The following is a 144179-nucleotide window of genomic DNA, read 5'->3' on the forward strand; positions in this document are numbered from 1 at the left end:
ATTTAGTTATTTTTTTTACATTTATTTTTAGTTTTGACTAAAATATCAAATGTTGAAAAAAAATGTGATTTCTCTTCTGAAATGTTTCATCCCTTGAGATTTAGTGACATTTTTCAACATTTGTTTTAATTTTTTGACTGAAATTCAATATTTGGACATGCATGTGATTTCTCTTGTGAAAACTTTCATCCCTGAGATTTGGTGAATATTTCGACAATTTTGACTGAAATGCCAAATTTGAGCAAAAATGTGATTTCTCTTGTGAAAGATTTCATCCCTTAGGTTTGATGAATGTTTCGATTTTTTTGACTGAAATGCACTATTTGTACAAAAATGTTATTTCTCTTGTGAAAAAAATCATCCCTGAGATTTGGTGAATTTTTCGTCAATTTTGTTTTTGTCTGAAATGCAAAATGTGAAAAGAAAATATGATTTCTCTAGTGGAAAATTTCATCCCTCAGATTTGGTGATTTTGGCACCAAAAAAAAATCATTTTGGAGTTTACTGCAAAATTTTAAAACAAATGTGATTTCTCTTCTGAAATGTTTCATCCCTTTAGATTTAGTGACATTTTTCAACATTTGTTTTAAATTTTTGACTGAAATTCAATATTTGGACATGCATGTGATTTCTCTTGTGAAAACTTTCATCCCTGAGATTTGGTGAATATTTCGACAATTTTGACTGAAATGCCAAATTTGAGCAAAAATGTGATTTCTCTTGTGAAAGATTTCATCCCTTAGGTTTGATGAATGTTTCGATTTTTTTGACTGAAATGCACTATTTGTACAAAAATGTTATTTCTCTTGTGAAAAAAATCATCCCTGAGATTTGGTGAATTTTTCGTCAATTTTGTTTTTGTCTGAAATGCAAAATGTGAAAAGAAAATATGATTTCTCTAGTGGAAAATTTCATCCCTCAGATTTGGTGATTTGGGCACCAAAAAAAAATCATTTTGGACTTTACTGCAAAATTTGAAAACAAATGTGATTTCTCTTCTGAAATGTTTCATCCCTTGAGATTTAGTGACATTTTTCAACATTTGTTTTAATTTTTTGACTGAAATTCAATATTTGGACATGCATGTGATTTCTCTTGTGAAAAATTTCATCCCTGAGATTTGGTGAATATTTCGACAATTTTGACTGAAATGCCAAATTTGAGCAAAAATGTGATTTCTCTTGTGAAAGATTTCATCCCTTAGGTTTGATGAATGTTTCGATTTTTTTGACTGAAATGCACTATTTGTACAAAAATGTTATTTCTCTTGTGAAAAATTTCATCCCTGAGATTTGGTGAATTTTTCGTCAATTTTGTTTTTGTCTGAAATGCAAAATGTGAAAAGAAAATATGATTTCTCTAGTGGAAAATTTCATCCCTCAGATTTGGTGATTTTGGCACCAAAAAAAAATCATTTTGGACTTTACTGCAAAATTTGAAAACAAATGTGATTTCTCTTCTGAAATGTTTCATCCCTTGAGATTTAGTGACATTTTTCAACATTTGTTTTAATTTTTTGACTGAAATTCAATATTTGGACATGCATGTGATTTCTCTTGTGAAAACTTTCATCCCTGAGATTTGGTGAATTTTTCGATAAGTTTTGTGTTTTTGACTAAAATGGCAAATGTTGAAAAAAATGTGATTTCTCTTCTGAAATGATTCATCCCCTTAGATTTAGTGAATTTTTCAAGATGTTTCTATTATTTTGGATTGAAATGCAAAATTTGGAGAGAAAAAATGTGATTTCTCTTGTAAAAAAACTTCATCCCTAAGATTTAGTGATTTTTTCGACAATTTTTTGTTTTTGACAGAAATGTAAAATGTGTTAAAAATATGTGGTTTCTCTTGTGAAAAATTTCATCCCTGAGATTTGCTCAATTTTTTAACAATTTTTCTCTCAAATGCCAAATTTGAGCAAAAATGTGATTTCTCTTGTGAAAATTTCATCCTAGATTTAGTTATTTTTTTTACATTTATTTTTAGTTTTGACTAAAATATCAAATGTTGAAAAAAAATGTGATTTCTCTTCTGAAATGTTTCATCCCTGTAGATTTAGTGATTTTTTCAACATTATTTTTATATTTTGGATTCAAATGCATAATTTGGAGAAAAAAATGTGATTTCTCTTGTAAAAAACTTCATCCCTAAGATTTAGTGATTTTTTCGACAATTTTTTGTTTTTGACAGAAATGTAAAATGTGTTGAAAAAATATGATTTCTCACGTGAAAAATTTCATCCCTGAGATTTGCTCAATTTTTCGACAATTTTTCTCTCAAATGCAATATTTGGGAAAAATGTGATTCCTCTTTTAAAAAATTACATCCCTGATATTTGGTGAATATTTTGACAATTTTGTTTTTGTCTGAAATGCAAAATTTGAAAAGAAAATATGATTTCTCTAGTGGAAAATTTCATCCCTCAGATTTGGTGATTTTGGCACCAAAAAAAAATCATTTTGGACTTTACTGCAAAATTTGAAAACAAATGTGATTTCTCTTCTGAAATGTTTCATCCCTTGAGATTTAGTGACATTTTTCAACATTTGTTTTAATTTTTTGACTGAAATTCAATATTTGGACATGCATGTGATTTCTCTTGTGAAAACTTTCATCCCTGAGATTTGGTGAATATTACGACAATTTTGACTGAAATGCCAAATTTGAGCAAAAATGTGATTTCTCTTGTGAAAGATTTCATCCCTTAGGTTTGATGAATGTTTCGATTTTTTTGACTGAAATGCACTATTTGTACAAAAATGTTATTTCTCTTGTGAAAAATTTCATCCCTGAGATTTGGTGAATTTTTCGTCAATTTTGTTTTTGTCTGAAATGCAAAATGTGAAAAGAAAATATGATTTCTCTAGTGGAAAATTTCATCCCTCAGATTTGGTGATTTTGGCACACAAAAAAAATCATTTTGGACTTTACTGCAAAATTTGAAAACAAATGTGATTTCTCTTCTGAAATGTTTCATCCCTTGAGATTTAGTGACATTTTTCAACATTTGTTTTAATTTTTTGACTGAAATTCAATATTTGGACATGAATGTGATTTCTCTTGTGAAAATTTCATCCTAGATTTAGTTATTTTTTTTACATTTATTTTTAGTTTTGACTAAAATATCAAATGTTGAAAAAAAATGTGATTTCTCTTCTGAAATGTTTCATCCCTGTAGATTTAGTGATTTTTTCAACATTATTTTTATATTTTGGATTCAAATGCATAATTTGGAGAAAAAAATGTGATTTCTCTTGTAAAAAACTTCATCCCTAAGATTTAGTGATTTTTTCGACAATTTTTTGTTTTTGACAGAAATGTAAAATGTGTTAAAAAAATATGATTTCTCACGTGAAAAATTTCATCCCTGAGATTTGCTCAATTTTTCGACAATTTTTCTCTCAAATGCAATATTTGGGAAAAATGTGATTCCTCTTTTAAAAAATTACATCCCTGATATTTGGTGAATATTTCGACAATTTTGTTTTTGTCTGAAATGCAAAATTTGAAAAGAAAATATGATTTCTCTAGTGGAAAATTTCATCCCTCAGATTTGGTGATTTTGGCACCAAAAAAAAATCATTTTGGACTTTACTGCAAAATTTGAAAACAAATGTGATTTCTCTTCTGAAATGTTTCATCCCTTGAGATTTAGTGACATTTTTCAACATTTGTTTTAATTTTTTGACTGAAATTCAATATTTGGACATGCATGTGATTTCTCTTGTGAAAACTTTCATCCCTGAGATTTGGTGAATATTTCGACAATTTTGACTGAAATGCCAAATTTGAGCAAAAATGTGATTTCTCTTGTGAAAGATTTCATCCCTTAGGTTTGATGAATGTTTCGATTTTTTTGACTGAAATGCACTATTTGTACAAAAATGTTATTTCTCTTGTGAAAAATTTCATCCCTGAGATTTGGTGAATTTTTCGTCAATTTTGTTTTTGTCTGAAATGCAAAATGTGAAAAGAAAATATGATTTCTCTAGTGGAAAATTTCATCCCTCAGATTTGGTGATTTTGGCACAAAAAAAAAATCATTTTGGACTTTACTGCAAAATTTGAAAACAAATGTGATTTCTCTTCTGAAATGTTTCATCCCTTGAGATTTAGTGACATTTTTCAACATTTGTTTTAATTTTTTGACTGAAATTCAATATTTGGACATGAATGTGATTTCTCTTGTGAAAACTTTCATCCCTGAGATTTGGTGAATTTTTCGATAAGTTTTGTGTTTTTGACTAAAATGTCAAATTTGGAAAAAGATGTGATTTCTCTTGTTGAGAGTGTTATCCCTCACATTTGTTGATTTTTTTGACAATTTTTTCTATTTTGACTAAAATGCAAAATTTGGAAAAGAATGTGATTTCTCTTGTGAAAATTTTCATCCCTGAGATTTGGTAATTTTTTTTGGACGTTTTTATTTTGACTGAAATGGAAAATTTGGAAAAAAATGTGTTTCCTTTTTTGAAAATTTTTATCCCTGAGATTTGTTGAATTTTCTCAACATTTTATATTTGACTGAAATGAAAAATTTGGAAAAAATGCGATTCCTCTAGTGGAAACTTTCGTCCCTCAGATTTGGTGATTTTTGCACGAAAAAAAATTCATTTTGGACTTTACTGCAAAATTTTAAAACAAATGTGATTTCTCTTGTGAAATGATTCATCCTTTTAAAATTAAGTGACACTTTTCAACATTTAAAAAAAAATTTTGATTTAATTTTTTTTGGACGTTTTGATTTTTACTGAAATGGAAAATTTGAAAAAAATGTGATTTCTCTTGTGAAAAAATTCATTCACAAGATTTGGTCATTTTTTCGTCCATTTTTTTGTGTTTGACTAAAATGTTAAATGTGGAAAAATATTTGTGATTTCTCTTCTGAAATGTTTCATCCCTTTTGATTTAGTGATTATTTCGACAATTTTTTGTTTTTGACTGAAATGGAAAATTTGTACAAAAAGGTGATTTCTCTTGTGAAAACATTCATCCCTAAGATTTGCTCAATTTTTAGAATTGTTTTGTCTCGAATGCAATATTTAGAAAAAAATGTGATTTCTCTTGTGAAAAATGTCATCCCGAGATTTAGTTAATTTTTCGACAATTTTCTGTTTTTGCCTGAAATGCTAAATTTGAAAATAAAAATGATTTCTCGAGTCCGCAAACCTAACAGATATGGGGACCAACCGAATTAGGTACATAACATGCTAAAGTATTATTTCTTTCTAAAGAGAAGCTAAACTCTGTGGTTTGAAATGGTCAGTGCAAACTGCACTTTCAAATTACGTTTGACATGGCTGAGACCAGGCGCATGCAAACTAGAATTCTCATGTGACAAAGGCGCATGACTGGCTGTCAGAATTGCAGTGTGGATGGACCTGTACAAATGCCAAGCTTTGTCTTAAATTTTGCTATTATTTCCGGAAAAATAATAATATGAGCCTTGGTCAAAGCATCACTAAATACAGCAACGATTTAAACATCATCAAATGTATGGCATTTTACAACATGGACAATTGTATGGAAAACAACCTTAGTGCAGTAGACATGAGATTAAGAAAAGTCAGTGGTGATGGCGGTCAAATTCCAAAACAATGTCAGGGTTGTGAATCAGTTGTGTTTATACATTCCCATGTGACGTAATGTGTCTACAATAGTAAATCTTTTAGAATGGGACTGCCTCAGTTGTGATGAATGCCAAAAGGGAAACTATTTGTCTCTCTACTTCAGACATTTTTTGAAAACTAATAGTTACCAGGGACATTGTACTTGGACACAGACAAATGTAGCAGTGTTAAAGTCAACACTTGACACCCTCCTTAGTGCTGTGACACCAACAATTAGATGTCACTTGGTCTTGCATTTTTGATGGCTCCTGTCTATCAGGCATGGAAGTGGTTTGGTTCGACACATCTTTTAAACAGTATTTCTGAACTATACCATCACAGCATATCAGCTTGATGTGGGATTGAAGCCCAAACTAAGGAGATCTTTTCCACAAAAACATGGTTGTGGTGCTGACAAACTAGAAAGACTGGGCCACACATGACCCATAACTTACAATAAACACTTGGTGATTGACACTACATTTCATTAACTTAGTCAATTGAGATAACAATGATTGCATTCATTGTATTGTAACACATTTTTATTTTCATGCTTTACACAGGTCACGCCACAATCAGTGACAGAGGTCAATTATTGTACAAAATACCTCCTGTGTTATATGGCTACAAAACCTAAGCTTACAAAGTTACACTCAACAATTAATATAAATTCAGTCCACATGTTCTGTTGAATTATCTGCTCTGCTTTATATCTTTTCAACTCAGCTGCTGTTGGCTTCATGAACCTGAAAAGAGAGAATAGTTTGAAAACCATATTGTCACATTTATAATAATCTCTGGCCACTTTAATACAAAAAAACAGAGTACCAATTCTACAGAAGACCTTTCACATTGATATAAAGCTTGAGGGTTTTGGGTGTGCCATTTTAGCTATGTTATCCTGAAGCTACACAGCAAAATAGTGCCACAGCACAGCAGGTCATGTAAAATGTAGTCAACAGCCAACAGAGACAGTGATTAGGGTAAAAATAAATGCATGTTTCCTGTCACTTCAATTTAGTATTTTACTTTTTTTAGGTTTGTATGGTAGGATTTTTATTATTATTTTTTCCCCTTTTCTTGAGATAATCTGACTATCACCAAGGAACTTTGTATGGTGAATGTCAAATTTGTGATAAAGCATCACTAGATATGATGATTACCTTTGCATTACCATTTCCTGTTCTCTACTGTGCATTGTTTTATATGCACAGATTTAGATTATATGTATTTGTCTCGTAAACAACGCCGGAAATAGCAGTCAGCTGTACATAAATTTTCTCCCTGAACTACTAGTGATTACCCGGTAAGTCAAAAATACCTTACAATAGAACTCAACAAATGTTGATGCAATGTTCAGAAGACATTGTATCTAAAACTATATTTTTACCAGCAATAACATATTCCAATATCGTGCCAAAAAGTACGTTAGTTGCATCCAGCATTTGAAAGCATTGACAAAAAAATGCATTATACTGTGGCGCTATTGGGCACATTCAAACTATAGGATACTTTACAGATATAAATGTTTTTGCATTGGATGTTTGTTGTCAACATTTATCTTTGTTCTAATAATTGGTATTAACATTTATATGTCATGATCCCCTTCTTTTATAATAGTACACGAAAAAAAATAATCATTGACTGACTGACTGAAAGACCTTCAAAAAGGCCTTGACATTTGACATAAGCATGACATAGGACATATACTGGGTTACTTATTGAGTGTCAATTATAAGTGATATGAATTATTCTTCTAGTGACCTTGATTGTCAAAGGAAAGTTGATCTAATTATTTTGACCTGACATAAGTCACCCTAAAGCTGATGTGTTGAGACCCTGCCTCAGTCATCATGTATACTAAGTTTCATCAAATTCCATTCGTAAATTAAAATGTGTTTGCATTACATGCAAAAACAGAAGCAAATTCCCATTTACACAGACGGCATCAGGACCCCCACCCTAAACATTTAATATAATATAACCTCAGTACACATGCATTATACCGGACACCAATTCGCCATATTTGATCGATTCCACTAACAAAGTATTTTTTATCTACTTTGGTAATTAAACATTTCATTAACTTCTGAAAGCATTTGATTCAGGCTGTTGAGTGGGGGGCAAGCCCCCCAAACACCCTGTTGTTTTAGCGAGGTGACGTAAAACATAGAAACCATTACTGAAGAATAAGCTTGTGCACATCCCTTACCAAAATGGCAAAAGGTGTCCAGTATACTGCATTCTTGCCATAACCTCTATTAGAAATATTTAACCATGCCTAAGTGAACTACGAACACAAACACAAACACACACAGACACAGACACAGACAAACTGGGAAAACAAAATATTTTGCCTGATATTTGGATCTAGTCATCACTTCCGGTTCTGAGATGACTCATAACATCAGACCCGGTTACATACCACCTTTCGACTTCAACATATGACATAATTTCCTTCTAAAGATGTACTTTCCATTTTCCTGATGGTGATATTAATTAACACATATTTGACATTCTCCTATGGTGTCAATATGATGTAGATACCTATTCTCACCTTTTTTACCTTTGATCTCTGATTTCAGTGTGAGCCAGTGATCTATCTGCCCACTGACTTAACAGACTTGGGTTCAGATGGGCAACTTATCAGTTTTGAGGTACTTCTAGAATGGGCTGCCACAACAGGCCCAAGAGAGCATACCCGGGGTAGTCCACCTCTGATCGGTTTGAACATCACAAAAGTAGAAGTAAAACGTATTGTGGTATTTCAATTGCCAGTTCACCATCACTTGTTTCAATGAATACTGTGTTCAATGAACTAAGACTTGTTGCTAGGACTCTGCAGCTTCCCAATGTTGTAGCAATTTGTGCTTATTGACAGCTGTCTGCTATGGTGGTCATGAGCCATGCTGCCACAGTAGCCTTGGTAATGTCGTTTTCTGACGAGGGCTTGCAGGAGATAAATAGTAGTTTTATCTGCTTTCTGTGGTTTTGAATAGGTGTGATGAAGTATCATAGAGCTTTGATAGGACACATTAGTCCGTCTGGATTATCCACATTCCTACTTGAGGCAGGTATCATGTATTGCCCATGCCCAAAGGGGCCAAATGCTTTTTTTTTGCAATAGATTTTGGAAAGGACCTTAAAGATATTGTGCTCCAGTCTTGTGCATGCATTATTAAGGAAATATAAATGCTGGGTTGCTCTGACACCCTGGCTGCAGCGGCCATATAAAGGATGATTGGGGATTTTCGCTAAATCAAACCAGGGCTTATAGTAGGTGGAATCACAGCAGGTTTACTCATGATTTGGATAAATAGTTTTTAGTGGCTACATACAAGAGCCCAGCAATTGCTATTATCACTGCCGAAACTTTTGACTAAGCCAAGTGGCGGTCTTGGCTAATGAATCTAAGAGCCAGGATACAATTCTCCCTATTATACCAGGGAGTGTAGACGCGGCTTTCCCAGCGAGCTTTCCTAGTGCTTCTCCTAATGCCTATAAATGTTACTTATCCACTCTTTTACACCATCCTTATCACTAGGCAGTGTGCCACCACATGTACCGCCACCTCCACTTAACGCAAGGGCCAAAGTTGATATAATAAATCCCAATGTGGTTAAAATACTGGTAATGGTTATCCCCTGCACTCTGAACAATGTTTTAATTCTTTCAGCCAGTGTAGTATCATGATTGAGGACTTGATTGAAAGTTTCTCGAATTTGACTGATTTGTGAACGAATTGCGTCTTTGTTAGTGGAAGCTGCTTCCAAGCGGGCTGATCTTTCGTCTTCTAAGTTACGCAATCTTTCTGCAACACGGCGTCTACTGAATACATCAACTGCCTGCGCAAGTTTATTTTTCTCTTTAGATATATGTTTGTCGAGTTTATCTACCTTGGCTATATCATTGATGAGTGATCCCAGCATTGTTTGCCATTGTCAAGGCCTCGTAATACTCTAATACTGTACTCCAAAGATGGTGCCTGAATGTAGATTCTTCATAGGTTGCTAAGAGTTCTCCGAGACCATCAGAGGCCTCCTTTGCGTGTTGTGGTATGTCTTCCAAATTATCTTTATCTATGGCTGCAGTCGTTGCTCCAAGTTCAGTCCACACAGTCTGAAGAACCTTAGTAGTCTTTGCAGAAAGTTTTGCTTGTGAGTTGTCAGTCTACAAGACCTAATTTTATTACGAATAGTGTTGATGCCGCCACGACGCCCAGCTATCGTAGACAATGCTAGGGGTTTCCGAGTCAGAGAATTCATAAGATCAATACCTGGAGAGCCACGCAGTCGCAGTATACCTTTACTATCTATTGTAAACTTGGAATAGTCACGGCCAATAGGAGTAACTCATATTTTGTCTTCTTTTAAGGCATTGTAATAGTCATTAATGGCTAATTGCAAAAGTTCCTCATTAAGATTCATAAAGCTGGTATCCTCAGTTCCCCCTTCAACTGCAGTAGTATCAGTTAGGTTATCTAGATTAATATCATCCATGTTTATATTAAACATAAGGAAACATAATTTCAATATAAACAATGTCTTTGCAATATGGGCACAAGTTAAATCCACGTAGACTTTGGGATCCACTAGGAGTCAAAACAATTTGCCAGTCTGTAACTATAACTAATAACCCAAGTACCATTAATCAGAATCAAACACTTTTGGTTTGCTCTCCTAATCTTGGTGCTCATGATGTGTCAGTTCCAGGAACTGCCCATCTATTTTTACAATTAGTTTGACTTCTACTGACGTTAACAGAGAGTTTGTTCAGAACATAGGTCGTGCAGTTGCAAAGAAAAATCACGATGAAAATTAGTGATAATGAGGTTTTGAGTATTGACGACAGTGATGTATACTTCTGTTACATGAATCTCTGGAGAACAGCGAAAGAACAGGAAAACTTACAGTTTCAAGGTACTGGTAATAAAAATTCAATGAGACTGCGTGTGGGTGCTGATAGCGGTAATAATACCATCGCAGAAGATAAGGCTGTTGCTGATGCATTAGGTAACAGATGCTATATTCCGCTTGACTTTGAATGACTAGATAGTCACATGCCCTTCTTTCAAGCATCCCCAGGCGATAGGTTAGAATATGAACTCAATTTTAATGACTACCACAGAGTAATCAAAACCGTTAAAGAAGCTAGCCATTCCATTGATAATATCTCACTGGAGTATGATACGATAACAGATCCTGAATTAGCCAGACAAATTCGTAACCAGTATAGCAGAAGTTCAGCCATTTTGTACGATCGTGTGCTTCGACACCGAAAGATCACCAGGGGCAAAAGTAACACAACGTGGAATATCAATCTAAACATAACTGCTAGATCATTGAAGGGTATTTCAATATTGTTCGAGGACCCTTCTAAACCATTTTCAAGAGATACTGACACATTCTATAACCCCAAGATTACAAAAGTAGAATTGACTATTGAGGGCGTGCCTAATCAACTATATAGTCAAGGTATGCAAGCATATCAATAGTGGAATGAGATTAAAAAACTCCCTTCTATAAGACGAAGCCCAGAAGTTAAAAATCTGGCTCTTGGTGATGTATCGCTAGCTGAATTCCTTACCACGAAGTATGCGCTATGGCTAGACATGCAAACCACAGATGGTGACCAACCACACTGTAGTGGGCGGAGAAAGAGAATGCTAGTGAGGGTGTTACTATACAGATAAAGAAGAAGGCCCGAATGGCTGGTAAATTAAACTTATATTTGTATGTGATTATGGACGTGCAACTTGATATACAGAATGGAAGATTCGTGCAAGCGATCTATTAATAATCTTTTACCCAAAGAACCACACTGCACTATCATCTGCTGGCAAACAGGGTGTGGAAAAACAGATTTTATTCTAGATATATTACAAAGTCATTATCACAATTTTTTCGCCCATATTATTATTCTGTGCCCAAATATAAACGTTAATAAAACATACCTATCAAGAGATTGGGTAATGAATCATCCCAAGGTTCACATAGTTGATCCGGGTGATTGCTTACAAGACTGTTTACGAGTATGCCACGAAAAATTTAAAGGAGAATTAACCCTTTTCATAATAGACAACTGCAGTGCAAGTAAAACACTTACCAAAGAGAAAGATATGCTTTCATATTTAGCATTGGTGGTGACTTGCTGGGCAACCACCAAAGGGCCCAAGCTGTAGATGCCTTCCATGTCTTCAAGGGCGACATCTCACAGGTAGTGGCTGGCAAAAATGACCAAGCAGCCTTCCATAATGGCGCCGATGGAGCAGTTGCTGTGACGAGGCAACTGCTCGTATCTCATGTGGGTTGTTGGCTCTCGGAGGATCCAGTCCAGCGGCCTCATAGTCATAAAGAATGATGGCACCATAGGGTGATCGTATTGCGGCTGACTTCTACCTGTGACATCGGAGATAAAGGTATGAAGAGGTGACGACGTTTTCCACGACAGTTCTTGGAGCGTCGATTGAAGCCTTGCAGCACCCGCACCAGACATAGTAGAAGTTCTTGTTTGTCTTCAATGCCAACTAATGAAGATAGATGGCTGAATGGTGAAGGATCCATTCGGTTTCCCCGGGAGTTCATTCTTGGTAATTAAGTCCCAGCTTAGCCCAAGATGAACAGCTCCATGCGCTCTGCACTCAACTCTTACATGGGTGATGTCTAGGGCATGTAGTTCACTCATTTGTGCCGTTGTTGCCAGAGCCAAGAGGAAGATCCTCCTCTTGGTGAGGTTGTAGTACGACGCTGAGTGGAGTGGCTCAAAGGGCATGCCTCTCAGGGGAGTAAGAACCACGTTCAGATCCCATCCACAGAGTCATCTGGTCTTCCCGACGAAAGGGGAGTAACAACGCTTGGAGTTAAGGAATCCTGGTCATCTCTCGATCTTTCCGGAATCTAAATATTTTTTACATTTGTATACTTATCCTGCATTACTCCTTAATGCATTCACTGCTTACCTTGCGACAAAAACAAGAACTGGGACAGCGTACCGGCGATGTTCTTTGGGTGAAGGTTCTGTTCCACAATTTTTGCACGACGCCGTCGCTGTCCCCGTGACCTCACGTGATCAAGGGTCAACTCTTCACATCACTGCCTGTCGCCCGAGCTTAAAAAAACATACTTTTGAGGTTTCTGAAGCAAAAGTGGGGAGGCAAGTCTGCTACGGGTTGGCCTTAAACATAGTAATGCAGGATAAGTATACAAATGTAAAAAATATTTAGATTTTACTAAATTTTTAACTTATCCTGTATTACTCCTTAATGCATCTGTATCGGACGGTTTGGAGATGGATGAGATCCTCACAATACAGAAACCTCAATAATTCACACCCTGAAAATACGACACAGATTGGTGGGTAAACCGTTAAGCGGAAAAGTTGAGAGAAAACGCTAATACAGTAGGGTAATTACAATGTGGCAAACCATTGCACATGGGAATTAAAGAGTAGTTCCCTATACATTTTTAATGATAAAGACAACAAGCTCATCAGCCAAATCTTTACTTATTATATAATTAAAGCCCTGATGACAATAACTTGACTTCCACTGGCGAAATCTGATCGATTACACCGGAAAGGAAAGGCTGTGTATAGGGTGAATACATTATTTGCGTCCAGGGTTGGTAACTTGCTGAGCTACAACCAACGGCCCAAAACTCTGTACACCTTCAACGTCCTCGAGAGTCACATTGTGAAGATAATGACTAGCGAAAACTGTGTCGGACCTCCAAAAACATCATTCCATGATTGTCTTAAAAGTACAATTGCTGTGTAAGGCCATGGTAGAGGCTAATGCCCTGATCTCATGAGGATTATTCGTTCTTGGCGGATCCAAATTGGCGATCGAATAGGCCTGAAGGATGACTGGGTGTAACCATAGAGATATGGTGTTGCGACTGACCTCGGTCGTGGACGTAGTAGATACGGGTATAAATAACCGCTTCCTCGAACCACACCTAGTCTTGGAACGGCGGATGAAAATTCGCAGTGCCCGTACCGGATATAATAGAAGTTCACCCTCATCTTCACTGCCCACAATCTTCGATATTGGTGGAATGGTGAAGGAACGATCGGGTTGGCCTGGTAATTGATTCTTGGCAATAAAATACCAGCACAACCCGAGATGCACCGCTCCATGCATCCCATGCTCAAAACAAACCCGGGTGATGTCGATCGCATGTAATTCACTCACCCGTGCCGCCGTGGCTAATGCCAAAAGAAACATTGTTTTCTTGGTGAGGTCATAAAAAGAGGATGCATTGAGGGGCTCAAAGGGGGGTCCTCGCAAACCTCGAAGTACCACGTTCAGATCCCACGCAGGTGGGCGGAACTTGGTCTTCTGATCCTCAAGCCTGAATGAGCAAGTAGTATAGGTAATAGGCGTTCTGGCTCACTTCCACTGGATCCAGATTCATATACCTATACTGCTACTACAAATGGAATTTCGTTGCGATTCAACGATCGCATGATGATCAAGTTAATTTGGCTCTAGCTCACCACTACATTGAGCCAATCAATGATACCATTAGTACAAAAACGACGATGAGACTTAACTAAATTGTAATGAAAATATTCTCTATTATTTTTACTCATACACACACCATTATTTTTAATGAAGTGATATTCAACATTTTTACTAAGTTCTTCGCTCATTTTACTAGGAGACCAGACTATATACTCTTCTTGGTAATTGGATAGAAACAATTGATGACCGTATTTGGTTGGTTTGACATCATTGAGCTTTTTCGTGTTTTCCTTTGTTGGTTTGTAATTCTCCATTATTTTATACTTATGTAAGCATTCGTCTAATTGAATGTATGATTTTCATGCGGTGCGATCTAATGATAGGAAGCAATCTATTTTTAATCTCCAACAAGTTCTTTGGTTTTGACACGGAATAATTGATGCGCTTGTTGCCTCCCCTGTTCTATGAACTTTTTTTTCTCGTCTTCGCTAATACCACTGGTCTTACGAGATTTTGATCGAATCTCCTGCTTCATTGCGTTGTATTTGGTGAGTTCCGACAGCACTAAACGAAACTCATCCTCGAATATCTTACAATCGACCATTGCTGTCGAAATATGATCCTCAATGCTGTTCAACTTTGCTTCGGCGAGTATCCGAATACTATCGTGTTTTAATGCTTTCTTTTGTAACCTACGAGAAATGAATTTTATCGCTATTCCTGCCAGTCCCGAGACTCCGGCGCCTATTTCCATGCCGAGCACGATAGGCTACAAGAGCGGTGTCAACTCCGTCGAGAGCATTCAGCATTAAGGTGTGACTCGATAACCCTACAGCTTAGGTTTGTCTGGGCCCTAACTGTATCTATATGTCTGGCGTGGCCTGGAGACATTTCAAAGATTCCCTACACAATAACTTCAAAGATCTAGCTTGACTAAAGATGTAATTTGGAGTATATTGCACATATATAAAACTGAATTTTTGAAAGACACATTTTGGCATTAATATACCGGCTTTGATTAAACATACCTGGTTGCAATATTCAACAGTCACACAATATATATCCTTGATTGAGTCCATGTAAGTAAACACAAATTTGTAAGTCCCAATGAGATATCTTGTACATAGTGTCCATCTTGTAGGTGCCCGTGAGGCGGTTTCTGTATTGTGCAGGGTCTGCATGAAGATGGCTGTGGACGGGTCTCTGTGGGATAGGCGTGTATACTTCTTTTCTAGGGTCATGTGCAGGAACGACATCTTAAAGGGGAAGTCTTAGCAGTGTTGCTAAGATATTCGAGCAGGGAAGGTTTGGGATCGGAGAACTTGTTCTTGATCGGAGAGGTTTTTGTTCTTTCTTCAATCTTGTTAAAGGCCTTTTCTTCGTTCTTGGTGATTGGCCTTCAGGAAGGTAGTATATCCTTTCAATAAGAGACTGTCACTTCCTACAGTATTGTGAAGCATATGCCATGCTGCAAAGAGGTACAGGAAAGGACAGACTAAGAAGTCTGTCATACCCGATAGCTCAACCAAATTAACAACGCGTGTCGGTCCGCCGTTGATTAATGAACAATTTGCATACTCGTATATGCAAGGGGCCGACGTATGGTTCCTGTAGGAAGTGACAACTTGGTGACGATGGCTTGCGGTATATACCGTTTTACTTCATACATGTAGATATATACATACAAATGACACTATGTGCCAAGTCAGCACATAGTGGTAGTGCTTGTTGTCTTGGTGCCCCGGAGCACCCAGCCTAACCCTAGCTAGGCTAAGGGTAAGACCTTTTTTACTCCTTCTCTCAATCTCTCTGGACCAAGGCTTATATAGCCAAGGTCACCTGACATTTAGTAAGTAATAAGAATAAATGTAAACAGTAAATCATCAGTGACATACTTGCACATCCTGTTCAGGATGGCAGACGGTCGATGTACACAAAAATCAAACAATAGTTATCATTGTGAATAATTCTTGTGAATACCACCTCTATCACATCAGTGCCATAAATTCCTGTTTATGCTGAGAACCACACTATAAATTTTTTATAAATTTTCAACAGACGTCCACTACACTGCCAACATATCCATAGTTGTGAGGGAAACCCTATTGGTAATGAATGACGATGGGGTGTACAGAGTTGATCTGGGCGATCATTTACAAGACTGTTTACGAGTATGTCACGAAAAATACAAAGGCAAATCAACCCTTTTCACAATAGATGACTGCAGTGCGAGTAAAGAACTTACCAGAAAGAAAGATATGCTTTCATATTTAGCATTCTCCATCCGACATACTCAGCATAGCGTTTGGGTACTTACTCAAAAATACAACTCTGTCCTGAAAGATCTCAGAGAGCAGACCAAATGGGTAGCCCTGTTTCATTGCAAAGACGGAGATTCATTCGCGGAATGTCTACACGAAAATGATGTTATTTATACCAAGTCCGAACAAGATAAAGTCAGAAAACTGTTAGCTTCAACGAAGTATTGTAAACTCGTATTAAAAACCGATCAACCAGCTGCTTATGCAATTGCTTAGCAAAATGTAGCAACTGCTTAGCAAATATAGCAACTGCTTAGCAAAATATGGCAAATATTGCAAAAATATAGTAAATTGAACATTAGCGGCGGTTATGTAATAATGTGGTTTTAAATCCTCATTCTTTCTCACAGTTTATTATTTCTGGCTGTATTGGATATGTTATATTCCATTATGTTAGACTTAAATATCTACTTATGTATCACATTATGGAATGCGACGAACTCATCAAACAAATGCATAACCTGCAGAAGTAGTTTCAGATAAATCTTTAGATAAACATAGAGAAAGACTCTCGGCTTTGGTAGCCGGTGGAAAATGTTCCCAATATTTGGGGGAAAATTATACCATCGAAAAAATTGATAACATGACCGATGAAGAAATTAAAAAACTGTACGCGCGTTACGAGTCTAGACTGGGAGCTACCATGACTAAAACAATAGGGTCGGCTATGTTACAACTATACACAGTCATAGCTAGAACGTTTCTACCTATCCCGGCAGAACTTCGCATGTATTCATGCGAATCTCTCGAGAAAGACCCATTCATCTAACACGCTATCAGCTCAGTAAGCTGTGAGTTTTATCATAGATATGGAATGTTCTTAGCTCCACTCACCACAGCTTTAATAACGGCTAGGTATTGTCAATTTAAACATACGTGCCCACTTAATAATAATGGAGAGTCATTCGCAACAGATTGCGGAAATGCAACAAGTACAAACCCTGATTGTATCACAACAAGTGAACGAGGAAATACCACAACAAGTGAATGAGGAAATACCAGCGATAGCACAATCATCACAACAAGAATCCTCGAAAAGTCGCAGCTGGTAGGAAGGGTGGGTTGGCGAGGAAGGCAAAACAACATACTGAACATAGTCGTCCGATTAAAACTTGGGTTCCCTATGCACTAGGAGTTGTTGCTATAACGGTGGTATGGTTATTTTATAAGACCGGAGAAGAGAAAACGTAACAAGTTCAAAAATTAGATGAGGTTCGATTAGAGGTAAACCCCCATATAATGTTATAATGACTACTCCCTTACAGACGGTAAAATGTTGGTAAACGCAATGTATCATTCAGCAGTGGTTACCGGCTTGGCCATTGGCTATTCCCGTATGGCTAAAATGATTACTAAAGCCACACCAACCAAGCGAGATTTTAAAGGTTATGATATCGGTATGATGATTCTTGATATTGGATTGGCAATGGCTACAAAAGATATGCTCATCAAACAAGGACTTATCCCAGAAGACATAATGAAGTAATTAAACATTTGAATATTTTATATTATTGAACATTTGAATATTTTATATTCATATAATATGGCATCAATTGCGATGATGGTCGGTGGAGCTATTGTTAATGCTCTAGCTTTTTCGGGGAGTAATTTTTTATTTTCTAGTATGAGGGAATCAAACGCTAAAGAAGTTGAAGAGGAGCGTAAACGACATAATAAAGCAGAACAACTCGAAGCAGCCCAGTCACAATGGGCCAGGCGCAGAATGGAGAGATTAGATTGTATTAACTCTTTCAACACCGAAGGCCGGTTATCCGGCCAAGAAGCATCGAGTCCCCAGACACCGCAGGCCGGTTATCCGGCCAAGCCGTAGTCACGTCAAAATAGTATATATTTTTATGGACCTACCTGTAATGTCATTCATTTATTAAATCTATCACATTTCACAATGTCTGAAATACATATTCCATTTCAATTTAACATTTTTTATCGTTAAATTAAAATATTATTCACTATTTCCCGCGATGTTATTGAAAATAAAATTCTCGGACACACATTTCGACAACGGGTCCACATCGAACACGTCAAAGAGGAAAATAAAGACGTTTTAAACAAATCTTTAAATATATTATACCAAGTAATAAATAAAATCAACAAAAATATATCTAAAAGTAATCAAACTTACATCTAAGTTATTATTTCCATCTTTTCGTGCGATCGCGTGTAATGTAAGTCAAATGACATCTCGGCTTTCGTCGCCTTGAATTCTCGGCTCGGACACGATGTTTAATGCAAAAATATATGCATGAAAAATCTTTGTCACAGCTCGTACATTCACTAAGTTCCATATTTTTAATATATATCGTGATTTCCTGCTCAAAACGTTCAGAATAACACGATTTAACAAAATTCTTTCGCAAACTTCTGTAATTTATGGAACACGAGCTTGGTATCACAGGTGTAATTTGATGGGCTGCCTTAGGTCACATGCTCAAAATTGACCAATCACGAAACATGTAGCAGATTTCAGCAAGAAAGCATCATTAGAAACCAATTTTAATCCAATGAAATCGCTTGTTATAACTACGAAAAAAAAACAGTCGATGTTACGAGCGTGTAGATGAAGGAATAAGCTTTCCAGCGATGTGTCATATGCCATTCTTCGACGAACGTGTTATTCAAACGAAACCTCAAAAACAGGGGTATTTCTTCATTTTACTGAGCGGACAGCCGCTGTTATCAGGAAATGGGTGATGACAGAAACTATTTATAATTCTTTTTAAAATGATTTTCCAATTACGTAAACAATGAAAATAAAACAGAAATAGGAACATGGATATTATGAAATCATATATTTGCCGAAAATCGTCAAGTTTTCGCTTCCTTGGTCCTTAATCTGGATGTTAAGAACGTGTTAGCGTACATTTTTTATTTACAACGAATTTAATTAAGTTGTAAATGCATTATTTTAAATAATGTGAACTACATAACTTTCATATTTATAAACCATAGGATCAGACCTTTCAAATGGTGTATAACATGTAGTAGCAAATATATTTTACAAGCAGGTATTTTCTTTGATAAATGTTGGCTTCATCTATCACACAAGAGTCTCTGGGAACTCGGTGTCCCAGCAGTAAACACTTCTGGTTGACTGGTGTTGAAAGAGTTAATGAAGAACTGCGTAAAGAGGGACATTCAATTCAAACGTTTAAGGATGCTGAATCTGCCATGCACGAATACTACCTTGTTTATGGAAAGAAACTTGACCCAATACAGAGACCAACAATAAGTCAGTTTTATACATCGTCAGAGGCTCAGAAAGACAGCGAGATACCATTTATAGTGTTTGGGTTATCAGTCATTGCTATTTTTAGCTACACAATAACTACACATAAACCATGACTGCTCACATTTAGACAAATGATACTAGAACAGGGTTAGAATTTAATTTTTTTAGGCACAAGCAAATTTTTGCTTGTGGTTTTAAAAGTTAGAAGCAAAATCAAAAATCAACAAGCAATTATTTTTTCTCAACTCAAAACTTCAAAATATATATCACAAGATTGCATGATCGTGATTTATGCTGCATATAAATAATGGCTGATTATGCATGTTATGACATTCAGATAACAAAGTAATTAAATTACACTCATAAAACATTTATCAAAGAAAATATCTGCATGTTTGTAAAACATCTTTGCTAGCACATATTATACACCATTTCAAGTTCCAATCCTGTTGTTTATAAAATATGTTATGTTTATCACATTATTTAGATAATGCATTTACAACTTAATTATGTTCATTGTAAATAAAGAAAGAAAATGTAAGCTAACACATTCATAACGTCCAGATTAAGGACCAAGGAAGCGCAAAATTGACGATTTTCGCAAACAGAATCTATAAGATTTCATAATAAACACAATTGGAAAAAAATATTTTAAAAAGAATTGTAAATAGATCTGGTATCTGCCATCACCCATTTCCCGATAACAGCGGCTGTTCGTTCAGTAACATGAAGAGATACCTCCGTTTTCATATAACACGGTCGTCGAAGACTGCCATGTGACACATCGCTAGAAAGCTTTGATAAAATTGGTTTCTAATGACTCTGTCTTTGCCAAAATCTGCTACAAGGTTCGTGACTGGTCAAATCTGAGCACGTGACCTAAGTCAGCCAATCAAATTACATCTATGATCTGATAAATTTCAGAATTTGACGAAAGACTTTTGTTAAATCGTGTTATTCTAAAAGTTTTAAGCAGGAAATTGCGATCTATATTAAAAATATGGAACTTCATAGATGTATCGTGCCAGGTTACGAGCTGTGACAAAGATTTTTCATGCATATATTTTTGCATTCAACATCGTCTCCGAACCGAGGAAATTGAAAGCCGAGATGTCATTTGACTTACATTACACGCGATCGCACGAAAAGATGGAAATAATAACTTAAATGTAAGTCTGACAACTTTAAGATATATTTTTAAAATTTTATCTATTACTTTGTATAATATATAGCTTGAAAAGTCTTTACATTGCTCTTTGACATGTTCGCTGTGGACCCGTTGTCGAAAAGTGTTTTCGAGATTTTATTTTCAATAACATTGCGGGAATAGTGAATAGTTTTTTAATTCATCGATAAGAAATGATAAATTGAAATGGAATACATATTTCAGACATTGTGAAATGTGATAGATTAAATAAATGAATCATAGGACAGGTAGGTTAATAAAATTATATACTATTTTGACGTGACTACGGCTTCGTCAGTCAACCGGCCTACGGGTGTCGTCTGGTATTCGAGGATGGCATGTCATCTTAAAATAAGAAACGACCTTGGGTCAATTGAATAAATTACCGATGACATAGTTTTTACGGCATTTGATTGGTCTCCCGAAAATAGATAAACGTCATTTGCATAATATTAAGCTCCGTGCTATATGTTCATTGGTCAAAAAGAGCTCGGAATAGTCCGCGTTCACGAAAGTTGAAAAGAAGTAAAAGGTTTTCCCGGAAACGCGAATGGGGAGGTAACTCTAAATTGGAGGTAAACAAATCAAGGAAAATCTTCGCGAATTTAAATGTTATCACAGTGAATTTAGAAACTTAGGTATTTCTCAACCAATTGTTAAACGGGGAAAAAGCAAGACGCAAAAAATATCGTCTTTATTTTGATTTATAGACGCAAAATCATAAATTAAGACGCATTTTGCGTCTTAGCGTCCCTTAATTTCGAACCCTGCTAGAAGTGTATATTTATCACAATGGCGAGAGGCACATCAAGATGTAAATTCATACGCATGGGCCAATCACAAATTTGTGGAAAAAGCTGTAGGGTGGATTTTTGTGGAATCCATTCAATTGCAATTAGAAAAAGGCATATTAAATATTCGTGTTCTGTATGTGGGATTGGGGTCAAAGGTAGTTACTGTTTATGTAAGAGTCACGGTGCTGACAAGAAACGGTTTCAAATTATTTATGAGAGGAAAAAGGCTTAACGAAATGAGATAAAAAGATTGGGTAGAATTCAAACCAATTAGAGATTAGTCCACATGTAGTTATATATCACAATGATTTATGTTGTCAGAGAGCTGAAAGCTTTGGCAAAGCAACGTGGTCTACATGGATATTCTCGAATGAGAAAAGCTGAATTGATTGATTTACAGTTTGGAATACAACAAACCTCAGACTGTTAGAGAACTCAAAGCTCAAGCGAAAAAAAGTGGGCTGAGAGGTTATTCTCGAATGAGAAAAGCTAAATTGATCGCTTTACTAGATAATATTCAACCCGATGATAAAAATAATCAACCAGTTGTTGATAATAATGAGTTAAAATTTGTACCAACAGCCGTCATTGGTAAATATCTAAGAGGTTGGAAGATGGATATTAATTCCAACATGGATGTTAATGATGTTAAGCCCATCGTATCGAGCAAAATTAATGAGGAATTAGATGATTTAAATAGTATAAAATACCAGCTGACGATTAAAATGTCATTGAGTAAAAGTAACACAGACGATAGCACTGAATATACCCAACCATATTTCCGAAAGCAATCAAGAAGTTATAACCGAGTCCGATACTATAAATGCATCATTAGATACATCAATTCAGAGGATACAGGAAAATTTAGAACGCTGGACTAATAGAGGTTCAGGTTGGGGTGTGGATAAAATGGATAGTTTATATTTAGATATAGCAAATTTTATGCCTTTCAAAGGTTGTTCTTATATAGATTTACCCCCATATTATAAAAAGAAAAAAAGCCATAATTAATGAAAAAAATCAATCCTATGACTATTTAAGAATGATGATAAGATCTGCATTGTTCCCCGTAGACAAAAATCCAGATAGACCAACGAGCTATCCCCAAAACGACGGTCCCTTGATGGTATAGACGAACCTACACCAATCACCCAAATTGATAAGGCGGAAAAGCAAAATAATTTAGCTATAAATGTTTTCGGACATTCTTCTAAAGGAATTGCTATACACAGGATAAGCTCCGCTCCGGAACATATTCCCAGTACCGTACGTAATTTCCGCGGACTTCGAAGCGCTTATCAAACCTATAGAGGCCAAAGAACACAGCAATCAAGATAGTTTTACGTACAAAACTCAAGAACATATTCCTTGAGGGTTTGGATCAGTGGTCCGGAAAATTTAAAATCCCAATCGGACATTTGCATTTAGGCCACGCCCCCTTCAAATAGCGTATTTTAGTACGACTTTTCACACATATTACAAGTTGTTACGTATAATATGATGAATTATTTCAATCTAAGTTGTTTCATTCACCGGACAATTAATAACAACTATTATCATTTTAGATATACATGGAAAACATACGTTTGTTTCTGTTATAATAACGATCTGTTAACGTAGTGAAAGGTCTAATTAATATTCATGAGTTATATCTGCTCAAGTGTACGCGTTGTAACATTTGGATCGAGACTATTATCCCATATTTGGTTATCACGTGACCTCACGGGAAAAAGGTTTTTTTAAAACTAAAGATTATTTAAAAACAAGACAGATAATATAATCACAAATACTAAAATATCGTTGATAGCAATAGTTATTTGAATACTTTTTTCATCTGTACTTAATTATTGACCATAAAAAAGTTTGATATCGATCGTCACAGAGAGCAAAATGGCGGTCAATCAAGATTCAATATACGACTAGCTACTGAAAACAATAAAATCTGCAAATCCTCATTGTATGTCAACCAAGTGAAAGTCGTTAGCCACGACTTAATGATCGTCCAGACTTTGAGGGTTTGGCAGATCCGCTCGACTAATCTGCATCGGTCGACTGGCTGTCGTCACACTTTCGCTTCTTGTCTGAAATTACGTATTGTAGCATTTTTGAGGATAATGAGGTACATCGATGATGCAAGGTATTTTTGTACAGTTGTAAACACCTTTCACTCAAATTAATGTTCTTGGTAATTAATCCTTGATTAAGTAATTAATCCTTGATTAATTAGTGTCAACTCAGATTATTGCCTATTACAGAGATTGTCCGCTTGGACTATCATGTAGGTACGATGTATTTACAGCAATCAAAACAAACAAAGCTTGTCAGTGTAGATAATCTTCATTGGGTTACAACTGCAGACAGAAACTGCTCAGTCCTAACTGTTGATCATGTCCGGTCAAAATTTAAGAATGTCCGGAAATACTTTTTAAAATGTCCGGACAGAAAAATTTAAATGTCCGGTAAGCAATATTTTTAACCGGACATTTGAGATTCCCAATCGGACATGTCCGGCGCATATGACGGTTTCCGGACCCCTGGTTTGGATATATAGTTGTAAGGTATGATGGGAAAACAAACCCGCCTGTGGTTTACAGAGGTCCCGATGCAGCGAGAAAGTTCCTAGAATATCTACAAAATGAAGAGAGAATAATCAGGGAAAATTTATGGCGTAAGAAACCCATGTGTATGACGAGGGATGATAAAATTGGAGGGCCTATAAGAAGTCAAAGAGTTGTCATGTTTGTAATAAACCCCTGAATGGGGATTCCGTAAGAGATCATTGTCACGTCACTGGTAATTATCGGGGGGCAGCGCATAACGAGTGTAACTTGAAACTAAAAATGAATTCTCAAACACTACCCATCCCCGTTGTCTTTCATAACCTTAGAGGATATGATTTACATCTCATCATGCAAGCTATCTCAAAGACCGACGGCGGTTTAATGTGTATTCCTAATAATATGGAAAAATACATATCGTTCTCGTTGACTAAAACTATACATTATACGGACAAGGATGGGAAAGCCAGAATAAAGCAAAGTAATTGGCTTAGATTCATAGACTCCATACAGTTTCTGTTATCTTCCCTGGACAATTTAGCTAATGCGAACAATCCCGATGACTTTGCAATAACAAATCAATATACCGATCAGTGTTGTCATTTGTTGCTGAGAAAAGGTGTATATCCTTAGGAATATATGGATGATTGGTCTAGATTAAACGAAACTAAATTACCACCTCTTGAATCATTCTATAGTAACTTAACAGAATCTAAAATAACCGATGCCGATTATGAACACGCTCTGACGGTCTGGGATAAATTAGGTTGTAAGAATTTAGGTGATTATCACGATCTGTACTTAAAAACCGATGTAATAGTGCTGTTACTCGCCGATATATTCGAGATATGTTTAAAAGACATACGGTTTGGATCCGGCTTGGTACTATTCCAGTCCCGGACTATTATCATGATATAACATTTATACTAAGTTTTCCTATAATAATTAGATCCACATCAAGTGCTTTTATGAGTTATCATGGTGTAATATTTATACATCATTTCATATAATTAAAGTTTAGCAAGTATTACTTATCATCAGGTAAAATGCATATATAAAATATCAGTAGTTTCAGTTATAGCTTTTTAGATAGATGCTAGCCTAAGGTAATGGGAGTGCATCTCTTAGACATACTATTCAATAAGACAAGAGTTATGTCTACATAGTTTAATAGATTTGAAGCTTTTAGATAAATGCCAGTCTAAGGTATCAAGATCCTATCTCCCAGACAAAAGATATGTCTACATAGTCTTATAGATTAGCTTGAACTATTTTATTTAAGTAAATCTGTCATCACCTATATTAGAATAACATTCAGCAATTACTTCAATTTAGACTCATTAAGGATTAGCCCCCATACAAGCTCGTCTATAGTGCATTAAGGATTAGCCCCAATACAAGCTCGTCTATAGTGACACCATAATCTCTTTCAAAGCACCCAGGAAATATGTCAACAAGATTAGAGCCAGTCCAACAGGATTAACAGGATTAAGTATTCCCCCCATTCATTAACCATAAGGCACAGCCCATCTTGTATCAACCAATCATATTCCATTTTATTGTTCTAATTTTTGTTAAATACATACAGAAACCAAATGTTAAGCAGAAGGGGTTTGACGCTCATACCAAGCAGATCTCTCTCACAGCCCAGAGGGTTGTACCGACTCTCCGTGGCACCCTCAGCTATTTTCTAAGTAATTGTAAATTGTTCATTGTTAATTGTTCTTGTAAATAAAATTGTAACTAGTCTCCTGTGACTCCGGCTCTTTGCTGACTAATTCCCCCAAGAAAACCAGCACGCCATTTGGAAGGTTTTGTTCAACCGAACAGAGCCATAAACATACCATAATAAATTGGCGGAGAATCATCGTTTTCGGAACCACGGAGCCCAGGAACTAACTACAACCAGCTACAAGAACCCATTGGAGGACATGTCCAACCGTGATCATCTGATGTAATAACAAGCAAGCTGCATCCACCTCTGACCTCAACACTGGATTAAAGACAACCAACTCCTCCAAAGACACGAACAAAGGAAGAAAAAGTCTTCAAATATTTTAAGTACAGCATTACATAGTTGATTACGTGTCTTTCTTTAATTTAGTACGGTACATACTAATAGGTATCATGGCAAATATGGAGTCTGGAATGGAAAGTAACTTTGAAAGTGAAATTCCAACAGTGTCTTTAGTTACGCCCCTTGCCAAAAGTGTAATTCAGGCAAAATTTGGCACAACAACAACAAATTGTTTAGTAGATACAGGGGCATCCATTTGTTGTATTTCGTCTGCTTTTCTGAGCAAAGCTTTTGAAAACCTTACTCTTGGAAACTTACTCTTTCCACAGGTTAAAGGTGTTGGCGGCAAATTGCATAAAGTGTTAGGTTCAGTTGTGTTAGATTTTGTCATTGAGGATCAGGAATTGTCTCAAAGATTCTATGTACTGCCTACACTACCGAAGGCAGTGATACTAGGTGAGAACTTCCTTGATGACAATGATGCAGTCTTAGATTATAGCGGTCATTCCTTGATACTTAACAACAGCACCTCAGATAGGCAATATATCAATTTCATAGCAAATTCAGTGCAAGAGATTTGTGGATTAGCAAAAATAATAGATCAGATTTACATCCCCCTCAGAGTGAAATTCATTTCAAGGTTAGACTATCAGAGGCCAAAGAGGATTCCCTCATCCTCATTGAACCCATTGCTTCTCTCACTGCTCATTCTGAAGTAGCAGGTGGTAGAACTCTTTCTAAAGCAAAAAGCAAAACGGCTGCATTTAGGCTAATGAATCCTTCCCAAGAAGAAAAGGTTCTAGACAAGGGTACAGTTGTAGGAAAATTTAGTTACATTGACAAAGACTCTGTCTATGACATAGACTCTGACCAACCATTCATAAATACCGTTAACACTGGCAATGAGAAGAAAGACAATGACACCAGGGACTATGTTAAAATTGCACAATAATTAGGATTTGATTTGACCAACACACAACTGACTCAAGACCAACAACACAGACTACTTAGATTTTTGGGACAAAATAGAGACATGTTTTCAACGAGTCTTGCAGATTTAGGAAAGACTGACATCCACCAACATATCATTGACACTGGCAACCACCCACCTGTTAAGTGTAGACCATATCGCCAATCTCCTCATCTCCAAAAAGTCACCGAAGAACCTATAGATGATTTTCTGAAGTATGATTTGATCGAGGAGTCCACTTCTATGTATTCAGCTCCCATTATCCTAGTCAAGAAAGGTGATGGCTCATATAGATTTGTTTGTGACTATAGAAAGTTGAATTCTGTCACTTTACCAATGTCATGGCCTCTTCCTGTTTTTGATGATGTAGTTGATCACATCGCCAATGCCCAAGCTAAGATCTTCTCAAATTTAGACCTTGCTAATGGCTTCTTCCAAGTGCCATTACATGAAGATTCAAAGCATAAAACTGCTTTCGTCACCCATCAAGGCCTTTACCAATTCAAACGTTTGCCCCAAGGTTTGACAAATTCTCCACTTTTTTCAACAGCTCATGGGCAAAGTGCTAAGAAAATTGCCTTTTAAGGTTGCACTGATTTACATTGATGAGCTGATAATTTACAGCAAAAACTTTGAAGAGCATCTCCAACATTTGGAGCAAGTATTTTACTATCTCAAACAGGCAAAATTAACACTAAAGCCATCCAAATGCAACTTTGCAACAGACAAAGTTTCTTTTCTGGGTCATGTTTTATCATGTGGAGGTGTTCAAGTTGATGACAAAAAGATTGAAGCAATTAGAACCTTTTCAGTGCCCAAATCAAAAAAGCAGATTCGCTCCCTCTTAGGCCTCACAAACTTCTACAGGAAGTATGTGAAAATTTATGCTCACATAGCGCTTCCACTGAATGCCTTGCTAAAGAAGCATTCAGAGCAGAGACCATATAATGGAGGGACAGCCCTCTAGCCTATGCGCGAAACCATCAGTGCTACGGCTTGTACTGCGCAGCCTGTCCGGAAGCGAGCAGAAACGCGTTCACTGCAGTCATCGTTGTTGCCATTTTTTCCCATGCAAAAGATATATTTCACAATACAGAATTACACTCATGTATTTCTTAACATTGTTGACATTACAACTGAGATTTGTTGGTGCCCTAAAGCATGTCGTTGTCACTGTATTTGATGACTGTGATCACGCTTTGTCTTTGTCCGAGAGAACAAAATGGCGCGCATCTAAAATCGGCAAAAGTGCAGATCTTGATTTTCAATAACGGCCTCTAATTCGCAATGCAAGTCCTTGGTTACCTAGGTGTATAAAAAGGAGATATGTTAAAACATGGCTTAGTGCCATTAACAAATTTAGGGCGGATGCGAAATTTCAGATTTTGACTCCAGAAATGGGACTAAATCTGAATTTTCCCGAAATAATTACACCACAACTCTTAATTTTCGCATGCTTTCAGATGAATGTGTTCCTATTATCGGTCCTGAATTTAATAGTTTTACATTCATCACGATTTCCCCTTTGGCTTGGTACCAACGTTATTTAGGTACGATCGGTAGTTTTTTTGGTATGATTTTTGGCGCAAGGCCATATTTTACGTCACATATTTTAAGTTAAATTACCATATAGCAGACGACATAACATGCATTTTGTCTGTGATTATCATCCGCATATATCCTTTGAAACATTCTACAAAGTGACTTATATTGTATGATATTAGAATTTTTTTTGTAAAACGCATATTTTTTTTACCATTGCTTTCGCCATTTCCTCGTAAGTTTAACATTGTTTCAGTTAGGCTTCTATCACATACCGCGCATATACTACATACTACAATACTGCATATTTGTTATCTTCTGTAGATTTTGTCTGTATAAATCATGACTACATTTAATCAATTATTTATTTTATGCCGTGTAAATATTGATTATGAGCAAAATGATATTGGCCTAAACCCAATCATAATAATATAAATATGATGAAGGTACTACTTACTTTATGTATTTACACAACAATGAAAACATCATACAAAAATAAAAATCCGTTACATGAAATATTTGTATAATAAAATTATCATTTGCTTTGTAAATGCCAAGAAAGAAGAAGGATTATATCGGCAGTCGTCGGGAGAGAAGTTCCAGACAACAAGGTCGAAGGTGTCATTCAGTAAAATATATAAATGGTCTATTGTCCTTTTCTGTGAAAAATACATTTACATATGTCAGAGTTTGTTTTGTTTTAATAGTAATAGTTGCATGCTTCGTTCCTGGTTAGAGTTTAAAGTTTGTTTTTCATTGATCAGATATAGAAAACTATGATGAAAGGATTTTGAAAACAACAAACGTTACTACAGTTTACGATATACTAGTACATATCTGGTACCATGCTCGTTGAAGCTATATTAATATACCTGAAATACCTAATTATTTGTATGCTGAAATATCAATCTAATCGGGTAATATCGAATAACGATTGTAAAATTACAATCGTCCTCTTTGCTTTGGAATTTAACAGTAGCCTCCCTTTGAAAAAAAACTTACCTCGCTCCGGCAAACCCCATTATCACTGCTAGCCCCAAACTGGCATTAACCAATAACATTTGATTCTTTCGAAGCCCATTGTCGGACACATCGAAAATTCATTTAACAACGCTCGTAGTTTAATGTGTATTTTTAATTCATTGGAACTATTAGCATTATAAAATAGTAGCGAATTTACATGAAATAAAAACATTAATATGGCGTCATTTTTTTTCTGGCTAATAGTAAAGCATTTACACCAGTCGGTGATCATGCATTTTTGCAAGTAAATCTAGTCTGGACTTATTATAAGATATGAAGTTAATCTGGAGATATATTTTATGAACATCGGGAATATGGTGATATGTTACAAGTGTTTTCCCTGCTTCTGGATGAGTTTTATTTACACTTCCTGAGTTCCTGTGCAATTTACCGGATCGTAGTTTTCTGTGGCGTTCGTAGTAGATTTGGTATATTTGTTTATTTATAATAGTTAACAATTGCAGCATAAAATGAGATATGTTAACTGATTTTTAAAACAAATAGAATACGTTATAAAATACTTTTGATATCGGAACGGCTTTTTCTTCACACGCCCTCGAAAACTTACGCTTGTGGACAGACGTCATATTTTCATTTCCTATCTTTTTCTTTGAGTGAAACTTTTTGGGAGGTATTACCAACGGCTTGGTAGCGGTAACATCACTGTCATTCTATTTAGACCAAGAGTCATCCGAAACCAACCCCTGGTCGAAGAGAGGGAATTCTTCAAGTGGCATATCTAGGTCCAAAACGAAATCGTCCAAGTGAATGAAGTCGTCCATGGCTGTAGCGAATGTAAATTGAAAATAAATGTCCCGGAAGACACACATGTTCAGCAAATAATTTGCAGCCAACTGACATGTGCTAGTGAGAGATATCATAAAAAGAATCATTGTAATCCGCTAAGAGTCGTCCTTTTATTGGATTGTCGCTGGTCGTAGTCGGAGAAATCTCGGCTAAGGGAATTAACTCTTACCCCGGATATTATGTAATATTGTTTACGTGGTTACCAGAATGGTCAGTCGTGAATGTCTGCGCATCTATTGCGCATCTGCAGCGGTACAGGGAGGTTAACAGCAGGGTGTCGGGGTGTATCAGTTACATGCCAGACCGTAGCGCTGATGGTTTATGATAAACTGTTGGGGAGGGCCGTCCCTCTATTATATGGTCTCTGTTCAGAGTCAGAAGTAGGAAAGAAACCAAAGTTCCAATGGTCAATTGAGTGTGATCAGGCATTTAACACACTCAAACATGCTATGAGTAATACACCTGTTCTGGCTTATCCAAATTTTGACAAAGAATTTCTTCTCGCAACTGATGCCAGTGATATGAGCACAGGTTTTGTTTTGAGTCAAAAAGATGAGAAAAATAATGAACATTCAATAGCTTTTGGTGGTAGAGCTCTTCATGGCAGCGAAAAGAACAGGAGCATTACAGAAAAGGAAGGCTTAGCCCTAGTTGAAGCAATTAGATCATTTCGTCCATACCTTGCAAATTCCAAATTCATAGTCTACACTGATCATATAGCATTGAAATGGCTGAAATCCATCAAGGATGCCACAGGTAGGTTAGGGCGATGGTCTTTGGAACTTTCTACCTACACTTTTGACATTTTTCACCGTAGCGGCAAAGTCAATGGGAATGCCGATGCTCTCTCACGTGGGGAATATGAGGAAAATATTAACTGTAATGATCAGACAGAAGAAGATGCTGAGAAAACAGTCTTCTCAGTAACTTCAACTCAGCAAAGCAAATCAACTAGCAGTACCACAATCTTGCCAAACACACATTCATCCACACAGGTCACACAGACAACTCAGACAGAGGATATTTGCACACCTATTGTCAATCTATTGCTACAAATACTGATGTTACACAAGACACAATGGTTGAAGTTAGTATAAAAGAGCATCCAAATTTACGTCATCTTCACAAAATGAAAAGGATCGTCAAAAGATTCTTATCGAAGCCAATACTTTTGAAATTGATGAAGGCATCCTATACAGATTTGTTCCACAAAGACAGAAAGGCCATGCGAACAAATTTATTAAACAGCTGGCAGTCCCAAGAACCCTCAGAAATCAAGTCCTGCAATCCTACCATGACTCAGAGTTTGGCGGTTGCCACCATGGGAAAGAAAGGAAGCACAACACCATGAGACCTAAGTACTACTGGCCCAAAATGTACAGCGATATTGCTACTTATGTCCAGACGTGTCAACAGACCAAGAGGCACTACCATGGCAAAAAGGCACCACTCCGTCCACTACCTGTAGAAGATGTCTTCACCCGATGGCATGCTGACATTCTCATTCCCCTGCCAACAACACCAGACAAGTACAAGTACATTTTGGTCATCACAGATGCATCATCTAGATGGTGTGAAGCCTTTCCACTTCGGACCCAAGAAGCCAAAGAAGTAGCAGATGTTCTCGTCAGAGAAATGTTTTGTCGGTATGGCGCTCCAAGGACCATAATTTCAGACAGAGGTCAGAACTTCATGTCCAAACTTATCAAAGCAATTTGTGAACTTTTGGCAATTAAATTTACCCATACCAGCCCATACAATCCTCAAACAAACAGCTGTGTAGAAAGGCTCAACTCTTATATCAATCAATCACTAACAAGTAACAAGTCTCAAAATGATTGGCCCCGTTTTATTCCTGGCATCATGATGGCCTACCGGATGGCCCCAAATTCATCAACGCAAAAATCCTCATACATTATGGTTTTTGGCCGAGAAATGAGAGCTCCACAAGATGTAGCATTAATTCCAAAAGAAAATTTAGACCACAATAACAAAAGTTATCTTTCAAATTTACTTGAGGAGCTGGAAATCACTAGAACAATTGCAGCTGAAAACACTGCGCAGGCTAAGGAGGTGTATTCAGAACAATATTATCGAAAGGCTAAAGAACCAGAATTCGCCCCAGGTCAAAGAGTTTGGCTTTATTGTCAAAAAGTTGAAAAAGGCCTTTTCAACAAATTAACCAAAAAGTGGTTTGTTAGCTATTATATGATCCATACAGGTCCAAATTATACCTACAAACTACGCCAAAGTTCTGACGACAAAATACACAAACCACTGGTCCATGCCAACCCTCTGAAGCCATATTTTGATCCTGCTGATCGTCCACAGTATCCTCCAGAACCATACCTCAATGACACCAGTAACATAGATTCAGGAGTCATGGATGACAATGAGGAACCAGTTAATGATTCACAGCCTGACAGCAGTCGACAAGCTCAACTTATCAAGAAACTGATCAATCACCTCCACAACAGAAAGGTAACAAGGTCAATTCCAAAACTAAGGCAGGCACTTCCAGCAACAAGAATTCGAAGCAAAAGACCCCAGCAAAGAAGAAAAACCCTGCTCCAAATACAACAGCAAAACCTGCAGGTTCCAGCATGACAACTATGAAGGAAAATCATGCCACACCAGGTCCTAATGCTCCAACCAAGGTAAATGAAAAGGTAAACAAAGGGAAAAGAGGAGTGAATAGTAAGCATCACCAGCCAAAATCCAGAAAACAACTTGATGACAGCCAGGTACAACCTCCAAGTCAGAGTCCAACATCAGGTAATCAAACCAAGGATATCCCTCAGGTTTTCAATCCGGAAGACATCCACTCAATTGTAAGTTCCAAGAGAGCAAATGGCAAAATCTACTACAGAGTGAAATGGAAGGATCCAGAAAGAGGAAACACATGGGAGTATGGCAGCAGCATTCCAGACTCCATTCAGAGAGAATTTCACCTCAAAAGAAGTATGTCAGGTAGACGTAGGAAAAAGCCCCTGAAAAAGCATAAGTTCTTCAATCAGCTTAATCAAGGTTCCAATGGTAATTCCGTTCAACCCTGCTCACAAACACCTTGTTTCCAACCATACCTAAACATTTAAATATCTTATGATGTGGAAGAAGTAATAGGAATCGAAATGACCACTGATAACGACTGCGATGTAAAAGTACATACTTCGGATCCCACATATGCACCTTCTACAGTTTACTTTGAATCTGTCTGCCCATGCCTTATAGCAAATTACCTAACTGATAGTTGGGATGATCTCCTTAAAGTCACAGATGGACTAATGCCAGAGCTTTTTGACCCATTACCTAGACCATACCCACCCATATATGCTTCCAAGAAGGTATATGACCGACTGCTAGACTGTGATGTCATAGTGTACAAAACATATGACGATACAAGCCCATCTGCACCTTATCATTTGGATTACACAAATCATGTTTCAACAAGACACGTAGGTGACTTCCTAAGAAGAATACAAGCAATGAATGAAGAGAGTTACTGGCTGCTACGTTACGACCTCACATACCCATAACAAAAATAACCATGATTACCACACACACTATTTTGAAAGTGTTCCTCCCCACCTCACACAGCGCTACCTCGATGACAAGGAAGGATATCGCTGAGTGGTTAAAATTCTATGGACACAACCTCAAGATTATCCTCAGTATCATATGTCTCAACTACCAATCTATAAATCCAAAAGGGTTATTTTTCTTTTCACATATAGAAAGGGGAAACTTAGACCCAGCCTACCATACCAGCCTACAGGATCAACTCCCTACATATGTCTGTAGATGCCAAATGAACATATTCTTGACTAAATTCAAAATCTCCTGAATAAATGGTGCAAATCACTAAACAGCTATCAGCTGTATCTTGTTATGTTTACTTGTGTCCAGTCTTTTCACTTTGGGTCACCAGTTTCGCCAGTTGAGAACAAATTGCATCAGCCTGATCATCTGAATTATTTGTATCACAACAAAGTTTGAGCATTGACCTGATCAACCAATCTCAAAAGCGAAGTGAAACAACACAAACTGAACCATAACGAATCAAAATGAATCAAACCGTATTGCGAATCGAAATGAACCGAACCGTATTGCAAATGGAAATGAAATGAAGCAAACCAAAGCAAACCATACTATGAATTGAACCGAAACCATACCGAAGCAAATCAAACCATATAGCGAACCGAATGAAACCAAATGAAACCGAACCATATCGCATTGAACCAAATTGAAACGAACAAAAATCGAAGCGAAACAAACCAAATTGAAATAAAGCAAACCTAACAACCGAGATGAACCAAAACAAAGAAAAGGCAAACCAAAAAGTTACGAAAACTAAAACATAAATCTAAAAAGGATATACATAAGTTCTAACTCTTTATTAATTGTATACCTTATTAGTGTATTTAATCAATGCACTTGTTATATGCACATGCACATATATGAATATATAATGCATCTAATGACTGTATCCAAAAATAGAAGGATATTTTTTCCATGATATACTTTTGTAATTTGCCGCCAATACATTCTTCCTGGTCATGACACCATTTATTAAAGCATGTGTACCTTATAATGTACTGATTTTTTTACATCATAATTATCATATTTGTTTTATTTTCTAGTTATTACATACAAACTGAGGAAGTATGGATAATTTTTATATATGACATATTATTTGAACATGCTAACTCTCTTTTCTTTGTTTTCCATGTAAAACCTCTACAACGGATAATGGACACAGCCAACTATTCTAAACCTCAAACCAGGATGTGGAACTCAAGGCCTCCTACATCACCCATAAAACCACCAATACAGAGTGCCAAGACAAGCCAGCTCCACATCCAGATTCCCTGATGACAGCAGAAAGAACTTTCACATTATGTTTCCTTATACCAAAGAGACTCTATAATAATTTTTATTTACTATACTACCAGTTTAACTTAATACATTGTCCATCTAAGCCATAATTATATAATTTTACACGTTTGGGGTCCAAACCTTTTCCGACGGAGGGGAAGTTATCATGATATAACATTTATACTAAGTTTTCCTATAATAATTAGATCCACATCAAGTGCTTTTATGAGTTATCATGGTGTAATATTTATACATCATTTTATATAATTATAGTTTAGCAAGTAATACTTATCATCAGGTAAAATGCATATATAAAATATCAGTAGTTTCAGTTATAGCTTTTTAGATAGATGCTAGCCTAAGGTAATGGGAGTGCATCTCTTAGACATACTATTCAATAAGACAAGAGTTATGTCTACATAGTTTAATAGATTTGAAGCTTAAGGTATCAAGATGCCATCTCCCAGAAAAAAGATATGTCTACATAGTTTTATAGATTAGCTTGAACTATTTTATTTAAGCAAATCTGGCATCACTTATATTAGAATAACATTCAGCAATTACTTCAATTTAGACTCATTAAGGATTAGCCCCCATACAAGCTCGTCTATAGTGCATTAAGGATTAGCCCCAATACAAGCTCGTCTATAGTAACACCATAATCTCTTTCAAAACACCCAGTAAATATGTCAACAAGATAAGTGCCAGTCCAACAGGATTAACAGGATTAAGTATTCCTCTCTGTCTAGCCATTCATAAACCATAAGCAGGGTTAGAAATTGGCACTACTCCTATAGTCCTTGCCAAACTGCCCAATAGTAAAGGTATCCTAAGGACTAGTAGAATTTTGACATTTTTAAAGGTTTTGCTATATGCTATCATTATAAGGACTAGTGGACTGAAACTGTTAGTTTCTACCGCTGATAAGGCACAGCCCATTGTGTATCAACCAATCATATTCCATTTTATTGTTCTAATTTTTGTTAAATACATACAGAAACCAAATGTTAAGCAGAAGGGGTTTGACGCTCATACCAAGCAGATCTCTCTCACAGCCCAGAGGGTTGTACCGACTCTCTGTGGCACCTTCAGCTATTTTCTAAGTAATTGTAAATTGTTCATTGTTCTTGTAAATAATATTGTAACTAGTCTCCTGTGACTCCGGCTCTTTGCTGACTAATTCCCCCAAGAAAACTAGCACGCCATTTGGAAGGTTTTGTTCAACCGAACAGAGCCATAAACATACCATAATACTATCGTTGGATGCATTGTTAAAGAAGACCGGTGTAGAAATAAAATTACTTACCGATTACGATATGCACTTGTTTATTTAGAAAGAATTAAGAGGTGGTATATCGATGGCGGCTAAAAGGTATTCTAAAGCAAATAATAAATTAGTGGAAGGATATGACCTGAATAAACCCGACACGCATATATTATATCTCGACCGTCAACAGTTTGTACGGATAGGCTATGAGTCAACCTTTACCCATGGGTGGTTTTGAGTGGGTTGATTTGAATGATATCGAAGTGAATAATATCCATGAGGTCGATGTGAATAAAGGGTACATACTAGAAGTTGACTTGGAATATTCAACAGAGTTACATAAAGACTATAACAGTTATCTGCTAGCTACCGAAAGATTAATGGTGAATAAAGATTGGATGTCGGAATATCAACACTCCTTGATGGGTAATACTAGGTTAGCTAACGTAGAAAAACTTGTACCAAATTTGATGGATAAGACAAAATATATCGTTCACTACAGAAATCTCCAGTTATATCTATCGTTAGGTATGAAACAAAAGAAAATACATAGAGTTCTAAAGTTTGATCAAAGCCCTTGGATGGAGCCCTATATAAGACTGAACACAGATTTAAGAAAGATGGCTACCAGCGATTTCGAAAAGAATCTATATAAGCTCATGAATAACTCAGTATTTGGTAAAACTATGGAGAATCTGAGGAAGCGTGTTGATGTTAAATAAGTCAGATCTAATGAGGAAGAAAGACTCAGGAAACTTATAGCCAGTCTGGCTTTTAACAGAAGCAAGATATTTGATAACAACTTAGCAGCGTTGCATATGAAGAAGAGTAATATAAAATTCAACAGACCGGTGTACGTTGGTATGAGTATTCTTGACTTGTCAAAACACTTAATGTATGACTTTTATTACAACGAACTTAAGAAGCAATACGGCGATAGATGCGAGGAGTTATATACCGACACAGATTCTTTGTTGATGGAAATACAAACCAAGGATGTATATAAAGATATGGCAGAAAAAAAAAATGTACGACACGAGCGATTACCCAAAAGATAATCCACTGCACAGCGTAGTAAATAAAAAGGAGTTATCTAAGATGAAGGATGAATGTGCTGGGACTCCTAAAGCGGAGTATGTCGGATTAAGACCCAAGATGTATTCTATAAAGAAGTCCGATAATAGGGACATAAGAAAAGCTAAGGGTGTTAAGAAGTATTTGGTAAAAAAGCATATCAAACACGAACAGTATAAAGAATCATTATTCAACGGTAGAACGTTCAAACACGAGGTGAACTCTTTAAGAAGTTACAATCACAGGATATATGGATTAAGAATGAACAAGACATCATTATCCCCCTTAGATACAAAGAGATGGATTGATAAGGATGGTGTAACTACCTACGCTTATGGTTATGGTGGTAATACAGTATCGTTGGGAACTATGAGCAACTCTTCTCGTACAAATGCCCTGCCCAGTCCATCTTTAAGATAATAAAGAATAGGCTCTCCTTCTTTCATAACCAACCGACTAATGTTATATGTCTTAAGGGACCAAATCGGATCGGTTGCGCGAGGTAGGCCTCCTCCGAGTTCACCGGGCTGGTATAAATATCTTACGCTTACTCTATCCAGAAGTTTTTGTTCTTTGCCTCTCCTCGGTGCTGAAGATTCGGAAGTCACGGATTTCATTTTAATCACATCGGATGGTTTCTCCCCGATTAATCTCGTTACTTCATTATTCAGCGCTGATACAGCAGCTGATAATCGTGTCACCCATTTGGTTGATCTTAATCGATCCGATTTCATTTCGATCCCATACTGATATCCAAACAAATGTTCAGCTAATGTCCGGTTAAATCTTTCAACGATAGCTTGACTACGGTGGGCCTCTTTTTCACCACACCTGATTTTGACATCGTGCTTTATTAATAGTTTAGTTACTTAGGTAAGGTCTCAGATGAGTTGGTAGCATGATGGCCTTGAGTGGATCCTGACTCCTGATGTAAGGGTTCAGGAATTGTTGTATTGGGCGTAACTGTAATCGGCCTCTGTTGGTCAGGTCCTGGGCTGAGGTGAGTAACCCTAAAAGCACTTGCCAATGGTGAAGTGTGCGTGATTGACAAAGAGCAGGTGACAGGAGGCGTAAAATCTTGTGCCATCTGTCCCTCGGGACTGATAGGAGGTTCTGATCTGTTTGAATTAGTCCTCCTATGAACTGGAGTCGAAATGATGTAGTTAACTCCGACTTCGCCTCGTTGATTATCCAGCCCAGTTGATATAGTAGCCTTCTGGTGAATTCCTGGTGGCATACTAACGTCGGTGTGTGTTGATGACACAGGAGACAGTCGTCTATGTAAGACTCGAACCAAATGTTCCTCAGGTGTAGAAACGCAGTTATGGGCTTCATTATTCGTGTAAATAGCCACGGGGCCACTGAAATGCCAAATGGGAGTACTGCCCACTGGTAGTGGACCCCATTGAACTGGAACCTGAGGAATCTGCGATCGTTGGGATGGATAAGTATGTGCAGATATGCATCCTGTAGATCGATACTCATCAAGGAATCGAACGCTTTTATGCTGGCTCTGAGTAGTCTCAATGTGATGAGGCGGAAATAGGTTGGATGCTTCAGATAACGCTCGTTGAAGACAGAGAGATTGTGTATCATTCTCATCTTGTCTGAGCCCTTCTTGGGTACCAGGAAGATGTGAGAATAAAACCCGGGTGTTAACGCTGGGGTGTGTATAATCTTTCCAATAGTAAGTCTATGTTGGCCTTTAAAAGGATATGTTGCCTCCTTGGATAATTCCAAGGGAGGGGAGCCGTGGTCAACGGAGGAAAACCTCTATGTCTAGTTGGTAACCGTGGCGTAGAATGTTGAGAATGTAATCGTCCCTGAGGATGCTCCAGTTCTTCCAAAATCGACTCAGTCTCCCGCCTACGCGGATATCGACAATTGGGACGACTGGGGGTAGGAGATCCCAGTCATGACTGTCCAACATTTCAATGTTTGCCCCTCCTATCGCCTCCCTTACTGTGGTATTTACCACGTGGGGATTGATAAGAACCTCAAGGTTTCCCTCTGCCATGCCCTTTACCACGAAAAGAATCTTGCACCTGTCTTTCCTTAAGGCCTGTAATTGCTTGACTTGCCTGATCGCTGGGGAAAATTCTGAGAAACATCCTCCAAAGCCTTGAGTGCCGTTTCATCCCTAGCGTAACCGGAAACTTTGGCATGCATGTCCGAAATCTGTTCGTTGAACAGAGATGAGGAAGACCAAGGTTGACGTAGCAATCTGTGCTTAAACTCTGAGTCCCAAGTAGATAGGGCTAAATAACCCAGTCTCTGAGTGACAGTTATTTCCGCCAACGCGGCTTTAAGATGATTCCTCATATGGTCAATCTGACACTGTTGAAAATCAACTATAGTTTGGAGGTGATCTAGTCGGTTAGGATTATCCTCTGACAGATCCTGCTCTACCGCACGAGTAGACGATGCTAATGCTGATAAAGGTTTTAATACCCTTCGAATTTCTGTTTCAATAAACGCAACTCTGGTATCCTGAACCTTAAGAGTCGTAGGCCTTGACGAGCCTGCCATTTTCTGTATATCCTCATCCAAACTATGTGCCTGGTTTGCTGCCTCAAAGCCATGAATAGGAAATTCATCTTTCCTAAACCTGGGAGGCCTGAATGACGGTGTAAGTGTTAGCCTGGAGAAGTCCTCATCCAAAGATCTAATCATATCTGACATCATAGGGTCAATCAGAATCGACGTGGGATGTGTCCAAATAGTATCTTTTCTATCCACCCCACGACCCGGGGAAGGTACTGAAATGAGGCGGTCAACAATCTGATGAATCAGAACAATGTTGATGTGTACGTCTAGATGGTGAACGACTTCTACTCCGACGTGAAGTTTTACTCCTGACCGAGGGCTTAGATGAACTGCCTGGTGAAAAGGAATCATGAGTTGATGTCCAAGTACGAGCAGGTGTACTGGTACTACTCAACGAAGAATGTACTGTATTATGACTCACAATAGGAGTATTATATACATTAGTCACTGGAGTAGGTGGTAAAATATGTGCCGTAGATGTAATTGATGCAGGTGTCTGATACATAGGCGTAGGCGTAGGCGCAGGATACAATTGTGTCATAGACTGCTGCCACATGGATTGTAGAAAATTTTGCATCAAAACCGAGAGCGCCGCTGGAAACGTCCTAGCTGTGTCGCGACAGGCAGTGATGTGAAGAGTTCAGCTTTGATCACGTGGACAGCGACGGCTTGGTGCAAAAGTGGGATTGTGGAACAGAGCCTTCACCCAAAGACCATCGCTGGTATGCTGTCCCGGGTTTTTTTTGTCGCAAGGTAAGCAGTGAATGCATTAAGAAGTAATGCAGGATAAGTTAAAAATTTACATGATAGTACAGCTCTTCAGATGATGCGTGTGGTGCAGGAACAGAAGAAATTCAGCCAAGAATAGGGGCGTTTCTCAATGCAGAAACTCTCAAAGGAGAGGAGGTGGGGCTGTCTGGGGCCGCCTGCTGTGAGAGTGGATCAGTGTATTTAGCAAGTCTGGTAGTTTGAGGGGGTTGGTGCAGGATATCTCTAAGGCCTCTTGGGCGAACAGCATGTTGATGTTGAAGCGAATATTGTCTGGTTTAAAAGATCTCAGCTAGGTAATCTGACAGCACTTCTTTGCATGTTGTCATGTCCATGGTCATGAGTCATAAGGTGCAGATAACACTTAATAGCAAAACTGGAAAACGGCTTATTCGTTCATTATTATCATACAAGTATTAAGAGAAACAAAGATTTCTTACAGTTTTGGTAAGTATCCTTTGCGTTTTTAAAGAGTATATTTCTTGAGAATTCAAGAACATTGGCAAATACAAGGTTAGAATTCAAAATATTGGGAAACAACAAAATAATAATTAAATACACCAAATTGCTATACAGTTTTAAAAAAAATGGCTGAGTAATAGCCATCAAAAGGTTTTTCAGTATCGTTGCTGTGGACCTGTGCTTGAACTGCTTGAACAAATTGGGGTGTCATCCCTTTTTTATGATTTAAGACAATGGTTAAAAACAAGCTTCCTATCAGATATTAACACAAACAATTTGAACAAAAATGGTAGAGTAATTGCCATAATTTCTTTTTTGTGTGTGTGTCCGTACGGGAGCCAGGCTGGGTAACAACAAGTACCATCTTTTAAAGTCTTTCAGTATGAGGCGACTGGGAATCGAAACCCACAACCTTCAACTCTCCGGGCAGCCGCTCTATCCACTAGGCCACGGAGGCCGTGACAACAGACAACAGACACCAAACAACTGAGGCAGATGCAAGACATACAGGCAACATTAATTGACATTCTGTCAGGTGAGCCAAAAATGCTGCAAAACTGGGTCAAAGGTTGTAAAGCCACAATCAGCCCAAAAATTTATTATGTTATTCCTCACGCCACAAACGCTCATACATGCTGCAGTTTGCATCATAATACCTGCAAAAATAATGTGCAATATATGTATAAAATCCTATCAGAATTCTGTGAGCAGTTTTTAGTGATGCAACAGTTGGGACCCAGTTCCAAAGGCCTTGTATGAAGGATTGATTGATAAATTCAGAGTCTCACAGGACATAGAAGGAACTGAGTAATAGTGAAATCTTTTGTATACACACAAACTTTAGTCATGTGAGCAAATTGTTTTGCTGTGACAAGTCAGTAAATAAACCATCTTCCCGAGGCAAGGGAGTTAACTGACTATAAAAGTCCACCCTTGCCGAACTAGGCTAGTATCGTGGAGTTGAATTTTGGCTGGACTGACGAGTCTATGCATAGGCCAATCAAAATCACGCACCGAAATTGAAATCCGGTTCGTAAACTGTCATGCAGATTTCGGTCGATTGCAGGATTTGCACAGCATGTGCACGTGCAACTCGTTGTCAACAGATATTTTCCAAATCTTTTCAAGTTTTTAATCAAGGTGCTCAGAAGGGACTTAACTTGTAACAACCACTGGTGGCGCTACAATAGAGCCCAGTAATTCCAGCCTAGTTCGGCAGGGGTGGAACCTGGACTTTTAATGTCAGTTAACTCCCTTGCCTCGGGAAGATGTAAATAAACAGATGTCTGTGACCTTTAGAAAATGGACAAACTTAAGGGACTTAAGTTTTGAGACCATGTAATGTCCAGTGTCCACAACAAAAGATTTCACAGCTGTGTCCAGCTTTGTGTTTCAGTATTTATTGTTTCAGTTATATGCAGAATAGTTGCACAGATTTAGTTAGGCGGTATGCCAATGTTACAGCGAATGAAAGTTACCTCTTCACCAGGGGGCAGTGTTTATGTAGTAAATATGTATTGATCCTTGCACCTTGTTGCTTCATGATGGGCTTCACCTATTGGGTAAAGGTTCAGATGGGACTGACCATTACATTCGCTATTGTGCAGTTCCTACTATGTGAGACTCAGAACTCTCATAGTTTCACAGGCCATAAAAGCTAACAATGAATGGACAGACAGTGATATATAACATGATTTTCACCATGCTATAAACTGTCAGACTCTTTGGCTAAGGTGAGGAGTAACTAATGAGCATGCATATAGTAGTAAAAAAGGATGATAATCAGTGCACGACTGATCCAGCTGGCAGGGCTGAGGTATGGAACTCTGCACAGTAAATTGCAATGCCTTTGACAACTGGGCCTCCAACAGCCCTACTTTAAAATGACAGGATAAAATTACCAGAACTAACTTTAACAAGCTTGCCACCAAGTCGGAATGGTCTCTGGAAGTCATTCTGACAATTTGCATATCCCATTCCAAGTCCAACTCCTGCTCCAAATGCCACTGGCCATGGACGACCTGAAAATGACAATGATTTCAGGATATACATAATAATAAACGAAAATATACATGCAAGCAGGAATGAACACCTTCATACAATAGTTCTATTTATTGGATTATGCAGTTTGAAGTTCATGGGTGATGTGAGGTGAAATGGGGTTTAACGTTTGTCACATCATTTGCTCTTTTATCATTACTTTTGGGATGTATTTTGGTAGGGGTAGATGTCATTCTTAATACTGGAAGGGGTCACCCAAACACACCATTTTAACATGTGAAAAGCATGGGTTTTGTCTCTGACTTGATTATATAAAGCCATGTCTTAGCAGTTTTAAGACACAGTTGATCTTTCACTGTCGTGAGACCTGGCAAGGAGAAAGACTTTTGTGAGTATAATATTGTGTTATTTCGAGGATAAATGTGTGGAATAGTTATTTCATGTTTAATTGTAAATAAGATTTGCTTTGCCAAAAGGATTGTCCATCATGGAAATATAGGCTGTTAAATATGTTCTTATCAATGTTCTTAACTTCTTGTATTGAAATACATGATAGTTGTCACCTGCTAGTTGGGCATTTTTCATGATTTCAGGCCTAAGTGTGATTGCTCCTACTTGCGGTCCCTAATTTGTACATCCATCACTGACCTTTGAATGGGACACCTGATGTGAATATTGCTGACTTAACCTGATGTTAAATATTGCTGACTTAAGCTGATGTGAAATATTGCTGACTTAACCTGATGTTAAATATTGCTGACTTAAGCTGATGTGAAATATTGCTGACTTAAGCTGATGTGAAATATTGCTGACTTAACCTGATGTGAAATATTGCTGACTGAACCTGTTGTGAAATATTGCTGACTTAACCTGATGTGAAATATTGCTGACTTAACCTGATGAGAAATATTGCTGACTGTAATAAATGTAATCAACCTAAAGTATTTTTCTTTTCGTTTGTAATAATGTGTGCTGTATGTCCTTAGTTCTGCTTTTGATTTGTGACAACGTCGCATCCTAGATTATTCCACTCATATAGGGACATGCGTGCGTGCGTTTGGCTGCTTGTACTAGTCCTGACTGTTGCCAATTTGATAGTGTTATCCAACTGAGATACCATGCAGCAGTTTAACCTGAATACGTCACTCAGACACAGAACACTGACTCCGAGCTGAATTGTCCTTGTTTTAGCCCCTCAATGCCTAGCACTAGATGCCTTAATGCCTAGAACATGGAGGTGGTCTGACATTCATGGGACATCCATTTCTAAGGTCTCATTTTGGGTCTTACAGAAAACAAAAATAACAAGCATGAAATACTCATGTATTACTACTGTATTTGTAATGAGTAATGAGTAAGAATGCAACTACAATTAGAAGCGACGTTTCGGTGTAGGTTCTAACACTGTTATCAAGCAAGTGAAGTACAGAGTGTGGTTGACAAGAATATATACAGGATAGGAGGCAGTGTTTATACAGTTCAGTAGGTTTAAGATCAGTTACACTGTTGTATTTGTAATGTGTTGTGTTATTACTTAAAAAATTATAAGAGAAGTAAGAGAGATCTTACTTTACTTAAGAGATCAATGAGAGCAGGGGTCACCATGAGGTGTACTGTGAAGTACAGCACCAATCATCTGATGATCTGTGTAGTAGACTGGAGTCTGGAATGCTACAGCACTGGCATGATCAGTAAACAAGAAGTCTAGTGTAGCTCCAAGACAGTGAGTTGGAGAGTGAGTTGAGTCATTTTCCGCACATTAAAGAAATCTTTAAGTTTCAGTTTTTCACTCAGATCACAGTTGAAATACCCAGTAACTAGGCGTGTTCACATTCATGCTGCTTGGAGAGATCATGAAGTTTCTGCATGAAGTTAGTAAGTGAATGCGACAATCGTGTCCATGACTTTTGGAGGAACATACACACAGGCAATGGAGAACTTGCCAACAAGAAAAGAAATGTATTCAATACTGCGATATGAAATTATGTGCCAAGTTTGGTGAAGAATTATTGTACGGTTTTCAAGATCTGCTCCGGAAACAAGGACTTACGCCAGTCTAAATCAAAGTTGTTGCCATGTAAACTTGAAAAATAATTTGTTTTTAAATAATCCCAAACTATCAAAACGCACAAGTTCACCACTAGACCTATCTATGTGCCAAGTTTGGTTAAGGTATCTCTCATGGTTTTTGTGTTCTGCTCCACGAATGAAATGTGACGGACAGCCAGACGGACAGATCACACCCACTCCTACCCACTCCTACCCTTCCACTTCGTGGTGGGGGATAATTAACCAAAATTCTTCATGGCTTTAGAGACCCTCCATTTCATTTCATATTCTTGTGGGCCTGGAAGTTTAGAAAGAGACATCCTTTTCTTTTCTTTTTAGTGGGAAAAGCCTGAGGACAAATTTTCACGGCACCTTCCCAAAATATTTAATGGCTGGTTCTCAGCTCACTGATCATTCAAGGAAATCTATTGAATAAAAACTTAATAAAACATGTTAAATAGTCATGCAATGTACATATACTACTGACAAAAATAAGGAAACTAATTATTTGCATGTGACTATCGTTGAGGTGTACATTTACAGTATCGTGGCATTGCAACATCTAATCACAATGAAATCATGCATGAACATCCACACAGAAGCCAAAACGTGAGTGCCTATAGTGGAACACACAATGACTAATGCAACTGAGCTAGGCACACGCTAAAAAATGTCTCCCATACAGTATCTCAAGGAACAGACAAAACGGCGAATTATGAATGGGACAAGAGTCAAGGCAGTGTTGTAACAAGACCTTGGTATGGCAGGCCTAAAAACATGACACCTAGACAAGATCGTCTCTGTACATTAATTGCAGTACACAATAGATTTTTTTTAGTCCAACCTGCTCCTGTTATCAATAGAGAATTCCATATCATAAAAGGAAAGTGACTCTAAACATCTTCAGTCAAAAACGTCTCTAGGCATGAAAGCAAAGCGTCCTGTAAAGGGTGTGACCCTAACAGCTCACAAAATGGCAAAGTTTGGGGTGGGCAAGGCAACATGAGGGACAGGCTATGTGCTAATGGTGTTACACCATGTTTACAGTTGTATCAAGACTTTGCCTTCAATTCACAGATGGCAGAAAACTTTGACAATTTAGCAAGCGGTATGCCAGGGCAACAGTTCTTGACCATGATCAGTATGGGGAGGGAAGTATCATGGTGTGGGGGCGGCACCACTCATGACAGGTGGTTATTGTGAATAGACATTTGACTGGCAAGAGATAATTCCCCAGAATTATCAACAGATCTTCTGCAAGATGACCACCCCAGACTACATCGTGTACAGGTCATCACCGATTATCTTTAAGGAGGAAGCATACAGATATTGGACTGGTTCACAAAATCCCCTGACATGTCCCCAATAGAACATCTGTGTGATGAACGCCAGAATCCCAGCACCCGCCAATGTTGCCCAGATTGGGTTAGCTCTTCAGGCGGAATGGCACGCAATACCAACGGCAACCATGCTCAAGTTAATCAACAATATGCCATTGAGGTGTTGGACACACCAAACATTGATCTACATCCTGGAAAACAAACAATAATTATCATTGTGTATAATTCTAAGAATACTACCTCTATTACATCATTGCCATAAATTCCTGTTTTGGCTGTCAATCACACTATAAATTTATTTAGATTTTTAACAGACGTCAATCTATCTATAGTTGTGAGGTAAATCCTATCCCTGACAGGAAGCGCAACTGTGCATGCAGAGGGCAGGAAACCATCATATCTTTCATCCAATAACCTCATCTACTAGATGCCAATTATTTGGGGAGGCGGGAGGGACTAGTTTCTGATGTAACAGAGGTAGTATTTTAGAATTATATATAATGGTAACTATTGTTTGATAATTTCTTTGATAGAGGGACCGGTGGGATCTGGCATCTAGTATCCCTAGATAGATGGCAGCAATTGAATGGTAAATATATATATATGGGAGGTGATATGGCTTGTATTCCAGCTGTATTGAGGCTGTATGACGTCTACTTGTGGTAACCTAGCGGTTTTATGTCTTAGACTGACCTTATTGTGGTTCTGACGTCATTCTATATGACGTCATTTATTCTCCCATTTCAAGTAATGTATGAACAGGATTTACAGTTTTTCCAGCTTGCTGAGTCTCTCTTTTACAACAGTGCTTGGAGGTCAGTACGATGATACGCCTATGACTATCATGTAGGGACCTTTATGTTACTTACTTCCCATCAAACACTGATTCCCTGTTACACATGACTGAACCTTAATGCTCTTAGCAACATGTTGAAGGAGTAACTTACATTTTGGAGATATAAATCCTAGGGAATCTTCACCCATCAAACACTGTCTGAGTAGCTGATATGGAATAACCAGCGGCTAGCATCTTTGACAAGATAATTTCCAAGCAAGACTGTGGAATACGTCAAATCTTGGTATATCGTGATGTTCCGGGATATTCAGAGGTTCTTCTCTCCTCTAAGTCTTTCTCTGAGAGTAAGTTCCTGGAGGGATGTTAGGGTGCCTAGGCATGACATTCACCAGTTGCAGCGATCTTGTTGCCTTGCTGAGTGCTTTTAGTTGTGTTCTTTCATAACTGTCTTCCTGTGTGTGTGTGTGTGTGTGTGAGTGTGTGTGAGTGTGTGTGAGTGAGTGAGACTCTGTGTGTGTGTGTGTGTGTGTGTGTGTGTGTGTGTGTGTGTGTGTGTGTGTTAAAGAATACCCTTGTTCAGCTGGAATCTTGCCCCTATGTAGACGATATCTTGGGAGAGGATTAATTCAGACTTTGTGGGATGAACCAGGAATCCCAGCTACGTGAGCAACTGAATGAAGAATATGACATTTTTCTTGAACTGTAGCTTGTTTTGGTCTGCAGACAGGAGATCATCTATGTAGCCATGTAGTCTTATAAGATTTTGATGAGTGAAGCCGATGACGGGAGATAAAATCCTGGTGAAGGGGCGATGGAGACGTCAAAGGGAAGGACTGCAAATTTTAGATAGTGACGCAAGTTTGGATGGATGGAAACATGTATAGATAAGCGTCTTGTTGATCTATGCTCACCATCCTGTCTCCTTGTCTGAGAGATTTTCTTAACTTCCTGACGGATTCCATCTGAAATTTTGGTGGTTTTATCAAATATTTCTTGTTGAATACATTTAAATCTATGATCATGTGCATTTCTGCAGAGTTTTTCTTTGGAACTAGGGAGACTGGAGAGTAAAATCCTTGGGTGGTGTCTTATTCCTTTATCACTAACAAAGTATACAAACTAACAAAGGAAGCCAACAGATGATTGGCGCTGATAAGGTGATTAGCAAAAGACAATGGAAGCCAAGACTTAAGTAATCAGAGCTGAGTAATAGCTTGTACCCTTTGTTAGTTTCCATTTTTTGTTATCTTATTAATTTTGTTGTACACATATATGCTCATTGCCTCATGGCATTCATTCACCTGATGAAGGAGTAAGCATATACTCCGAAACGTTGTGTTCCTCATAATAAAGAAGTTGACATCCATATATTCTCTTCCTTATTAACCAAGAACATGAAACTTATAAATTTATAAGGGCAAGTGAAAACATCGCAGGACGAGTACAAAATAATATCTACTTGCCCTTCAGGACAAGTTGTGTTTGAGACATTTTTCGAGCCCTGCATGTGTCTTATAAGTGCTCTGATTGATAGGCTGGAGACCGAGTCTGATATTGCGTACTCCAGAACCGTCCATGGATAAGTTGATCTTATCAGTGATGTCATTAGTGTAGGAAGGATAAGGTAGAGTACAGAATATATCCGACTTCATCTTCGGTTCCTCATAGTCTGCCCCTTCCATTTTAGTATTAGGAGTAGACTCCTCTATGGGTTGCTGTAGGGTGGGCATGAGATGATACAACTCCTGAAAAATGACTCTGATAGACATGATTGAATAATTGTTTGGTCTAAACATGTCTTCAGGGATGGAGTCAATGACTCTAGAAGTATTATAACAGTTAGGGCTGGACTCCCCTGGGCTGACTGCATGAGGGAGAGCTTTTCAAGCTGTGGTTAGAATTGCATGCTTCACGTGCAGGACCTAAATGACGCAGTCGAAGACAGAGCTATTACAAGTTGCGGTATGAGATGGGGCACGCTTTCAATCTGCATGGCATGTCTGCTATTGTTCCTTTTGTGATTTGTTATCATGATGCTTGCGAGAAGCATGTGATTCAAGTTCATGAGTTTTGCCAAAAGGGGAAGCTCTGTCATATTCCCTTTGTTTGTTAATAACCTTCCTTGTGTCTGACCTGGTTGATTGTAAGGTGTTATGTCATCCATGGAGCTTGCTGGTCACGTTTGAGTAACCGATTGTAGTCATTGATCAATTAGTTTGGTGAAATTGATTCTGAAAAAGTGTGCATACTAAAGGGTGCAAATGAACTGAGATGGTGCTCAGCGGTTTCTTTCAAACCCGAAGTGGCTCCTGAGTTCAAAGTGCTCGGATGTAAATGAGTGACCTCTGAGTAAGAAAGGTACATCTGCTCCTTTTGGGTGGGAGGCTGGGAAAGGCTACAAAGTAGTAGTGGTAAAGGTAATGGTGATTCTAGCTCACTTCCACTGGAGCTAGATTTATACTCAATACCAATACTACAGAGGTAATTTTCTATGCAAAAACGATGATGTGATTCAACGATTGTCATGCCTTGTAGTAAAAGAAACATTATATAACGAGGAAGAAGATTGATATTTTTACAACGAATAAAGTTCATCAGGCTGACCTCTTGTTTCTTCCCCACAAAGGTAAGACGCAAAACGTATAAATACGCTTTAACCGTAGTGGATGTGGCTAGTCGGTACAAAGAGGCTGAACCATTGACCCAAAAGATTTAACAGAAGTATCTAATGCACTGAGCAACATACATAAACGCAGACCACTAAAATGGCCCAAGCTATTTCAAGTAGATCCTGGTCGCAAGTTTATGGGATCAGTAACTAAACTATTAACAAAGCACGATGTTGCAATCAGGCTCACCGTAGCCAAGCTATTGTTGAAAGATTTAACCGGACATTAGCAGAACGTTTGTTTGGATATCAGTATGGGATTGAAATGAAATCGGATCGATTAAGATCAACCGAATGCGTGACACGATTATCAGTAGTTGTCTCAGCGCTAAATAATGAAGTAACAAGATTAATCGGGAAGAAACCATCCCATGCGATTAAAATTAAATCTGTGACTTCCGAATCTTCAGCACCGAGGAGAGGCAAAGAACAAAAACTTCCGGATAGAGTAAGCATAAGATATTGATACCAGCCCGCTGTACTCGAAGGAGGCCAACGTCGTGCAACCGATCCGATTTGGTCTCTTAAGATATATAACATAAGTATGTTGGTTATGAAAGAAGGAGAGCCTATTCTATATTATCTTAAAGATGGACCGGGCAGGGGATATGTAAGAGAAGAGTTGCTCATAGTTCCCAGCAATACAGTATTACCCCTATAACCATAAGCATAGGTAGTTACACCATCCTTATCAGTCCATCTCTTTGTATCTAAGGGGGATAATGATGTCTTGTTTATTCTTAATGCATATATCCTGTGCTTTTCACTTTTTAAAGTGTTTATCTCGTGTGTGAATGTTCTACCATTGAATAATGCTTCTTTATACTGTTCGTGTTTGATATGCTTTTTTACCATATACTTCTCAACACCTTTAGCTTTGCCTTATCTCTCCATTATCAGGTTTCTTTATAGAATACATCTTAGGTAAAAAAACGTGATGTGGTTCAATGATCGTCATGAGACTAAACTAAATTGTAACGAAAATATTCTCTATTATTTTTACGCATACCATTATTTTGAACAAAGTGATATTCAACATTTTTACTAAGTTCTTCGTTCATTTTTACTAAGAGACCAGACTGTATATTCTTCTTTGAAATTGAAAAGAAACAATTGATAACCGTATTTGTTTGGTTTGACATCACTGATAAAATATATACCTTGTGGTAATTCTCGCCATTTGATAACTTTTTTCATTATTATAGACTTAAGTAGACATTCGTCTAAATGAATGTTCGATCCAACGATGTATCCGGGAAACACTTTATTTTTAATCTCCAACAAGTTCTTTGGTTTTGGCAAGGAATAATTGATGCGCTTATTGTCTCCCCTGTTCTATGAAATTCTATTTCTCCTCTTCACTAATACCACTGGTATTATGAATTTGATCATAAATTTGAGAATTTGATTGAATTTCCTGCTTCATTGTGTTGTATTTGGTTTGTTCTGACAACACTAAACGAAACTCCTCCTCGGATATCTTGCAATCAGCCAGTGCTGTTGAAATATGATCCTCAATGCTATTTAACTTTGCTTTTGTGAGCACACGAATACTATCATGTTTTAATGCTTTCTTTTGCAACTTACTAGAAATAAATTTTATCACTATTCCTGCCAGTCCAGAGACTCCGGCTGCTACTTCCATGCCAAGTACGATAGTTGCAGCGATTATAGTTGATAATATACCAACACCGGCTACACCAAGTCCCATGCTAGCTGCTATACAAGTGCAGTGTCATCTCCGTCGAGAGCATTCACAGCTCTGCGATACTTTTTATATAATCCAAGTCTAGAATCACACTCCTTCTCTATGTGTTGTTTTATGTCCCTTATTTGGTGTACCGGTAATCAAAATCCATCAACAGTATCCATCTTTTCAGACGCTTCATCAAGTGCCGGATATAAACCCATAATGTATATTATCACATATAACAGTGTTTAATTGGTTGGGTGATAATGACTTGAGCGTATACATCAGCCTTATTAGATGTATATTATATGGCATAAATATCTTTGTAAGCGAAATAATGCACCCCCCATTAACTTGGACCCCCTCAAGGTTTGTAGCGAGCCCTATTCCTGACTGAACAATTCTACAACGTTGACGTTCGTGTTTCCTAAGCCATTTAATTGATACACCCGGTTATATCTGGCAGGTATGTTCTGGCACATCCCCCAACAAGAATTCCATAATAATTGTAGCACCTTCAGGTATATCCTTCAAGTTATTTAATATATCATCGAATTCAGTAACCAAATTTAAGCTAACATCTTTCAATGATGGACGACTCAACATATAGCCTGGGTCATCTGGCAGGGGAGTGACTGACACACTCTTACGTATTGAGGGGATATAAGCCCCGAGTATGATCCCACTATTCATTATCTTTATTAAATTATGACCCTCACCTGTCCTCACATATGGTTGGGTAATGACAATATTCAGTAGCCATTCAATATTTGTTTCGAGCATAGCCCATTTATTGTTATCATCGCGAAAAAGATTGTATAAAATGTTTTATGGAGTCTACTAACATCGACATCATTTAAGTCTCCTAAATAAGGTGCTGGTCCTGTGAATATAACTTCTTTCCACTTGTACACATTATCTTGTACGTGTAAAGAATATAACTTGCCCTCGATACCGGCTTTATCGAATCCTTCTGTGTCTCCAAGATCGGAAAGCGCAATTGTATTACACTGCCTAGGGCTATGTGTTCCATAAGAAGAATCAACTATTATTTATAATATGGTGTGTCGCACTCAAATATCCTATATGTACAGGTTGATGTTTTACATCTAATACAGAAATTTTGAGATCTGTAATAATACCCCGCTTTAACTTTTTATTTTGTAATGATGAGAAAGATTCCGTTCTACCACTATTGCATTTTTCAACTTTGACTGGAATAGCTCTTAGCAGAGTTGAAGGACTTTCGAGTCGAATATTATTCATTGTACTGATCTGATCAAGATGGATGCACAACTCTCTATAGGGAACTAAATCGCGTAATTTAAATCCAAACGTTGTTTTCACTTCTCCTTTTTTAAAACCAAGTGTATTTGCTAAGTCCCTGTCAAGTTTTATATAATGTGCTCCTATGTCTAAAATCAGCATCCCATTCGGCTCATATTGCCTGAGAATACACCCCAAATGCTTAAAAACTTCATCATTGAGTGTGCATACGCTGTAATACCCATATTCTAAAGTGTAAAGGGCATCATCTATATAACTCACTATTACCTCTCGCAGCAATTATATTGGTCCACCGCTGGTAATATGTTATATCACAGAGAGCAACTTCAAGATGCCCAGCCGAGTTATCCTTAGCGTGACGCAGTTGAATAGACTGACTATTTGTTATGCCCAGTGTAACAAACATATCAAATATATAGAGAATACTACACTCATTCTCGTTAGATACCATTTTTTACGAAACGAGTGGACTTTCTATGGTATCTGACAGAGCGAAAGCGAGGTCAGATACCATAGAAAGTTCACGAGTTTCGTAAAAATGGTATCTAACGAGAATGAGTGTGGTATTTTATTTATTACCCACGTTAAATATATATTTAAGTGTAAATACATAACAACTTTCGTTCGTTGACAGACCAAACTGAAACCGGTTGCAAAATCTGGTTGCGCATGAATATTGATATAAGACCAAATATGGGCATTGTTGACATGTTGATGCATACGCATTAACAACATGCGCCTGCTGTTCTGTTTGCAAACAAACCAGCACCGATGCTCAAGATCCTTTTGGAAGAAAGTCTTCAACTTATGGTAATTCAAGCGCCATGTTGTTAGTACGCAGGACACCGATAAGAAAATTTGAAATGTCACATTAGCGCCGCTCTTTGAATATCGGACCAACAGTCACACGCATCACACTGCCGGGGTCCCGTCTGTGCAATCAAAATGGTTCGGTTTCCTTGATCTATCAGCTGAATTTATATCATGTCCGTACCATTTTGGAAGAGGGAAATCTGACTGTTCGCCAAAGACATTCATGTTAACTGTACCACCCTATATACTGAAGACGTGAAAATCAACAATCTCAAATCTGCTTGCATGTCAGTGACAGCTTCGAACGATCGAAGGGCAAGGTCGCCACCAGAATAAGAAAAGACAACCGCGATCCACTCCAAGCGTTTTACGCTAGAGATAGGGAATGTTACTGTTAACATTTGGGATGTTTGGGGCCACAAAATCAGAAGTCAAGCACACTTCCACGGAGTTTTCGAATGATTTGTATCGGAACTGTGAACTTTAAGTGATCTGGTCGTGCTGTCGTGTTCGTTCATTCATGAACAACACCTCCCGAAACAGCGCCACAAAATACGCTTCAAGGGGGACACCGATGGCACAACCGGATCATCCCAAGTAAGTCTAGATATCTGTCCAGATAGTTTAAACAGACTTCATTTCACCACGCCTATCCTTTTCCGTTAAATCAAATTGAAAGTTGGGTGCATCACACTCAAGGGACGCGCTCGATCGGCAGTCGTACATTGTTAATCGATTTATAGATCTAGCTCGGTTATATGTCTGTAGTACCTCTATGCATAACTTGTATAGAATGCAAACCGAATTTGATGCGTGTGACTATCTTGTTTGGTTTAATAAAGTGTTTGTAAATATCTCTCGTTCTCATGAATTTCTTCAGTTCTGCCTTGTAATCGCAAAATGAATGACGTCTCGCGATTTTTTATGAATGAAAAAAGTAGTCCCGGTGTGACAGAGGTCACGGTTATCCAATCAAAACGAATAAAACAAGGTCAACCTTGTACGACACACGTGGGACGTACGGATTTAGTATCTTACCACCTGTCTCTTCACCACGTGGGTAATAAACAAAGATACTATGTCATAACTTAAATATGAAATCAACCTACCTTATGAACCAGTCGATTTTAGTGCCTTGGGTGCTCATTTTTTGGTTCAGTTTCCTGATATCTTTGAAAAATACAGGTTCGCGGCAACTAGCACCAAAATGGTGCATGACTGGTTCCACAACCCAATGCAATTTTGGCAAAACCAGTTAAACTTTGCCATATGGTGTGCCACTACAGGATGTAGTGTATCCCTTGATGCCACCGGCTTTGAACTGAATAAGTCTGTTTTATCATTTCACGTGTACTATCAGATTAGACGTATACTTAAAGAAATTATAGCCCCATTACCGCAGGATCGAGCATGGAATGCATCAAATAATCCATACAATAGGTGGGCATATGTCAGGAATTTTATGTTTCTTCTAGTAAAGATTGGTGTCTGCATGGAGTTAACCATTGTCCAGGTATTCTGTACGCTGGTGTATGATGATTTACTGAAAAGAGGTGAGCTTCTTCCGAGCTTTGCTCTCTTGAGTTAACAAGTGGAGAGACGATCATATGAACTTCAAGGGTAGTGTTGCTTTCACCGTCAAAAATGTTGAGCAACCACAAGAAGTCGAAAATGCTTGGAATCAATTTCTTTATGATAAAACAGAAAATAACTTTACTAACCCAGGAGTTGTAAGAGTTAATGAATCAATAAGAACTTATGTATGGGCAATTCTTGGTGCACAGTTGCAAACACTAACAGGAATAATTGGTTCTGGGACAGCGCTCGATGCACAAAAACAGCTTGTTGTATATGTAGAGGATTCTATGAACTCACCAGTTGACATACCACCTTCTATGAAGACTTATCAAAATGTGTTACAGTACGCTCAATCCAAAGTAGACTACGTTTTTGGGGCGGGACAAAACATATCCCCGAGGAATACGGAACTTAAGATTGGCCATGTGATAGGTTATAATAATAAAATTGTGGTTGGTACCAATAAACAAAAACCAGGTATAAATTCAGATATTAACACTGAATTAATAGTGCAAACAAACACAGGCTTAACAGGAATAGTCAAGCAATGGTCATTTTCAAAACCACATGTTTCACAACCACAAGTTGTAAAACCGCATATTGCCACTCAAAATCAACAACATATCGATGAGAAAACAGCGCTTATAGTAGGTGGAGTCGCGGCTGGTTTACTCATGATTTGGATAAATAGTCTTTAGCGGATACGTACAACATTCCGGCAATTGCTACGATCACTGCCCACAAGTTTTGACTAAGCCAACTGGCTAATAAATTCAAGATCCAGGATACAATGCTCCCTATTATACCAGGAAGTGCCGACGCGGCTTTCCCTGCGAGCTTTCCTAGTGCTTCTCCTAATGCCTTCAAATGCTTTTTTATCCACTCTCTTACACCATTTTTATCAGTGGGCGGTGTAGGTGTTGTAGGCGTACCACCACCGCCTCCGTTTAACGCTTGCACCGAGTTGAGGACAGACACAGTCTGAAGAACCTTAGTAGTCTTCGCAGAAAGTTTTGCTTGAGAGTTGTCAGTCTACAAGACCTAATTCATTACGAATAATGTCGATGCCGGCTTTCGCAGACAACGCTTGGGGCTTACGAGTAAGAGAATGCTTAAGATCAATATCCGGAGAGCCACGTAGTTGCAATATTCCTTTACCATCTGTTGTAAACTGGAATAGTCATGGCCAATAGGAGGAACATATTTTTTGTCCTCTTTTAAGGCATCGTAATAGTCATAAACGGTGGATTGCAAAAGTTCATCATTAAGATTCATAAAGCTGGTTTCATCAGTGCCCCCTTCAACTGCAGTAGAATCAGTTAGGTTATCTAACTGTTGGAGAACTCTAAGCTCAAGCGAGAAACAGTGGGCTGAGAGGTTATTCTCGAATGAGAAAAGCTGAATTGATTGCTTTACTGAATGTCGTTGTTGATAATAATCAAACCGCTGTTGTTGATAAAAATCACAACCGCTGTTGAGTTGAGATTTGTACCCACAGCAGGCGTAGGTAAATATCTAAGAGGTTGGGAGATGGATATTAATTCCAACATGGATGTTAATGATGTTAAACCCATCGTATCGAGCAAAATTAATGAGGAATTAGATGATTTAAATAGTATAAAATACCAGCTAACGGTTAAAATGTCATTGAGTAAAAATAACGCAGACAATAGCGCCGAATATACCAAACCTTATTTCCGGCGCAACCAAGAAGTTATAACCGAATCAGAGTCTATAAGCACATCATTAGATGCATCAATTCAGCAGACACAAGAAAGTTGAAGAAACTTTAGAACGCTGGACTAATAGAGGTTCAGGTTGGGGTGTGGATAGAACTGATACTTTATATTTCGATATAGAAAATTATATGCCTTTGAAATGTGGATCTTATATAGATGTATTTAAGAAGAAAAAAGCCATAAGTAATGTAAAAAATAAAGGCGTGGATTGTTTCAGAATGATGATAATATCTGCCCAGTTTCCCGCAGACAAAAATTCGGATAGGCCTTTGAGCTATCCCAAAGACGTTGATCTAAACCTTGATGGTATAGACGAACCTACACTAATCTCACCAACTGATAAGGCGGAAAAGCAAAAGTATTTAGCTCTAAATGTTTTCAGACATACTCCTGAAGGAATCATTGTACACAGGATAAGCTCCGCCCCAGAACATATTCCCATAAACAATTCATTTCTGACAGAAAAAGATGCAATATATTGTTATACATGGATAGAGAGTTTAAGCAGGCTATTATGCGATCAAACAAAACATGATTGATGGAAAGAAATATTTCTGTGGAAGATGACTACATGGATACAGCAGACAAGATCTAATAGAAGCGCATAAAGAAGACTGCAGAGGTGTTGGGAAGACTGCTATCAGGATCGATATGCCTAAAGAGGGAAAAAGTATATCAAAATTTGAACATTATTGTAATCAAATGCCAGTACCGTACATAATTTACGCTGACTTTGAAGCACTTATCAAACCGATAGAAAATACCGAACACAATACTGAATGTAGTTTTATGTACAAAACTCAAAACATACTCCTTGCGGGTTTGGATATGTAGTTGTAAGGTAAGATGGGAAAACAAACCCGCCCGTGATTTACAGAGGTCCCGATGCAGCGGAAACGTTCCTAGAATATCTACAAAATGAAGAGAGAATAATCAGGGAAAATTTATGGCGTAAGAAATCCATGTGTGTGACTAGGGATGATTGGAGGGCCTATAAAAAGTCAACGAGTTGTCATGTTTGAAATAAACCCCTGAATGGGGATTCCGTAAGAGCTCATTGCCACGTCACGGGTAACTTACAGGGGAGCCGCGCATAACGAGTGTAACTTGAAACTAAAAATGAATTCTCAAACAATACCCATCCCCGTTGTGTTTCATAACCTTACAGGATATGATTCTCATCTCATTATGCAAGCTATCTCAAAGACCGACGGCGGTTTAACGTGCATTCCTAATAATATGGAAAGATACATCTCATTCTCGTTGACTAAAACTATACATTATTATGGACAAGGATGGGAAAGCGAGAACAAAACAAAGCAATGGACTTAGATTCATAGATAGCGTACAGTTTCTGTTATCTTCCCTGGACAATTTAGCTCATGCGAACCATCCTGATGACTTTGCGATAACAAATCAATATACTGATCGGTGTCAGCATTTATTGTTGAGAAAAGGTGTATATCCTTAGGAATATATGGATGATTGGTCCAGATTCGCCAAAATTAAATTACCACCAATTGAATCATTCTATAGTAACTTAACAGAATCTAAAATAACTGATGCCGATTATGAACACGCTCTGATGGTGTGGGATAAATAAGGTTGTAAGAATTTAGGCGATTATCACAATCTGTACTTAAAAACTGATGTACTGTTACTCGCCGATATATTCGAGATATTTAGAAAGACATTTTTAAATCAATACGGTTTGGAACCGACATGGTTCTATTCCAGTCCCGGACTATCATGGGATACATTGTTGAAGAAGACCGGTGTAGAACTAAAATTACTCACCGATTATGATATGCACTTGTTTGTTGAGAAAGGATTAAGAGGTGGTATATCGATGACGATAAGGTATTCTAAGGCCAATAATAAATTAGTGGAAGGATATGATTCGAGTAAACCCGATAAACACATATTTTATCTTGACGCCAACAATTTGTACGGATGGGCTATGAGTCAACAGTGGGTTCACAATATTGACATGAATAACATCCCCACAGATTCTGATAAAGGGTACATCCTAGAAGTTGACTTAGAATATCCAACAGAGTTACACAAAGACCATAACAGTTATCCACTAGCTCCCAAAAGATTAATGGTTAATAAAGAATAATTTTTTAATTTGAAGTTTACACAATACTGCTTTTCCATTGGACGGTAGGTTGGTCACATGACCGCGATTATGTCGTTCATAAGTGTATGAACGACATAATTTGACGTTCATACGTTTTTCACGAAACGTAAACACTGACGGCCTACTTCCACATTCCTGGGGAAACCCCTGGGAATTCCCTAGCACGAAAACATGCATAAGCATTCTTTCTGATCATTTAGAACCTTTATTCTTGGTCTCTGCGTTTCAGTATACATTGAGAAATGTCAGACAGCATGACTGCATGATTGTTCACGAATATCCTCGCTATGGCCCATCCTAATGAATAAACGAAGAAATGCACATCTAAACTATCATAGTATCGACTCGATCCATGTCTAGGCTGACATTGACTGTCTCCAGCAATCTATGAATTTACCATAGTGTCTGTTTGACGCATCTTTATTCACCTTTCAATGATTGGCCAGTTGATCAATGATGACTAACACATGTAACCACCACAGGTTCATTAACAACTTCGGAAATCTCTCCCATCACGTTTATCGTGTCAGCCATTTTGACGTCTTGTACTTGATGTAAATGTATTACGACGCGCTGTCATTGTGACTGACTTACTGAGGTAGTTCTTTACAGACCTTTCTCATCTTATGAGGATATGATTTGAACACATGTGCTGCATAAGATTTTTCTGAAGAGCAAGTTGTGCGCCCATGTCACCTCTCTTTTTGAGCAACTATTATATATATAGCTGGTTGTTGTATGGCTGTCAGTGTAAACTTAAGGTCACACATACTAAATAAAATTGTTTAGATCTTGGCCTACATACTTTGAGGTAAGAAATTGTGATAAAAAATTACAAGAATTGACTTTCACTTTGTGTGAGCTCATTGGAGTATGAACCTTCATAGAGTGAGGGCCAAATTGTATGAACGTCGGAGTTTACGATGACGTTCATACAATGTTTGGCCCTCACTCTATGAAGGTTCATACTCCAATGAACTTACACAAAGTGAAGGTCAATTCTTATAATTGGATGTCAGAATATCAACACTCCTTGGCGGGTACTAGGTTAGCTAACGTAGAAAAACTTGTACCAAATTTGATGGATCAGACAAAATATATAGTTCATTACAGAAATCTTCAGTTATATATATCGTTAGGTATGAAAATAAAGAAAATATACAGAGTTCTTTAGTCTGATCAAAGACAAAATATATAGTTCACTACAGAAATCTCCAGTTGTAGCTATCGTTAGGTATGAAACTTAAGAAAATACACAGAGTTCTAAAGTTCGATCAAAGCCCTTGGATGGAGCCTATATAAGACTGAACACAGATTTAAGAAAGATAGCTACCAGCTATTTCGAAAAGAATCTGTATAAGCTCATGAATAACTCCGTATTTGGTAAAACTATGGAGAATCTAAGGAAGCGTGTTGATGTTAAATTGGTCAGATCTAATGAGGAAGAAAGACTCAGGAAACTTATAGCCAGTCCGGCTTTTAACAGAAGTAGGATATTTGATAACAACTTAGCAGCACTGCATATGCAGAAGAGTAATATAAAATTCAACAGACCGGTGTACATTGGTATGAGTATAGGGGGTGTCAGTAGGTCACGGGACTGCGAGACATTACCGGTACGTTGTTTAGTACTTCCGGTGACAAACAACGTCTCGCGGCAATGGCGACAGCAGTGTTACGTCGGACAGGGCCCTGCTTATCATATTCGGAACACTCTGGTGTAGCTTAGAAAAACATGACATTGTCACAGGCATTAAAACAAATATTGAGGTAAGTTTTCACTCTTCTCACACTTCTGATAGGCTAATATAATTGTCAGTGTTGATAAGTCAATACTGATCGGTTAATCATCACACGAACAGTGATGATGGCGTTGAAATATGAGCATAAACAGTTGTGCTGTGACTCATTTGATTGAATTTGTTGTTATTTATTGTCAAAAATGAAAGACGGTATTTCCAATTGCAATACCGGTATGCTCCCAGTTTATGCATCATACAATGTTACTGCAAATTTCCATTACATCTATCCTGAGCCCTTTTCCAGTATTAAATGTTCAGCTCTGACAAGGAACATCACAGAATTATATTTATGGCCCCAGGGGAGATGTCACAAACTATAGTCAAAAGAAGGCCTATTATGTGCATGTTGGCAATATAAATTGTTGGTATTTAAAAAGTATATGTTATATGTTCTATAAGAGTTATCTATCTTTTGCAGGTGGACCAGCTTTCCATGTTTGAGGGGAGAAAGCATCTCGGACTGTTACACATCTTCAGATTTCTTTGAATATTTTGTGGTCAAGCAATACATTGCCTATGAAAGAACAACTCTTATCGTGTATACAGTTGTAAACATATTAAAGTCCCATCTGAAGTACTAGTTCTGTAAATGATTTCTGTGACCGACGGAATACACCATGTATACTGGACACTTGCTGGAACAGGACCTACTTGTCATCAACATGGTGTTGCAGGACATCTTGGGACTCTCAAATAAAGTCCAGTGTGAATCTAGATACTGACACTAGTGACAGTGCGTGCTGTTTAAACTATTCCAATTCACACTTCCACAGTAATTTGTTCAGGCTTGGCTTTTGAGAATATTTGCCAAGAATGTTTAATATTTTGAGAGTAATCATGACCTGGTAATAAAATTACTGAATAAATCTAAAGCTTATGTATTGATTTTTAAGTGTGTATAATGCCATGCAAAAGAAAGTTTTTTTAATACTTATGGTATCAGCCATGATACTGAATTGATATTGAATATAATACCATAACAAAGCAATGTATGATAATAGTTTTTCAGTTTATGGGTCAAAATCGTCCTAGAAAGTACAACAGATGCAGTAGTATAGGTAATGATGGTTCTGCCGCAACCCCACTGGAGCTGGATTTATTTACCTATACTGCTACTACAGATGGAATTTTTTATGCCAAAATGACTATGCGATTCAATGATAGTCATGAGATTAAGTTAAATTGACTATAGGTCACCAATACCTGGGGCCAATCATTGCTTTAGATGAGTCTAAATGATAATGAAAATATTCTTTATTATTTTCATCAATAAAGCGATATTCAACATTTTTATTAAGTTCTTCGTTCAATTTACTAGGAGACCAGACTATATAACTACACTCTTCTTGGAAATTGATAAGAAACAATTTATAACCGGATTTGGTTGGTTTAACATCACTGATATAATAAAAACCTTGTGGTAATTCTCTCCATTTAATAGCTTTTTCGATCTCCATTATTATATATATTTATGTAAGCATTTGTCTAAATGTGATCAAACGATAGTAAGCAATCTATTTTTAATCTCCAACCAGTTCTTTGGTTTTGGCACGGAATAATTGACGCGCTTGTTGCCTCCCCTGTTCTATGAACTTTTTTTTCTCGTCTTCGCTAATACCACTGGTCTTACAAGATTTTGATCGAATCTCCTGCTTCATTGCGTTGTATTTGGTGAGTTCCGACAGCACTAAACGAAACTCATCCTTGGATATCTTACAATCGACCATTGCTGTCGAAATATGATCCTCAATGCTGTTCAACTTTGCTTCGGCGAGTATCCGAATACTATCGTGTTTTAATGCTTTCTTTTGTAACCTACGAGAAATGAATTTTATCGCTATTCCTGCCAGTCCCGAGACTCCAGCGCCTATTTCCATGCCGAGCACGATAGGCGCGGCAATTATAGTTGATAGTAAACCAACACCCGCTACACCGAGTCCCATGCCAGCTGCTACAAGAGCAGTGTCAACTCCGTCCAGAGCATTCACGGCTCTGCAATACTTTTTATACAATCCAAGTCTAAACTCCCTATCCTTCCCTATTCGATGTTTTATGTCGCTTATTTGATGTAATCGAAATCCATCAACAGTTTCCATCTTTTCAAATGCCTCATCGAGCGCGGGATATAAACTCATAGTGTATATTACGATCATATAATAGTCTTTAATTGGTCTTGCTTAAATGTTTTGAGAGTATACATCAACCTTATTAAATGTATATTAAACGGCAAGAATATCTTAGTAAGAGAAATACTACCACTTTTAATACTTTGGGCCCCCTCGAGGGTTGCAACGGGCGATGCTCCGATATGAATAATACTGCAACGTTGAAGCTCGTTTTTCTTGAGCCATTTAATCGATAGACGTGGTAATATTTCGAAGGCATCTACCGGTACATCTCCGAACAAGACTTCAATAATAAGCGTGGAAATATTAGGTATTGCACTCAAGTTCTGTTTAATATCATTGAATTCAGTAACCAAATTTAAAGTAACATTTTTTAAGGCGGACGACTATATAACATATGACCTGGGTTTTCTGGCAGGGGGGTAACTAACACACTTTTTCGTTTTGATGGGATATAAGCCGCAAGTACGATGCCACTATTTATTATCTTAGTTAAATTATGGCCCTTACCCATCATTGCATAAGGTGGGGTAATGACGATATTCAGTAGCCACTCGATGTTTGCGTCGACCATAGTCCATTTATTATCGTCGTTGCGAATAATATTGTATGAAGTGTTTTTAATGAGTCTACTAACGTCGACATCGCTTAAATCTTCCAGATTACCCGTGAATGTAACTTCTTTCCGCTTGTATACATTATCGTGTAAGTGTAAAGCGTATAATTTACCATCGGTACCAGGTTTATCGAATCCTTCTGTGTCTCCGAGATTGGAAAGCGCAATTGTATTACATTGTCTGAGCGTTCCAGGGCCTGATGCATCAACCATTATTTATAATATGGAGTGTTACACTTAAGTATCCTATATGTACAGGTTGGTGTTTTACATCTAATATAGAAATTTTGAGGTCTGAAATAATACCCCTGCTTTAATTTTTTATAATTGTAATGATGAGAAAGATTCCGTTCTACCGCTATTATATTTTTCATCTTTGACTGTAATAGATCTGAGCAGAGTTGAAGGACTTTCTAGTTGAATATTATCCGTCGTGCTTATTTGATCAAGATGGATGCACAACTCTTTATAGGGAACTAAGTCGGGCAATTTAACTCCACGCTCTCTTTCGTTGGGTCGTATTATTACTTTTTGTTTAATAAATCCAAGTGTGTCTGCTAAGTTCTCGTAAAGAATTAGGACCTTAAAATCAGTATCCCATCTGACTCATTTTGTGTGAGACTATCCCCAAAAGGCTTAAAAATTTCATCATTGAGTGAGCATTCGCTGAAATACCCATCAGATATAGTGTGCACGTCTCCATTTATCCATATCTCATTATTTCTTTTCGAAGCATTTATATTGGTCCACAGCTGGTAATACGTTACATCACAGATAGCGACTTCGAGTTGACTATCCGAGTTATCGATAGTATGCAGCAGTTCAATAGACTGACCATTTGTTATTCCCGGGAGTGTGACATACATATTAAATATACAATGATACTATATCATAACTTAAATATGGAATTGAGATACATTACTAATCAATCGATTATAGTAACTGCCTCTGGTGCTGAGTTTACCGTTAAATTCCACGATATCTTTGAAAAATACAGTTTCACGGCAACTAACGATACAATGGTGCACGATTGGTTTCACAATCTGATGCAATTTTGGCAAAGTCAGTTAAACTTGGCCGTATGGTGTGCCACAACGGGATGTGGTGTATCTGTTAATGCCCCAGGATTTAAACTATATAAGTCTGTTATATTATTTCACATGTACTATCAGATTAGACGTATACTTAAAGAAATTAGTGCTCCATTACCGCTGGATCCAGCATGAAATCACGCAAATAATCATTATAATAAGAGGGCCTTCGAATGTATTTGTAATGAATTTAATGTTTCTACGAGTAAAGATTGGCACATTAAAGGACCTAGCCATGGTCTAGGTATTCCGTACAATGGACAAAGAACTATTAAAGATAAAAGCGATTATTTAATTAAAGAGGGTGTGATCCCTTCAGGCTTTGCTCTCTCGAGTAAACAGTTTAGAGCAGATCGTATGAACTTTGAGAGTGGCATTCCTTATATTATAACAAAGTTTGTGCATCCAAACGATACAACAGACGCTTGGAATGAATTTCTTAATGATAAAAAGGAAAATAATTTTACTAACCCAGGATTTGAAAGAGTTAATGAATCGATAAGAACTTATGTATGGGCAATTCTCGGTGCACAATCGCAAACACGAACGTCCATTTTCGGTACTGGGACGGCGTTCGATGCACAAAAACAGTTTGTCGCAAACGTGGAGGACGCCATTAATTCACCAGTTGACATACCATCGTCTATAAAGCGTTTTCAAGATGTATTACAGTACGCTCAATCCAAAGTGGACTACGTTTATGCGCCCGGGACTATACATGTCTCCGAGTAATATGGAACTTAAGATCGGTCAAGTGATAGGCTATAATAATAAAATTGTTATTGTTACCGATCAACAAAAACCAGGTATAAATTCAGATATTAACGTCGAATTAATAACGCAAACAATCATGGGCGAAAAGGGAATAGTCAAGCCACAAACACCAACTATCGCTCAAACATCTACTGACGCACAACCACAAGTGCCACCACATATTGAGGCTAAAAATCAACAACATATCGATTAAAAAAAACAGCGCTTGTATTAGGTGGAGTCACGTCTGGTTTACTCATGATTTGGTTAAATAGTCTTTAGCGGATACGTACAACAGCCCTGCAATTGCTACGATCAGTGCCCACAAGTTTTGACTAAGCCAAGTGGTGGTCTTAGCTAATAAATTAATAGCCAGGAAACAACACTCCCTATTATACCGGGAAGTGCGGCCGCGGCTTTCTCAGCGAGCTTTCCCAGTGCTGAACCTAATGCTTTTAAATGCTTTTTTATCCACTCTTTTATACCATCCGACGTAGACGGTGATCCGCTACCACCTGTACCGCAACCGGTTAACGCGAGAGTCAAAGTCGATATAATGAATCCCAACGCGGTTAAAATACTGGCAATTGTTATTCCCTGTTCTCTGAACAATGTTTTAATTTTATCAGCCAGTGTAGTGTCATCGTTGAGGACTTGATCGATAGTTTCTCGAATTCGACTGATTTGTGAACGAAGTGCCTTTCTATTACTGGAAGCTGCTTCGAGGCGGGCCGATCTTTCGTCTTCTAAGTTACGCAATCTTTCCGCTACGCGGCATCTACTGAACTCATCGCCCGCCTGTTCAAGTTTTGTTTTCTCGTAAACTATATGCTTGTCGATTTCGGATATCTTGGCCATATTATTGGTGAGTTCTCCTCACATTGTTCGCATTGCCTCGTCAAGACCTCGTAATTCCCTAATACTGAACTCTGAATGTGGTACCTGTACCGTGGAATTATCGTAATAGGTATCTAAGATTTCTCCGAGTCCGTTCGAGGCCACCATCGAGGAAGCCTCCAAATTATCTGTATTATTGAGTTTAGTACGCACAGTCCTAAGAACCTTAGTAGTCTTCGCGGGAAGTTTTGCTGGTAGTTCACAAAACCTTATTTATCACGAACAGTGTTGATGCCGTGTTTAGCGGCTATCGTAGTCAAGGCTAGGGGCTTACGAGTACGAGAATTAATAAGTTTAATATGCGGAGAGTCACGCAGTCGCAATACCCCATCACTATCTATCGTTAACTTTGAATAGTCACGACCAATAGGACTATCATCTTTAAAGGTATCGTAATAATCATCTACGGTTGATTGTAAAAGTTCATCCATAAGATTCGTGCCACCAAAGCTGGTTTCATCAGTACCCTCTTCGATTGGATTCGGGTTATCTAAATAATCTAGATCAAAATCAGTCATTTTTATATTAAACATAGGGTTATATAATTTCAATATAACAATGTCTTCGCAATACGGACGCAAGTTAAACCCACACGTAGACTTCGAGATCCATTAGGGGTCAAAGCAATTCGTCAGTCTGTAACTATAACTAATAACCCTAGTACCATCCATCAGAATCAAACGCTTCTGGTTCGCTTTCCTAATCTCGGCGCACACGATGTGTTAGTTCCGGGAACTGTTTGACTAGCATTTACGATTATTTTGACTTCTACCGACGTTAACAGGAAGCCCGTTCAGAACATAGGTCGTGCTATCGTTAAGAAAATCGCCATTAAAATTAGCGGTAATGAGGTTTTGAGTATTGACGATAGCGATGTATACTATTGTTACATGGATCTCTGGAGAACGGATAAAGAGCGGGAAAACTTACAGTACCAAGGTATATGTAATCGGAACACATTGAGACTGCGCGTGGGCGCTGAAAATGGCGATGGTACTGTCGTAAAAGATAAGGCCGTTGCCGACGCATTAGGTAACCGATTCTATATTCCCCTAGACTTTGAATTACTAGATTCCCACATGCCCTTTTATCAAGCATCCCTAGGCGATAGGTTAGAATACGAACTCACTTTTAATGACTTCGGTAGAGTAATCAGAACCGGTGGTGAAGATGCTAGCTATTCCATTGACAATATCTCGCTGGAGTACGAAATGATAACGGATCCCAAATTAGCCAGACAAATTCGTAACCAGTATACAGGAAGTTTAGCCATTTTGTACGATCGCGTGCTGCGACATCGAAAGATCACGAGGGACAAAAAAGATACGATGTGGAATATCAATCTTAACGTTCCAACGAGGTCGTTGAAGGGTATTTTTTTTATGTTGTTCGAGGACCCCTCCGATGCATTTAAAAGAAATACCGAGAAGTTCTACAATCCCAAGATTACAAAATTAGAATTGACTATCAAGGGCGTTCCTAATCAACTGTATAGCCAAGGAATGCTAGCGTATCACCAGTGGGATGAGATTAAAAAACTTCCTTCTATAAAACGTTCCCCGGAAGTTATCGCGGTCGTGAAAGATCTGTCTCTCGGGAGTGTATCGATGGGTGAATACCTCACCACGAAGTACACGCTATGGCTCGACATGCGAACAACGGACGATGACCAACTACACGGCAGTGGGAGGAGAATAGAAAATGCTAGCGAGGGTGTCACTATACAGATAACGAAGCTCCAGGAAACGGCTGGTAAATTAAACATATATTTGTACGTGATTATGGATGCGCAACTTAATATACAGAATGGAAGATTCGTGCAAGCAATCTATTAATAATCTTTAACCTAAAGATCCGCACTGTGCTATCATATGCGGGCAAACGGGCTGCGGAAAAACAGCTTTTATTCTAGATATTTTACAAAGTCATTATCGGGACATTTTCGATCATATTATTATTTTGTGCCCGACTATAAGCGTTAATAAAACACACCTATCGAGAGATTGGGTAATGAATGACGACGGGGTACACAGAGTCAATCCGGGCGATTGGTTTACAAGACTGTTTATGAGTATGTCACGAAAAATACAAAGGAGAATCAACCCTTTTCGTAACAGACGACTGCAGCGCGAGTAAAGAACTCACAAAAAAGAAAGATATGCTTTCGTATTTAGCATTCTCCGGACGGCATACTCAGCATAGTGTTTGGGTACTTACTCAAAAATACAACTCTGTCCTGAAAGATCTCAGAGAGCAGACCAAATGGGTAGCACTCTTTCATTGCAAAGATCAAGATTCATTCGAGGAATGTTTACGCGAAAATGATGTTATTTATACCAAGCTCGAACGAGATAAAGTCAGAAAAGTGTTAGCGGCAACGAAGCACTGTAAACTCGTATTAAAAACCGATCAACCAGCTGCTTATGCAATTGCTTCGCAAAATGTAGCAAAATTATGGCAAATATAGCGAAAATATGGCAAAATTATAGCAAAATATAGCAAAATTATAGCATATATAGCAAAATGTAGCAAAAATACGATAAATTGAACATATGCGGTTAATATGACATAAAATGTGGTTCGAAATCCTCATTCTTTCGCAACAGTTCATTATTACGGGATGTATTGGATACGCCATATTATATTATGTTAGACTTAAATATCTCCTTAGGTATTACATTATGGAATGCGACGAACTTATCGAACAAATGCTCAAAGATGAGCCAGATCAAAATGTAGATAAATCTTTAGATAAACATAGAGAAAGACTCGCGGCTTTGGTAGCCGGTGGAAAATGTTCCCAATATTTGGGGTGAAATTATACCATCGAAATTGATAACATGACCGACGAAGAGATTAAAAAACTGTACGCGCGTTACGAGTCTAGACTGGGAGCTACCATGACTAAAACGATAGGGTCGGCTATATTACAACTATACACAGTCGTAGCTAGTACGTTTCTTCCTATCCCGGCAGAACATCGCATGTATTTATGCGATTCTCTAGAGAAAGACCCATTCATCGAACAAGCTATAAGCGCAGTGAGCTGTGGGTTTTATCATAGATACGGAATGTTCTTAGCTCCGTTCACCACAGCTTTAATAACGGCTAGGTATTGTCAATTTAAACATACGTGCCCACTTAATAATATAAAGAACGAAGTTCAAATAAATAATGGAGACTCAGGTGACACCACAACAACAAGTGAACGAGGAACAACAGATTGCGGGACAACGAGTGAATGAGGATGTGAATGCACCACAAACACAGATTGCACCACATGTGAATGAGAAAATACTAAAAGCCAGAGTTACTAAGAACCCCCCAAAAATAGCCGCAGGAAGAAAGGGAGGACTCGCGAGGAAAGCGAAATTAATAAATAATTCAAATATTAATCTGATTAAAACATGGGCACTAGTAGGAGTTGCTGGTATAGCGGCTGTATGGTTTTTTTATAAGACCAGAGAAGAGAAAACGTCACCCCCAATACAACAACAAGTTCAATTAGAGGTTAGCCCCCATATAATGCTATAAGAAGCATGACTAATCCAGTTACAGACGGTAAAATGTTGGTAAACGCAACGTATCATTCAGCGGTGGTCACCGGCTTGGCCATTGGCTATGCCCGTATAGCTAAAATGATTACTAAAGCCACACCTCCCAAGCTAGATTTTAATGGATTTGATATACCAATGATGGTTCTGGATATTGGATTGGCTATGGCAACGAAGGATATTCTCATAAAACAAGGGCTTATCCCGGAAAACATAATGAAGTAATTAAACATTTGAATATATTACATTATTAAACATATGGCAACAATTGCGATGATGGTCGGTGGAGCTATTGTTAATGCTCTAGCTTTTTCGGGGAGTAATTTTTTATTTTCTAGTATGATGGAATCAAACGCTAAAGAAGTTGAAGAGGAGCGTAAACGACATAACAATGCTTTATAACAACTCCAAGCAGCTCAGTCACAATATACGCGGCAGAGAATGAAGAGATTAGACTTTATTCATGAAGAAATTCGTAAGGAATACTACCTCGTTTATGGGAAAAAACTCGACCCAATACCGAGACCAACAATGAGTCAGTTTTATACACCGTCAGAGGCTCAAAAGAACCGCGAGGTAAAATTTATCATGTTTGGGTTATCTGCTGTATTGATTTTCAGCTATACAATTACGCATAAGCCAGAGTGACAGCTGTGGCTACACATAAACCCATGACCTAGTTAGCTAATCTATAAATAGCGTTGGCTGACCATAAATCTCCATAAACCATGAATCATTGCAAATTTACACTCATGGGGAAAAAAACTCTATGTAACCGACGCTGTGTTGAAATTTACTGCGGTATACACAATTATCAGGCGCGGAAACATAAACTATACGTGTTCTGTAGGCGGGATAGGGGTCAAAGGTCGTTATTGTTTATGTAAGGAACACGGTGCTGATAGGGTCAGGAACCAGATTATTTATGCTAGGAAGAGAGATTACATCAATGAGAGGAATAGGTTGGGGAGAATACGTATTTAGATATATGAAAAACAACCAATTAGACATTTGTCTCATTTTGCATATACCATTCAACCACAATGGTTTTTGTCAGAGAGTTGAAGGTTATGGCAAAGCAACGTGGTCTACATGGATATTCTCGAATGAGAAAAGCTGAATTGATTACCTTACTAGGTTTGGAATACAACAAACCCCAGACTGTTAGAGAACTCAAAGTTCAAGCGAGAAACAGTGGGCTGAGAGGTTATTCTCGAATGAGAAGAGCTGAATTGATCGCTTAACTAGATAATAATCAACCTAATGATGATGATGTTGATATTCAACATAATGATGATGATAAACAACAAGAATTAATATTTGTACCCACATCATCCACCAGCGTTGGTAAATATCTAAGAGGTTGGAAGATGGATATTAATTCCAACATGGATGTTAATGATATTAAGCCAATCATATCGAGTAAAATTAACGAGGAGTTAGATGATTTACATAGTATAAAATACCAGCTGACTATTAAAATGTTATTGAGTAAAAGTAACACAGACGATAGCACCGAATATACCGAACCATATTTCCGTAGCAATCAAGAAGTTATAACCGAATCCGATACTATAAACGCATCATTAGATACATCAATTCAGAGGATACAGGAAACTTTAGAACGCTGGACTAATAGAGGTTCGGGTTGGGGTGTGGATAAAATTGATAGTTTATATTTAGATATAGCAAATTATATGCCCTTCAAAGGTGGTTCTTATATAGATTTACCTCCGTATTGTAAGAAGAAAAAAGCCATAATTAACGTAAAAAATAAATCCGATGACTGTTTAAGAATGATGATAAGATCTGCATTGTTCCCCGTAGATTCTAAAGTTGCAAATAGACCTTCTAGCTATCCCCAAAACGATGGACTCAACTTCGATGGTATAGACAAACCTACACCAATATCACAAATTGATAAGGTGGAAAAGCAAAATAATTTAGCTATAAATGTTTTTGGACATTCTAAAGGAATTGTTGTACACAGGATAAGCTCCGCTCCGGAACATATTCCCAGAATCAATTCATTTCTGATCGAAAAGATGGTAAATATCATTATACGTGGATAAAGAGTTTAAGCAGGCTATTATACGATCAAACAAAACATGCTAGAAAGAAATATTTCTGCGAAAGATGCCTTCATGGGTACAGCAGACAAGATCTATTAGAAGCGCATAAAGAAGACTGTAGAGGTGTTGGACAGAATGCTATCAGGATCGATATGCCTAAAGAGGGAAAAAGTATATTAAAATTTGAACATTATTGTAATCAAATGCCAGTACCGTACATAATTTATGCTGACTTCGAAGCCCTTATCAAACCCATAGAAAATACTGAACGCAATACTGATAGAAGTTTTACATACAAAACTCAAGAACATATTCCTTGTGGGTTTGGATATATAGTTGTAAGGTATGATGGGAAAACAAACCCGCCCGTGATTTACAGAGGTCCCGATGCAGCAAGAAAGTTCCTAGAATATCTACAAAACGAAGAGAGAATAATCAGGGAAAATTTATCGTGTAAGAAACCCATGTGTATGACGAGGGATGATTGGAGGGCCCATAAGAAGTCAACGAGTTGTTATGTTTGTAATAAACCCCTGGATGGGGATTCCGTAAGAGATCATTGCCACGTCACGGGTAATTATCGGGGAGCCGCGCATAACGAGTGTAACTTGAAACTAAAAATGAATTCTCAAACAATACCCATCCCCGTTGTGTTTCACAACCTTAGGGGATACGATTCACATCTCATCATGCAAGCTATCTCAAAGACCGACGGCGGTTTAACGTGCATTCCTAATAATATTGAAAAATACATATCGTTCTCGTTGACTAAACCTATACATTATAGGGACAAAGATGGGAAATCCAGAACAAAGCAAAGTAATGGGCTTAGATTCATAGACTCCGTACAGTTTCAGTGTACTGTTACTCGCCGATATATTCGAGATATTTAGAAAGACATGTTTAAAACAATACGGCTTGGACCCAGCATGGTACTATTCCAGTCCCGGACTATCGTGAGATGTATTGTTGAAGAAGACCGGTGTAGAACTAAAACTACTCACAGATTACGATATGCACTTGTTTATTGAGAAAGGATTAAGAGGTGGTATATCGATGGCAGCGAAAAGGTATTCTAAGGCTAATAATAAACTAGAAAGTGTTTTTACTCGTAAAAACATATGTCTCCCCCCACTCCCCTAACCCCCATTCATTTGTTTACTTCATTTTAAACCCCATCTGTTCATTCCCACAAAAATAATTCACAATATTTTAATTCTAGAATTGCTTTGAATTCAATAATATTGAAAAGATCAAATTCTTAAATTTCATTATAAGCAAAAGACACAGAAATATTGAAGGGGTGTTGAGTTTAGTTCTGGAACAAAGCCCATCCCAATACAGAGTCTAAGTTAAACTTGTCTCCATAAACAAGAAAAAATAAAACGTGAAAAACTTCTAAATAGCAAGAAGCACCACTTCAGGACTTGGTTAATATGTTACAACTTCATGAAATAATATTGAACAGTTTTTGAGTTATGGTCCGGAAACAAAGCTTACCCCCATTCAGAGTCTATGTTCAAGATATCTCCATGGAAATGAGAAAAAATAAAAATGTCAAAAATCTCTAAATAGCAAAAGGCACCACTTCAGTGCTGGGTTAATGTGTATACAAAGTTTCGTGAAAAAATGTTAAACGGTTTCTGAGTTATGGTCAGGAAACAAAGCTTACCCCCATTCAGGGCCTATGTTCAACTTATCTCCATGGAAACGAGAAAAAATAAAAATGTCAAAAATCTCTAAGTAGCAAAAGGCACCACTTCAGTGCTGGGTTAATGTGTATACAAAGTTTCGCGAAAAAATATTAAACGGTTTCCGAGTTATGGTCCGGAAACCAAGCTTACCCCCATTCAGAGTCTATGTTCAAGTTATCTCCATGGAAACGAGAAAAAATAAAAATGTCAAAAATCTCTAAATAGAAAAAGGCACCACTTCAGTGCTGGGTTAATGTGTATACAAAGTTTCGCGAAAAAATATTAAACGGTTTCCAAGTTATGGTCCGGAAACCAAGCTTACCCCCATTCAGAGTCTATGTTCAAGTTATCTCCATGGAAACGAGAAAAAATAAAAATGTCAAAAATCTCTAAATAGCAAAAGGCACCACTTCAGTGCTGGGTTAATGTGTATACAAAGTTTCGCGAAACAATATTAAACGGTTTCTGAGTTATGGTCCGGAAACCAAGCTTACCCCCATTCAGAGTCTATGTTCAACTTATCTCCATGGAAACGAGAAAAAATAGAAATGTCAAAAATCTCTAAATAGAAAAAGGCACCACTTCAGTGCTGGGTTAATGTGTATACAAAGTTTCGCGAAAAAATATTAAACGGTTTCTGAGTTATGGTCCGGAAACCAAGCTTACCCCCATTCAGAGTCTATGTTCAAGTTATCTCCATGGAAACGAGAAAAATAAAAATGTCAAAAATCTCTAAATAGCAAAAGGCACCACTTCAGTGCTGGGTTAATGTGTATACAAAGTTTCGCGAAACAATATTAAACGGTTTCTGAGTTATGGTCCGGAAACCAAGCTTACCCCCATTCAGAGTCTATGTTCAACTTATCTCCATGGAAACGAGAAAAAATAGAAATGTCAAAAATCTCTAAATAGCAAAAGGCACCACTTCAGTGCTGGGTTAATGTGCATACAAAGTTTCGCGAAAAAATATCAAACGGTTTCTGAGTTATGGTCCGGAAACGGTGGGAACGCCGACGCCGACGGGAACCGTGCCAAAAACAATATGTCTCCCTCCATTCTGGGGGAGACATAATTCGTGGAAGGATACGATCCTAGTAAACCCGACACTCACATATTATATCTCGACGCTAACAATTTGTACGGATGGGCTATGAGTCAACCTTTACCCACGGGTGGTTTTGAGTGGGTCAATGATATCGAAGTGAATGATATCTATAATATCCATAATAATGATGCGAATAAAGGGTACATACTTGAAGTTGACTTGGAATATCCAAGTTCCTTACATAAAGACCATAACAGTTATCTGCTAGCTCCCGAAAGATTAATGGTTAATAAAGATTGGATGTCGGAATATCAACGCTCCGCGATGGGTAATAGTAGGTTAGCTAACGTAGAAAAACTTGTACCAAATTTGATGGATAAGACGAAATATATAGTTCACTACAGAAATCTCCAGTTGTAGCTATCGTTAGGTATGCAACTTAAGAAAATACACAGAGTTCTAAAGTTTAATCAAAGCCCTTGTATGGAGCCCTATATAAGGTTAAACACAGATTTAAGAAAGATAGCTACCAGCGATTTCGAAAAGAATCTATATAAGCTCATGAATAACTCAGTATTTGGTAAAACTATGGAGAATCTAAGGAAGCGTGTTGATGTTAAATTAGTCAGATCTAATGAGGAAGAAAGACTCAGGAAACTTATAGCCAGTCCGGCTTTTAACAGAAGCAAGATATTCGATAACGACTTAGCCGCGTTGCATATGCAGAAGAGTAATATATAATTCAACAGAACGGTGTACGTCGGTATGAGTATTCTCGACTTGTCAAAACACTTAATGTATGACTTTTATTACAACGAACTTAAGAAGCAATACGGCGATAGATGCGAGGTGCTATATACTGACACATATTCTTTGTTGATGGAAATACAAACCGAGGATGTGTATAAAGATATGGCAGAAAAAATAGATATGTACGACACGAGCGATTACCCTAAAGATAATCCACTGCACAGCGTAGTAAATAAAAAGGTGTTAGGTAAGATGAAGGATGAATGTGCTGGGACCCCTATAACGGAGTATGTAGGATTAAGACCTAAGATGTATTCTATAAAGAAGTCTGATAATGGAGAGATAAGAAAAGCCAAGGGTGTTAAGAAGTATGTTGTAAAAAAGCATATCAAACATGAACAGTATAAAGAATCATTATTCAACGGTAGAACGTTCAAACACGAGATGAACTCTTTAAGAAGTAACAATCATAGGATATATAGATTAAGAATGAACAAGACATCATTATCCCCCTTAGATACAAAGAGATGGATTGATAATGATGGTGTAACTACCTATGCTTATGGTTATGGTGGTAATACCATACCGTCGGGAACTATGAACAACTCTTCTCATACAAATGCCCTACCCGGTCCATCTTGAAGATAATAAAGAATAGGCTCTCCTTCTTTCGTAACCAATCGACTAATGTTATATGTCTTAAGGGACCATATGGGATCGGTTGCGCGACATAGGCCTCCTTCGAGGTCACCGGGCTGGTATAAATATCTTACCCTTGCTCTATCCGGAAGTTTTCGTTCTTTGCCTCTCCTCGGTGCTGAAGATTCGGAAGTCACGGATTTCATTTTAATCGCATCGGATGGTTTCTTCCCGATTAATCTCGTTACTTCATTATTCAGCGCTGATACAACGGCTGATAAACGTGTCACCCATCGGTTGATCTCAATCGTTCCGATTTCATTTCGATCCCATACTGATAGCCAAACAAACGTTCCGCTAATGTCCTGTTGAATCTTTCAACGATAGCTTGACTGCGGTGGGCCTCTCTTTCACCACGCCTGATTTTGACATCATGCTTTGTTAACAGTTTAGTTATCGATCCCATAAACTCGCGACCTGGATCTACTTGAAATAGCTTAGGCCATTTTAGCGGTCCGCATTTATATATGCGACTCAGTGCATTAGCTACTTCTGTTGATTCTTTCGAGGTTAATGGTTCAGCCTCTTTGTATCGACTAGCCACATCAACTACCGTTAAAGCGTATTGATACGTTTTGCGTTTTACCTTATCGTGGGGAAGAAACAAGGTCAGCCTGATGAACTTCATTCGTTGTAAAAATATCAAACTTCTTCCTCGGTATATAACGCGGTGCCGGTAAATATATTTGCCACATCGCTTGTTTCTTTATCCAATCCTTGGCCACATCTTTAGATACCTTAGCCGCGGTGGCTAATTTTTTTATTGCTCCTATACCTTTCCAATATCCTCGTGGGCTATAGTAAATTTTATCCATTATTAATTAATATTGATGTTTCGTTTAATAGGTGAGGTGAGGTGAAATTGGGTTTAACGTCGCGTCCAAGATTATTGCACTTATAAAGCGACGTGCATGTACGAGTATGTGTTTGTGTGGCTGCTTGTACTAGTCCGGACTGATGCCGATTTATAGTGCTAGCTCACTAAGATACCATGCCGCAGTTTAACATGAATACCCCACTCAGACACAGTATACTGACTCCGAGCCGACCAGTCCTTGTTTTAGCCCCTTAATGTCGAGCGCCAGACAGGGTAACAACAAGAACCATCTTTTAACGTCTTTTGGTATGACGCGGCCGGGGATCGAACCCCGGACCTTCCGCTCTCCGGGCGGACGCTCTACCACAGGACCACGGAGGCGGTCTCGTTTAATACAACTCATGACTATCATTGAATCGCATAGTCATTTTGGCATAAAAAATTCCATCTGTAGTAGCAGTATAGGTAAATCCAGCTCCAGTGGGGTTGCGGCAGAACCATCATTACCTATACTACTGATGCTCATCAATGAAAATTAAACATAACCAATGGATTAGCACTTGTTGTTTTTTTAAATTAATTCTTTGTTGAAATATCAACATGTCTTGTTTTTGCATCGGCTGTATAAGAATTCAGCATGCAAATACACTGATTCATTGAACAATAGCCAATACACATTATTCTTGACCAGTAATCTTAAAACAGATTGGTCCATATGGATACTGAAAAGTGTGAAATGTCAGTCACCTCATTTGTTTAACTTGGCTTTATTGGCAGAATATTTGAAACACAAAACTATCTGAAAAATAGGTACAATTGTTTCTATCTCTGCATCAAGTCAATTTTGTTGTACCAAATTGTGTTCATCAGTGTTCACTGAGTGATAAGTTGAATGTAGTAATGTTTTGGACTTATGACAATTTTTTTTACTTGGATCGTTTGAGCCTCACAACTGGAAGTATTATTAAAAAAGCAATACCGTTCATCACAGTTAACCTTTGCAGTCTGCAGTGTTATAACAATTATATTGCTGACGAGGTGTAACACACTTTTTATTTCTTCCTAAAGAATAACATTACACTTTACTTATTGGGAAGTATCTTTCTTAGTGTAGGACATGTCATTGGTGATCGCCTCCATAATTCAGAGTATTTGTCTTGCATTTTCTGACTTGAAGTTGCTGTATGCTGGATGCTGCTTCATCTTTTGGTTGCTGTACAGCAGAAATTCACTCCTGCATAACCAAGAAGAAACCAATTCATGTTCTGCACATGGTTAACAGTGCAACAACATAGAACCATGACATCAAGAAAATGCACACTGTAAAATTACCATTGTCCAACACCAGTTTTATTCATCAATGGACTTAACAAATAATATTTACACAATTTGATAAACAGGTATACATATGTATATCAATGTGAATATTCATATGGAATACTAACAGCAGTTACTTTTTGCACAAAACTGAAACTACCTAAGACTAAGAGGTCTTTAATTGAATTATGCAAGTAAGATAAAAAAAAATGTTTTGACTGACATACTTTCATTTTGACCATAATAAAGTATATTCAAATGGAATTAGAAATTAAGGGATATGTGTGTTTTACAGGTTAGGGTTTGATATATTTATTTCAAATACTAAGTTATAGTCATTAATGTAACATATTGATTTGGTTTCATGGTTATTTGATTAACTATTGAGTGATTTGTGACACTAAAATTTTATAATATTATAGGTTTAAATAGAAGTTTCACATATATTCTTTTTGGTGCATGTTGAGAGGACATTTACTTAATTATGATAATTAATTTTGGGATTAATATATTTACCGGCAGGGATAAGAAAATCATTTTGGCATGCAGTCTTTCTTAATTTCTGTCATCCTGTACATGTAGATGAGAATAAAACTTTAGTGCAAGCCTACCAAAGTGCAAGTACAAATTGAAGCCAGATAAAAGTGCATGAAGCCAGTTTAAAATACGAACAGGTATATAAAACATGGTCGACTCACCATGGTCGACTGGTATGTAAACAAGAAAGCATGGATGACTTCATTAATATTCAGCCTGGCTGCTGATCTTGGATCGGCAAATGCGATTGGAGCGAAGCCACGTGGTATTGCTGTTGGACAACGCCAAATCCCATTTTACTGTCGACACAACTAATGTGAAATGTCACTTTTGGACACCAAACACCACATCGCACATTCAGCCACTAGATGCCGGGATCATAAAGAATTTCAAGCTTTATTTTAAGAAACAGCAAATGAAATTACACCTCGACAATGTTGATGCTGAAGAACCACAAGCCCTAGACGTCAAGTGAGCAGGGGACTTTGAGAAATGTGCCTTCAAAATGTGAGAAACAGAAAACACTGACAGACTATTTTAAGTAGATGAAGCAAGTTGTTAAGACAGTCGCACTTGCATTTACATGAGGAAACGTGTGTCGTTGATGTGATAAATTCAGTGAGTAATGTCTCTATTGTTATGTATAAATGGGAAAATTATTATTATTTTTGCAATGTCATTAATAATGAATTAAGGAATGAATAAATAAACAACATAACAATATAAATATTTTGTTTTTAATGATTTTATTACAAGGTACACACGGTTATTATCTTTCTTGAAGACGTCCGATTTTCGATCACAAATCACTTAATTTCGTTAATCCGACACAATCATGTGCAACCTACGATGTTGGGTTAACGAGACTTGACTGTAATAATAACTCTGCATGTTTTTATATCTATTAACATTTAGTATAAAAACTACTAATTTTGATATTTACACAACAATTTATGCACATGCTTTCTACATTGCATAAAATCCTCCTTTATAAAAAACATATTTGAAAAATAAGTTTCTCATTAAAACTAAAAAATGTCATAATGGAAAATTATTTACTTTATTAAAGGTGTGTGACAGAGTAAATATGACCAAATATAATGCATTTTTAAATTTAAGTTTCAAACATATGGTTTTTTTAAATAATATAATTACTAAAAATTTAAATTAATAGAATATCCTAAATAAATTTCACGTTTAAAAATATATTAATAGCATAGATTTTCCAAATTCCCCCCCCCAAATCTTGTTTATAATTTAATGCCTATTCAAACTGTCAAAGGCACGGCTTCCATAACACTGCTTATGTTGTCAGATACCAGAATACCACGGTAAGTTGGGTAATGTGGCCTACCCATTAGTAGTTACATCTTCATAAATAATCCAACATCACAGAAACATATAACGCATCCTCCGTAATCATAAAACACTGTCCAGAGACCATAAATACACCACTGAACGATGTACGACACGAGCGATTACCCAAAAGATAATCCATTGCACAGAACGGTAAATAAAAAGGTATAAGGTAAGATGAAGGATGAATGTGCCTTCTTCAGGTGAGATGAGGTCGCCCAAGTGAATCTGAGTGTGTTTTCTGCCAGAAAGAGACACTTTATTTTTGCAATTATCTTGTGGCTCTCATGGTATCAGGGTTTTTGTACAATGCCTTGTACAAAAGTTCAAATCTTATCTTCGTTAAATCCTTGTAGTAACTACTTCTAGATTTGGGGGAGCATGAACTTTTTCTGTATGCTTGGCATCTACAGTGTGGATCTCCGATAAGTTGATCGATGCCACATTCCGTGCAGATTGCCGCTGGTGGTGAAGAGGGAGAGTCCATCTCCCACAATACCTTTTACTAACTAATAATCTACCGGACCAATCATGCTTCTTATACCCCCTTGAAGTGGAGCTGCTACTATAGGATGTAGTAGTAATCAAACTTGAAGGTGTATAGTGTAGATTGTAACCAATTGTTCAGATGTGATGAGCAAAAGTTTTGCTTGTTGACATCTGGACACACAGGAAAGAAGTGATGGTTTCCCGCCCTTCCAGTTGCGCTTCCTGGGATAGGATTTACCTCACAACTATATAGATAGATTGGCAGTGAAGAGGACGTCTGTTAACAATTTATATAAATGTATAGTGTGATTGACAGCCAAAACGGAAATTCATGGCAATGGGTAATAGAGGTAGGATATTCAAAGGAATTATTGATTTTACAGACATTTATTATCATTACACCTTCACTGTCACTTTATCAGTTCCGTTATTTTTATTTGGTAGTATATTTACAGCCCAAAAGAAGTCATGTGTGATTTCACAGCTATCTAAAAAGCAACAAACAACCTCCCTGGTTCGCCCAACAGTGTGTATGCATATCAAAATCTCAGCTAGAGGCTGAGCTGTAGTTTTGATGTCACAGTGGGGAGTACACAATTTACCTTTACTTACAGTGCATTAATCTACATGACAATAAAGCGATTTTCCATTATTCTCTGCGTATTGAAGACACAAAATGGGGTATGTGTTTCATGGGGGTGTACTACTTCATCAAGCAAAATTACCAAGTGTACTTCAAATTTCCAAGCGTAAAGACACGATTTAGCGAGGAGGAAAGTTTGGATACAGCAATGTCAGCGAGGAGAAAAGAAAGGTAAACAGACTGGACATGCCATTTTGTATTCCTTGCAAACTGAGGCATCTCTCCATGAGAGAAATTCAGACAAACAAAAAGAACTTGGTAACGAAAATATAGTTTGCATTCATTGTTAAAAAGTAATCCATGACTGACTACCATCGTACTACAATTACAAAGGACTATGAACATTGATCAGTTTAAATGATGAGGCAAAATATGTGGCACACTTGTATTCACATATTTAGTTAATGTTTTTTATACTTGAAACCCTTGTTTGTTTCTGATGCTGCAGGAAAAACCTCTCTTATTGGATTCACCAAACATGCAGGATGAACCTTTCTACGATTTAAGAATGCCTTTGGTGAACTAGATTTAAAGTTGAGAATCTTCTGTATGCACAGTATTTCTAAGCCCTGAAATCAATTTAGAACATGTTAATACAGGTGGGAACAAACTCTGGACTTGTCTACATTGATCAACCAGCCGAAGATGATGCATGAACACACAGGAAAGAAGTGATGGTTTCCCGCCCTTCCAGTTGCGCTTCCTGGGATAGGATTTACCTCACAACTATATAGATAGATTGGCAGTGAAGAGGACGTCTGTTAACAATTTATATAAATGTATAGTGTGATTGACAGCCAAAACGGAAATTCATGGCAATGGGTAATAGAGGTAGGATATTCAAAGGAATTATTGATTTTACAGACATTTATTATCATTACACCTTCACTGTCACTTTATCAGTTCCGTTATTTTTATTTGGTAGTATATTTACAGCCCAAAAGAAGTCATGTGTGATTTCACAGCTATCTAAAAAGCAACAAACAACCTCCCTGGTTCGCCCAACAGTGTGTATGCATATCAAAATCTCAGCTAGAGGCTGAGCTGTAGTTTTGATGTCACAGTGGGGAGTACACAATTTACCTTTACTTACAGTGCATTAATCTACATGACAATAAAGCGATTTTCCATTATTCTCTGCGTATTGAAGACACAAAATGGGGTATGTGTTTCATGGGGGTGTACTACTTCATCAAGCAAAATTACCAAGTGTACTTCAAATTTCCAAGCGTAAAGACACGATTTAGCGAGGAGGAAAGTTTGGATACAGCAATGTCAGCGAGGAGAAAAGAAAGGTAAACAGACTGGACATGCCATTTTGTATTCCTTGCAAACTGAGGCATCTCTCCATGAGAGAAATTCAGACAAACAAAAAGAACTTGGTAACGAAAATATAGTTTGCATTCATTGTTAAAAAGTAATCCATGACTGACTACCATCGTACTACAATTACAAAGGACTATGAACATTGATCAGTTTAAATGATGAGGCAAAATATGTGGCACACTTGTATTCACATATTTAGTTAATGTTTTTTATACTTGAAACCCTTGTTTGTTTCTGATGCTGCAGGAAAAACCTCTCTTATTGGATTCACCAAACATGCAGGATGAACCTTTCTACGATTTAAGAATGCCTTTGGTGAACTAGATTTAAAGTTGAGAATCTTCTGTATGCACAGTATTTCTAAGCCCTGAAATCAATTTAGAACATGTTAATACAGGTGGGAACAAACTCTGGACTTGTCTACATTGATCAACCAGCCGAAGATGATGCATGAAATCGAGTTGTTGACCGTGGATATCAGTGTCTACAGAAACATGAATGCAGATGTTGAGATAAGAATCAAACATGATGTAGGAATATTGTGACTGGCCGAGTGAGACTGGTAAACAGCCACAGGGCCAGAGAAATTCCAAATAGGTGCACCTTGGCAGTGGCAGCCATGGAAAATGAACCAAAGGAAATGGCAGTGCTCCCAATGGATGAGAATGTGTAGACAGACGTCCTGTAGATGAGACTGACCATGAAATTGCTGGGATAAATGAGTGTGCAAAGGCGAAACTTCCAAAAACTTTACATTGAAAATCTTCATGTTGAAGAATAGTAGGAGCTTTAGACTGTCACTCTTTGGGACGAGAAAGAGGGGATGAGAAAGATGGGGGAAGTGGACAGAGGCATTCTATTGCATTTTCTACAAGCAACCTACCTATATAGTCAATCATGGTTGGTAGATGACTGGCCAGATACTGTCTCTGTGGAGCCGGGATCGTAGTTGGTGGCAGGTAATATTCCTCTTGAAGCAGCTGTGTCATGAAGGGGTCTGCGAATGCAATCCAACTGTCTGAAAACAGCCGCAATCTTCCGTCACTGGGAATGTCTGAGACGGGAATGACTGGAGGCGGATCCAAGGCTCGTGAGGGTCTACTTAGAGGGAGCAGTTCGAGGGTTGTCGCTATAAGGAGGTCAGTTTGTAGGTGGATGGCAAAGCCAGGAGTGAGCATAGTCTGTAGTTGTGGGAGATTCCGAAACTCCTGGCGAGTATATGTACGCAGGTAATGGGTAGTAAGTATGCCTATAGGGAGGATAATCATCCCATCCCATCCTTGTGGCCGATCCCTGTAGGAGTCGTACTATGGATAGTCTCAACAGATGATAATTTACAACAGGGGGGCCGATCCCTGTAATAAGACAAGCTTCCCGATAGAGAAGGGACTGAGGAGCAGTCATCCGAAGCCAACCAGGACCTCATGAGGATAGTCCAAAGATCCCTGTAGCTCTGAGGAGTGCCAAACACAGGGCTGGTGTGAATGATCCCTGTCTGAAGATTGTCTAACAGGTGAGAGAGAGCAACGACCCGTTCCTGGACGAGGGTCCTGAGAGTGGGAGTGTTGATCTCTATTCTTAGAAGTCGCCTGTTTATCCCGCGATTCTTTCCTCCTTTGATCATGATAAGGACGATCAGGAGCATCCCACTGGGTAGGCATGGAGTGAGTGGTCGAGCTCTCATTCTCCACATGATTGTCTGAAGGAGCGGAACTTGCCGTATCCATGAGCAGGATCTTGAATGGAGGAGCGTGTAGATAGAGCATTCATGGGATCGGTTGCCTCACTTAAGGACGAGCTGATGCCATTATGGAAATCAAAACGGACCGAACTTCAAGAGTGGTCGTGGGATTGAGATTGGAAACATCATCAGTAAGAAAACTGTCGTTTCGTCTAGGCGAGCCGAAGACACGGTTTTAGATTTCTTAGACGATTTTTTTACGGAATTCCTTGCCATGGACTTACGGTTCATCCTCCTCCTATGACATCTCTGAAGGTAGAGAAGGAAAGCAGGTTCCCCCAACAACTCACATTCAGTACACCAGGAGTCTAAAGTGCATCTACCGTTGGAACATACCACATTGCCATATACGGCGGTGATTAGAAAGAGTTGGTAGAGAGACACATGTGAAAAGTATACAAATGAAAAATGAACCGTAACATATTTGAACTGAAATTTATCTATTTTAAAGCATTTAAATCTAATATCTAACAATGCTAACAGTCTGTCATAATTGTGCCATAATTTTCATTTATATGGAGGAATAATTTTAAGAAAATTCATTAATGTTTTTGAACCAACCATATCAGTTCATGAATAGTCATGAACAGGCACTGTTCATGAATATTTTAGTAAGATCAACTAAGAAAGTTCATGAAAGAATTCAGTTCATGAATATTCATGATTTTAGAAAATATAATGAACTTAAAATTGATGCTTTGGCCAGCATACCAGTTCATTAATATTCATGAACCACACCATGAACCATACCATTTCAAGATGTTCATGATTCTTTTAGATTCATGACTAAAAAGGCTCATGAATGAGCATCCCATTTTACGGTCATGCATATTCAAAGAGTTCATGAACATACATGGATATTCATGAATTATTCATTATCATCTCACAGGGGTATATATACTATCAAGGCAGAAATGGTTATATAGTTACCGCATAAGAGGTGACTAAAAACCAATAAAAATTAAACATTTAACATTCATAAGCAATGAAAATATAAGGGGCCAGTCCCTCAATCTGAACCTCATCACAGGGTGAACTGGGAATCGAACCCACGATCATAGGTTTCTGGTAGCCATGATGACAAAGCTCTGTAGAAAATGCCATAATGCTCTGAAGCAACAAAGCTCTGAACAAAGTGTCACAATACTCTGAAGCAACAAAGCTCTGAACAAAGTGCCACAAAGCTCTGAAGCAACAAAGCTCTGAATAAAGTGCCACAAAGTGCCATAATGCTCTGAAACAACAAAAAGCTCTGAACAAAGTGCCACAATGCTGTGAAGCAACAAAACTCTGAACAAAGTGCCACAATGCTCAGAAGCAACAAAGCTCTGAACAAAGTGCCACAATGCTCAGAAGCAACAAAGCTCTGAACAAGGTGCCACAATGCTCTGAACAAAGTGCCACAATGCCCTGAAGCAACAAGGCTCTGACAAAAGTGCCACAATGCTCCGAACAAAGTGCCACAATGCTCTGAAGCAACAAAGCTCTGAACAAAAATGCCACAAAGCTCTGAACAAAGTGCCACAATGCTCTGAAACAACAAAGTTCTGACTAAAGTGCCACAATGCTCTGAAACAACAAAGCTCTGAACAAAGTGCCACAATACTCTGAAACAACAAAGATCTGAACAAAGTGCAACAATGCTCTGAAACAACGACGCTCTGAACAAAGTGCCACAAGGCTCTGAAGCAATGAATCCGCTATAGAACAAGTCAAAGTGGTGAAGAAGCTAGTGAAGGCAATGTTTAGGCACCTCGACCAATAGTAGCAATAAAGGTACTATAGTGGAGTCCTGGGTGAATATGTCGAAGCAGTGGAGTAGTGGGTGAAGGCATCGAAGCAGTGGAGTAGCTGATGCAGGCTTCGAAGCAGTGGAGTAGTGGGTGAAGGCATCGAAGCAGTGGAGTAGCTGGTGACGGCATCGAAGCAGTGGAGTAGAGAATGAAGGCGTCGAATCAGTGAAGTAGAGAATGAAGGCTTCGAAGCAGTGGAGTAGCTGGTGAAGGCTTCGAAGCAGTTGAGCAGTGGGTGATGGCGTCGAAGCAGTGTAGTAGAGAATGAAGGCATCGAAGCAGTGGAGTAGAGAGTGAAGGCATTGAAGAGCAAGTGAAGGCATCACAGTGGAGTAGCTGGTGAAGGCTTCTAACCAGTGGAGTAGTGGGTGAAGGCATCAAAGAAGTGGAGTAGTGGGTGAAGATGTCGAAGCAGTGGAGTAGAGAGTGAAGGCATCGAAGCAGTTGAGTAGTGGGTGAAGGCTTCGAAGCAGTGGAGTAACTGGTGAAGCCGTCGGAGCAGTGGAGTAGTGGGTGAAGGTGTCGAACCAGTGGAGTAGAGAGTGAAGATGTCGAAGTAGTGGAGTAGCAGGTGAAGGCTTCCAAGTAGTTGAGTAGCGGTTGAAGGCCTTGAAGCAGTGGAGTGGCGAGTTAAGGCATCGAAACAGTTGAGTTGTGGGTGAAGGCTTCGAAGCAGTGGAATAGCGGGTGAAGGCATCGTTAACAAGTCTGGGTTGTAGTAGAAACAGCAACGAAGCTCTGTAGAAAGCGCTTTCTGGAGCAAGGAAGCCACTGTAGCAAGGAAGCCACTGGAGCAGGAAGCCACTGGAGCAAGGAAGCCACTGGAGCAAGGAAGCCACTGGAGCAGGAAGCCACTGGAGCAAGGAAGCCACTGGAGCAAGGAAGCCACTGGAGCAGGAAGCCACTGGAGCAAGGAAGCCACTGGAGCAAGGAAGCCACTGTAGCAAGGAAGCCACTGGAGCAGGGAAGCCACTGGAGCAGGAAGCCACTGGAGCAGGAAGCCACTGGAGCAAGGAAGCCACTGGAGCAGGAAGCCACTGGAGCAGGAAGCCACTGGAGCAAGGAAGCCACTGGAGCAAGGAAGCCACTGGAGCAGGAAGCCACTGGAGCAAGGAAGCCACTGGAGCAAGGAAGCCACTGGAGCAGGAAGCCACTGGAGCAAGGAAGCGACTGTAGCAGGGGTCTTAGCGGTGGAGTAGCAAGGAAGTCACTGTAGCAGGGGTCTAAGCAGTGGAGTAGCAAGGATCCACTGTAGCAGGGGTCTAAGCAGCAGAGTTGCAAGGAAGCCACTGAAGCAGGGGTCTAAGAGGTGGAGTAGTAAGGAAGCCACTGTAGCAGGGGTTTAAGAGGTGGAGTAGCAAGGATCCACTGTTGCTGGGGTCTAAGAGGTGGATGGCAAGGATCCACTGTTGCTGGGGTCTAAGAGGTGGAGTAGCAAGGAAGCCAGTGTAGCTGGGGTCTAAGCGGTGGAGTAGCAAGGAAGCCACTGTAACAGGGGTCTAAGCAGTGGAGTAGCAAGGATCCACTGTAGCAGGGGTCTAAGCAGTGTAGCAAGTATCCACTGTAGCAGCAGTCTTAGCAGTGGAGTCGCAAGGAAGCCACTGTAGCAGGGGTCTAAGCAGTGGAGTAGCAAGGATCCACTGTAGCAGGGGTCTAAGCGGTGGAGTAGCAAGGAAGCCACTGTAGCAGGGGTCTAAGCAGTGGAGTAGCAAGGAAGCCACTGTAGCAGGGGTCTTAGCAGTGGAGTAGCAAGGATCCACTGTAGCAGGGGACTAAGAGTTGGAGTAGCAAGGAAGCCACAGTAGCAGGGGTCTAAGCAGCAGAGTAGCAAGGATCCACTATAGCAGGGGTCTAAGCGGTGGAGTAGCAAGTATCCACTGTAGCAGCGGTCTAAGCAGTTGAGTAGCAAGGAAGCCACTGTTGCCGGGGTCTAAGCGGTAGAGTAGCAAGGATCCACTGTAGCAGGGGTCTAAGCGGTGGAGTAGCAAGTATCCACCGTAGCAGCGGTCTAAGCAGCAGAGTAGCAAGGATCCACTGTAGCAGGGGTCTAAGCGATGGAATAGCAAGGATCCACTGTAGCAGGGGTCTAAGCGGTGGAGTAGCAAGGAAGCCACTGTAGCAGGGGTGTAAGCAGCAGAGTAGCAAGGAAGCCACTGTAGCAGGGGACTAAGCGGTGGAGTAGCAAGGAAGCCACTGTAGCAGGGGACTAAGCAGTGGAGTAGCAAGGAAGCCACTGTTGCCGGGGTCTAAGCGGTGGAGTAGCAAGGAAGCCACTGTAGCAGGGATCTGAGCAGCTTGGTAGCTGATGAAGTCCAGCACCCACTAGTATTCAAATCATGTAATCACTACATCATGTACATGCACAAGTCTTAAACTAAGTATCAACACATAAAGGCAAATTTACTTTATCAGTGAACCTTGTGGCAGCTAAATTCTCACAAAACATTCACCCTTCCTAAGTAACATGGGGCTGTGTAATAGAGAAAGATTTCTTCATCAATGATATACAGTGTCTGCTCTGGCTTAAAGTTTCTTGGGGTCAGTTGGACCCCTTCAGCATAAAATTAGGGGTCCCAAACAAAAATGGAGGGGTCCAATTTGTAGCATCATAATATAACATAAACAACAGAATACAGTGGTTGTGAAAAATCAGACATCTTTTCGCAACTGCAAAATATCAACAAACAGGCAAAGTGAGAGAAAGGTTCACATCAGGACACATCCTGCTCTCATGACCAAGAGGTTTACATTAAGGGACAAACAATTTCTTAAAATGGAAATTTGATACTAATGAATATTTTAACACAAAACTATCCATGTTAATATCTAACTTTGTAAATGAAAAGGCAGTACACGGGTGATCAGCCATTGGTAAGGGGTCATAGGGGCAGACATTTGTTAATGTTTATATCTAGATCTTCCAATGATTTGAAGTTTATGGATTCAGTCAAGTTCAATGGCTGTTCTGATGCTACTGTACTGAGTAGTGAGTTCATGTCGTAACTGTGACAATGATCAATGAGTCATAACATAATTGGGATATCAAACAGTTTTTTTAAGTAAGAGTATGTTCAGGATCCAGCATTTCCTTCATAAATCTAGTCAACAATGAACATGTTTCAGGTGCTATAAATGTTAAAACATGTCATTTACACTAATAACGGTTCTGTCAAAATGTGTTTTGCAATTCTTAATATAACCCACAAGAGATTGAATTATAATCAGCTTGATAAGTCTGTTGTAGAATAACTAAATATTCAGAGTCCGCTAAATAAAAACAATGCTTACATTCAAGTGTCCGCATTTATTCTTTATCATATACAGTATGGCGGTATCGATAAATCTCGAAATCCACACAAACTGTCGACTGTTTACTTATGCAAATCTAAGCACGATATATTTCATTGCATGATTGAATACAGGACTCGTTGCGGTATGTCACGGCTACTTGTACACACGTTAACTTCTTTATGATAGTTTCTGGGATGTTTTTGAAGTGGAATTACCCCTACCTCCATTCGAAATTGATACGAAAAAGAACCCATTTGTTTCAACGAAGTTCCTTGATCAAACCTCGGTCGTATGTAAAATACAAAACAGGACGTGATGTAAACCATATAACCCACACAGGAACTTTGTTTACCAAACTCGGTAAAGAAAATCAGCATCGATCAATCCAATGAACAAAAAATATTTGAATCACATATTTAATAAGGTTATAAGCGTGCCCCATTTCAATCTACTGCGATAACATAGCGTACCATCCTACACGGTCGCTCGATTTCGCGGGTCACTGTTACCACGTTCTGAAGTATACCCTTCATGTGCCGGGCTATTTTTAGTTTGACACAAGGTCGGGAAATTTTCGACCAATCAAGCTAAATGAATTACGACTATATCCGACCTGCTTAATATGCGGCACCTGATTGGCTGAAGCAAAGCTACGGACCATACCAAACATTAATACATGCAAAACCGAAAATAGATATAGGTCAAGAAACCGGTTTGGGTATTTGTCATAAACAGGGAGAGAATAATGAAACTGGTTTGGTTTAGCAAACGGAAGTGTTAATCAACATGCTTCCCGGTCTTGTTTGGCAACAAATACCTTTACGCAAAGACGTACGTCTTTGATTTACGATAACAGTGTCAATTCGATATGAAATTAATAACGCCCCAGTCACTGCGTCCACGAGACCCACACATGTTACGCAGGTGCGTTCAAACTCATTTTTGTGCGTCCAAGACGCAAAAACGCGCTCTTCAGCCAACACTGGATATATTACTACAAACTACATGTACAAGTAGCAAACTTATTTCAAGTATGAATAATCATCAAAAAAGTTTTGAGTGCATATACTTACGGCGAAAGAACACGACTGAAAACACAATTCCAAGGCCAAGACCACTTGCTGAAAGAAATAATAAAGCATATTTATCAACTATTAGTAAAAACTAAAAATACTGCAAAGACACTACAGCTCACATGAATATGTTGTAAACAATCTAAAATGTCAAGCATGACAGCCACTAAACAAGTGTCAGCATTTATATCCAAATATGTTCTGCATCGGTGAGGAAAAAAAACTAATACTAAAATCAAAATAATCTGAACAAAATAATGGTGTCATGTTAAGAAGGAATATACATGCTTGTAATCATCATTGGCAAGAACAGTCATGTCAAGTAACAGCTTCATTGGTTCCAAGGTTTCGGAGGAAAAGAAACACAAAGTTCACTGAACACATGCTCAGTCAGTTGAGCTAATTACAAAAGAAGTGTGATTGACGCTGCTTTGAAAAGTTTTAGTACTTTGAAGTACAAGTCTCAAGGGTATATACAACTTTGCAGATTTAGGATAGACCGTAACATTGTTAATGCAAATGAAAGCAGTGCGTAAATAAGGTTTAGTTGCATTTTGTCTCGAATATCAACTTTTAAGCAAAGCTACATGGGGAGAACGCAGAATGTTTCTAAAACTTTTGTGTAGCTAAGTGGGGACTACACAGAATGTTTGTAAAACTTTTGCATAGCTATGCAGAAACTACGCAGAATGTTTCTTAAATTTCTGTATAGCTATGCAAACACTCCGCGGATTATCTGTGAAACTTATTGCCCTTTTTATGGGACCAAATAGTTTTATGAACCCCGGGTATGGGCACAAGCGTAAAAGACACATTATACATGTACATCACATATGGTGACTGTTTTTCACTATTCATATTCTAATGTCATTCATAATACATCATTTCAGTACTCCTTGAAGCTTTACAATGACTTCAAATGTTAAGTACAATAGATTGAACGAGAACAAATGATAATGCTTTGTACAAAGAAGTATTATGTCTTGCAGATTTAGACTCAGAATGTGCTCATTCAAATTATAAACGAGAATAAGAGCGGGAGTGGCCATCTGTCGTCTTGGAGGGTGAACGTTGCACCGAAGTCGGACGATCTAAAACGACCTGAGAGGTTGTAATACCGACGGACATATCTCCAGGGGAGCAGAGCGAGCCGAATCCAAGAGCAGGATTTTAAATGCACTGGAGGCACCCGGGTTGGTCAGACAGACCGAGCGCACATCGACCTGCGCATTTTCTTGTGGAGTGGTCGACAGGTCGTGAGTCAATAAATCATCTGTAAGGAAGCTGTCTGAGAAGGTCTCGTCTTTGGCAGAAATTACTGCATCACATGCTCAAGGCAGCGGTGGGCTAATAATGGAATTGGGACACCGTCAAAACGACCATGCCTTCATGATGATAATGATTTTTACAGTCTCTACAGATGAGTTTTTTTGTGCTTCTCCATTGAAGCCTCATTCTGGGAACCTGAATAATAATAAACAAAAGGGAGTGGCTCTCAGTTATGTTTTCATGCTGTACACTATATGATTGAGCAACTGCAGTGAGTGTACTCGCAATTTATCTGAGTTGCCGGCTGTCATAAATTGTTGAACCAGGACTAGTGGACCAAAGTGGTGTAGCCCTTGGACATCGTTTACGGAGATAATTTGTAAGTAGTGGGAGGCGAAGACAATGTCAGACTTCCAGAAACATCCTTCCATGATAGCACTGAGGGAACGGTTGCTATATAGAGCCATTGTAGATGTGACAGTTCTCGCCTCGTGAGGATTTAATGTCTGGGGTGGAGGCAATCCCGCAAAGTTGCGGACATCGAGTATTGTAGATCATAACCAAAAGGAGATCGCTGTACGGGAGAACTCTGAGGTAACCATCTGAGAGGGGGGGGATAAACAATCTCTTCTGGGATCGTTGCAGGGTTGATGAGGCGTGCAAGTATATGCGTAGAGCTCAAACAGGACATAGCAATATGACCTCGCAATCCTCAAGATGTAGAATCGAAGCCAATGCCGGGATGGTGAATAGCCTGTCGGGTTGACCAGGAAATATGAACCTTTCGGTGGTTGTGTAGATGCCATTCTGTTAAGGATGGTTGATTCTGGACGGGACAGGGAGTCTGCTATGACATTGCTTATTCCCCGATAAACGTCCATCGTCAGAGCCAACAGGAATGATTACTGGGTCGACCCCATCTTGTTGATATACCATACAGCGTTGTCGGACTGTATCATCAGGTGAGATGATCGAAGTTCTTCTGCCCAATCAGAGAGCGCTAGAATTCGAAATTGTTGCTATGAAGGGTCGATTATATTGCTGACCAACTTTCTGAAGTCTGTTGATAGTGCAGGTGTGCTCCCCTACCCTATTGTTGACGCATCCATGAACAAGCGGGATGTTGGTAGAAAGGGTTCCAGGGGAACTCCTGAGCAGACATTGTTTTGGATAACCATCATTGTAGATGGCCGTACGGGTGCAATGGCAGCTGAATCGGGACCCGACAATCGTCAATCTGAAGATACGGTGTTAGGAAGCACTGAATTGGCTGTTGTTGGAGTCGATCTCTCTGGGTGAGGGCTTGTTCCGACGTCAATAGACCAAGCAACTGCTGCCATTGTCGTTGATGTAGCGACTGTCCGAGTGCTATAGGTACAACTTGTTGTATATTTGGAGGGACGTACACATCTTACCGAGATCGGTGTCGAAAAGTGCTCCAATGAACTGCAGTTGCTGACTGGATGTGGTTTCTGACTTTTCTATGTTGACTAGCCAGCTGAGCTGATGGAGTAGCTTCTGCACGAAGGCAAGTTGTCTGACTACGACATTCTGGTCAGTGTGAGCCTGAATGCAATCGTCGACAAACAACTCGAAGATGTTCCCTCTGACATGTAGGAGCTTGGTAAGGCGGGTAAAAAGCCACGGGACCGAAGGAATTCCAAATGGGAGCAGCTTCCATTGGTAGTGTCGACCTTGGAAAATAAAGCAGAGGTATGTGCCTGTGCTCATGGTGGATGGGCACTTGGAGGTAGGCGTCTTGTAGATCCAGGCTGATCATGTAGTCCCCTTGTTGAATGATGGTGCAAAGATGCTGACTGATGTCATACGCCAGTTTCTATAGGTGTCAGGGTTCTGGGACTTGGGCCTAAACACTTTAGACTTTTAGAGCATGCTTGGATATCAACATACCCTCAGACAAGTCTCCGGAGTCCTTCTTGGCGGTGAAGGACAGTTCTGTGTTGAGTGCCTTTGTAGCCTTCTCCTCTGCCATGAAAAGAGCCCATCTTCACACGCACACACTACAAAGGTCTTGATGATATTGATTTAATTGAGTCTGTCTCCTGTCCTGCCTCTGTTGGTTCTCTAACTGTTGTTTCTGTAGTCGTAAGAGATCAACTGACACCTGGAGATGCGTTTCTTTTGTAACTTGTTGGGCAACCTCCTGGAGCCTGTAATCAAAAAGTTGGGGAGATGACCAAGGCATCTGATACAGTGTAACTTTGTGGTGTTCTTCCAACTGGCAGAAGCGAAGTAGTCCCCAGCGTCACATGTCATCTGGAAAGTAATTAGCTCCATCACATCCTGAAACTTACTCTGGATCAATTTGACAGTCGATCTGATATAAGCTTCATCCGAAGTCTTAGCGTGATGAACTTACATGCCTATCGCTTCTACGACCGACAGAATTGTTTGTTAGTACTAGTAGGGTCTGCCTGATAGTAAGATCCAGATGAGCTAACTCCTTATCATCTACAACAGATTTAACCGATGTGCGCTTCAGGACGATAGATGCGAAGTTCCCATCTAGTTTTAGAGTCGCGTCTAGATTAGTCATCCCATTAGTTCCTGTATCAGCTGTTGAATATTGAATATATTGAAACTTGTCCTTCTGTCTGCAGAAGGCCCTGAATGCCGGATCTAGCTTCTTAGTTAAGTCCAACATGGTAGCCGCTGGTGGTAAGGTAACGGGAGATGTCATCACTAAACCTGAGTTGATGTCTTCCTCTGAAGTACTATGAGGCAGATGATGGGTGTCCACGATCCAGGTGAGGATTAGGGACGGGTCGACTTGGGCAAAACTACCCGTAGATGACGGAGGTGAAGTCTGACTTTCAGGAGTAGCATCCGATGGAATAGATGTATTATCATCTCTATCACTCATCTCTGTTTCTAGTGTTGTTGTAGTAGCAAGTCCTGTATCTGTCCTCAACTGTTCGGTGCGGTGTTGTAAGACTGTTGAAGAGATTGAAGAAAAGATCCGATTTGTTCAGATAAATCACTCTGATCCTGAGAAGACGATAGGGGATTCGATACTGGAGGAGCCATACAAATAACAGGGTTCAACACTGGAGGTGAAGAGGGAAGAGTCACAACTGGAGGGTTTGACTTGTCTGGAGATCGCTGGTCCATGTGTGTCTCTATCAGTGACTCAGAATGTGAGTGTTAGGAGGGTCGATCTTGTTCCATCTGTCGATCTCGAAGGGGAGGAGCAGCATATCGATAATAGTCCGGCGTCGAAGGATATTCAGGGTAGGGCAGATATTGATGGTCTCCATATCGATCAGTTGTCGGATAGTATCTCATAGGTTGGTATCGGTGAGATGGAGATCGATGTCGATCCCAGTCAGATAGGGATAACGCTAGTGATAGGGATAACACTGTGAGTCTGATGTCGATCTGTAGAATGAGAACGCCTCAGTTCATGTCCATACAATCGATTTGTAGAGAGGTGATCCCCTGAATCGGAGTAATCGTTCTGTTTCGATGTTGAAGTGTGTTCCTGAGACGAAAAGCTTCAGGAGAGTGATCTGAATGTCGACCCTTAGAGAGTTGACCTGTAGAAAGTCGATCCTTATCCGATCGATCTCAAAATCTACAACTGGAGGGTGTGCGTTCCTTGTAATGTCAACCCTTGGAATGTAAATCTGAGGAATGTGGACCCTTGGAGGGTCGATCGTGGTTCGATGTCGATGTTTTAGTGCCCCAAAACTCCCGTAATTTTGAGAAAAATAAAGGCCTCAATATTCTCTCTAAAAAAAGTATGTCTTACGATAAATACGCCGAGTACGTTTTCCCACGTGACCATGCCCCCCACGCATTTTGTTGCTTTTGGCAATGCATCACGGTTTCTGATCATAAGTTTATAGCTTCCACACGACAAGTTTCTGGACTGTTTTCTGTTTTTGATGACTTCTTGTGAATCGACCACGCCAACATGGAAACGTTTGGTGAGAAAATTCTAAAAATAACCTACCGGTAATTAAGCTGCGTCCGACTACTACCTCGGAGAAATTACGTGGGAAGGCAGTACTCGGACAGTAGACAAATAAAATTTGGAAATACATATTAAAATAATCTTAAATAAAAATAATTGAAAAAGCTATTAAGAAAATGCAAAATGAAAAATTTAGGTGTTTTTCGATCGTGAGTGATATATTTTAAGAGGGTTCTGATTGGGGATGGGGTGGGGTGGTGCATGTGACTTTGTCTTTGGGGGTGTTATTCAGGGGGTTAGTGCAGTATGTCGGTTGCATGTTTTTAGTGTAAATATTCAATAACTGTCAATCTCATCCAAAAAGACATTAGCTCAGTGTCATTTATCAATCATATTTTACTTTTGCGATGAAACTGAACGTTTTTTACGTTTACAGTCAGCAGTGACAGCCATCAGGACCCTCATTCATTCTAATCTGATAATATAAAATATTAAGTATCAGTAACATTCCCGTTATTCTTCAGGATATGGATATGATAGTTCCATTGATTAGTTCTAATTATATACAGTAATATTGTAGGACTGTCTGTGTAGATTTGCTAAAATGAGCGTTCGAGGAGGAAAGCCTGCCTATTCATATGAAAACTTAAAGCGGGCTATGGATGCTGTTAAATCCAAGCAGATGTCTGCACTCAAAGCTGCTGTCTTGTTCGGTATACCCCAAAGTACTCTTCATGACAAACTCTCCAATAAAGTACCTCTTGTTTACCGCAAAGGTCCTTCACCAATTTTATCACAGGACGAGGAAAAACATCTTTCAGATTGGGCTATACACATGTCGAGTATAGGGTACGGCTCGACAAGGGACGAACGGTTAGACACGGTCCAGAAAATAATCAAATTAGATTGTAGGGAAAATCCTTTTACTGATGACAGACCTGATAGGGATTGGTTTAGCATTTTCTTATAAATAAACCCTACAATATCAATAAGAACAACCACAAAACTTTCAAAAGAACATGCTGTGGTATCACAACAAACATTGCTGATAAGTCACAACCTACATCGCTGACAACATGATTCAGACATCTAACATGACCCATCAAGGCTGTATAATGCTGATGAGTCGGGTTTCCCCATGAGTCCAAAGAGTGGTAGGGTTATGGCCAAATGAGGATCCCAGACAGTTTATAATTTCTCGGCCTCAGACAAGAGCTAGATAACAGTTCTTGCTTGTGCAAGTGCTTCAGGTGACTACACTCCCCCCATGATCATCTTTCCCAGTAGCAGGTTCAAATACAACCCCCTAGATGGTTTTGAGAAGGCGGTTCTAGGGCGAACCAAGAATGGCTGGATAGACGCAGAACTATTTGTTTCCTGGCCTCAAACTTGTTTCATTCCTCATGTCAATAAACAGGCAATCAAGAAACCAATAATTCTGTTTCTAGACGATCATTCAACGCACCTGACTCTAGAAGCGTGCACTGTTTGTGTGGAGAACAACATCGTACTGTACTGTCTCCCATCACAAGCATCACATGTTATTCAACCATTGGACCTGAGCTTGTTTAGTCCTCTCAAACATGTATGGAGCCAATCTGTACGACATTTTCGGATTTCAAATATTGGAGAATGTGTTAGGAAATGTACCTTTGTCAGAATATTCAAAACTGCTTGGGTAATGGCAGCTACAACAGAAAATGCAAAGATGTGTTTCCTGAATCGGGCCTGTTTCCGCTCAATCCTGGTAAAGTTACCGATAATCAGAAATTAAAACTCAGCACCATCTTTGATACATGCAAACCACCAGTCCTTCAGTCAACCCCTGTAACCCCATTCACATTTGCACCTCCAGCAGACACTCGGTTAAGTCAGGAAACCCCATCCCAACCTTCGGCTACACTAACATCACCAGAATGTGCACCCTCTCCAGTCGTACAAACAACTCTGCCATCACCCCATACAGACCCTCATGCACCAGTACAATCACAAACTGCACACATCACAGCACTCCAAACAGACACTTCACCACTCGCCTTACATTCTACATCAACTTTAGCAACAGCCCATACATCCTCCAGTAACGCATTTGACAAATATTTGGTTCTCCCTAAAGAACATAGCCGTGCCCAAAAATGTAAACCTACAGTGTTGCCCAAATCTGCCTCAGGAGAAGACATACAGGGACTTCTCCTTGAAAAGAAGAGAAAGGCAGAGGAAGAGAAACAGATGAGAGCGGAAACAAAGCTTAAACGAGAAGAAGAGAAAGCAGCCCGGAAAGCCCTAAGAGAAAAAGAACGGGAAGAGAAGCGTGAGCAAAAGAGAAAGCAAGAAGACGAGAAGAAGGCATCCAAACTGTTAAAACAAATTGAAAAGAAAAGAAAAGCAACACTAGATAGTGACGAAGACCTCTCTGAATCCGAGATTCCCTACATGGATGACGACGACACCAATTTTCCAGATAATACCCTCCGGGATTTTTGTCACCTTTATTTGGGTCAGGATTTGGCGGATGATAATGACTGGTTGGGATGTCTAAATTGTAGTAAATGGTTCCACAAGAATTGCCCGGGATACCAGACATTAACACATCATATGCAATGTGAATTTTATTGTTGGCATAGTTTGCTTTCTTAAAACTAAAAGAAGTGAACTCAGTGTTCATTTCACATTAAAATGTACAAAACAAACATATTTTTCATATTTTAACAGAAAAATGGAATATCCCTTTGACGCCCTTTTCCACGAGATTCATGCATACTTTTGACTACCTGGGTTGGGTAAAGACACCAATGCAAGCAGCTATCACCATAGCACGAAACCCATCACAATATTTTCGTCAATAACTTGGTAATATTAAACCTGAAACTATATTCATTTGATGTACTGGTTTATTTCTATGATTATATTTTTTGGGGGAAATATATGACAACTATCAAGTACCAGGCTAATGATAGACTTTGCACCTAATTAACAATGGAAGAGTTCCTTTACAGTTATTAGGAGTACTCACTCCTTTGATGACGACCTAGCCCTGCTTTCCCACAGCCACCAACAGATGCAGGACAAGACAACAGAGCTGGAAACCACCTTTTCACAGGTTGGTCTCAAGATCAATGAGGGCAAGACCAAGATCCTCAAGATCCACACAAAAAGCGAGGACCCAGTCACACTGCATGGAAGCGAGCTGGAAGAAGTGGAGGCCTTTACATATCGGGGCAGCATCATTGACAAGCTGGGAGTAACAGACGCAGACGTCAGAGCAAGAATTGGCAAGGCAAGGACAGCATACTTGCAGCTGAAGAACATATGGAGCTCCAAGGTGGTATTGACTCGCACGAAGATCAGGCTGTTCAACTCCAACGCCAAGTCAGTGCTGCTGTATGGAGCCGAGACATGGAGGACAACAAAGACCACCACCAGGAAAGTGCTGACTTTCATCAACAGCTGCCTGAGAAGAATCCATCAGCAACTGTGGCAGCGTACCAACCAACTGCCAACCGAAGATGAGATTGGGAACACCCTGAGGAAGCCAGTCAGTAACATCACCAGACAGGCGCTGTCATGGAACCCCGAGAGAAAACGAAAAAGAGGACGGCCAAGAAACACCTGGCGACGGGACCTCGAGGCAGACAGCAAGAAGATGGAACACACCTGGAAACAACTAGAGAGAGCAGCCCAGGACCGAGGACTCTGGCGGACTGTTGTCGGTGGCCTATGCTTCGGGAGGAGTGATGGGCATAACTGACTAAATCCTTTGATGAAGGAAAGTTGCATTTTAAATGTGACACTGTCCTTTACTGGTAGAATTACTCACAGTGGGCTTGTTAGGGGCGGGGGCCCAAAACTAGACTGTTTTTATTTATAGCGTATCAAGCCACAATGTCGTACTTTCTTCAAAACAATAGAAAGACTGAATGAAACAGGATTCAATGGTGACAGCGTTTGGGTTTAGTGACTGAGAAAAAAACTAATGTCAGTATAAGAAAACACATGTATCTGTGTATAGTAATACCAAAATGAGAGAGACAAGCCAATGAGTTGTATTTATGTTGCTATTGTTTTGATGTTCTCATTGACACAATGAAAAAAAACACAATTGTAATTATGTTATATTTGGTCAAGACATTTTTTTAAAATTCTTAAAGTGTCCGGGTACTGCAGCAAGGGTGTCTGACTTCAACCGTAGGCATCCGATTACTACCGAAGTCCTTTGACCCAACCTAGGTCGTATGAATATTGATTATGTATAATCCAAAACAGGAAAGGATGTAAACCACATAATCCACACCTATCACACACAAAATAGTGATACCGTGATAATATAGAGTTGCACGCCCTTGAGTCGCAAGTGACAGGTACTTTCTTTACCTAACTCAGTAAAGAAAATCAACATCGATCAATTCTAATTGATGTTGAATAAAGAACAAGAAATATTTGTGTATGACACAGTTAAAGTGTCAGTAAGCATTCGCCATTTCGATCCATTATAAATTAACTACCGCAATAATATACGCCTAGCATTCCATGCTAATGACAACTAAATGTGTATTTTCGTGTTGTTTGATTTTTGTTTACATGTGATTTAGTCACGTGACACCACCCGCGTGTCTCTTCCAAAGTTGTATTTGAACGAGGTGATTATATTCGTTTTTTTCAAATATTTCGTCACAAGAGTAAGTTTTGTTCATCATTTTTGTATAAATAGATCTACTTCTCTCTTCAAATGAAAACGAGTAAAGTCAAACGAGATGCGACCTTGTGCTGTCTATATAACGTGGAGTCGGCGATCGCTTGTCGCTAGACAGTATCAAAATAATCATTTAATTCTTTAGCAACGTATACCTGTGCTGCTCCCTATTTATAAACGAATTTGATGATGACGCTTCACAGAATAGGCAATATCAAAATTATTTGAGCAGCACACCATACCTAGTAAGAATCTTGCCTTTTTTCGGAGAATGGCTCAAATGTGTGTATAGGCAGGAATTATGTATGGTGCCATGGCCCCCAGAAGGTTATCAGAGTGTCCATACCTATCTTAATGCCCGTATCTGAGAGACAACGATCCCATTTATGTCCGAGTTCGTCCTCTGACCTTGATGTCGAAGCCATGTTGTTAGTGTACCGTGGTTCGAAAGGATACTAGTCAAAGCCGACAAATGTCAAAACGGTCATAGAATCTTGTTCAAAACGTCCCAGTATTCGCATCAAAACGGACTACAGTAGGCAGAGTGAAAACGGACTGTGTGTATCAGTACGAATGTGTGTATAGTGGCAGTATGCTCGACACGTAGAAAAGAACAGTTTACAACCCTGCTATGAAACTTTTCATCAGATGTGTCATTGGTCCGTTTTGATAAAATTGCCTGATCCTTTTTGGCGCAGATAGCCTAAAAGTCGGGCTGAGCAGGGTTGACGAGTAGTGTGGATTTGAAATTATGTGCAGGAAACGGAAAGAGAGTACTATATAGAGTATGATATGGCTGAGCAACCTGAATGTATGACTACTATCATACCTATCTGAAGACCACTAAATCACACAATGTTTATTTTAAGCATGCAAATATGTTGGTAAAAGTGAAACATAAAGAAGAAAACAGCGTTATCACTATCCCCTGCCACGGGGCACATTAGATTGTGAGGGGTAGTACATAGTCTAGATTAGACTAGGTCTAACCTTAAAGCAGGTGCAGCAAAACCCCAAACAATGGTCTGAACTAAAACATATTATAAAGAATAGGTATTTATGTCAATCAGCACTATAAACAGAACGACGCGCAGTGCTAAATCTCCGCGACACACAGTCCAAAATAAAATATACAATACCTGCAGGAAACAACTTCTGTTGCAGACTAAACGTCAATAGCTATACAGTGGGGAAAATTATATATTTCTGACCTGTCTGATCAGATTCCTTCCTATTGTCTGTCTGATACTAAAATAGTTGTACGTGTATGCGACATTCGCTTGAGGTTCAAATGTGGCAGAAAAAGTTCGAGAAGCATGGTAACCACTTTACTAATCTCACGCTATTTCGCAATCCATAGCACTATGTTACAGCTTAGATGATAATTTTGTCAGGTGGTCATTATTTTTATTTTGCACTACCAGCGAGCGTTTGACGTCTTAAGTCACAGTTATAAAGAAAAAGAAATTACGGGACCTTATATGGTCCCGTGGCACTAAGAGGGTGTAAAAAGTGAGGGACCATATATGGTCCCGTGGCACCAAGAGGGTGTGAAAGTGAGGGACCATATATGGCCCCCTGGAACAAGAGGGTAAAGGTACATGGCAGAACTGACGTCATGGAAGAATCTATCAAATCTTCATAAGCTCACATATCTTACCATTATTGGCGGCATGATCCTAACTTCACAGTTACAGAACTTGAAATAAGTTTCGTTCAGTTGTCGGTAGAGGAACTTATTGGTTTATCAAACATTTTACCCAATATTTCTCGTCTCAATGTCACGGAAGTTGGATGTCCATTCACAGGGTCACATAAAATTTTGCTGTCTTTGTTGAGGTCATTCAGGAAGATAAGACTGGTGTTAGTTGATGTACATCTGGATGATGTTGAAGTTGCAAATATGTTGAATAGCTTTTGTCTTAGAATATATTGGGCATGGCACTGGCAGATCCTGTTTCTAGAGCATTGTTTCACTTTGACAGACACCAATGTTCTTCATCTCTCATTCGCTTTATAGATATCTACTTTCAAGAAGCATGCCTGAAAACCTCATATTGACTTTAATGAATTTAGAGCAGTCAGACGCACTTAGTGTAGGGGACGCATTTTTAAGGACAGATCTGACCCATTCGACTTGTATGACAACAATTAAGGAGTTTCATATTCGGTTCGCTCAATGCACGGTTTATGATAGATTGTCTGAGACGTTGAAACCAACCACACATCGCAATACTTCTTTACCCGCTTCTTCGCAATGTCTTCTTGATGCAGGCTACATTTTCAGATAGCTGAATGTCCACCAGACCACAGTTTGTATTAGTATTCAGAGGGGTAGTATCTTGATACAATATTCTGCGTCATCATAGCATGTGCTGTTTTGCAGAATATTGCAATGTTCAGAAATGACCCTGACTATGAACATGACGATGATGACGAAAACGACCAAGACGACCACAACGACAACAATGTCTCGCCATTGAATAATCAACGAAACGTTGACGCAGCCGCACTCCGACAAGGGGCGAGGGAGCGAGAGACAGTGATCGCACAGTTTTTCAATTAGACTGCTTTGACTTCATGGCATCAAGTCCTGTGTAATGGAGAAATTTAATAAAATCAGAATTCCTCCGACATTTTTTTTTAAATTGTTCGAAATTATGTATAATCTGTGAAGTAAAATGAATTACTACTTTGTTGATGTTTTGCTTTTGAGGCAGTGATGACATATATGATTTCATATTGCACTCCTTCCAGTTCTTTCACTTTTGATTCAACTTCTCCGTTTCTGTATAACGCATGAACAATTAGTTTCTTTGCATATGTATTTTACACTGCATTGAATAAATCCTGCTTGAACATGTGAGTAGTTAAGGACAGAACCCTGGTAGACAAGCCAGCAGGAGTTATCTCCCCCACCGGAAGTGCCGCTATCTTGGATGCGCGAAGAGGGGCATGCTGGGTAATGCGTGCGAATCCAAGATGATGTCACGTCCGTTTCCAGGAGGCGTGCGCCTCCAAGATGGCGGTACGTCCGGTTCCGGGAGGCGTGCGCCTCCATGAGGGCGAGGAGGAGAAGCGCTCGTAAAATTCTCCACCGAAGCAAGTAAGGCTATCATGGGCATCAGGGTTGGTAAGCAGAGTGAGGTGGAGGAGGGTTCTTTTTTTCTTTTCTTTTTTGGCAAAGCAATGATGAAAGTGTTCTTTCGGGAGAGTTGGGTGGCCCTGAAATAGGGCGTTTGAACAAGAAAAAAATCCACCAACACTGGAACGGGAACTGGAACGGAAACTTCATCCTAGGAAGACGAGGGAAGATTCCTCATTCGCGTTGCTCTTATTCGCATTCACCTCGCACAGATACTGCCAGAAAGTAGTAGCTGCCACGTTCTTCTTCTTGTGTATCACCAGCCCGGTCAGCTTGAGGTAGGCGCAGACAGAGGACCACTTGAGGTGTTCCAGCCAAGGATCGTCGTGGGGCGCCCATCTTGTCAGCCGCACGCTGCCATGAAAGCAGTAAACACCATCTGCACTTTCATGTACACGAAGCCCGAATGAGCCTTTCCTTCAGCGGTCTGGTTCATCTGCATCGGCCACCCCTCAAACGAGGCTAGTCTTCTTTCAAAGTGTAGATGGGGCGACGGTGGCTTACTGGGCGGCGGCGGTAGCCTACCATCACAAGAATCTGTACACTCAGATCTGGACCCACAAGCATCCGTACTATCACTCCTGGGTCCACAAGAATCCACACCTTCAGAAGATTCCTGGTCCCCTCACAAGTATCTGTACAGCTCTTCGTCTCTGCCATTCTTGGTGTGATGATGACGATTTTTTCACAAGTGAATCTGAACCCTTACTTACTTACTTATATTGGAGATTTAACGTGCGCTTTCCGAATGCAAGCGTATGTCGCACACGGTATATCTGAACCCACACGAGTTCTGTTTTTATAGGAGGGGGAGCAGATCGAAATGTTCCGCTGTTTTGATTGGTCTAACACACAGCGCGCCCTTGTGTTTGTTTTCCATAGGAGCATGCATTTTCCATGGGAGTGAAAGCACGCAATCAACTGTTCGACCAATCAGAGACCCGCACAGGGCGTGTGTGGCTCTGATTGGTAAAAAACCCAAACTTCTCATTGGTGCCTTTTCGAGTCTTTTTTTTTCTCTTTTCTTTTTTTTTTAGGGGGGGGGGGGGGGGGGGGGGTAGACATGTCCACCACCGCCACCACGATGATGTTGCGGAACGGACGTCTGAATTTTAAAGGTGGACCTACATGGACAGACATGGACGTGATGTAGGAATGCCTACGTGGCGTACTTCATGTCTCCATGCAAACGTGGTGTCACTCGTGACGACAAACATACGTTAATATATTTATAGATAGATAGACATACGTGGTGTCACTCGCTCATCAATGCCTCGATGACTACATACGTTTATAGATAGATAGATAGATAGATAGATAGACGTGGTGTTGTTACTCGTGTCCCATGCAAACGTGTGTCACTCGTGTCTACAAACATACGTTTATAGATAGATAGATAGATAGATAGATAGATAGATAGACGTGGTGTTTTACTCGTGTCTCCATGCAAACGTGAGGCCACTCGTGTATACATACAAACATATGTGTGGTGTCACTCGTAGGCGTGTGCCTCCAAGGTAACAGTGTGTGTGTGTGGGGGGGGGGGGGGGGGGGGGGGGTTCTTTTGGAGGGTTGGGTTGGGTTGCTTGTGTTGGCAAAGCAATGATCAAAGCGTTTCTTTAGGGAGAGTTGGGTGGCCCCGAAAAGGGTCGTTTGGTCGTGAGAGACTACCTCCTCACCCACCTATGTGCTGTGCTGCACAGGCACGGATGGGTCGGCATCTTTCTTGACAGGACACTTCCTGGCGTGGGTTAAACGCCTCACGTAAGTGTCCTTCAGTAGGGTATGACAATACACACACTGAAACGTCCCACCACATGCCACAGTGCCACGAGCGTAGACTGGCAGGCAGCCTTTCCACATGCTACATTGCCATGGTGGCGATGGCAATGGTGCTGTCTTCGTAGAAATGGTGTCCCCATTCTCCATGTTGTTTCCCATGTTGTCATAGAATGCAGTGTGACCATCATCATCATCATTCTGGGAGATTTAACGTGCGCTTTCAGACTAATGTGTATCTCGCACACGGGGAAGCACTTATACTATTGGGGGAAAAAAGTGTAATGAATAAATAAAGAAGTGCATTTGGATATGTTCAGCGCCAAATAATAATATCCCTAATAAACTGCATTCTTGTGCATAATAATGAAAATTAAGGAACCGAAAAAATAATATATGTATATTAGTTCCCATATATGACCATTTTAGCCACTTGAATTACGAGAAAAACGAAATAAAAAATAAATAAAAAATAAAAGTGCTTTCGTAAACTAGCGCTGGCTATAAAATGCGCCGCCGCAGGATATATTTTATAAACAATTATTCAAAACTCTCAACATCGCTGGGCGTATTCAAAGACATTGCGTTTAGAGATGATAGATCACTGGGGGGAGCTTATGTACACACGATGACCCCTGACGTCACAGGGCATTGTTTCGCCGGTGTGACTTGCAACAAAATACTACAAATTACGTCATAGGGTATTGTCACGTGTTTGAAAAGTTTGTGGTACTGTATTCTAAAGGTAGGCCAAAAAAAAAATTGGGGTTCGGTTATGAAGTTAGTGAACGTGGTGGGTTTTTTTATTTCTGGAAAATAACTACTCGTGTTGATATGTCTGAATGAACAATGGTTATTATTTCTCTGGTACTGTTTGACTATTATAATAAGACATTAATAACCACCTACCTCCATATATTCGAGGAAAACAAGTGTCTGCTTGCGTTGCGTCGTCTGCTCGAAGTCGGGCGCAAGAACACAGCGCCCTCTATGAGAAGCTGTCAATATAAGAGTAGCGTCCCTTGAAAATAATTTCCGAAATGCTACCTGACGTGGTATAACAACGTTGGGCCAACGTATGAAATCCGACCGCGACACTGCCAACCATTGCCAACGTAGGGCCAACGTCTGAATGCTATCTGGGAAGGTTTGACAGGTTTTTTTCTATGTAATAAGATTAATATTTCTCACAGTTACGTAAAACGTTGTTATCACATACACAACGTTTTCACACCTTAAATATGCAACGTTTATATTACGTTGTGAAATAACGTTCAACAGACACGTAATAATAACGTTGTGACAACGTTATATCACAACGTTACCAATCTACAACCTTACCACAACGTTGTGAAGACGTAGCGTGTTAGCTGGGAAACCCCCTACCCAAGAATGGTCAAGGCAGAGAGCGAGACTGATGGGAAGAACGGATCGTCGAGCCGATTTCAAGGAAAACTGGCACAGACATTGTTTTGGCGCCTTGGCATCCCTGAAGGTCGCTGTCGGGGCCTGGACAGCGTAGAACGTGTGGGACCGATTTTTATCAAACGTACTCTTCTACAAAGGTTATTTTTCGATACTCTGCAAGGTAACTTCGTTACTATCCTAATACCGTAACGACGGAAAGGAGCACTCAGCCCAAGCAGATCAGACCAAGTTGTAGATGATGGTGGGTTGTCCATTCACAGAGTTTTAGGCATAAAATAATGGACATTTTGTTGCAGTATTACGGATATGACAGTTAAGCATACACCAGAATCAAATGTTTTTACAAACGACATGAATTCCAATGCAATGGTGTTTGGTTAAAATAACAAACCGTAGGTTTCCCCAGTAACGTGCCGAGTCAAATATAGCCACTTAAAAGTTATATTTTTCGGATATGAAGTTTCTATAGCAGTTTAGCATATCTTGTAGTAAGACCATTGTTGATTGAAAATAGCGAAAAAGAACATTAGGCATACGGCCTATAGAGTATTTCATGTCAGTTAGGAACAGATCATTCGATCTTCTGGAAGAGCTGACATAAGCTCACCATGGAACTTCGTACCAGGTGAGCTGTAAATGCTATTTTTCGACATATTTTATGAATAAATCGTATTGGATTGTGAATAGATTTCGCATGACGGATAACGCACGCCGTACAAAGACGGCAATACGTCACATAAGCCTTTCGGACATATTGCATGTATGGAACAAATGGAGCTAACTAGAACTGTCCTAGCGGGAATTAATGAAGGCATGCCGTACACTGTCCGTAGCTACACCTACGTACATATCTGAAAGAAATCGATGTAGTAGTTTAGAAGTTGTCCAGACAAATTGAAATGACGAAGTAATAAAAGGCAATAACTCCGCCCAAATGAAAAAAACAAATTGGTGTGTCCAACAACATGTTGAAGTGACCGCGTGTACAAAGTTTAATTGAAATCAGTCAATTAGTTTGGAAGGAATTATTCGGAAAGTTATTTTCTGCGGACAGACCGACAGACGGGCTGACACGCTGATTCCATTATACACCCTTACTTCGTTGCGGGGGTACAATGAACTCATAATCTAATGAGATGATATTCATGAGGGTTTTCAAAAAGACTTCATAAATAGATATTTACTCATTTAGATGTTTGAGATCTGTAAATTACAATTTGGCGACTGTGAGGCCATCTTGGATTTCTGAATGTTGTGCTGATCATCCACACCTTGTTTCATAAAGAGCACTTATTAGTATCGTAAAATAGTCTTAAATAGGGTTAGCTATGTAAGTTTCGACCAATCAGAGGTGACTCCATTCCGTTGGTATTGTAATAAACTGTGCTTTGTGTGCAAAAATATATCTAAGTATCCCTCTTAACGAAATCGAACAACTAACTTTCGACCAATCAGATGCTGCAGTTATATTGCTATGATGGTAAGAAAACCTATTCGGCTGAGTCCTGAAATACATTGTATCTAACAACGGTAGAAACTAACAGTTTTCGTTCACTAGTCCTTATAAAGATAACATATAGCAAAACCCTTAAAAAGGGCAAATTTCTACTCGCCCTTATGATACCTTAACTATAAATGGGCAGTTTGGCAAGGACATGGGACTAGTGTCAATTTCTAACGCTGTTTAAATACCAAATTGGAACGAAATCTCTGAATATGGATTAATCTGCTCTGCAGGCGTCCTTTCCGTTTCCATGGAAGCAAGGAAGTAACGTAAATAAAGTTATATTGTATAGTGTCACTAGATACACCTTTGTACCAAGATTTATCAAGATCGTCAGTTATGACCCATAAAGAAAACCTGTAAATAACGACCAGGTTTTCGTTGTTGAGAGGTTGTTGGAATGTGAAAGATGTAGTGCACTTACACAAGTTCCATGGCTCTACTTTTTCTTGTTCCTGAGAAAACGCGCACAGCTGAAGGAAGAATATATTCTTTTACGAATAATTAGTCTTCACTTTATTCAGTACTTGATGGCCACAGGCTTTTTTGTACAAACGAAATACAATTTAAGTGCAAACAGTAAAAAATACAACACATTCCTTTGCATGTTTTTGAAAGCAGTTTGAACATTATTGCGTATTATCAAAGTTGGAGTATTTGAAGTTTTCTGTATTCACAGGGTATTGATAATAGGGTCTAGCGATGACAGTAGTGTATTAAACTTCAGAATATTTGGAAAGATGTAAATACTTTGCCCGAGCCGACAACAAGTCAATGTGGTCCTGAATGTATTTACAGTTATACTACTCAAATAGTTCTCACATGAAATGGGTGTTTTAAACTGTGCATTATAAACAATTTAGGGGCTTTCGCATAGATCACTATGCCAAACCTGAAAAAAAGTTTCAACTGCTGACGTAACGTGTTTAAAAATGCGGTTTTATTACCACATATTTGAAAATACCAGACATCACCAAATCCTAATCTAAAAAAAAAAGCTTTAAGTTTCGTTACCCAATTTACGTGGCCTTGTTCATCGTACAACCGCAACATATTGTAACATTTTTGGGGGTAAACGAGATTCCTGCATATTATAAAGAGACAGCAAATATTTGACACATTTCAAAACAGCGATCGACTGAATAGAACATCTGCCAGACTCGGTTCTATGTCACTGAACCCCCAAATTTCTGCCCCTTATATAAGTATTGGTGTTATCTTTGTATCAAACCATTTGTAGTAAAAGTGAGGCGAGGATGGTTTCAAGGAATGTATACTAATTAACAGAACCATGAACACCTTTCTTGCCTGAATTGCAATATTATTTAAGCATTCGACCTCAGTAATCTATTGCTACGATACAAGCCAAGATAACTGTGTCCAGTAACTACTTCATACGCATTTCCATCATTATACCATTTTTTCATAACGTGATAAACCTCCCCTATTTTTGTTTTCGATAGATTGACTGGCATTTCCCATTTACAACAGTCATCCAATCTTCCGTAATGGGATGTCCTCAGATCATTGTTTCGCGGTAGCGAGAACAAAGATCTGATTTTAATGAGATTGAACAGTCATCATGCAAGATATTCAACTTCATGTGTACGTTGTTGACAGTATTGCCAAACACGATAAGTTCTTCCGCAAATAGAAGTAGAAAAAAAAAAATAAATTCCGGATGTAACGTAACACCAAAACGACAACTTTGTTCCATTTCAGTAACCAATTCGTTTATAAAAAAAACTGAAGACAAAAAGGGACAAAGCATACATCCTTGCCTCACACCAATGAAGCAATAAATATACCAGATACTCTGTTGTTTGAACGAACACAAGCCTTTACATTACTGCACATGGATATAACATTTTACCCATTTTAGCACTCAAACCATGTGTGTACAATGGCTTCCATAGATGTCGTCAAGGCCAGCTGATTTATTATGTTTCTTGGCACTGATGCCATAATCTATCACACTACACCCTAAATGGCACGGGTGGCCCAGTCGTCTAAGGCGCCGCGATTCACTGTGCAGAGTTGCTTCCTTTGGGCACGCCAGCAAACCTATGATTGTGGGTTCGAATCCCGGTTCGCCCCGATTATGTAGCTAGGTTTGTCAGCACCATACCCGTGCTCGTAGGTGTTACCGAATACTGTTAAAAGCGGCGTTAAACCCAACTCACTCACTTACTCATTCACTAAAAGCCAAATAAATGTACAGTCACCGATTTGATAGTCAATTCCAAATCTTCCATTCGTAATATGTATGTTAAGAATTGAACACATTTCCAAAAGAGTTTTTTCCAAAGTTATTTAGTAATTTATCATATGAATATCCTTCCATCTCAAATTGTGTAAAAAAATATACTTAGTAATTAATACTTTCAACATGGTGAATATCATCGTTCTCCACATAGTCCCGCGTCATACCAGTTCTACTGTTCATGTACAATGGATACGTAAAGAGCCGGGGTAGAATAGGTCTTCAGCAACCCATTCTTGCCATAAAGGGCGACTATGCTTGTCGTAAGATGCAACTAACGGGATCGGGTGGTCAGACTCGCTGACTTGGTTGATGCATGTCATCATATCCCAAATGCGTGGATCGATGCTCATGGTGTCGACCACTGGATTGTCTGGTCCAGACTCGATTATTTACAGACCGCCGTCATATAGCTGGAATATTGCTGAGTGCGGCGTTAAACAAACAAACAAACAAATCCAAGTACAATGATAAAAACAGCTGGATACTCTTCCAGTGTACTCAATAAAAAAAACAGTAAAATCTCTATCCCATTTTGTCTATCTTCGTTATCACACCAGGTCGATCGCTCCGGTTGGATATATGTAAACAAAGCATAATGTAGGTCTCCTGAAACCAAACATACTTTTATCCAACAGAATAATAATAACATGTTCTCTGTATCGAACATCAATAACATATCAGTAGTATAGGAGCCAGATTTATATACCTATACCACCACTACAGGGGGAATTTTTTATGTGTAAACGATGATGCGATTCAACGATCGTCATGAGTCGTCTTAAAAGGATCATCAATATTAATTAATAATGGATAAAATTTACTATAGGCCACGAGGATATTGGAAAGGTATAGGAGCAATAAAAAAAATAGCCACCGCGGCTAAGGTATCTAAAGATGTGGCCAAGGATTGGTTAAAGAAACAAGCGATGTGGCAAATATACTTACCGGCACCGCGTTATATCCCCAGGAAGAAGTTTGATATTTTTACAAGGAATGAAGTTCTTCAGGCTGACCTCTTGTTTCTTCCCCACGATAAGGTAAGACGCAAAACGTATAAATACGCTTTTAACTGTAGTCGGTACAAGGAGGCTGAACCATTAACCTCGAAAGATTCAACATAAGTAGCTAATGCACTGAGCCGCATATATAAACGCGGACCGCTAAAATGGCCTAAGTTATTTCAAGTAGATCCTGGTCGCGAGTTTATGGGATCAGTAACTAAACTGTTGACAAAGCACGATGTCGAAATCAGGCGTGGTGAAAAAGATGCCCACAGTAGTCAAGCTATCGTTGAAAGATTTAACAGGACATTAGCTGAACGTTTGTTTGGATATCAGTATGGGATCGAAATGAAATCGGAACGATTAAGATCAACCGAATGGGTGACACATTTATCAGCTGTTGTATCAGCGCTGAATAATGAAGTAACAAGATTAATCGGGAAGAAACCATCAGATGCTATTAAAATGAAATCCGTGACTACCGAATCTTCAGCACCGAGGAGAGGCAAAGAACAAAAACTTCCGGATAGAGTAAGCGTAAGATATTTATACCAGCCCGGTGAACTCGAAGGAGGCCTACGTCGCGCAACCGATCCGATTTTGTCTCTTAAGAAATATAACATTAGTCGGTTGGTTACGAAAGAAGGAGAGTCTATTCTTTATTATCTTAAAGATGAACCGGGCAGGGCATTTGTACGAGAAGTGTTGCTCATAGTTCCCAACGATACAGTATTACGACAATAACCATAAGCATAGGTTGTTACACCATCCTTATCAATCCATCTCTTTGTATCTAAGGTCTTAATCCGACATACTCCGCAATAGGGGTCCCAGCACATTCATCTTACCTAATACCTTTTTATTTACCACGCTGTGCAGTGGATTATCTTTAGGGTAATCGCTCGTGTCGTACATATCTATTTTTTCTGCCATATCTTTCTACACATCCTCGGTTTGTATTTCCATCAACAAAGAATCTGTGTCAGTATATAACACCTCGCATCTATCGCCGTATTGCTTCTTAAATTCGTTGCAATAAAAGTCATACATTAAGTGTTTTGACAAGTCAAGAAGACTCATACCAACGTACACTGGTCTGTTGAATTTTATATTACTTTTCTGCATATGTAGTCCGGTTAAGTCGTTATCAAATATCTTGCTTCTATTAAAAGCCGGAGTGGCTATAAGTTTCCTGAGTCTTTCTTCCTCATTAGATCTGACCAATTTAACATCAACACGCTTCCTTAGATTCTCCATAATTTTACCAAATACTGAGTTATTCATGAGCTTATATAGGTTCTTTTCGAAATCGCTGGTAGCCATCTTTCTTAAATCTGTGATCAGTCTTATATAAGGCTCCATCCAAGGGCTTTGATCGAACTTTAGAACTCTGTGTATTTTCTTTAGTTTCATACCTAAGGATAGATATAACTGGAGATTTCTGTAGTGGACCATATATTTTGTCTTATCCATCAAATTTGGTACGAGTTTTTCTACGTTAGATAACCTAGTATTACACATCAAGGAGTGTTGATATTCCGACATCCAATCTTTGTTCACCATTAATCTTTCGGGAGCTAGCGGATAACTGTTACGGTCTTTATGTAACTCTGTTGAATATTCCAAGTCAACTTCTAGTATGTACCCTTTATCAGAATCTGTGGGGATATCATTCACATTGATATTATGAATATCAACCCACTCAAACCCGCCCATGGGTAAAGGTTGACTCATAGCCCATCCGTACAAATTGTTGGCGTCGAGATATAATATGTGCGTGTCGGGTTTACTCTGATCATATCCTTCTACTAATTTATTATTAGCCTTAGAACACCTTTTAGCCGTCATCGATATACCGCCTCTTAATCCTTTCTTAATAAACAAGTGGATATCGTAATCAGAGAGTAGTTTTATTTCTACACCGGTCTTTTTCAACAATGCATCCCACGATAGTCCAGGACTGAAATAGTACCATGCCGGTGTCAGAGAGTGGGATTTCCCCCCTAGCCTAAATTCCCACCGGAAAAAGGGCTATATAGCCTAATTTCCCCCCGGAAAAAGGGCTATATAGCTAAATTTCCCTCGGGGAAAAATGACTACATAGCCATATTTCCGCTTTAGAGTCAGATTTCCCCCCTTAACACAAGGGGGAAGTATGGCTATATAGAAGAAGTTCCCATATATCCCTCAGATTTTTCAATGCAGTATTAAAAAACATAACCTACTGCACCATTTAACAAACATTGATCAAACAGCAATGGCAAAAGCGAACTTCTTGCATGCCATATTTGAGTGAGAAATTGGAGTTAAACGTGTTGTCTCAATTGAAAACAAGCTTTAAGGAATCCCGTATAACAAATTTAGTGTTGAAAACATAGACGATTCCGACTTGCCACCACTATTCATGCCAGAGAACGTATTTATGAACTGTTGCTGGATACTAGTAAATACTTCACGTCAGTGATTTTCTACAATGCAGTGATTAAGGGTGTGTTGGAATCAACAAACAGCAAAACAGTGGAAGATAGTTATATTTTAGAATTTCTGGACAAAGTTTTGTCCTGTGTTTCTGGCGCAATAGACCAGCTTGAACTCCAAACCTCATCTGAATTGTATGTTCCCAGGAAATACCTTCAACTGGAACAAATGAAGATTTGGCTCTATTTGATTTAAAACAAGGTACACAATATCTTCTTCCAGATGGTAAAACGTCATAACAAGGGTAGAAAAAGTGATTTGGTTGGTCTAAAATTCTATTTGCAAACTGTAAAACACGTTGATTGTAAAGAGGGTCCAGACTGTTGAATTTGCATCCTGAGATTTTGCTAGCCACTGTAGTTATTTTAGTTATTTAACCTAAGGGCTAACATTAGTACAGGTCCTAAAAGTGTTGTCGCAAGCATAGCCTGCAGTTCACAACCCTGTGCACTAAACAGAATCCGCTCATCAGTTGGTAAATGAACACATGACGGAAACAGTACTCACGTATATATCTTCCACTGAAACACGAGTTGAAAAACTTGCGGCGTCACCTTTGGCAAGATCTTGTTCATGCATGCCTCTGTCCACAAACAGTAAATGGGTACAAAGGAGTTAATGTGGTAATGGTAATGTGAATGGGTAATCTTCTAGCGCCTGACAGGCAGCTTTGGTTGCATATTTCACATGTAGCTGGGAAGTTCTGGAATGCAAAATATACGGACCTCTGATCGGGACAAGAAGCGCCATGAGCACGCACAGATATATGCGCTATATACGTTGTAAATATACTTTATAATATACTTGGCAGTGAAAGACTGAGGATTCTCGATGACAGAAAAGTGATATGTCACTGCAACCATAAAGAGAACGACTGCCGTTCAAGTTTACAGTGCAGACCTGATAGAAATCAACTAGCAAAGTGTGTTTCAACTAGCAATGTGACGTATTGTTACTAAAGACAGTTTCAAGATTTTAGATTCGCTGATTTACCTCAAATACACAACAAAATAAAACAAAAACAACAACACATACCCTTCTAATTAAATATATAATAAATAAAACATTTCATTTCGTCAGTGACAAAAGGCTGATCTGATCTGTCGAGTGACAGATCCGCCATATCTCACTGTCGAAATGAACTATCCTCTATTTAGTAAAATTAAGAATGTATGGCGCAAAAAAACACAAGATTTTAGTCATGGTTTCTCTTGTAAATTACTCCATCAGCCAACTGTACATCTAGGTACTTTTGATAATAGACATATTTAATTATGGGGGAAATCTGACGCCATAGCGGAAAATTGGCTATATAGTGTATTTTCCGGGTGGGAAATATGGCCATATAGTGTGCTTTCCGTGGGAAGTATGGCTATATAGTGTATTTTCCGGGGGAAATTTGACTATATAGCCCCTTTTCCGGGGGAAATTAGGCTAGGGGGAAAATTCCACACTCTGACACACAAGCCGTATTGTTTTAAACATGTCTTTCTAAATATATCGGCGAGTAACAGTACATCGGTTTTTAAGTACAGATCGTGATAATCACCTAAATTCTTACAACCTAATTTATCCCACACCGCCAGAGCGTGTTCATAATCGGCATCGGTTATTTTAGATTCTGTTAAGTTACTATAGAATGATTCAATGGGTTGTAATTTAGTTTCGTCGAATCTAGACCAATCATTCATATATTCGTAAGGATATACACCTTTTCTCAACAACAAATGAGTGAGTTAAATTTTAAGTCACATCGGCAATATTTCAGCCATATCGTGACTATCAATAGTTAAACATAATACATATATTGAAACTTGTATAAAAACCTGTCAACAAGAGACAGTAAAATTACTAGATTCATCACAGAAAAAGAAATAAAACTAGTACGGAATTATAAAAGAGAATAGCACTATACATAACGATACAAGATAAAAACAGGCTATAGATCGCCAGCAGCTGAAGGTAGACCACCATGCTAAGGTCCATGGGGACTTACAGTACTTTTGCTACCTGCATGGACCCCAGCCGGATTTACATCATCCCTTCAGTTGTTGGCGATTATGACAAATTTAGCCAAAGTTAAACGAACATATATACTACTATTAAAAACGTGGCCAAAATAAATATACTTTGAAAGACGTGGTCTTACATACCCTCTCAGGGGGACAATAATTTTACACTACTTCAACCCCCTTCGAGGATACAGCCACTAACAATCTCGGTTATCAAATTTATTCTGCCAATTATAAAAAACACTATATTATATACACAACATGTTAATCACAATTTATGTGACAATTCAATTTCTTTTAGAAAACCAATAATTAAATGAGAACTAATAGTGTTAAAAAGATCCTTCATAGATTTAACCTTGAAATATTTATCCCTTGTGATGGAAAAATCAACACAGTCAAGCAGGACATGCTTGACCGTCATTCTTTCATCACAAGGGATGCAGAACGGAGGATCCTCACCTTTCAATAAATATTCATTGGTGTAACGCGAATGGCCAATTCGACATCGTCGTAAAATGACCTCTTCAAGTCTGGACTGACAACCCAAGTAGGTGTAACCGATATTTGGTTTAATGTCATGTAATTTATTGATACCTACTTGGGTGTCCCACTTCTTTTACATCAGATCTCGTATATATGATCCAATAACAGGCCTATAATCAGTGTATGGAACAAGAAGTGGTGTCACAGATTTGTTGAGTGCTGCTTTTGCGGCAGCATCGGTCATTGTTTTACCTTGATGCCAACATGGCTTGGTAACCGGGAAAAAACGATGTCGTATTGGCCAGTAGCAAGTTCATTATATAATTCAAGAATTTCGATTAAAAAGTGGATGTTTGGTAGATTGATTTGTGATTGCCTGAAGACAGGAAAGAGAGTCGGAAAATATAAACAATTGTTTATGATTTGATTGTTTACGAATGTTTTCTAGAGCTGTTAATTTGGCCTTTGATTTCGGCTGTAAAAATGGAACAGTTATCTGGTAGTCTAGATAATATAGTCCTGGATCCAATGATGGTGGCGCTGGCAACTGCGTCACCATCCTTTGATCCATCTGTAAATATAGATTTATAAGTATCATATTTGTTTCTTAACTGATTATACTCTTGTTGAAAAATTAGTTGATTTGTTTCAGATTTTTAAAATTTAGTAAAGGTTAGATCCACCTCTGGTTTCACTAACTGCCATGGAGGGGAAGTCGAAAGTTGGTGGGGGCTATATTTTCGAGATTTATTTTAGCAGCCGAAATGGACGATTGTATTCTTAGGCCGAGGGGCGGAATAAGTGATGATTTTTTGGTATAGAGGTCTTCGTAAAGAGGGTTAAAAACACAGCCATAGGCTGGATTTGATTTCAAAGAACGTAATTTAGAAACATATTGCAACGACAATTTAACGCGACGTTGTTTAAGTGAAGGCTCATCAGCCTCCACGTACAAACTATGAATTGGAGAAGTTTTAAAGGCTCCAAGGAAAAGCCTCAGGCCCTGATGATGAACAGAATCCAGTTTTTTTCAAATTGCCTTTATATGCTCCACCATAGACGATGGAGCCGCCATCTAGTTTAGAGCGGATGAGGGCTCTGTACAGTTGGAGGAGGGTTTTCTGATCCCCTCCCCATTTTGCGTTTGAAACTACTTTTATTATATCAAGAGCCTTCAGGCATTGAGTTTTTAAATAATTTACGTGTGGCAGAAAGGTCAAGTGGTGGTCAAAAATAATACCAAGAAACTTGGGTTCTTTGACAACTTTGATAGGAGCACCACCCAAAACTAAATCAGGGTCCTTATGTGGCTTATACTTTCTACAAAAATGAATGCAGTTGGTCTTGGCTTTTGAAAATTTGTTTGGCAGTTGTTATGTCTCCCCCAGAATGGAGGGAGACATATTGTTTTTGGCACGGTTCCCGTCGGCGTCGGCGTCGGCGTTCCCACCGTTTCCGGACCATAACTCAGAAACCGTTTAATATTTTTTCGCGAAACTTTGTATACACATTAACCCAGCACTGAAGTGGTGCCTTTTGCTATTTAGAGATTTTTGACATTTTTATTTCTTCTCGTTTCCATGGAGATAACTTGAACATAGACTCTGAATGGGGGTAAGCTTGGTTTCCGGACCATAACTCGGAAACCGTTTAATATTTTTTCGCGAAACTTTGTATACACATTAACCCAGCACTGAAGTGGTGCCTTTTGCTATTTAGAGATTTTTGACATTTTTATTTTTTCTCGTTTTCATTGAGAGAAGTTGAACATAGACTCTGAATGGGGGTAAGCTTGGTTTCCGGACCATAACTCAGAAACTGTTTAATATTTTTTCGCGAAACTTTGTATACACATTAACCCAGCACTGAAGTGGTGCCTTTTGCTATTTAGAGATTTTTGACATTTTTATTTTTTCTCGTTTCCATGGAGATAACTTGAACATAGACTCTGAATGGGGGTAAGCTTGGTTTCCGGACCATAACTCGGAAACCGTTTAATATTTTTTCGCGAAACTTTGTATACACATTAACCCAGCACTGAAGTGGTGCCTTTTGCTATTTAGAGATTTTTGACATTTTTATTTTTTCTCGTTTCCATGGAGATAACTTGAACATAGACTCTGAATGGGGGTAAGCTTGGTTTCCGGACCATAACTCGGAAACCGTTTAATATTTTTTCGCGAAACTTTGTATACACATTAACCCAGCACTGAAGTGGTGCCTTTTTCTATTTAGAGATTTTTGACATTTCTATTTTTTCTCGTTTCCATGGAGATAAGTTGAACATAGACTCTGAATGGGGGTAAGCTTTGTTTCCGGACCATAACTCGGAAACCGTTTAACATTTTTTCGCGAAACTTTGTATACACATTAACCCAGCACTGAAGTGGTGCCTTTTGCTATTTAGAGATTTTTGATTTGGTTCCATGGAGATAACTTGAACATAGACTCTGAATGGGGGTAAGCTTGGTTTCCGGACCATAACTCGGAAACCGTTTAATATTTTTTCGCGAAACTTTGTATACACATTAACCCAGCACTGAAGTGGTGCCCATTAGTTGTTTGAAATTTCTAGGAGTTCTATTTTTGTCTCTGTTATTTAGTAATGGAGGGTGGGAATGAAGAGATGTGGTTTAACGTGAAGTAAACGAATGAATGGGGGTTAGGGGAGTGGGGGGAGACATATGTTTTTACGAGTAAAAACACTTTCTAGTTTCTGACTGTTGAGAAACTTGTTTTGATGACTGGTCTGGAGATATATCTGCATCCGTATCATAAGATGCCATGGATTAAGTAAATATCTGTGATGTTTGGGAGCTCGAGTTTTCTTGTTGTTGTCTCACCTGAATTGCTGCAGATAGTAACGTTGGACCAGAGGTTTTTGCTTACGTGTAATCGGTCTGACAAGCTATGGATTGACATGAAACATGTTTAGGCTTAGAAACCTGCAGAGAAGCAGAAACAGCAGTGAATAAGTCGTGCCTGCTTGTTCCTGAGCGAGAACAACCTTTTTTGCATCGAAAAAAGAGATGTTCTGTTCATACTTTACCTTTGAAATTTTGGATTGTAATTTCAAGGTGGGGCATTCTTTTGAAGAAGATGGATGGTTTCCAGAGCAGTTTACACAGTGAGGAGGTTTATCACAAAGATTACTGACTTCACATGTTCCAGCGCACCGATAGCAGGCAGCTGGTTCATGGCATGGCTTTGATCCGTGGCCATACTTTTGGCAAGTATAACACCTTAAGGGATTTGGTATAAATGTATTGACCCTTAAGCTGCAATAACCAGCTTTAAGTAATTCTGGGCGCACAGGAAGACAAAATGAGAAGTGTTTGTTTTAGTGACTTCATTGTTCTTTTTAGCTGTGAAGCGTTTGACAGCAGTAACTCCTTGGGAGTGCAACTCTGTCACAATCTCAGTTTCTGACATGTCTGAAAGGCACCATCCGACATCACGAACAATGCCTTTACTGCTGTTCAATGTCCTGTGAGGTGAAACCTGAACAGGAACATTTGCTGGTGTTTTGCTTGATAAAAGAATCTGAGATTGTATTGGTTTTCTACATTCAATTAATAGAGAACCAGATCTTATTAGTTTAACTTCTTTCACGTCACCAGCCAAACCTTCAATTCCCTTTGCTATGGCAAACGGATAAAGTTTGAGAGGACCACATCTGGAGCAGACATAACGAGAAATCGAGACCAGTAATCAGGATTGATGACAGTTTTAGTAGTATCTTCATCCTCAGAAGAAAACGAACCATCAGATTCGTGTGAACGTTTTTTGTGCGGGGATTCCATGGTAGAATTAAATTTGTTTCACCCTCCCAGCTCCCAACCCACCATGGAGTGTCTACGCGGACGATGCCACACATCTGTGGATCTCCAACAGACGGCACAAAGGATACCAGGAGGGTATACTCAAGGAGAAGTACTTATCAAAGATTAATAAATCCACCGGATTGGCCCATGAGCCACCGCCTTCTGGCACTGGCATCTAGGCAAATTTTGAATTTATCCAGTAGTGCAAAAATCAATATACATGAAAATTCAAACATTTCTATTATAAACAGACTTCCAAGCCAATTAATAAAAGAGCATGAAACGTAAAGTGCTCAGGGCTCGGCATGACCAGCCGATTGATAGAATCGGGCCCATTCTACCACCCGTCTAGGCAAAGTTAGGGCCAAAGTGGTGTGTTGGGCTAAGGAACACAATTGCCGGCTCCGGCACCCCAAACCAGAATACCCAGAAACCAGAAAACCCAGAATACCTTTCTCTGCCGACACAGGGACGCAACCCACGGCAAACAGGTTGCCCAATTCCGTCGCCTTTTAAAACCAGCAATGGGGTGCTGTGGACAAATTCTACCCCGAGTCCACACGGGGGAAGAGCTATTAGCGCTACCCAGCACCCACCACGAGGAGGTTGCTCTTCATGAGTGCCCAACAACAAATGACCTGTTAACCGATCAGTATATTGATTTTATTATTGCAAAGTCATCGGGATTGTTCGCATTACCTAAATTATCCAGGGAAGATAACAGAAACTGTACGGATTCTATGCCCATTACTTTGCTTTATTCTAGCTTTCCCATCCTTTAGTCAACGAGAATGATATGTATTTTTCCATATTGTTAGGAATGCACGTTAAGCCGCCGTCGGTCTTTGAGATAGCTTGCATGATGAGATGTGAATCATATCCTCTAAGGTTGTGAAACACAACGGGGATGGGTATTGTTTGAGTATTCATTTTTAGTTTCACTCGTTATTAGCGGCTCCCCGATAATTACCCGTGGCGTGGCAATGATCTCTTACAGAATCCCCATTCAGAGGTTTATTACAAACATGACAACTAGTTGACTTCTTATAAGCCCTCCAATCATCCCTCATCATACACATGGGTTTCTTATGCGATAAATTTTCCATGATTATTCTCTCTTTGTTTTGTAGATATTCTAGGAACTTTCCCGCTGCATCGGGTGTCACAGCACGGAGTAATAACACAACCCAAATATGGATTGAGAATATATTTATTAAATAAAATTAAGAATTATGTTGGTAATGATGTATCCAACGCACTCACACCCATTCAGCTACCTTCCAGTATTGCCCTTCACACACTTCACACACACTTCACATACTTCACACACACCCTCTGTCCCTCAAACATACACTTTCCAAATAGTTAAGGTTAACCCTACTTACACATACACTAATTTTGTACAAATAATCTATCCCTAAATCTCTACTAATACATCAATATATCATCGCATCAATGACAGAACATCAATACATCAATACATCAATATCAGAACACATAAATAAATCTCAACATCAACACCTCAATACATTAACATCTTAAGGCATTAATTCTTCCAACACTTCAAATACATGCATGTCAACAATTAATAATCTCTCATTATGTGCACAATATGTACAAAGTCATTCGCCACGCCTCCTTCCACGTCATTGCATTATGCACTGAACATTGTGTCGAGCCTCACATAAGTCTCCTTCTATCTAGATGTAAACATCCTTGTGTACTTGGCCATCTGTCGCCCTGGGGTCAGGCTTCATAAAATGAATGTCCCTGCCTCCTCATACTTCACACAGGCTTCCCTCTGGGTCCCGGACACTATACAACAAATGTTTACACGTAAGTTTATACACAAGTGACCATTCACCTTACATACTCCGAATGGTACACACATATTTATTCACCATACAAATGAACATGGGAGAATGCTCAGAATAACTATACACGGTTATTCAACATACATCAAGCCTGTACAATACTCAGAATAACTAAAAAAGCATAGAGTTATTCAACATACATTGAGCAAGTACAACTTAGAATAACCAATGTAAATATCAAATGTAAATATACATGATGATATTATTATGGTGGTTGTTTTCAACACAACGACGACTGCCAAATCAAGACTGTTTGTGAGATCTCAAAATATGTATTGACGTAATTCACGATGAAAAGACATGTTCTTACATCCGTTTACTTTTTTATCATTACATATATATATATAAACTATACAGATAATACATACATGATCAAGCTACAAGAATATAAGCATAAACAATATTCAAATAAAATGTAACTTACACCACAAGATTGGGACAACGCACCAAAACCAAAACTGTCTAACCAAGGTTAGAATTCTCGTTGACTGCACTGAATTTCAGTTCACAGTCTTTTGAAATACCTATTTAATCACACAGCTCATACAACAAAAGACGTTCATTCCTGACCCAAGCAATCTTACATAGCACCTCTAATACTCACAGCTTACATACAGTCCAACCACGCTCTAATACATACAATCAAACCAACTTCAGAGAAATATATACACTGTGATCTTGACATCGGGACCTCTATAAATCACGGGCGGGTTTGTTTTCACGTCATACCTTACAACTATATATCCAAACCCACAAGGAATATGTTCTTGAGTTTTGTACGTAAAACTACATTCAGTATTGTGTTCTGTATTTTCTATAGGTTTGATAAGGGCTTCGAAGTCAGCGTAATTTACGTACGGTACTATCATTTGATTACAATAATGTTCAAATTTTAATATATTTTTCCCTCTTTAGGCATATCGATCCTGATAGCAGTCTGTCCAGCACCTCTGCAGTCTTCTTTATGCACTTCTAATAGATCTTGTCTGCTGTACCCATGCAGGCATCTTTCACAGAAATATTTCTTTCCATCATGTTTTGTTTGATCGTATAATAGCTTGCTTAAACTCTTTATCCACGTATAATGATATTTACCATCTTTTTCGATCAGAAATGAATTGATTCTGGGAATATGTTCTGGAGCAGAGCTTATCCTGTGTACAACAATTCTTTTAGAAGAATGTCCGAAAACATTTATCGCTAAATTATTTGGCTTTTCCACCTTATCAATTTGTGAGATTGGTGTAGGTTCGTCTAAACCATCAAGGTTTAGTCTATCGTTTGGGGGATAGCTAGAAGGTCTATTTGAAATTTTAGAATCTAAGGGGAACAATGCAGATCTTATCATCATTCTGAATCAATCATGGCCTTTATTTTTTAGATTAATTATGGCTTTTTGTCTTCGCATAATACGGGGGTAAATCTATATAAGATCCACCTTTGAAAGGCATTTAATTTGCTAAATCTAAATATAAACATTCGATTTTATCCACACCCAACCTGAACCTCTATTAGTCCAGCCTTCTAAAGTTTCCTGTATCCTCTGAATTGATGTATCTAATGATGCGTTTATAGCATCGGATTCGGTTTTAATTTTGTGATTGCTTCGGAAATAAGGTTCGGTATATTCAGCACTATCGTCTGCGTTACTTTTACTCAATGACATTTCAACCGCCAGGTGGTATTTTATACTATTTAAATCATCTAACTCCTCATTAATTTTTCTTGATACGATGGGCTAAACATCATTAACATCCATGTTGGAATTAATATCCATCTTCCAACCTCTTAGATTTGAGCTTTGAGTTCTCTAACACTCTAGGGTTTGTTGTATTCCAAACAAAGTAAATCAATCAATTCAGCTTTTCTCATTCGAGAATATACATGTAGACCACGTTGCTTTGCCAAAGCTTTCAGCTCTCTGACAACATAAGTCATTGTGATATATTACTAAATGTGAACTAATCTCTAATTGGTTTGAATTCTACCCAATCTATTTATCTCATTTCGGTAAGTCTTTTTCCTCTTATAAATAATTTGAAACCGTTTCTTGTCAGCACTGTGACTCTTACATAAACAGTAACTACCTTTGACCCAATCCGACATACAGAACAGGAATAATTAATATGCCCTTTTATAATTGCAATGGAATGGATTCCACAAAAATCCGCCATACAGCTCTTTCCACAAATTTGTGATTGGCCCATGCGTATGAATTTACATCTTGATGTGCCCCTCGCCATTGTGATAAATATACACTTCCAGTATCATTTGTCTAAATGCGTGTCGTAAGCAGTCAGTCAGTCATCGCGACATAGCTGAGTAGTCAGGGTTATTAATAGCTGAGAAGTCAGCTCAACATAGCTGAACAGCCAGTCAGCGCTATTTCTAGATTATTAATAGCTGATAAGACAGCCTGACATAGTGTGTTTACAGGTCATAGTGGATGATATGCAATAGATCACACCAGTCAATCCCAAAACTATAAATACTATCTCATGGTGTATAAAACTGACTTATAGTTGGTCTCGGTATTGGGTCAAGTTTCTTTCCATAAACAAGGAAGTATTCATGCATGGCAGATTCAACATTCTTAAACGTTTAAATTGAATGCCCCTCTTTAAGCAGTTCATCATTAATAAAATCTAATCTTAATATCCTATTTCTGGCCCATTGTGACTGGGCTGTTTCGAGTTGTTCTAATGCTTTATTATGTCTTTTCTGCTCCTCTCCTCTCCTCTCATACTAGAGCATTAACAATAGCTCCACCAACCATCATCACAATTGATGCCATATTCAAATGTTTTGTATGAATATAAAATATTCAAATGTTCAATAATATAAAATATACATATGTTTAATTACTTCATTATGCCTTCTGGGATAAGCCCTTGTTTGATGAGCATATCTTTTGTAGCCATTGCCAATCCTATATGAAGAACCACCATACCGATATCATAACCACTAAAATCTAGCTTGGGTGGTGTGGCTTTAGTAATCATTTTAGCCATACGGGCATAGCCAATGGCCAAGCCGCTGACCACTGCTGAAGGATGCGTTGCATTTACCAACATTTTACCGTCTGTAACTGGAGTAGTCATTGCCTTTATAACATTATATGAGGGCTTACCTCTAATTGAACTTGTTGTGTAATCAGGGGTGACGTTTTCTCTTTTCCGGTCGTATAAAACAATCATACCGCCACTATAGCAACAACCCCTAGTGCATAGAGAGCCCAAGTTCTGATCGGACGACTATGTTCAATATTTGAATTATGTGTTAGTTTTGACTTCCTCGCTAGTGCACCCTTCCTACCAGCTGCGACTTTTCGAGGATTCTTAGTCACTCTGGCTTTTTGTTGTGCAATCGCTGGTATTTCCTCATTCACTTGTTGTGATTGTGCAATAGGGGTTATTTCTTCATTCACTTGTGAAGCAATCGGGGTTTGTATTTTCTCGTTCACTAGTTGTGATTGTGTTTCCACAATCTGTGGTGTCACTTGAGTCTCCATTATTAGTAAGTGGGCACGTATGTTTAAATTGACAATACCTAGCCGTTATTTAAGCGGTGGTCACTGGCGCTTAGAACATTCCGTATCTATGATAAGACTTACAGCTTACTGCGCTTATAGCGTGTTCGATGAATGGGTCTGTCTTGAGAGATTCGCATAAATACGGGCGATGTTCTGCTGGGATAGGAAGAAACGTACTAGCTACGACTGTGTATAGTTGTAACATAGCTGACCCTATTGTTTTAGTCATGGTAGCTCCCAGTCTAGACTCAAAATGCGTATACAGTTTTTTAATTTCTTCGTCGGTCATGTTATCAATTTTTTCAGTGGTATAATTTTCCCCCAAATATTGGGAACATTTTCCACCGGCTACCAAAGCCATGAGTCTCTATGTTTATCTAAAGATTTATCTTTAACTACTTCTGTATGTTGATCAGGTTCTTTGAGCATTTGTTCGATAAGTTTGTCGCATTCCATAATGTAATACCTAAGGAGATATTAAAGTTTAACATGATAAAATATGACATATCCTATACAGCCTGAAATAATAAACTGCTGCAAAAGAATGAGGATTTCAAACCACATTATTACATAATAACTGCTAATGTTCAATTTATCGTATTTTTGCTATATATTTGCTTTATTTTTTCTATTTTTGCTTTATTTTTGCTATATTTTTGCTATAATTTTGCTTAGCAGTTGCTATATTTTTGCTCAGGAGTTGCTATTTTTGCTATAAATTTTGCTTAGCAGTTGCTATATTTTTGCTCAGCAGTTGCTATATTTTTGCTTAGCAGTTGCTATTTTTGCCAAGCAATTGCATAAGCAGCTGGTTGATCAGTTTTTAATATGAGTATGCAGTGATTGGTCTGCTCTCTGAGATCTTTCACGACAGAGTTGTATTTTTTAGTAAGTACCCAAACGCTATGCTGAGTATGCCGACCGGAGAATGCTAAATATGAAAGCATATCTTTCTTTTTGGTAAGTTCTTTACTCGCACTGCAGTCGTCTATTATGAAAAGGGTTGAATCTCCTTTGTATTTTTCGTGACATACTCGTAAACAGTCTTGTAAACGATTGCCCGGATCAACTCTGTGCACCCCAGAATAATAATGTGATCGAAAACGTCCTGATAATGACTTTCTAAAATATCTAGAATAAAAGCTGTTTTTCCACAAACCGTTTGCCCACATATGATAGCGCAGTGCGGTTCTTTAGGTAAAAGATTATTAATAGATTGCTTGCATGAATCTTCCATTCTGTATATTAAGTTGCGCGTCCATAATCACGTACAAATATATGTTTAATTTACCAGCCGCTTCCTGGTGGTTCGTTATCTGTATAGTGACACCCTCGCTAGCATTTTCCATTCTCCGCTGCCGTGTAGTTGGTCATCGTCTGTGGTTCACATGTCGAGCCATAGCGCATACTTCGTGGTAAGGAATTCACCCATAGATACATCCCTGAGAGACAGATCTTTCACGATTGCGTTAACTTCTGGGCTTCAATTTATAGAAGGGAGTTTTGTAATCTCATCCCACTTTTGATATGCTTGCATGCCTTTACTTTATAGTTGATAAGGCACACCCTCGATAGTGAATTCTACTTTTGTAATCTTGGGATTGTAGAACTTCTCAATATCTCTTGCAAATGCTTCAGAGGCGTCCTCGAACAACATTAAAATACCCTTCAATGACCTCGCTGGGACGTTTAGATTGATATTCCACGTCGTATCTCTTTTGTTCCTCGTGATCTTTCGGTGTCGAAGCACTCGATCGTACAAAATGGCTAAACTTCCGGTATACTGGTTACAAATTTGTCTGGCTAATTCAGGATCTGTTATCATATCATACTCCAGTGAGATATTGTCAATAGAATAGCTACTAGGATCTTCAGTGGCTTTGATTACTCTGCTGTAGTCATTAGAAGTGAGTTCGTATTCTAACCTATCGCCTGGGGATGCTTGATAAAAGGGCATGTGACTATCTAGTAATTCAAAGTCTAGCGGAATATATACACTACTGCCTAAAAGTTCATTCCCCTAACACGCGTTGAGAACGCGTGTAACACGCATGTGACACGAGTGCTCAACGGGTTGCACACGGGGTGAGCACCCGTTGGACACGGGTGTGCAACGGGTGTGCAGCGCGTGTGCAACCCGTTGCACACGCGTGTGCCACGCGTGTAACACGGGACCGGGTTCCAGTTGAAGTTGACAAATTTATCAAATGAATAGTGAGATAAAACAAAACAGTGAGATGTGAAATTTGGGTTAATGAGCGGCCATTGAGCTGTGTTCACCAGACCGTAAATACAAGGTCGGCCCGTCTTAATTAGTGTTCGGTTGCTAGACTTTTATGGCATGAACCATTCCACTGGGGTCCAGTCTAGCCATTGTGGCTAGCCGACAGTAGAACAGTAGTGAATTTAGATGCGAGTTTATTGCTAGGGGAACCCCCGTGTTGACACGATTGTCGCGGGTTGGTAAATGTTCGCCATTAAGGAATATGTCCCATTTCCCCACACCCCACTTTCTGTTTTGTATTTTGAAAGAATAAATAAAAGAAGGTTTTGTGTGGGACACTTTTATACTAATTATAAGAGGATGTTGTAAATGAATATGAACGGCCATGCTGTCTGACTGTTGATAGAATTTGAGATCTTCACAATCACCGGGTGTGACCATGTAGACAGAATCTCGTTAGGGTTTGTGATTTTTACATTTGCCCAATGACCATAGTGAGTATAGCTGGGGATACCAAACGTAACAGTTTATTGTTAGAGGTTGTGAGTACCTTTACCACGTAGATAGGATATCTTTAGGATTTTAATCCTTCTTTGAGAGGCATTTAGAAGTTGGAGTACTACGTTAGGATAAGATTTATGGGTGACTTTAATCCTTTCTTTCTCTGTGGGTAATCCTTTCACGTTGATTGGAGGAAGTCACTCAACCAGGTCATGACAGGTCGTGAGTTTACTCACTAACTACTGTGAGCGTTTTTGGCATGACATCCTTTCTTGTATAAACATAGAAACGATGCTCACTCACTCACTGTTAATTTTCTGCAGTTTGCTGGCAAAGTGGGGATAAACCTCAGTGTCAAAGACGATCAAACTTACTTCGAATCCTTGTTTATATGTGACATCTCCCAAATGGGGACATTTTCATAAACTTGGCAAGTGATGATGAATTTTAATATTAATATTATTATAGTTTATGAATTTGTTAATAAAACTTTAATAAAATTGTGCTTCACTCTCACGAAAAATATATTGTCTGTGAGTAAATTTATATGTCACGTTACATCCGCATTTTTCAGTGATAATGGGACTACATGAAACATGGCTGGTTTTACATTTCTGATACAGGTGCTTGACTGACTGAGTAGTTGCTGTGGGCAAATATCTATTTTCTATATATATTTGTGGATATGAAGCATTCTAGTTAATTGTGGATACACTGGGCAGACAGAATTGTGTTTATTTCCAGGCCATCCTGATCGTCGTTTACTACTATAAGGTGTATGGTTGGAGGCAAGATCAAAGGCGCCGCACAGCATTTATTAGATAACAGACGGGATCGTCCGTTTCGCTTTGAACAACCACCCCACCCTGTCTGTAGGAGTTATATAATCGGTGCGCAAATAACTGTGTCAAGTCCACTGCCGGGCTGATGCGGTGTCAGTGTCAGCGATGAACATGAATGCTCAAATTATAGACCTGTAGCACTCACAAGTTGCTTAGCCAAAATATTTGAAAAGTGTATATTCAATTCTCTGATAACAGCAAATATAACCTTAGAAATAGATTCAACATACAAACAATCAAATGTAGAACACAGACCTATGCTTAATCATTTCTTCTGGATATGATCAACCTGCGGAACCCTCTATCCGATGAAGTAACTAATGCTCGCTTATTAAAAGAAATCAAATCCTTAATTAATCGTTCTGATGCAATTATTAATAATTTTGACTTCAAATATTTTCATAGATCATGCCAAATTGTCCACTGTCGCCTTAGGCTCGGCTGCAGTGACTTAAACGCTGATAAGTTTAGACGACATGTATCAGACATACCAGACTGCACTTGTGGATATCACCTTGAAGATGCAATTCACTTTTTCTATAACTGTCCAAAAATACGATAATATCAGAAACACTGTGTATTTCTACACACATGGGTATGGTCTAAAAATGATATTACATGGCAGTAGTTAAGCAGTTCTACAAACATGACTCTTCTTAAATCAGTTCACGACATCATTGTCAAAAACAAAAAGGTTTAAGTAGCTTAATTTTATGCATGTGGTAAAGGAAAACTGCATTACCTTATTTCACAGACACCACTTGCTTCAGTGTATTGGCTTCGTGTATTTCATTTGTGCATTTTGTATGTTTACGTTCAGCACTCTCTTATATATATCCAGCTGTTGTTAAGTTGTTACCTGGAGAGGTATTACATAAGCAAGTTATCAATTATCTACAATTTTTATTATGTACAATTTAACAAAAATAATAAAAATAGGATACGTGGATACTAATACAATTTACCAATTGTATTGTACACATTGTTAAGGAATTTAGATAGGCCTTTTAGATTTCTTACACTGTTAGTGGTCATTATTTTTTTTAATGTTTGGAAATTTAAGATATTGCTTATTTAAGAGTTCATATCGCCGCTGGTGAAAAGCTTCACATCGGAAAAAATAATGCAATTAATCTCCCACAGCGATAGAATCACAGAGTGGACACTGGCTGTCTTCCCTGGGAATGTTCAGCCATCGACCAGTTTCAACTGGTAATCCTTGGTTAGAAAGTTCTGACTTTTAGTATTGGGAGAAATATTGATTTTGAGAGCAGTAGATATTTCTCAAATGAAGGTTGATTCTTCAGGTAATACGACCTTTGGATTTCCGCTTGGGCTTACTAGCTGCCGTGAGTCAATTTGCTCGTTAACGCAACCGAGCGTGACAAGAGACTGGGCTACCAGTCTGCAAGGACAGCTAAATAAACTTACGCATTTTTGAAAACTGATTGGTTACCCGTGATCTATGAAGATTTCGACAAAGGGCGCATGGTAATTAATTTCTTCAGCCTAAACAAACAGACAAATAAAGGCGAAAGCTCATCGGATGTCGGTATTTGGAAAAAACCCTGATGGTTACAGTTTAATAATAAAAAAGTATCCCTGAGTGAAAGCATTTGCGGATTTCGGATTGCGTGGATGATACAATTACTACTCCCTTGTTGTCATCCATATTTTCTGGTATAGCCCTACACTTGTGTATTTGTCGTAATTCACTTGCTGCTCAGTTAATGAATTTATAACATGTATACTTAGTTGTAGCACCACTCAGGTTACCCGATGAAGGTTCAAATTTGGTCTTTCTTGTACCTGGGGTAATTATTCAATCTAAATCCAGGTTTGAAGTGAGGTGGAATGTGAATTATGTGATATGCACGTGGCAGCCCAGCAAGAGATGTATGATTAGTTGCTTTACTTTTTTTGTAAATCAACTGATCATTCCCAGACATCAAAGGATCAACAGGAAATACGTTTATTGTTTAATTACTGTTATCTTGCACAGTGGATATGTCAAAAGTAAGTGTTTACATGTGAAGGTAGGTTTACTAAACCTAGGGAATACACTCATATCATGGCGTGAAGTACAGATGTAAAAACAACATACTTTGTTCAAAGGGTAACCGATAATACACTGACTGGTTGTTCATTGTTATCTAACTCAATGTATGTTTTTAAGAACCGTGGACATTATAAAAATAGTTGTCACGTGGGTTTTCTCAGCTAACTTGGCACCTATGTGAAACAATTGAAACAAACTAAGTGATCAGTTAAGAAACAAACACGGGTTATAATATTCGATTCATTTAAATAACGTTTAAAAACGATATATTTAAATATTTTAATATATTTCATATATATTCCAAATATTGTTTCCAAATAATTATTATTAAAGTATTTGATTCTCACATAGACATTTGACATCGAAAAAGTATTTTTGTACAACTGCAGACGCAATGGATATTGTTCCTTTATGTTGATATTCCCGGATACATTATAACTTGGGTAGGTTGTAATAATGATATTTGCATATGTGTAAAAATATGATTCACTCAGGCAATTTATTAAATATCTAAATATTTCAGTCATTTTACAAATTGACTGAATAATCCATTCATTTATTTAACCGACTGACTAAAAATGATAAAGACGATCAAAAGAAGCCAAACAATACAGAACTGTACTTGGTGATGATATTAAACATAAACAAATATTTGGAATTCGTTATCATATTAATAAAGATGGACATATTTTTCAGTTAATTTGTTAAATAAACTGAATATTTAGGCGTTTAATAAAGTTCCTTAGTGAAATCTGTTTACATTTTGAATGTAAACATATACATACGGTAAAATAAGCAATGTTCAGATGAAATATTTACTTTGTGTTGCAAGTCAAAATAGTGTACACGAAGATCGCACAATTACCAAGAAAGTGACTTATCAAAACTGCATCACCATTACCGATGCTCCCCACAAATATACCTACATTTCCAAAACTGTATGTCATTTTTGTTGATCAATGTGACCATACGTCCTTCTACTATCAATAAACATGCGCTTACGAATGGCGAACAAGTCTAGATTTCTGCTATATCATCCGGGTACTCACTGGGAAAATACAGTAATGCACAGGTAACAACTACTCCCGCTGAATTGCTTTAGATCAGTGCTCCTTTGTACGTTAAAATACTATATATTGTGAATGCCAAAATGATGTATCAAGGATCAAGTAGAAGATGCATTGACCGTAGCGCTGGGAGTTTATTCAACAGACCCGTGAAAATAACACTGCTGTATCTTATTATTTATTTTAGATGACGCAGTCAAAGTTCACTTCTCCTGGCGGCCATTATCGAACGGCCAGCTAAAACACAACCCCGTGCTTACGTCTACAGGTCTCTTCCTGTAGTACGGTAATTAGTATTCTCTCCCTCAAGTGTATCCTCAATGATATAACCCACCCTCATTAATTACATGCTGCTCTTTTCCAGCCTCACGGATATGGAGCTGAGATAAAGAGTCCAAGTCATCATAAATTAATTAGGGTCCAATAAAAACAATGCGCCGCCAAACCTCGTACATATTATCACTGAAAGTCGTACTACAGACGGTTAATGTCAAATCACAATAAAAGCATTTCAATTGCAATAACATGTTCCAGGACCATGTATTCTCTTAACACCATCGGATTTAGAAGCAATGGTCGTATAAAACAAGACAGATCTATTTAATCACAACAGTATTCATGTTATTCCCACAAAATCACATAAAGAAAGGAGCGTTAGCAAATACATGTGTATTATCATTTTTCTTCAGGATAACAAAATTTTCTCTCCTTGTTACCACCTCCAGGTTCTGCTTAACACGGGTCCTCCTTTGGTCAAAAGTTTGTTCCCCCCCTAATGAGTGTGTCACGCGTTGCACACGAGTGGCGGACGGGGTAGTGTACTACTACTTCTAGGCAGTAGTGTACTGAGTCAAATTAAAAACTTCACATTTTTAAAAGTAATCCCATATATGATATACAACGGACAAATGAATCGGAGAAGGTAATTTGTAATCATTTATGTCCAAAGAAGTATTTTAATTAACGGTGGTAACAATAATTTGTTCCAAGCACCTACGGTATTCGGTAATAACATCAACAGTTTAAATCATAAGTCCCAAGCACGAGAATCTGATGGCACACAAGTTCAGTAGCGTGTATGGCCACCATGTGCGTTGACAACTGCCACACAACGCCTCCGCATAGACCTTGTGATGCTTGTGAACACATGATTGGGAAGACGACGCCATTGTTGCTGAAAAATGGTGCCAAGATCTTGCAAATTCTGTGGTTGGTTCTGGAGAGTACGCAGACTTCTGCCATGAGCATCCCAGACGTGTTCGATGGGATTGAGGTCGGGAGACCTTGACGGCCAGTCCATGACGTTGACTCCCGCATTCTGAAGGAAATTCCTTGTCAAATTTGCTGTGTGGGGTCTGGCATTGTCGTGTTGGAAGATCAAACCGGGTCCATGTGCTGCCATAAAAGGCAGAAGTTCTGGTGCCAGTACCTGGTCGCGGTAAGCAGCAGCATTGAGGTTGCCACGGATGACAAGAAGCCTGGAACGTGCATTGCCACAGAAAGCACCCCACACCATTACACTTCCGCCTCGAAATCTGTCAACTTCCTGTACACAACACAGGGCGTAACATTCATGACGGCGCCTCCACACCCTCACCCTACCATCAGCAAATCGAAGATTAAATCGGGATTCATCACTGAAGACGACTTGATTCCAATTCCTCTGAGTCCACCGTAAGTGTTGCTGTGCCCACAATTGACGTTGACGTCTGTGTAATTGAGTCAGAATCGGCCCGCAGTATGGCCGTCGTGCTTGAAGGTGCGCAGTTCTCAGACAGTTTCGAACAGTTTGCGCACTCAGTCTACCCCTAAACAATACATTTCTGGTTGATGTAGCCATCAAAAATTGGTTACGGAGGTGACGTAAGACAATCTGACGATCCTCTGCATGTGACGTCACACGTGGTCGACCTGGCCGAGGGCGATCAGCGGTGGTACCCGTTTGCTGTAGACGCGTCTGTAAATCATAAACAGTCCGTCGACTACAACCCATCGTCCTTGCCACTTCAGCTACGGTCATTCCCATCTGCAACATGTCGATGGCACGTTCACGTTGCACATTTGAAAGGCGTGGCATGACAAATGGCCGTAAAGACTTTTGTTTTCTTGTGTTTTTCTTTTTTGTTAATGACTGCTAACAAGTATGGCTGAAAACATGTGTGGTATTATTGCCACGTGACCAGTTGCACATGAAAAAACACTTTTGCCATTATAGTGCTGTGCACATGATTTTGATCGATTCACCTGCACAAAAACGGGTGTTATCTGAAGACAAATACGTGGCCAATACTGTTTAAATACATAATAAGGGCCCACAATGATAACTGGTCAAAATGTTAAAATTTTAGGATTGTGAAGTTTTTAATTTGGTTCAGTATAGAATCGGTTAACTAATGCATCAGCAACAGCCTTATCTCCTACGACGGTATTATCACCACTATCAGCACCTACACGCAGTCTCAATGTGTTCTGATTACAAATACCTTGGTACTGTAAGTATTCCCGTTCTTTATCCGTTCTCCAGAGATCCATGTAACAGAAATATACATCGCTGTCGTCAATACTCAAAACTTCATTACCGCTAATTTTAATTGCGATTTTCTTAACAATCGCATGACCTATGTTCTGAAGGAGCTCTCTGCTAGTGTCGGAAGAATTCAAACTAATTGTAAATGATAGTCGTGCAGTTCCCGGAACTAACACATCGTGTGCGCCAAGATTAGGAAAGCGAACCAGAAGTGTTTGATTCTGATCAATGGTACTCGGGTTATTAGTTATAGTTACAGACTGACGAATTACTTAGACCCCTAATGGATCTTGAAGTCTATGTTGTGGGTTTAACTTGCGTCCGTATTGCGAAGACATTGTTATATTGAAATTATGTAACCTTATGTTTAATATAAAAATGGATGATTTTAGTCAGATAACTTAACTGATACTAGTACAATCGAAGAGGGTACTGATGAAACCAGCTTTATGAATCTTAACGATGAACTTTTACAATCAACCGTAAATGATTATTACGATGCCTTAAAGAAAGCCCAATAGGTCATGACTATTCAAAGATTACGATAGATAGTAAAGGAATATTGCGACTGCTTGGCTCTCCGGATATTGATCTTATGAATTCTCGTACTCGTAAGCCCCTAGCCTTGTCTATGATAGCAAGTAAACACAGCATCAACACTGTTCGTAATGAATTAGGTTCTGTAGACTACTCAGAAGAAAAACTTTCTGCGAAGACTGCTAAGGTTCTTATGACTGTGCGTGCTGAACATATATAAAGATAATTTGGAAGAAAGCTCGAGGCTGGCTTGGACGGACCTAGAGAAATGTTGGATACCTACTACAATAATTCCACGTTATAGGTACCATCCTCGGAGTTCAGCATTAGGGAATTACGAGGTCTTGACAAGGCAATGCAAACAATGAGGGGAGAACTCATCAATAATATAGCCAAGCTATCCGAACTCGACAAGCATATAGCCTATGAGAAAACAAAACTTGAACAGTCGGGCGAAGAATTCAGTAGACGCCGCGTTGCAGAAAGATTGCGTAACTTGAAGCAGCTTCCAGTAATAGAAAGGCACTTCGTTCAGAAATCAGTCAAATTCGAGAAACTATCAATCAAGTCCTCAACGATGATACTACACTGGCCGATAAAATTAAAACATTGTTCAGAGAACAGGGGATAACCATTGCCAGTATCATATCGACTTTGACTCTCGCGTTAACCGGTGGCAGCAGACCACCCACACCACCTAGTGATACAAATGGTGTAAAAGAGTGGATAAAGCTGGGAAAGCTCGCAGGGAAAGCCGCATCTGCACTTCCCTGTATAATAGGGCTCTTGAATTTATTAGGTAAGACCACCACTTGGCTTAGTCAAAACTTGTGAGCACTGATCGTAGCAATTGCCGGGCTGTTGTACGTATCAGTTAAAGACTATTTATCCAAATCATTTCATTAAGAACTATTTATCCAAATCATGACTAAACCAGCCGCGACTCCACCTACTATAAGCACTGTTTTTTCATCGATATGTTGTTGGTTTTCAGCGGCAATATGTGGTGGCACTTGTGGTTGTGCGTCAGTAGATGGTTGTGAAACATGTGGTGCCTGTGTTTGTTTGCGTTATTAATTCGGTGTTAATATCTCAATTTATACCTGTTTTTTTTGTTGATCGGAAGCAATAACAAATTTATTACTATAACCGATCACTTGACCAATCTTGAGTTCCATACTCGGAGACATGTATAGTCCCGGTGCATAAACGTAGTCTACTTTGGATTGAGTGTACTGTAATACATCTTGATAATGCTTTATAGAAGATGGTATGTTAACTGGTGAATAAATAGCATCCTCCACATTTGCAACAAACTGTTTTTGCGCATCGAGCGCCGTCACAGAACCAATTATTCCCGTTCGTGTTTGCGATTGTGCACCAAGAATTGCCCATACATAAGTTCTTATTGATTCATTAACTCATGGGTTAGTAAAATTATTTTCTGTTTTATCATTAAGAAATTCATTCTAAGCGTTTGCGGTATCGTTCAGTTGTACAAATTTTGTAACAATATAAGCTAAACCACCCTTAAAACTCATAAGATCTCCTCTCCAATCGTTACTCGGAAGTTTCCAGCCATGATTAAAATTATTCAATCTTACAAAAAGATTGTTTTTCTGTAACAACTTAAATGGATCAAATAGTTGGTGAATTTTTTTATCTAATTCATCGCTTTCTTCTTTAACAGTTCTTTTACCGCTGTACGGAACACCTAGACCATGGTAAAGTCCTTTAATACGCCAATCTTTACTCGTAGAAATATTAAATTCCTGACAAAAACGTTCATACGCGAACCTATTGTACAGATTATTTGTGGAATTCCATGCTCGATCCTGCAGTAATGGAGCACTAATTTCTTTAAGTATACGTCTGATCTGATAGTACACGTGAAATGATAAAACAGACTTATTTAGTTCAAATCCTGGGGCATAAAGAGATACACCACATCCTGTTGTGGCACACCATATGGCAAAGTTTAACTGGTTTTGCCAAAATTGCATTTGAATGTGAAACCAATCGTGCACCATTTTATCGCTAGTTGCCGTGACCCTATATTTTGCAAAGATATCAGGGAATTTAACAAAAACATTAGCACCAGAGGCCCTTACTAAAATCGACTGATTAGTAATGTAAGTTGATTTCATATTTAAATTATGATACAGTATCTTTATATATTTAATATGTATGTCACACTCCCGGGAATAACAAATGGTCAGTCTATTCAACTGCTTCATACTATCGATAACTCGGATGGAGAACTTGAAGTTGCCCTATGCGATGTAACGTATTACCCACGGTGGACCAATATAAATGATGCGATAGAAAATGAGTTTTTAAAAGGTGAATTAGGTATTGATCACACTCGCATTGTTATACATAATGGGTATTACAGCATATGCTCACTCAATGATGAATTGTTTAAGCCTAATGGAATTAGTCTCACACAAAATGAGTTGATGGGATGCTGAAATTAAGCACTGGAGAAGAGAATTTACTTCTTGCCAAGATCTTAGCAGAAACACTTGGATTTGAAGGTAAAACGGGAATAATACCACCCAACGATACAGTGCATGGATTGTAGTTCCCTATAAAGAGTTGTGCAACCATCTTGATCAGATCAGTACGACGGATAATATTCAACTCGAAAGTCCTTCAACTCTGCTAAGAGCTATTCCAGTCAAAGATGAGAAATACAATAGCGGTAGAACGGAACCTTTCTCATCATTACAATATAAAAATTAAAGCGGGGTATCATTTCAGACCTAAATATTTCTGTATTAGATTTAAAACATCAACCTGTACATATAGGATACTTGAGTGTAAAACTTCATATTATAAATAATGTTTAATGTTAAATATTTAAGTTATGATATAGTATCTTTGTATATTTAATATGTATGTTACACTCCCAGGAATAACAAATGGTCAGTCTATTCAACTGCTTCATACTATCGATAACTCGGATGGTCAACTTGAAGTTGACCTATGCAATGTAACGTATTACCCACGGTGGACCAATATAAGTACTGCGAGAGATAATAATAAGATAGTACTATTTGATGATAACACTCACATTGTTATATCTGATGGGTATTATAGAGTGGGAGCTAGTCTCACACAAAATGAGTCGAATGGGATGCTGATTTTAAGCGCTAGAGAAAAGCAAATATTTCTTGATAAGAACATAGCAAATACACTTGGATTTTATTGGTTAAACCCAATAATAGACCCCACCGCAACACAGCATGGAGATCAATTGCCCTATTTAGTTCCCTATAAAGAGTTTTGCATCCATCTTGATCAGATAAGTACGTAGGATAATATTTAACTAGAAAGTCCTTCAACTATGCTTAGAGCTATTCCAGAAGAAAAATATAATAGTGGTAGAACAGAATCTTTCTCAACATTACAATATAAAAAATTAAAGCGGGGTATTATTTCAGACCTCAAAATTTCTGTATTAGATGTAAAACACCGACCTGTACATATAGGGTACTTAAGTGTAACACTCCATATTATAAATAATGGTTGATTCATCAGGCCCTGGAACACTCAGACAATGTAATACAATTGCGCTTTCCGATCTCGGAGACACAGAAGGATTCGGTAAACCTGGTATGGATGGCAAGTTATACGCCTTACACTTACAAGATAATGTATACAAGTGGAAAGAAGTTGCATTCACAGGTAATCTAGGAGATTTAAGCAATGTCGACGTTAGTAGACTCAATAAAAACACTTCATACAATCTTACCCGCAACGATGATAATAAATGGACTATAATCGAAGAAAAAATCGAGTGGCTATTGAAAATCATGATTACCCCACCATATGTGATGATGGGTAAGGGACATCAATTAACTAAGATAATAAATAGTGGGATCGTACTCGGGGCGTATATCCCCTCAAAACAAAAAAGTGTGTTAGTCTCTCCCCTTCCAGAAAACCCAGGTCATATGTTATTGGGTCGTCCGGCAGTAAAAAAGGTTAGTTTAAATTTGGTTACTGAATTCAATGATATAAAAGATAACTTGAGTGTAATACATAATCCTTCTACGCTTATTATTGAAGTCTTGTTTGGAGATGTACCGGTAGATGCCTTCGAAATATTACTATGTCTATCAATTAAATTGCTTAAGAAAAACGAGCATCAACGTTGCAGTATTATTTATATGGGAGCATCACCTGTTTCAACCCTTGAGGGGGTCCAAGTTAATGAAAGAGATAGTATTTCTCTTACTAAGATATTTATGCCGTATAATGTACATTTAATAAGGTTGATGTATACTCTCAAAACATTGAAGCAAGACCAATTAAAGACTATTATATGATATAATAATATACATTATGGGTTTATATCTGGCGCTCGATGAAGCATATGAAAAGATGTAACTGTTGATGGATTTTGATTACATCAAATAAGCGACATAAAACATCGAATAGAGAAGGAGAGGGAGTTGAGACTTGGATTGTATAAAAAGTATCGCAGAGCGGTAAATGCTCTCGACGGAGTTGACACCGCGCTTGTAACAGCTAGCATGGGATTTGGCGTAGCCGGTGTTGGTTTATTATCAACTATAATCGTGGCGCCTATCGTACTTGGTAGTGGTGTAACGATACGGCGATACAGTATTGTATCCCGATGCACAGACCACGATAAGATGCATCGATTTGGAAAGCATGTATCCCGATACATTCGATATTTTCATAACACAGTTTTACTTACCGTATTTTCTTGAGTATAGTGCGCAATTTTTTCCAAAAAACACAGCTGTTTAGAAGGGGGTGCGCATTATACACGAATTAATGAGTTTTGATGTTTTTTCCCCCATGGAAAGACATTACCGTGAGCACGTAACACCGGAAATACCATGTCAACAAATCCATACTGAAGTTCGCAAATTATTCATGTAATTACACTGTCTGGCTATAAAAAGTGTTCTTTGTATATCTGGACTTTCGTTTGTAACTTATTTCATTAATTTTATTCAAAATTCCTTTTAATATTGTTTTAATTAATTTCGGCGAAATCATGTGAGAAGCGATCGGAAGATCGCACAACTCACCGTTATTAAAGGGGCACTGATCTAACGCAATTCCCCGGACTGGTTGTTGCCTTTGTTATTGTTTTTTCCCCGTGAGTACCCGGATGATACGCAACGCAACTGAGCGTGACCAGAGACTGGGCTACCGTCTGCAAGGAAAGCTAAATAAACTTGGAGGCTGGAGGTAATATTTGTTTTACGCATTTTTGAACACTGATTAGTTTAACCGTGATCCATAAAGATTTCGACAAAAGGCGCATGTTAATTAATTTCTTCAGCCTAAACTAACAGACAAAAAGAACGGCGGAGCTCATCGTATGTCGTCATTTGGAAATACCCCAGATGGTTATAGTTTTATAATAAAAAAAAGTATCCATGCAGTGAAAGCATTTTCGAGTTTCGGATTGCGTCGATAATACGAATACTACTCACTTGTTGTCATCCACGTTTTCTGGTATAACCTACACTTGTGTATTTGTCGTCATTCACTTGATGCTCAGTTAATGAATTTATTACAGGTACAATTAGTGGTAGCACCACTTAGATTACCTGACAAAGGTTCCCATTTGGCATTTATTGTGTCTGGGGTAATTATTCAATCTAAATCCAGGTTTGAAGTGAGGTGAAATGTGTGTTATGTAATAAGCACGTGGCAGCCCAGCAAGAGGTGAATGATCAGTTCATTTACATTTTTTGTAAATCAACAGATCGTTCCTAGTCATCAAAGGATTACAAGAAAATACGTTGATTGATTAATCACTGTTATCTTGCACAGAGGATATGTCAAAAGGGAGTGTTTACATGTCTAGGTTGACTAAAACAAAGGGAATACACTCATATCATGGCGTGAAGTGTCGATGTAAAAACAACATACTTTGTTCAAAGGGTATACGTTGATTGATTGCTAATTGTTATCTATCACTCAATGGATTTTTTAGGAACCGTGGACGTTATGAAAATAGTTGTCACGTGGGCTTTCTCAGCCGACCCTTGAGACTTGACACCTATGTGAAACACCTGAAACAATCTAAGTGATCAGTTGAGAAAGGAACACGGGTTATAATATCCCGAAACGATATATATCTTTAAAAATATTTGATTGTTACAGAGACACGTGACATCGAATAAGTTTCTTTGTACAGCTGCAGACGGGTGGGATATTGTTCCTTTGTGTGGATATTCACGGATACATTCCTCGAACAAGGAAGCTGCCCAAAATTTATACACATAAATTTGGTAGGTTGTAATTATGGTATTTGCATTTTGTTTTCCTTCATTCGCTGTAGCATTGAACCGATTCGTTCTTGTTCCTCTACGTCTTGGTTGGGAAATTCTTCAGATTGACTAAAATTGATTAAGACGATCAAAAGGGCCTAACAACATCACAACAGATTATTATGTTGGATTAGAAGCCAAACAACATAGAAATGTACTTTTCAACGTAACATTTTCAGTCTCTTGGTGATGACATTAAACATCAAAATGTTTGGAATTCGTTATCATAATAATACAGATGGAAATGTTTTTCAGTCACTTTGTAAAATAACTGAATATTTAGGCGTTTAATAAATTTGAAAATGTTACTCATTTTGACAGTAAAAAAAATATACACACTATAAAAAAAAGCAATGCCTCAGGTGAAATATTTACTTAATGTATGATGTGACCATACGACCATACATGTGGCCGAGTTGATTTTATTGCTATTTTGTAAATATTTTAGTAAAGTCTTTTAATTGTCTCGTTTCTGTTTTAGCCTGTTTCTGTCTCAAGCTAGATTACTTGAGCAGTATGAAAACAACAACAATTAGACTAGCTCCAGTACTTACATAACTACTAACATAACAATAGCCACTTTCACCTATACAGTCACCAACAGCACAAGCGTCTTGCTTTGTTTTCCTTCCCAGCTTCTGTGTTATGTAAGTAAAAGGTTTCTTCTGTTTTTTGCTGACTTTGCTAAATTAGTTGGTCACTTACACTTGAAGGATATCAGTGGTTCTTTGGACTGGATTTCAAATCAGTGGACGATATATTTGTGTTCAGGATCTCTATAAGAATATGGCAATTGATGCCTGTGATCTGCCAACGCTGACATAGTTGCCAGCTCATTGCCACACAGTGAGTACAGAGTTCAGAAACAACTAGCGTGTGCGCAAATAAAATCAACTGTCAACTCACACCCCAGTAGCCTGTTCTGTGTTTACTGCACTAACCGGAGCCTTGCCCGCTACTACATTTTGGAGCCCCCAGTGAGGATCGACAGCATGGTGGAGTACATCCTGAACATCGAGGGAAATCGAACCTAGCGTTCATCATCAGTCGTCATTGGTTGTCTGTGACTTCCAGATATCATCGGTGACTATAACTGTGTTGTTTGACCATTCTACGTGTGACGATATCTTTACAGTGACTGTGTTGTGATATCAACGACTACATTGACTATTTTTTAGATCTAAATAATTGCATTGCGTCGTCTTGGTGATATGTTTTCATGTGCGCAGTCACCCTGCTTTGTGCAATGACGAGAGACATTCAACTGGAAACCAGATTCTACGTCACCTCAGTGAATGTGTGTATTCATAGACTATGAGATTCAGTGACAGTTCTTGTGAACATCATTGCTATTTTATTTGATATGCTTTGAATATTAACTACTTCTATAACTAGATCTACCCGTAACTTTCACTTGTGCATACCAGTTGTATAAGGCGCCGCGATTCGCTGTGCGGAGTTGCGTCCCTTTGCCACGCCAGAAACCTATGATTGTGGGTTCAAATCCCGATTCGCTCCAATTATGTTTCTAGGTTTGTTAGCACCATACCTGTACTCGTGGGTTTCACCGAAGTGGTAAACGTCTGAGACCTGCATCACTTCAGTCTTTTCTCCCACATTAAGCTGACACGCGGTGATATAACTGGAATACTGTTTAAAGCGGCGTTAAACCCAACTCACTCACTCACTTGTGCATATCGTTACACTTCAGCTATTGTTTGCCATTCATGTGTATGCTATGTCAAAGATGTATT

General features: G+C 38.7%; 1 protein-coding gene across 3 annotated transcripts; it reads right to left on the reverse strand.

Annotated features, from left to right (window-relative positions):
• Positions 1-6133: 6133 nt before the first annotated feature.
• On the reverse strand, positions 6134-101518 carry LOC124124798 (MICOS complex subunit Mic10-like). Of its 3 annotated transcripts, XM_046488076.2 has the most exons (5): positions 101363-101518; positions 91121-91168; positions 43436-43555; positions 22759-22762; positions 19438-19449 (listed from the first exon to the last, which is right to left on the reverse strand). In XM_046488076.2, the coding sequence occupies exons 1-5, from the start codon at positions 101439-101441 to the stop codon at positions 19446-19448; spliced, it is 255 nt and encodes an 84-aa protein (XP_046344032.1). In that variant the 5' UTR covers positions 101442-101518; the 3' UTR covers positions 19438-19445. The 3 variants fall into 3 exon arrangements, with proteins under 3 accessions (XP_046344030.1, XP_046344031.1, XP_046344032.1); XM_046488074.2 differs by lacking the exons at positions 19438-19449; positions 22759-22762 and adding an exon at positions 6134-6355 and having other exon boundaries at positions 43446-43555; positions 101363-101517; XM_046488075.1 differs by lacking the exons at positions 19438-19449; positions 22759-22762 and adding an exon at positions 6134-6355 and having other exon boundaries at positions 101363-101517.
• Positions 101519-144179: the final 42661 nt, after the last annotated feature.

This window comes from Haliotis rufescens, unplaced genomic scaffold (genome assembly GCF_023055435.1).
Source record: "Haliotis rufescens isolate VD_foot unplaced genomic scaffold, xgHalRufe1.0.p SCAF_13, whole genome shotgun sequence".
Classification (NCBI taxonomy): Eukaryota; Metazoa; Mollusca; class Gastropoda; order Lepetellida; family Haliotidae; genus Haliotis; species Haliotis rufescens.

Bases quoted from the DNA above. Each gene is read 5' to 3' on its own strand.
- LOC124124798 (XM_046488074.2), bottom strand. From the start codon at position 101,441: ATGGCTTCGACATCAAGGTCAGAGGACGAACTCGGACATAAATGGGAT. The intron at 91,169-101,362 runs GTATGGACACTC...TATTTCTTTCAG, and splicing joins AGATACGGGCATTAAGATAG to CAAGTGGTCTTGGCCTTGGA. The intron at 6,356-43,445 runs GTTAGTTCTGGT...CTCTCTTTTCAG, and splicing joins TTGGTGGCAAGCTTGTTAAA to GTTCATGAAGCCAACAGCAG.